Below are 144179 nucleotides of genomic sequence, written 5' to 3'. Positions count from 1 at the left end.
TCCAGTCCTCAGTATAGGATCCACAACTGCACCCGTCTGCTCTGTCCTCTTCGTTGAATCTTTAGCTATGCAGGTAGCAGGGCACAGTTTCTTTTGGATACTGTGGTTTTAGGTCTACAGCAGAACTAGACTGGTTAGTCAGATAACAGTCGCTGTAAGTTTTACTGTAATCTTCTAGCTGGGCCTCAGTCTCGTTGCTTGTGGTCGTTGACTCGCTGGCAGCTTGCTTCCTCGTCTTGGGTCCGTTTTCAGGCAGAGTCCCGTCTTGATTCTGTTTTTTAGGCAGAGTCCCGGAGATGCAGGTTTGCTTAGCAGAGTGACAGCACCTTGTTTAGCATTTGATGTGGAGCGCAAAATGTTCAATTTCGCTTAGATATTTATAGTCTTTCTCACTCTGCTGATTAGCTACTTTCATGAGGTCATTTGTGTATCTTGACTCTTTAAACTCCCAGTTCTTTGATGTTTTGATGTCCTTTTCCACTGGGACATCGCTAGATGTTTGTCTTCCTTGCGCCAAAACGATTGTTGTTGCATTAGTGAATTATCTGTACATATTCCAACTGTCCACTCAGCCTAATCCAGTTCAGGCACGGATCCTCTAATCAGTAAGTCACACAGTTCAGTACGTCTGCAAGCCAGAGGCCCCCTTCTCAAGACACAGCAGTTTGCCCTGTTTCTCAAGACACACAGTTTCATTAATGAATCCAGTTACATTTCTAATACACATTCATGTATTGTAAACTTGGTTGCTTTTCTGGAAGGAGAATCCGTCCATAACCAATACGTCATCAGCAAGTGCATAAAAGCTCTGTGTACTCGCTTTTTTTTTTTTGTTTCGGTTGCTCAGTCAAGCGCTGGGAGGCTGAAACGGGAGTTGACTGCTTAGAACCTGGAGGAAGGGCTGCCCTCAGCCATGGATTTCCTGAGGTTTCCCCCTAAAAAAATTAGAATAGTAGGGTTTTTTTCCTTACCTGAGTGCTGAGCAGTTCGTATTTAGTAGTTCTGCGGGGTGCGTGGTCGGGTTTAAGAGGCTGGGCTGTCTCCTTCAGTGCAGTCATGCTCTGGGGGATGGGCCGTGTCTCAGCTGCTGATTCATTAAATTCAATATTTGGGGATTAGGTGGCAGAGTGCAACTGTGGAGAGCGTTAAATATTGTTCATTATTTATTCATGGTTTGGCGGTCTCATCTTTTGGTGGGAGGTGGCTCATAGCCACGTCCTATCTGCGGCACTGGGATGCATGTTTCTGTTTGTGTATTTCCAGCCGTCGGGAACCCGTGGCCGAGACCTGCGGCCAAATTCATATTTCACTCGTGCCCTGAGCGCCCTTCACAGTCATAAATCATCTCCATTTGCAATCGCTATCATCATCATTCATTAACTGCCATTCAGTTAAGCAGATTGTCCGTGCTGAATTATCATATTTAGAGAATATGTCCTACACTTTATTACACTTTGCTGGGCTTTTACTATGGGGAGCTTTTATAAGACTACTTACAGGACATGCTGCTAACAGATGCTATCTCATAATCGTATAGTTTTTGCTACCCCTCCCATACCTGCTTGCAATCATTCAGAATGTCTCTATGTTGCTCTGTCTAGCTGGCTGCCATCCCAGTATATCTTTTGGTCTATTAGGTTAAATAAATCTATGCTTGCATTCCTTTTCATTCTACACAGGACACACGCACTGGATATTTAACAGGTCAGAAATGAAGCTTCGGGAATGTGTAGATGATATACACTAGAGCTGTCCAATCATCTTGACTGAACAAAAACAATTAAAAACAATTTTAGTTTCTAAAACTAAAAGCTGATTCAATTGTAGGAAAAACAAATATCAGACTATATTATGCTTTAAAATCAATAAAAGAATTTTTTTTAAAAATGACAAGGGCTCTACAAGCCCTTTACTTGAGGACCCTGGACACAAAGGGTTAAAGGTTGGCCTAATCATTTGAATAGAAAAACAAATAACAGGTTTGAATTCATCTGCTGTGAAGCGCCTTTTATTCAAATGTAATAATGCAAAATTGTCTGGAAATTTCACATGGGGAGAAAGCAATCTGTTTGCACATTTTTGCAAATCAAAACTGCTGTCTTGCCTTTCATCTGGCTCTGGTGTCTGTTTTCTTTGGGTATTTTTTGGGGGGGGGGTGGGGGGCTGGCAGTGCAGTGGGTTAGTGTTAGTGCATTAGAGTAGCCTTTCACATTTCTCTGAAGGCCAGGGTTCCAGTATAAGGGTTAGCTGGCGCTAGTGGGAGACTTGCCTTTCACTTTCATTAATTTTCTTCGTTATTGGTGATTTAAAAAAAATATATTTTAAATGATACTTACTGGGAACAGTTTTTAACAGGTTTTAAATCCTTTTGGATTCTGTACAATATAGCTAAGTAATTGGGCTAATATATTGGTAGCAGAATATACACACAATGAGTCATCAGAGAGTACAATGCACAGGCCATTGTGCTCCATGAGTCTGCGAGAGATAAAAAGAATGATCCAGGGTATCTGTGTCCTCTTCAGACAGGTGGGGCTTATTCCAGGTGTCACTGCTCCTGTGCACCTCTAGTGAAGAAAAATGAGGGATGTTATTATACCATTATTGAAATGGTCCTATTTAGTGAAGATAATCATTTGTTTAAACAAATCAAATAATTATTATTTATCATTTTTGTTTATGTATATAGATTTTAATAGATGTCTGTTATTATTATTATTATTATTATTAATAATAATAATAATAATAATAAATGTTATTTATAAAATGCCTTTCCAATCCCAAAGCGCTTATTATAGTTGATAGAAGACAAGATAACAAACAACACGGCAAAATAAGATACAATAATAAAAGCAATAAAAAACACATTCACCAAAGTAAGAGACACCTGGGGTGGCTATCTGAATAATGATTTTATTCCACGGTGAATTTCTATAAATAAAAATGTAACAATTAATATTGAATTAGTAAATTAAGATAATGGTCAACAATCAAATGATATTGGGAATGGGTTTCTTTGGAAGTTTGTAATAAAGGCTGTCTCAGTCTTTGCACAGTATTGATTTGCATGCTGGGTTGGGCGTGACAGTGCGATCTCATTAATGTTCAGGTTAACACAGCAGCACCTTCATATCAAGCTAGGAGGACACAGAGACAGACAGCAGCTACTCCACTCACTAGTAATCAGTAAGCACACATCTAAATGATTCTTCAAATGTTCTTTGCATTTAATTTGTTTTTATTTTATTATTCTCATGGTGTTAGATTGGAGGCCAGTCTCCGCAGAGCAGGGGTAAGAGGCAATGGAAGATTATGATTATTTATTAGTTAGTTTGTTTTGTTTAAGAATCAGCTGCTGTATCAGAAGGTATATTTTTATGGTTTAGCTCATCAGCGTGATCACTTTTATATTGTAATTGTATAGAATGTGATAAAGCTGGACTGTGTCGTTATTTTCTCATTCCCATGCCTGCTAAATCTATAAGACCCTTGAATACAGAATGAGAGAAGTGTCTGGTTTTGCCTGTATAGGCTACATGTTTGATAGTAAGATATAAATGAGTAAATTCATATTTAACAATCACATTCTATTGGGAATGAGTTAATAAAGCCTGTCTAAATGGTTTGCAAAGTATTGATTTTATGCAGGGTTGTTCATGAGAGTGTGGTCTTATTAATGTATATGGAAGTTCATTTTTTCTGATTTTATAAAAACTGATAAAGCTGGACCAAATTCTTATTTTTTGTTGCCCTGCAACACCTTGTTCCTTTCTCTGCAGGACTGGTTTCTTATCTGGTTGGCCAGGTGGCACAGTGTGTTAATGTTAATGCAGTAGACTTGCTTTTCACCTTTCTCTGATATTAGATATTTGATCAGGTTCTTTTTATTCCCATACAGAGTTTAAAATACAGGAAACAATGTCACCAAGAAACACTGCTGAGCCAAAACATATACCGTGCCTATAGAAAGTCTACACCTCCTTAAACTTTTTTCACATTTTGTTGTGTCACTGCCTCAGAGTTTCATGCATTTAAATGAGGATTTTTTCCACTTTTCTACATACCATACTCTACTCTGTTAAGGGGAAAAAAGTTTTTATTGAGAAAAAAATTATATGTTAAAAATACAAAACTGAAAGATCATAATTGGATAAGTCTCCACCAATACTTGGTGGAAGCACCTTTGGCAGCAATCACAGCTGTGAATCTGTTGGGATAGGTCTCTACCAACCTTGCACAGCTAGATTTGGCAATATTTGGCCATTCTTCTTTACAAAACTGTTCAAGATCTGTCAAGTTCCTTGGGGAGCGTTGATGGACAGCAATCTTCAAGTCATGCCACAAATTTTCGATTGGATTTAGGTCAGGGATCCGACTGGACCACTGAAGGACATTTACCTTGTTGTTCCTTAGCCACTCCAGTGTAGTTTTGGCCGTGTGCTTTGGGTTGTTGTCATGCTGAAAGGTGAACTTCCGTCCCAGTTTCACCTTTCTTGCAGAGGGCAACAGGTTTTCCTCAAGGACTTCTCTGTACTTTGCTCCATTCATTTTCCCTTCTGTCTTGACAAGTGCCCCAGTCCCTGCCGATGAGAAACATCCCCATAACATGATGCTGCCACCACCATGCTTCACAGTAGGGATGGTGTTCTTTGGGTGATGTGTTGTGGTGGGTTTGCACCAAATATAAATCTTTGCATTTAGGTAAAAAATTTCCATTTTAGTTTCATCAGATCACAAAACTTTTTGCCACATGGCTAAAGAAGTTTTTTTGCATACTTCAAACGGCATTTAAGGTGGGCTTTCTTGAATAATGGCTTCCTTCTTGCCACCCTACCATATGGGCCAGATTTGTGGAGTGTTTGGGATATTGTTATCACGTGCACACTTTGACCAGTCTTGGCCATAAACACCTATAGCTCTTGCAAAGTTGCCATTGGCCTCTTAGTAGCCTCTCTGATCAGTCTCCTTCTTGCTCGGTCATCCAGTTTGGAGGGATGGCCTGATTTAGGCAGGGTCTTGGTGGTGCCATACACCTTCCACTTCTTAATAATCGTCTTGACCGTGCTCCAAGGGATATTCAAGGCCTTTGATATTTTTTATACTCATCCCCTGATCTGTGCCTTTCAACAACTTTGTCCCAGAGTTCTTTTGAAAGCGCTTTGGTGCTCATTATTGAGTCTTTGCTTTGAAATGCACTACTCAGCAGAGGGAACCTATAGGAACTGCTGAGTTTTCCTGAAATCATGTGAATCACTACAATTTAACACAGGTGGAGGCCACTTAACTTGGTGTGTGATATTGAAGGTGATTGGTTACACCTGAGCTAATAGCTTCTCTTACAAGGGGGTTGGACACTTATCCAACCAAGCTATTTCAGTTTTTATTTTTAATTACTTTTCTACAAATCTCCAGAATGTTTTTTTCGCTTGGAAGTTGTGGCGTAGGATGTGTAGATAAATGAAAAAAAAAAAAAAAAGATTGTATTTTAATTCCAGACTATAAGGCAACAAAATATTTTGTTTGAAAGGGGGTGTAGACTTTTTATAAGCATTGTACACAAAAGCAATGATAATGTTTTTAATTGGACAGCACATTTGAAAGGAGCAACACAGAGTTAAAATATACAAGTGGTCAATTACAGACTTCCCGTCATAATTAAAATCTATCAAAACATTTTTAAAAGCCACACTGCAAACTGATGTACTGCACCTTTGGAAAAGTGCTTAGTGTGTAAATGAAAGGTAAGTTTTGTTAACCAGGCTTAAATTACAGAATAAAACAAACCATTATAAAACACAAACATTTGACACATTGTTTGTGCAGAGGAGGGAACATCAGAGAGAGGGAAAATATATCTTTACTTTCCATTCCATGGGCTCCAATCAGCTACCGACAAGCTAAAACTTGTAATCCACTCATGCTCATTGTACTGGCCATCCAGTTTGCAAGAGACACGTGGTATTTATATTGAGGTGTATAAAATAATCAATGTTTCAATTAGCCAATAGCCAATAAGGCATACAAGTGAAATGGATAGAAGCTACGAAAAAGTGATGAATCAATTTACAAGGTTGTGACAGGATGACACGTGTGATGATGTCAGACCAGGAAGACACCCACAGTACTGTGAGTAAACACAAGCGCAAGCCTCTCAGCACTGGGCTCTCCATGCCAAGCCCTTCAGTACCTCTGGTATTCAGTGCCTTTGTCACTGGAAATAAGTTAGCGTTAGCGTCCTGCGTCCTGCGTATGCATGAATTTTAGATCTCAAAGGCAAGGTTCTGTGGAGATTTACCCAAGATTTTACAGATGCCATATTTTTTTAAGAAATGAAAACAGGTACACACCATATTATTTTCATTGTAAAATGCTTGGTTATTATGTATTTTTTTTAAATAAATTTTATGGGGAAGTGGGTACAAACACTTTTACTGATACAGAGAATACTGGTTTTGACGTTTCAATCAACGTATACATGTGGGAATATCTAAACTTGTTTTAATATATACAGAAAACGTACACATTTGGGAAATGGACAAAACAAATGGCTTCCTAAATATACATTCTAAGGTGCAGTTTAATTATTTATATGAACATCTGTGGTAGTCCTAGTGAACATGATGGCTGTACTCACACTCCTGCAAATACTGTATTAATTCAGATAGCTCTTCAATTTAATGTACAATAAAAGTTCCCTAAAACGTCAAAATACAGGTTATGCTTTTTACTTCTAAATTTTTATGTAAAGCTGCATATGAGAAGTCGCTCTTAGTGTTTTCTGATTTGTTTTAATTGGTATGTTTTAGATAAGAGATCATGAATATTGCAACGTTTTCGAGTTCCGGCCTTATGGACTCAGAGGGAGCTAGTGATGCTAGTGAATGGGTGAGGAGGGAGCTAGTGATGCTAGTGAATGGGTGAGGAGGGAGCTAGTGATGCTAGTGAATGGGTGAGGTCAACCTGTATATATTTAGAATAAAGGATAGAGGGGTGAAAGAGCACAGGATAGGCAGAAGTATGGGGGGAGGGGTTGAACACACACACACACACATACACACACACTGCTCTCCTGATGCAGCTCCTCCGGCTCGTGACTCGGACTCTTCTCCGGCTTCCCCTCTCCTTCTCACAGTCGCTCCTATGGCTCGCCCTCTTCCTCCCTTCCACAAGGTCCCCAAGGGGGGTAATGGCACAGCAGTGGTCGGGGCCCATCTTTCGGCTGGCCGTTTTAATGGTGGATAGTGGTGGTTCTCTCTCTTCCTCTGTATTCTTACTCGTCCTTTCTCTTGTCATCTCCCTCATGTGATTCCCGATACTCTTATATGCTCAGTCATCAGTCATTAGCTTGTGTTTTTGATATCTCCACTTTACATGGCTAGGCACTTTTGATTTTTTTTCACATTTCCAATGTGTTTTTGTTTCAGATTGCATGAATACACAGCATATTGTATACATGTGTTTTGAGTAACTGGAGCCTTATATTAAGATGATTAATAGAAAGTCTTCTCTTTCTAACGCAGAGTCTGCTGTGATGGGGGAGAGGGGGTTGCTCATCCTTCTGCTTGCAGGTGGGTTTCCTTTATTCTGTTTTTATCACTATTTGCGTTGATATTTGACACATTTCCTCTCAGAAAGGTGTAGTGTGGTGCAGCACAGTATAGTACAGCAAAACCTATCTAATCTGGCATCGCTGAGGACTGGGAAACAGTGCCAGATTATGCAATGTGCTTGTTTACAGACACTGTAAAATCTAATAATGCAGCCAAAATATAATACAAATATAAATGACAAACTGTTTGAAAAGAGCTACAGTTGAAGTAATGTCAGTTATACCTGTAACTCTAGTATTATACATTTTCCATTATGTAAACATGGATTTTATGGTCCCATAACATATTGACATGTCTGTATTTACGCAACATGATGTTGAATTCTACAGAATGACAGAATTGTAGAGACTGGATTAGACTGCATGAGAGTAATCCACAATGCTGTGTGGGGATTAAAGAGCCCTAATTCTGGGCTGGTTGACCTAAAGTAACCCCCCCCCCCCCCCCCGCTGCTTATTCCCTCCAGCCCCGGTTGATTTAGTTTTAAACACACCTCTTCCTGAGCCCCTGTGTGAAATGAAGACAGGTCAGTTCTGAGAATGAGATGGTCTGGGAGGGTATTCACTAGCTAGCACCTTTCTTAATAATGTCTTTTTTTTTTTTTTTTAGGACTATGTGGGCCTGCTTCCAGTCAGATCAGAAAAAATGTGTTTGTGCCAATCACACTGAGTTGGTCTCTAGCACAGACCTACTGTAGAGCGCAACACACAGACCTGGTCACTGTGCGCAGCCAAGATGAAGCAAAACAACTCTTAACTCTTTCAGGATTATCTCCCAGTGATTTTGTCTGGATCGGGCTGTATCGTGATCAAACACAGAACTTGAAGTGGTCTAACAGTGATGCTGTCGTCTACACCAGCTGGAAAAGTGGGGAACCAAACAATGTGTTTGGTGTTGAGAACTGTGTGATTATAAGTGTAAGGGATGGTTTGATTTTTTCCAGAGGTGAATGGGCTGATGTGCCATGCGCCGGGACCCTCCCCTTCTTCTGCTATGACGGTAAGACTTCCTGTTGAGCTCAGTGTTTTTGCCTGTCTGTTAGCAGGGACTCAGAGGCTGGTCATTTGGTTCTACAGTAGCTGTCTGACCCCCAGAGCAGGGCAGGTTGTAGCCTAGAGATCTGATGAACCAGAAACCTCTGTGATTTTCAATTGTGTCCATTCTACTCCCAGAACTCGTGCTTGTTATACTAACAATGCATTACGATACTATACACCTTGAAAAATAAAGCCTGTACATTTAAATTGTTTAAACTTCCACAAGTTTGCAGATTTATTTTTCTAATTGTATAATTGGTAGTGCCATGACGCATATAATAAACAAGCGCTATATGCAGGTCTAAAAGCACATTACTTTTAAACAAAAGACTGTATTCGCCCAGTGAATGAAACCTTTCACAGAGATTTTACTGTACTGACTTATTCAATTCTAGATAGAGGTACCCCAGAAACCAAACATTTCGTGCCAGGCTTGTTTCACATTTATCCCACATGAATTATTAAATGTCTTCTCTCATTTAAAGTCTTTTTGTATTTTGGAATCTTCTGCCTCTGTCTCTCCCAGTGTTCTGTCACAAATACTTTTGGTTCTGCTGTCTGATTCACAACCACAACTTCCTGTTGCTGCTGTCTGTGCTTGCTTCAGCCGTCTCAGAGCCCCCTCTGGAGCAGGACACTTTTAGGACAGCTGGACCTGGCCGGCTGCGTTTACACTATAAAAAAAAAAGTCAGCTTAAAAGTGGCTCGTGTAAACGGGCTGTGAACAAGGAGCAGCTACCCCTTATTGTTACACACAGGAGAGAAAAGCGTTGAAAAATACATTCCTATTGTGTATTTATTTTAAAACATTGAACTATTTAGGATGACTGAGACAACATGTCATTGTGAGCACTGCCCTGGTCGAGACAGCAGCACAGACAGAGTTTCATTAAAATACATTTAAACAATACACTCGAAACAGGACATACAAAATCGTTGTTTGTGTTTTTATTACAGAATTGGCTGCAGAACCCACAAGCCCCACCTCTGCTCTAGTCACTCAAGGTAAGTGCAGTTTATAGAGTGTAGTTTGTATTTACTGTTTAACTTAGCAATGAATTTCTCATCAACACTGAAATGCCACGTCTCATTGTCAACATTGCCCTGATGGGGCAGCAGCATACAGGTTCATTGAATTTTATTTCAATTTTCTTATAGATCCCAAAGCTTAGATTCATAGCTTAAAAAATAGAGTGGGAGTTTAATTAGGGCTTTTGAGTGTGTGTTTAATTTTATATTAGCAACTACAATGAAACTACTGCCATTAAAATCAGGTGTATTGAGGGTGTGTATTTAGTTGTTTCAATTTTAGGAGTATTTTAATATATTTATATTGCAAAAAGCAAGGGAACGTGGCGTTAGGGTTTTTAACCCTAGCTCGCCATTCCCACCCCCACACAAGCAGCCCAAAGAACCAGATGACACAAGCAACCGCACACTGCCATCAGGTAAGTCATAGAACATGCAGGTCTTTGGATAGCCATGGATATACATGTACACTTCAACACATACACACCCACTACAGGCTGCAGAACCGGATCAACTTTACAAGAATAGAACTATATTTGCATGCCCTGTTGATATCTATGCAAGTATGAAAGTAATTGACATGTCTCAATGCACAATTACCGTTTTCTAGCATTTCAAAGCATTCAAATAACCATATTGGTTGGCTGGTCGGGAGCCTGCGATGGGGCTTTAGGCTCTTTCTACCAGATATACTGTTGTCTCAGTGGCTTCTTCCAGGGACATCCCTATCCACAAATCTGCAGGGCTGCTACCTGGAAGTCAGCACACACCTGTACCTCACTGTGATGAGTCAAAGGGGTTTCGGTCTGCAATTCAGCCTCCCAACAGTAGAAGGCATCAAACCAACTCGGGATTTCCCTTACCAAGGTCTTGTGACCATGACAAAAGTCATCTTTTTGAGGGGCGGCACCTTGGTGAGGGGCGGAAGTACGAGTATGTAAATTCCAGCCACTGGAGTCAAGTGAAATTAAGGATACCTGTCAGTTTGGGATTGGTGATCCACTGACTGCCGGGGCGGGGTTTGCATACTAAAGGGAACGTGCTACTGTGTTCGGGGTTGGTCCTAAGGAATAGAGGCGGGGAAAAAAGGCTGGAGTGAAGTACTTGGGAGTTTGGACTGTGTCATGAACGGAGGCCTTACTAACTTGGTTCTTTTCTGTTTTTATTCCTTTTTGTTTTATTTCTGGATTTAAGCAGAACGCGAAGAGGACTAAGAGGCTTCCGTTCCTTTATTTTTTATTACTCCCGCACTCCCTCCCTCACATCCTTCTTTATTATTTTTCTTTTTTTTCGTGTAATATTAAATAAAATTTTAATTGTTACACGTAAATCACTGTCTGGAAAATCCATTTGTACTCACACTCACATTACCATATCGATCTTGAGTTACGCTGGGGTGCTTTTCTTGCAGTCTTTCTGTCTCTTTTTCCTAAAAGGGGGGGGGGGGGGGGCCTTTACCCCTCCACACAGAAAACTGCTAAGAGTCTATCATAAGTGTGGATAGTGTACCTTATCCACGTCCCTAGAAATGAGGGTTACTCACATGTAACCATACTTCTAGGAGGGGTATATGATGCACATCAACCCACCGACCTCCCCACCCATATGCCACACGGATTTTTGCTTTCAGCATGTAAGATCTGACATCACAGGCATGTCAAGGAGGATACCACCCTTGTGGGCAGTAGGAGCAAGCTTATAGACATTCCTGCCAGAAGGGGAAAAGAATATTATCTGGATGTCGTTCACCATCCATTGTGGACCATGATGATGGATGTCTCTTGTGACACCTGGAAAGAGTTGCATGCTCTATGTGTTACTTGATGACAGCTCTGCGGTGGCTTGCGTTGTCTGGTTCCTTTGGGGGTGGGAATGGCGAGTTTGGGTTAAAAACCATAAGGCCACATTTCCTTGCTTTCGTGGTGATGAGTTAAACCCTAACTTGCATTAACAGGTGTGTTTTTGGGGGTTTTTTGCAATGAATTTCCTTGCTTTTTGAGGAAAGTGTTTTTATTTTCAGTATAAACTACACCACTTCTGTGGAGGTGTTGCATACATCATTTGTATCTACATTCAACAGAAATGAAAGCTTCACACAGATTGTTTCAAAATTGCTTTCAAATAACTCACAACTTGTTTATTAAATAACCAACCAACTTTAATCCACATGTCAGCGAAAAGCTTTTGCCTGTGTTCAAAAACTCTCTCTCTCTCTGAACTGAACCGGTACAACTGCTCCCCCCAGCGATGCATGGGTTAATTGTATACAAGTACTGTTTAGTGACACCACATTCGTCTCCCCCTTTTTTAAAGTCAATTCTAGATGTCCACGCAAAAGTCTTGGAATCATTAGGGGAGCTTTGCTTCTCTGTATGGTCTGCCCTCGTTTGGCTGGGGGTTCTGATTTTGCTCTGCATGATCCTGGAACTCCGACAGTCCCTGAAGAGCTCAAGCCATGGAGGTTCCCATGGCTGCCATTCTTGATCAGGTTCTCCACTGAAATTCTTGCACAGGTGTTGTGACCTTATTCTATTAATGAGCACGACAGTGACAGCGAGGCCCCTGGGTGTGGACAGTAACATGCCATCAATGATCCTAAGCTGCAGCCATAATTGGGCATATTGGCTCAAGAGAAACTGCTTACAATCTATAGGTTTCTTGCCATGTTTAACAGCTTGAGTGACCTTGTGGAGAACTGGGTCCTCCTTCTGGAGTGATTGCAACTGCTCACATGTAATTTCTGATTCCAACATGATCTCTGCAATACTGTCTTCTTGCAGACAGGTCTGGACAGTGTGTCAGCATTTATTTTTTATTTTTTTTAGTTTTCACACCCTTTTTTGTACTTGATGAAGTCAAACTCTTGAGTTGCCACAGACTACCGGCATAACATTCCTTCGTTTTGTGACTGTAGCTATTGCAAAGGCTGGTGGTTTGTAAATAAGGTAAAGTGTGGGCCAAGGAAATGGTTTTGAAACTCCTTCATGACATATACCAACGCCAAACATTCCTTTTGGATTGTGCCATAGTTTTGGTTAAGGTTCTGCTTTTGTATGCAATAACTTTGTTGCTTTGTTCCAGCATGGTCCCCAGGCCGGTGCCTCTGGCATCGATGAAAAGCTGAAGCTCCTTGTCTGGGTCTGGAAAAGCCTGGACTGCAGCACTAGTACTAATGTTTAAGTGCTTTAAATGACTGCTCATGGTGTGCATCCCACAAGAAGGTAGCTCGTTTTTCCAGCAACTGGTTTAGTGGTTTTGTCACCGTGCTGAATTCTGGCATATAGAGATGGTAGTAAGATGCAATATAGGAACTGTCGTATTTCTTTTCTTTTGAAAAGACTAAAACATCATCTTAGTAAGCCATCACACTGTCCTAGTCACCTACTATAGTGTTCATTAAGCGCTGGAACGATCCTGGTCCTCCAGTCACCCCGAAGGGCATTCTACAGAATTCATACAGTCCTAACCCAGGTCCAGGACAAAAAGAATTTGTACTTGTAATTACAGGTACAAATCAAAAATTTACAAGTGCAAATCAAAAATATTAAGTCAAGAAAAGCTACGGGTACAAATGACAAAGTTTATGACTACGACTCAAAAAGTTTCGAGTACAACTCAGAATATTACAAGTTGGATAGAGCGTGAAATCACTGTCACCGGACAGGCTGTCAATTGGGGGAACAATCGATGAGTATTAACAGTGCACGCGTCTAGCAGCTTGCATTGCTGATGGAAGGGAAGGAGTGGCTGCATGCTGGTGAAATGTGTAGGGGGAATTTTCAAAGCAGGAATATTGCACAAAGTCAAAGTCTCCCTTTTCTTCTGTCCCCACGTCACGGTGGTGACTTTTCTCCTATCTCTATAATGTAAAGTCTGCTTCATTTCCTGTTCAAAGCTTTCTCTTTTGAAAACGATGGCATTTTTTTTTTTAGCGAGAGTCACCTGGACTTGTTTAGAGACACCCCTCTTTAACACATACATGTTATTATTTCTATGCTCAATGTTTTCACTTGGCTTGACAAGGGCAAGTTTATAGAGTGCAGTTTGTTTTAACTGTTTAATTTAATGGTGAGTTTCTCATTCAGACTAAAATGTTGCATCATGTTGTCAGCAATGCCCTGGCGAGGCAGCAGCATACTCACAGTTCTGCTGAAACACATTTTTTTCTATCTTGTCCTTCAACACCAGTCGCTAGAGGTATGGAGTGGAATCAGTTCAGAGTGATTTATAACTAGGCTTGCTACTTTTCTGTATATTTCGAATTCCAAAAAAATATGAGTTTGACTGAAATAAATGTATATACAATAAATGTTGATAAAACCAATCACTATTTTTTTTCTTAAGAAACATAATCATTCAGAATTGCTCTCTAGTTTGTGTAGTTTTTATATTTGCTCTCTGTCCTGTCTTCGTTCTGCTCTGAATGGCTGGGTGTCGCTGGCAGTCATCTCAGTGGTCCGTCAGTATTGTAGCTTCACCCTGTCCTGACAGATCTCATTGACTGAAGCAGTGCTAGAATGCTCTCATTTCTTTAAATGACTGTCAATCATCAAGACCTGCACCTACTGTGCACTTTCATTTGCCAGCTACAGCGCCTGTCATTCAAAGCGCCTAGTTTGAAATTAGCGGGTTAAGGTGTAGGTAAGCTTTTGCTTTAGGTATACTGTGACAGTTACTCGTTTGATTTGAAAATGGGGTGCAAGAGAAAAGCACTTCATGAATATTGTGCGCAATACCCTGGCCAACGGCTGAAATATGCCTTGCCTTCCAGTGACTCTGAGTCCGGCTGTGCTGAAGCAGGCGAGGGAGAGCTCAGATTGTGAATAATAAGTGAAAGTTAGTTCTGTTCAACTATCTAATGTTTTGTTCTGTGCTTATTACATGTACTCGTAAATGTATGCTATTAAGAGTCTGTCCAATAAAAAAACCTGATAAATTCGTTCTAAAATAAGCGTGAGTATTAATCGTCGATTTGGTAAAAAAAAAACTAAAAAAAAAATTGAATAATGTGTCTGTTATAAAGCAATTATTTTATTTATTATTATTATATTTCTCTTGCAGATCCAAATCCTTCACACACACCTTCTGCACACTTTTTTTTTTTAAATTTATTTATTGATGTCATTATTTTGTTACTTTTTTATTCATTATTTTATTGATTTCATTACAGATGCAAACCCCTCTAACCTGCTTTCTACAGCAGCATCTAAAGGTACGGAATTGAATAAGTTCAGTGTGATTCATAACCGACAGCAGCAATGTGTCTTTGTTATAAAGTACTCAATTATTTTATTTATAATTATTTTATTTATCTTACAGAGCCGAACCCTTCACACACACCTTCCACACACTTTTTTAAAATGTATTTATTGATGGCATTATTTTATGTTACTTTTTTATTCATTATTTTATTGTATTGATTTCATTACAGATGCAAACCCCTCTGTCCTGCTTTTTTCACCAGCCTCTCGAGGTATGGAGTGGAATCAGTTAAGAGTCATTCGTGTGGCTGTTATAAAGTACTCTATTTTATTTCACTTATTTATCATTTTATTTTATTGATTTCATTACAGATCCAGCCTCCTCTGACTCGTCTTCTACAGCGGCATCTAAAGGTATGGAGTGGAATCAGTTTGAATAGCAACCCATTGCAGGAATATGGCTTTCCTAGGAATTACTCTTGAAGCCTTTCTTTACTTTGCGATCCTGAACACTTAGACCCCTCTTCCACTATGCTCTCTCATGGTACATGCAGTTTGTAGAGCTGTATGAGAGTCATGTGCAACTATTCAGCAACACTCAATAATCAGGGTTTATCTGTAGTTCACCAATAACCAAGCAAAATAGACATTTCTGATCACCATATAAAATGTGAAAGAAATGCTGATACATTGAAATTATTTATTTGGCTCCACATAGGCAACAGTAGCATGTGCTTATTATTGTATTACTCTTAATCGTACCACTATATTCCACAATGATACGGGATGAGAACAAGCACTGACAGAAGAGAGAACTGTCTGCATGTTTTAAGACTTGACTTAGACAAGGTCCTATTGTTTTATATTGTGTTTATATAATGTGTGTGTGTGAATTCTTCTGTTTATCTGCACAGATAAGATGACAATATAAAGGGTCAAACACAACTGTTTTTCCTCCAATCTGCGGTTGCCACATAGCTTCCCTTCCAGGTCGATGACTTGGTGTACTGTAGCTTCGCCCTCTTTCTGGATGGCCGACTTTCACCTAACCCTGGGAATGAATTGCCCAGGCCATCCAGTCCAGGGCATTCTGTTCCTGTTATTTAGCTCCCTCACAAGTCAGGCGGAAGATTTACCACCAAGAATAATTCTATATCCCACCGCTCGGAGTGGAGCCAAAGGAAATTTAAGGTTATGTTACATATATAACAAAGGTTATGGGAAATCTACCTTTCCCATAACCCCCCCTTCCCCAGAAAAATAATCTAAACCTTACTATTTATAGATAAGAACTTGATTATGAATATGCTGTTTATTATGTTTTAAGCAACATCCTATGATAATGTTCACTATGGTAATTGTTTGTTTATTATTTTTAAAACTTTTAGTAAAACGTGGCCTATTGTTTGACCTCGTTAGTACAACCGGCCCCCTTTGCTAATGACATCTTTAGTAAGGGTCGTAACCCAGTATAAATCTCCACATTTTTGTAAAATTACTTTACACTTCAAAAGATGCAACGTGTTTCAGTAAATTCAAGCGATAAAATTCAAATCCCGCGCAGAGGGAGAATGTAAAAAGGTCATTATGTGGGGTTGGCATTACAGAGGAGGTGAAGGGAGGCTTCAGTTCTGAGTAACTGTTTTCTAAGCATTATTTGTGCTTATTCACCACTGATACAGCCCGTTAGAAAATTGACTTTTGTGCATTTTTTTAATGACATAATCTGCACTAGTTCCTTGGTTATTGTAGCTGCACTGATGGAACTCAAGTCTGAATGTGAGAGTATATGTGTACATTTGTTTTAAGCACTCGCTCAGAGGACTACTGAGAAACAGACATCAACTAGTCCTCATCAGATTTAATTTGACTTGGGCGAGCAGGAGTTTCTAACCCTGAGTCAGTGTCTCTTTCGGGATCCCTATACAGGCTGTCCTGTGCCCATGGCAAGGTTTACCCTATATAATAATATCATATAATCACTATCATTGACTGAAGCACTGCTAGAATGCTCTCATTTCTTTAAATGACTGTCAATCATCAAGACCTGCACCAACTGTGCACTTTCATTTGCCAGCTACAGCGCCTGTCATTCAAAGCGCCTAGTTTGAAATTAGCGGGTTAAGGTGTAGGTAAGCTTTTGCTTTAGGTATACGGTGACAGTTACTCGTTTGATTTGAAAATGGTGTGCAAGAGAAAAACACTTCATGAATATTGTGCGCAATACCCTGGCCAAAGGCTGAAGTGTCCGCGGCAGGACGAAGCGAGCCCGTCTGCCTTGCCGTGTAGTGACTCTGAGTCCAGCTGTGCTGAAGCAGGCGAGGCAGAGCTCAGATTGTGAATAATAAGTGCAAGTTAGTTCTGTTCAACTATCTAATGTTTGGTTCTGTGCTTATTATTTTTATTCGTTAATTTATGATATAAAAGTCTGTGTAACACACTTTTTTATATTTTGCGTTTTGTACTGTTTATTTGAGACATTTTTTTTTAATTTGTGTAGGATCTTTATCTTTATTTCTCAGCTGTGACCAAATGTTATTTCAGTTAGAATGTTGGTAACCATGGTTTTGTTGCATGTTGAATACGATAAAGGGGAGTTGCTAAATGAGACGTATTTCAATGGCATAAGAAGCCTGTTTTTTAAAGCATAAAGGTCGATTTCACCCATTCTTTGTTTGAATTGAAAAATAAAAATCAAAAAGAAACAGTAAATTCTTTCTAAAGTAAGCGTCAATATTTGGCAAAAAAAATAAAAAATAAAAAAATCGAATAGTAGCAAGCCTACTCATAACCCACAGCAGCAATGTGTCTGTTATAAAGCAGTCAATTATTTTATATTTATTTTAAATTTCTCTTACAGATCCAAACCATTCACACCCACCTTTTTAACTTATTTATTGATGGCATTATTTTATGTTACTTTTTTATTCATTATTTTATTGTATTGATTTCATTACAGATGCAAACCCCTCTGTCCTGCTTTCTTCACCAGCCTCTCGAGGTATGGAGTGGAATCAGTTAAGAGTCATTCGTGTGGCTGTTATAAAGTACTCTATTTTATTTCACTTATTTATCATTTTATTTTATTGATTTCATTACAGATCCAGCCTCCTCTGACTCGTCTACTACAGCGGCCTCTAAAAGTATGGAGTGGCATCAGTTTGAATAACAACCCATTGCAGGAATATGGCTTTCCTAGGAATTACTCATGAAGCCTTTCTTTACTTTGTGATCCTGAACACTTAGACCCCTCTTCTGCTGCACTCTCTCATGGCATGTGCAGTTTGTAGAGCTGTTTTGAGAGTTGTGTGCAACTATTCAGCAACACTCGTCCCTCAGCAATGCAGCTATATTGACCCACAAAGTCTATCGAGAAAAAGACTGAGCAGAACTGGTGAAAGTAATCAGGGTTTATCTGTAGTTCACCGATAACAAAGCAAAACAAGCATTTCCTATCACCATATAAAACAAGCACTGACAGAAGAGAGAACTGTCTGCATGTTTTAAGACTTGACTTAGAAAAGGTCCTATTGTTTTATATTGTGTTTATATACTGTGTGTGTGTGAACTCTTCTATTTGTCTGCACAGATGGCATGGCAACTGGAAGGGTCAAATTTATTGCACCGAGAGGAATTAATCTTGAAGACCCCAAAGTGAGCGAAGCCATTTTAGAGCAGGTGGGTGACATTCCCTTTCAGAAATCCAAAGTGAGAATTCCCTGTGCACTGGACTTTGTGTCAGACTAATTAGCTGATCTCATTTTCATAAGACCGTTGAAGGCATGGCCCAAATCGTTTGACTCTGCTTTGGCTACAGTAGAGAGTGATAGATATATAGGTAGATATATTGATGTTGCATTCTTTCATGTGTTTCTTGTGGTTGCTGTTTCAGATTCGGGAGCACCTCTCCAAGAAGTTTCCGATGGACAGCGTTAACATGCACTGGAGAAGACAAGACGGAGAGATTTTCCACAAGGATGAGGAAGAGGAGTGCTCCGAGCCATGAGATACCATTGTCGGCATCGGTGTTCAGGGCATTTTACTATTGATCTCTATTATAAACACACCAAACTTCTTACATTTTGACTAAAAAAAGCGATTTGATTTCTTCTTAATATTTTATTTCCATTGGTGGATAGTATAAGGGAAAATAGATTCAGAGTAGGAATAAGGTTTAATTAGGGGTTTTGAGTGTGTTTAATTTTATATTAGCAACCATATTAAAATCAGGTTTATTTAGGTATTTCAATTTTCTGTGTATTTTCATAATGATATATATATAGTATATATATATATATATATATATATATATAGATATATATATTATATATATATAGTATAAAGATATTATATATGTTTACAATATAATTCACATTACAATTTGTATACTTCACCAAACAGTGGTTTACAAATTTAATAGTGTGTATTTTAGGTGTGTTTTAGTTTTATATTCATTTTATCCACAGGTGCAACATTTTTTATATTTAGATGATGGTGAGTGTGTTTTTATAATAATCCCAATGTATGTTATGTTAGTTAGTGGTGCAACGCGATGACTATTAAGAGTATGCTTTAATTTTATATTAAAGTGACTAGAACTGTTTATTTCAACCTTTAAAAAATATATACAGCGTGATCACAACCTACGCAGGACACTTTCCCCATTTCATAGAAGCAAATGTACTGATTAAGAATGGGCAACTTGCAGGTTACTATAGGGGCACCAGAAAACAATGCAATAATTTGTAAAAACAAGAAACAAGCTTGCTTATCAGACAAACAGGGATCAGACATACTGCAGATAGACATGATCATGATCCTAAATTGAAAGGAGTTTGACAGCTCTTGATCTGAGCCTCTGCAGATGTTAATAACAGGTGCTGTAACAGAGTCTGGATAAGGGAGGCTAGTTGTCCTCATGAAGGGGTCGGTAACATTGACCCTTCCAGTCCAGGTCTTTGTTCCAACCATGTCCTTAATCACTGCCTGGATGAGTGGCCCTCCAGTACTGGACTTGCCTATCACAATGGAAGCAGTCCTGCAGCATAGTTTAATAGTGGTGGCGCCCCCTGTGGTCTTTATAATCAGCCTGCATTTAAAAAGAAATACCAGCATGTAGAGTGAAAAGACAGCAGTGTTTAGATCCACAGCTGTGTATTAACCTGATGTTACATGATAGGAAACTGATCAAGAATGATCTATAAACTCAGCTAAATTAACTGAAGATCTTGTTTTATAACAATCATACCTGTTGAACAACACTTGAAATGATAATGTATTTAAAGAGTTATACAATATTGTGTTTATAATGAAAAACATTAAAAAAGCACAGTTCCTTCTAAACACTTGTTCTGGTTACTTTGTATGGATTAATAGATAATACCCTGGATAAAAAACTAGGCATTTCTCACTGTTCATAATGTGTATTTTTTATTCATTATTTCAATAAAGCTTTAGTCTCAATCTCTGATTTCTTTGATTTCTCTCTATCAATGGGTCACTTTCTACATACAGTTTATCATAAAAACAGTCACAAGACAAAATGGGCAAAATAAAGATTTGAGAAACAGGAGCATCTACCACTTTGGCAAAGAGAGTCAGACAGACGGAGACTGCAATGAATTACAGGAATACAACTTTGTGACATCATAACCCATAGGAGAGGGGTAGAGCTACTTGAGAAGAGCAGTGACTTGGTTACAGCTTCTTGTTTTAAGGCTGCAGTGTCCCCCAGTCATGTTCATTTTCAGTCTGTAGTGGGGCGGATTAAATGTATTTATATATAATGTATGTAACAAAAATTACATCATGAAGACGAAGGAACATTCAAAACAAATCCGGAATAAGGTTCTTCAAAAGCACCAATCAGGGGTAGGATATAAGAACATTTCCAAGGCATTGAATATCCCCCGGAGCACAGTAAAGTCCATTATTAAGAAATGGAGAGAATATGGCACAACTGTGAATCTGTCTAGAACAGGCCATCCTCAAAAACTGAGTATCCAGGCGAGAAGGGCACTAGTCAGGGAGGCCATCAAGAGGCCTATAGCAACTCTAAAGGAGTTACAGTCTTCCACGGCTGAGCTGGGAGACACTGTGCATATGGCAACAATAGCCCGGGTGCTTCACAAAACTGGCCTTTATGGGAGAGTGGCAAAAAGAAAGCCATTGTTGAAAAAATCTCGACTAGAGTTTGCCAGAAGGCATGTGGGAGACTCTGAGACCAAGTGGAAGAAGATTCTATGGTCTGATGAGACCAAAATAGAGCTCAAGCCTAACACCACACATCATCTGAGAACACCATCCCTACCGTAAAGTCCTGGAGTGGCCCAGTCAAAGCCCGGACCTCAATCCAATTGAGAATATGTGGAAAGAGTTGAAAATTGCTGTTCACCAAAGGTCCCCATCCAACTTGATGGAGCTTGAGCAAATTTGCAAAGAATGGGCGATAATTGCAGTGTCCAGATGTGCAAAGCTGGTAGAGACTTATCCAAATAGACTCATTGCTGTAATTGCTGCCAAAGATGCCTCTACCAAATTTTGACTCAAGGGGTTGAATACTTATGCAATCAATTATTTTCTATTTTGTATTTGTAATTAATTTAAAACATTTTGTTGTTTTTATTTTTCCCTTTGATATTATGGACTTTTCATTAATCACTGCATCACTCCTGCACCTGCACACAGCAAAACATATATTTATATATATATATATATATATATATATATATATATATATATATATATATATATATATATATATATATATATACACTGAACAAAAATATAAATGCAACATGCAACAATTTCAAAGATTTTACTGAGTTACAGTTCATATAAGGAAACCAGTCAATTGAAATAAATTCATTAGGCCCTAATCTATGGATTTCACATGACTGGGAATACAAATATGCATCTGTTGGTCACAGATACCTTAAAAAAAAAAAAGGTAGGGGCATGGATCAGAAAACCAGTCAGTATCTGGTGTGACCACCATTTGCCTCGTGCAGCGTGACACACCTCCTTCGCATAGAGTTGATCAGGCTGTTGATTGTGGCCTGTGGAATGTTGTCCCACTCCTCTTCAATGGCTGTGCGAAGTTGCTGGATATTGACGGGAACTGGAACACGCTGTCGTACACGTCGATCCAGAGCATCCCAAACATGCTCAATGGGTGACATGCCTGGTGAGTATACAGGCCATGGAAGAACTGGGACATTTTCAGCTTCCAGGAATTGTGTACAGATCCTTGCGACATGGGGCCGTGCATTATCATGCTGAAACATGAGGTGATGGTGGCGGATGAATGGCACGACAATGGGCCTCCGGATTTCAAACTCACACAGATGAGATGGTTTCTGACAGTTTGTGCAGAAATTCTTCGGTTGTGCAAACCCACAGTTTCATCAGCTGTCCCAGTGTCTGGTCTCAGACGATGCCGCAGGTGAAGAAGCCGGATGTGGAGGTCCGGGCTGGTGTGGTTACAAGTGGTCTACGGTTGTGAGGCCATTTGGACGTACTGCTAAATTCTCTAAACAACGTTGGAGGTTGCTTATGGTAGAGAAATGAACATGCAATTCTCTGGCAACAACTCTGGTGGACATTCCTGCAGTCAGCATGCCAATTGCACACTCCATCAAAACTTGAGACATCTGTGGCATTGTGTGTGGGACCCAAAACTGCACATTTTAGATTGGCCTTTTATTGTCCCCAGCACAAGGTGCACCTGTGTAATGATCATGCTGTTTAATAAGCTTCTTGATATGCCACACCTGTCAGGTGGATGGATTATCTTGGCAAAGGAGAAATGCTCACTAACAGGGATGTAAACAAATTTGTGCACAAAATTTGAGAGAAATAAGCTTTTTGTGCATATGGAAAATTTCTGGGATCTTTTATTTCAGCTCATGAAACATGGGACCGACACTTTACATGTTGCGTTTATATTTTTGTTCAGTGTGTATATATATAAATTATTATCATATGAAAATACACAGCAAATTGAAGTAACTAACACACTGTCAATAGAGCTGATTTTAATGACAGTCTCGTTGTAGTTACTTATATACCAGGTGTGGCCAAACTAGGTGTAAATCTAGGTAACATATTGTGGCTTGATAAAACTGGTGCAAAAGAAGAAAGAATAATAAACATGAGAAATAAAAAGGGAGTAAAATAAACACATTGTTTGCTTTCTTATGTCCATTCATGTTTACTGTTGTTACACTCAACGTCTGCGTATTGCGCTCACTTTCAGTTGAAGCTCTGGGATGTTTATCTTGGTTTTCAAGGCCAGGGTAAATTTTTCTTTTTATATTTACTGTTTCGTACAACGATAAGTGTGCCTTCTCTGCAACAAAACTCTTGCACACTTCAAGGGAAGCAACCTGAAACACCACTTTGAAAGTAATCACGATAGTTTTTCATCTGTATATCCTCCTGGATCCAAATTAAGGAAGAAAAAGGTAACCTCTTTAAAATCACATCTCAGCAGCCAGCAGATGCTGCTATTGGCATTTATTAAAAAAGCTGATGTAACAACTGAAGCGATGTTTGCTGTTGTGTGGAATATTGCTCGTGTCAATCATCCTTATTCTGAAGGAGAAATTATAAAAAAAGAACATTGCAGAAGTGGTGGCAATTTTGAATCCCGATAATAAAAAGCTTCAAAAGCCAGTAAGCCAAATTCCATCTTCACGTCACACAACAGAAAGGCACATCTCACTGATCACTGCTGAAGTTGCAACCATTATGAAAAATGACTTGTGCAATTCACAGGCATTCAGCTTAGTGCTTGACAAGTCCACAGACTTACAAGTCAAACTTCAGCTAGCAATATTTGTTCGCTATGTTTCATCTGATATGGACGTAAAAGAAGAAATGTTGGATTTGGTAGCTTTAAAAGAAACAACCCGCAGTCAAGGACGCTGGAACTAGGGGTGCTGGTGGTGCGGTAGCCCCCCCTTGGCTCTGCATGGCTTCCATCATATGCAGGGGTTATAGTTTTGTTCAATGGCTTTCAGCACCCCCACTTTAAAAATTGTTCCAGTACCACATTAATAATGCACTGGACAGCGCATCGGAAAATTCTGGTGTATCCCTTGACAAACTTGTCAGTGTTGCTAACGATGGTGTGCCTGCAATGGTAGGAAAACACATTAATCTCGTCTGACCCATGAAAAGTGATCCCAGGTTTCCTGACTTTCTGCTTGTTCATTGCATCAACATCTTGTGGGCAAATATTTCAAAGATGAAAATGTTATGAAGGCAGTCTTGAAAATTGTTAATTTCATCTGCACAAATTTGAAAACTCACAGACTGTTCAAAAATTTTATTGAAGAGCTTGATCTTGAAGATAAACCTGACAATCTTTCCAAATTGTGCGTGCTGAGGTGGATATCAGCAACATCTGGAACCAATCAAGGCATTCCTTGAAGAAAAAAGTCATATCCACAACTGAAGGACCCACAGTGGCTTGAAGACCTCACGTATCTCACCCATGTCATGCAGCACCTGCAATGTCTGAACTTGGCACTACAGGGGCAGAATAAGCTCATTCCTGACCTTACTCAGACTCTCTTTAGCTTCCAGAACAAGCTGAAGCTTCTTCAAAGGGATGTTAAATAGAGAGACTTTAACCACTTTCCTTGCCTTAAGAATATGGAAAGTTTCAACAAAATGAAAGTAGGAGAGCAGAGACACAAGGAATACAGCAGCAAATTGCAAGGACTTGTCATGGAAGTTTACACCTCAAACTCCTGTAAGACAGAGACTCAGTAGAACAAACAAGATTGAGTAAACAAGTTTAATAGTTTGCAAACTCAAGAGCACACTCAACACAAGCAGGTGTTTAGGAATACCAAGCTATGCTTTGACTTCGCAGAGTCAGTAAGCATAATATATACCTTGTAACCTGCAGTTATTGTGAACCAATCACAGAAGCTTAACTCAGTATTCGTGGATAGCAACAACTTGGAAGATTAAGATGAGACCAATCATAACCAACAATAACAACTTATTTAAATTGCAAGCACCCTAAAATTATACTTATTCTAAGTCGGTGTTTCTGTGAACTGTCACGGATGCAGCTTGCGGTTGCTAAATAAAGAGAACTTCCTCTTTCTAGCTAGTAGTCAGTATCTTTCCATCCCTTATATGGGCCACCTGCCCTGCAGCAAGAAAGAGGAAGTATGTACAATAACAACTACCAATAATAATACATTATTATTATATTACACCTAAATCTTATAACCCGTAATAGCATTTAAACCTGAGCATGGAAACCCTAAACAATCATAGCAGTAGCACCATTGTAATTTGCCCACCACAGACTGCTGGGAGATTTTTGTGGCAGATGTGAAGATTTGAAAAAGTTGAAACCATGCTTTGCTTTTCTTGTAAATCCCTTCATGGTTGATGTGGTAAATGATTGTAAGAGACACATCGGCTGTGGAAGTGGGACTACTGGAACACCAGGATGATGAAGGTCTAAAAAATGGTGCACAAATCAGAGCCTGTATTTAAGTTTTGGAAACAACTTCAAGGATCAAAGTATCCTCAACTCAAAAAAACTGCATGAGTCGCTCTTCTCAGTTATGAAGTTTGTTAAATCAAAACACAGTGCGGTCCTGACTGATCAACATCTAAAGTACAGTACAGCTCCTCTGTACTGCCGTGACAACATACCAACCTAGTTGGTAGGATGGAAACCCACTAGGTGTCCATCAAAATGGTATGATTAGTACAATATTGTTAAAAAAAAAACTAACAAAAAAAAAGTGGTTTATAGGCGCATGATAGAGAATGTGAATGTGCTCCTGCCAGTCTACAGTGAAAATTATGTTTTGAATGGTACTAATCACGTTTGAAATAAGCACAGTGCATTTGTCATAGCCCTCATCTCTGTTGGGTTTCTGTTTTTTGGTGTTTTCTGACGACTTTTATCCAGTCCTTTATCAGGCTTTAAATCGTTTGAATGCTACTGTTTCGCTCTGATTTCAAAGCAGAATGAAGAAAAGGACTGCAAAGAAAAGCGTAGCATTTTAACAACTGTCTTGAAAAGTCATCGGAAAACACCAACAACTAGAAGCCCTCTCTGTCAAGAAAGCGCTCATACGAATCAAACAGAGAAAAAAAAGAAAGGTGCCACTGCAGACTAGCTGTCATTAAAAAGCTGCTCACATAGTCATGGTTTTCATTGCTGTGCTGGGGTTGGTTATATTAACAATTGTGTGAGGAATAATCAGTTAATAAATCATTGTTTACATTTAGTTTTAGCTGATCTTGGTTTTATGCCTTCATAGAAAATCTTATAAATCTGTCAAAATGCTTTTTGGTCCAATGTTACTGTTTCGGCCATAATATGATTTTGGTTTGAGGCTTGGACACCCCTGTTATAAACGGTTAAACACACAAGCAAAAGCCACAATTAAACCTTATTCCCACCGTGAATCTGTTTTCCCACCAAAGGAAGTAAAATATTACGAAATGTAATCCTTTTTTTTAAAGAAAATGTCAGAAGTTTGGTGTGTTTATAATAGAGAACAATAGTAAAATGCCCTGAACACCGATGCCGACAATGGTATCTCATGGCTCGGAGCACTTCTCCTCCTCTTCCTCATCCTTGTGGAAAATCTCTCCATCTTGTCTTCTCCAGTGCATGTTAACGACTTCCGTCGGAAACTTCTTGGAGAGGTGCTCCCAAATCTGAAACAATAACCACAAGAAACACATGAAAGAATGCAACATCAATATATCTACCTATATATCTAACCCTAACCCTAACCCTAACCCTATATAGCTATCACTCTATCTACTATAGCCAAAGCAGAGTCAAACGATTTGGGCAATACCTTCAATGGTCTTATGAAAATGAGATCAGCTAATTAGTTTGACACAAAGTCCAGTGCACAGAGAATTCTCAGTTTGTATTTCTGAAAGGCAGCATCACCCACCTGTTCTAAAATGGCTTCGCTCACTTTGGGGTCTTCAAGATTCATTCCTCTTGGTGCAATAAATTTTACCCTTCCGATTGTCATCTTATCTGTGCAGACAAACAGAAGAGTTCACACACATTATATAAACACAATATAAAACAATAGGACCTTGTCTGAGTCAACAACAGGACCTTGTCTTCTGTCAGTGCTTGTTCTCATCCCGTATCATTGTGGAATATAGTGGTACGATTAAGAGTAATACAATAATAAGCACATGCTACTGTTGCCTATGTGGAGCCAAATAAATAATTTCAATGTATCAGCATTTCTTTAATGTTTTATATGGTGATCAGAAATGCTTGTTTTGCTTGGTTATCGGTGAACTACAGATAAACCCTGATTACTGTTAGCAGTTCTGCTCAGGACTTTTTGGGTCTACAGATGCATTGTTGAGGGACGAGTGTTGCTGAATAGTTGCACACAACACTCATACAGCTCTACAAACTGCACATGCCATGAGAGCGCAGTGGAAGAGGGGTCTAAGTGTTCAGGATCGCAAAGTAAAGAAAGGCTTCAAGAGTAATTCCTAGGAAAGCCATATTCCTGCAATGGGTTGTTATTCAAACTGATTCCACTCCATACCTTTAGATGCCGCTGTAGAAGACGAGTCAGAGGAGGCTGGATCTGTAATGAAATCAATAAAATAAAATAATGAATAAAAAAATAACATTAAATAATTAAATCAATAAATAAGTATAAAAAAAATGTACAGAAGGTTTGTGTGAAGGGTTTGGATCACCAGGGCAATGCAGCATTCAGTCTGAATGAGAAACTCACCCTTAAATGAAACAGTTAAAATAAACTGCACTCCACAAACTGCACTTACCTTGAGAGACCGGAGTGGAGGGGGGGCTTGAGGATTCTGCTTCTGTTAAAAGAAAAAGAGAAAAAAAGAAAGTTGAGATCAAGACATTAGGTAGGCTCAAAACAAACTTAAAGGGACATTATGTCATCAAAAATAAAAACCGAAAACGAAGAGCCATAACTATAAACAATCAAACCATAATAACCACTAACAACAGCGTGTAATGAAAGAAAGATAATGCAGAAAGGTGATTTTTTTTAAATCGTTTGTGCTATTATAAATTGAACAATAATGAAAATAGATACACAATATTTTTAAGGCTCGTGGCCTGAAAGCTGTTGTCTTTATGTGCAACCATTTTAACAAATGTATTGTTCCCATGTGCAAACCAATATCTCTGCATGTGTGCAAGCAAAATTGTATAATACATAGTTTTGATTAGAAAACTATATATATATATATATGATATATATATATAATCATATCTATGTATATAATATCATAGGGCTTAATACAGCAGTTTGATTGCATGGTGTGTGTGTGTGTGTGTGTGTGTGTGTGTGTGTGTGTGTGTGTGTGTGTGTGTGTGTGTGTATCAAAAGATGCAATCAAAATATTTATTATACACCACTAAATAACTACAATATTAGAATATAGTAAGAAATTATTAGTTTAACTTGTTATTTACAATAGTCTTATCTCACAATCAGAGAGCAAGTGAAACATAGCAATCGAAACAATTTAATAAAAACAAAAGCTGCCTTTTTTAATGAATATAAATAATTGTGATTGTGGCGTGGAAAATACAGCACTGCGAGCTAAAGAAATACCACATGGATAAATCGAATAAACGCTTTTCTAAAATTCCAACCCAAAACCACAGCGTCTTTCACACACCCTGCAGTGCAGTTCCTAACTGGAGCCCAGTGCTGTAACCATGCACAATACACAGAGACAATTGTCTTGCTAAGCTGGTTACAAAATGTTAAACTATATTTTTACAACGTTTAAAAAAAAAAACATGTTAAAATTCCTACTCCGTCCAAAAAAATATTTTATTTAAATTATGACAACACAAGTCCTTTTTCTTGACACAGTGAAACAAAATTAATCACAATTCCTCTTTACTTTTCCCTATACAACCCTCTTGAATCGAATGAACTGAAGCACTGACTCTGTACTCTTCTTCCCCACACTGACTGGCTGCCCACAGACCACAGGGGGAGGAGTGGTTGCAATGAGAGACCAATTCTCATTGATTTCAAACACTTTGTTTGCAATGAATACTGCCTAATATTTGTAAAAATGAAAGACACTATTCGGCCATTAATAATATTATAAAGAAGACCATTATTCATGCATATTCTAATACGAGTTTGGGAACACCCCTAATTATAGATATGAACTTATATTTAAAATAGTTATGAATTCCAGGCAATTGTGCCTACAATTGTTTATAATGTTTATAACAGAGATCAACAGTAAAATACCCTGAACCTGCAATGGGTTCTTATTCAAACTGAACTGATACCTTTAGAGGCCGGTGAAGAAAGCAGCTCAGAGGGGGTTGGATCTGTTAGAAAATAATTAAATCAATAAAATAATGAATCAATAAGAAGTGTAAAGAAAGACAGTGTGAAGGATTTGGATCTGTAAGAGAAATAAAATAAGTAATAATACAATTAAATAATTGATGAAATTTCAGTGTACCATTTGTAATTCAGTAACATGACAGAATTGGTCAGGGGTCTGAATACTTTTGCAAGGCACTGTGTGTGTGTGTGTGTGTGTGTGTGTGTGTGTGTGTGTGTGTGTGTGTGTGTATATATATATATATATATATATATATATATAATATACAATATATAAGTTTGGTGTGTTTAAATAAACAATAATTAAATAATAATAAAAAAATAATCAATAAGAAATAAAATATTTAAATCAATCAATAAATAAAATAATTGAGCACTTTATAACAAGGCCACACTGCTGCTGTGGTTATGAATCACACTGAACTGATTCCACTCCATACCTCTAGCGACTGGTGTTGAAGGAGGGCTTGAAGTTTTGAGATCTTCAAGAAAATTAAAAACAAAATGTGTTTCAATGATACTGTGAGCGTGCTGCTGGCAATGAGAGGCAACATTTCAGTCTTAATGAGAAACTCACCGTTAAATTAAACAGTTACTAAAAAAAACTGCACTCTACAAACTGCATTCCACAAACTGCACTCCACACACTGCACTCCACAAACTGCACTCCACACACTGCACTCCACACACTGCACTCCACACACTGCACTCCACACACTGCACTCCACAAACTGCACTAACTTGGGAGACCATAGTAGAGGGGGGGCTTGAGGATTCTGCTAGTGTAAAAAGAAAATGACAAAAAAGAAAGTTTCTAACAAAGCCAGATTCCTGCTGTGGGTTCTGAATCACACTGAATTATTACACTTCATACCTTGAGAGACCGGAGTGGAAGGAGCGCTTGAGGATTCTGCTTCTGTAAAAGGAAAATGAAAAAAGTTCAGATCAAAAGCTGTCAAACTCCTTTGACTTTAGGATCCTGTGCAAATAAGAATGTTCTCTATCTGCAGTATGTCTGCACCTGTCTGCCTGATATGCAAACCTGGTTTCTTGTTTATAAAGTTCTGCAGCATCAATACTTTACAAATCATTGCATTACTGCTTTCTGGCGCCATCTATAGGACTTCATAGTAACCTGCAAATTGGACTTCATAAAATCCTAATCAATACATTTGCTGCTATGAAAATGTGAAAAGTGCCCAACTTTGTTCGTGATCACGCTGTATATATTTTTGAAAAGTTGTAATAATCTGTTGTAGTCACTTTAATATAAAATTAAAACACACACTCCAAAACCCCAATTAAACCGTAATCCCACTCTCAATCTATTTTCCCTCATACCATCTACCAATGGAAATAAAATACTGAGAAATCAAATTGCTTTAATATATATATATATATATATATATATATATATATAATATATATCTATATATATGATATATATTGAAGGAGGGCTTGATAAATTATTAAATAAAATAATAAAAAATATATGAAAATATAATAATAAATCAATCAATAAATAAAAAATAATCAGTAAACTTTATAAGAATTTAAATAATTATTGAATGTGACGAGGAATCACCTGAACAATTACACTCCATGAACATGATAGCGCACTGGTGTCTACAGGAGGGCTGAACCCACAAGATCTTCAAGCAAGAACTTTCAAAACACACATGTGTTTCAATCCAATTTTTTCAAGAAAATTAAAAACAAAATGTGTTTCAATGATACTGTGAGCGTGCTGCTGGCAATGAGAGGCAACATTTCAGTCTTAATGAGAAACTCACCGTTAAATTAAACAGTTACTAAAAAAAACTGCACTCTACAAACTGCATTCCATAAACTGCACTCCACAAACTGCATTCCACAAACTGCACTCCACACACTGCACTCCACACACTGCACTCCACAAACTGCACTTGCACTTACCTTGGGAGACCATAGTAGAGGGGGGGCTTGAGGATTCTGCTTCTGTTAAAAGAAAATGACAAAAAAGAAAGTTTCTAACAAAGCCAGATTCCTGCTGTGGGTTTTGAATCACACTGAATTATTACACTTCATACCTTGAGAGACCGTAGTGGAAGGAGCGCTTGAGGATTCTGCTTCTGTAAAAGGAAAATGAAAAAAGTTCAGATCAAAAGCTGTCAAACTCCTTTGACTTTAGGATCCTGTGCAAATAAGAATGTTCTCTATCTGCAGTATGTCTGCACCTGTCTGCCTGATATGCAAACCTGGTTTCTTGTTTATAAAGTTCTGCAGCATCAATACTTTACAAATCATTGCATTACTGCTTTCTGGCGCCATCTATAGGACTTCATAGTAACCTGCAAATTGGACATTCATAAAATCCTAATCAATACATTTGCTGCTATGAAAATGGGAAAGTGGCCAACTTTGTTTGTGATCACGCTGTATATATTTTTGAAAAGTTGTAATAATCTGTTGTAGTCACTTTAATATAAAATTAAAACACACACTCCAAAACCCCAATTAAACCGTAATCCCACTCTCAATCTATTTTCCCTCATACCATCTACCAATGGAAATAAAATACTGAGAAATTGCAAATAATATTATATATATATATATATATATATATATATAAGTTTGGTGTGTTTATAAACAATAATTAAATAATAATAAAAAAATAATCAATAAGAAATAAAATATTTAAATCAATCAATAAATAAAATAATTGAGCACTTTATAACAAGGCCACACTGCTGCTGTGGTTATGAATCACACTGAACTGATTCCACTCCATTCCTCTAGCGACTGGTGTTGAAGGAGGGCTTGAAGTTTTGAGATCTTCAAGAAAATTAAAAACAAAATGTGTTTCAATGATACTGTGAGCGTGCTGCTGGCAATGAGAGGCAACATTTCAGTCTTAATGAGAAACTCACCGTTAAATTAAACAGTTACTAAAAAAAACTGCACTCTACAAACTGCATTCCATAAACTGCACTCCACAAACTGCACTCCACAAACTGCACTCCACAAACTGCACTCCACAAACTGCACTCCACACACTGCACTCCACAAACTGCACTCCACACACTGCACTCCACACACTGCACTCCACACACTGCACTTACCTTGGGAGACCATAGTAGAGAGGGGGCTTGAGGATTCTGCTTCTGTTAAAAGAAAATGACAAAAAAGAAAGTTTCTAACAAAGCCAGATTCCTGCTGTGGGTTTTGAATCACACTGAATTATTACACTTCATACCTTGAGAGACCGTAGTGGAAGGAGCGCTTGAGGATTCTGCTTCTGTAAAAGGAAAATGAAAAAAGTTCAGATCAAAAGCTGTCAAACTCCTTTGACTTTAGGATCCTGTGCAAATAAGAATGTTCTCTATCTGCAGTATGTCTGCACCTGTCTGCCTGATATGCAAACCTGGTTTCTTGTTTATAAAGTTCTGCAGCATCAATACTTTACAAATCATTGCATTATTGCTTTCTGGCGCCATCTATAGGACTTCATAGTAACCTGCAAATTGGACATTCATAAAATCCTAATCAATACATTTGCTGCTATGAAAATGGGAAAGTGGCCAACTTTGTTTGTGATCACGCTGTATATATTTTTGAAAAGTTGTAATAATCTGTTGTAGTCACTTTAATATAAAATTAAAACACACACTCCAAAACCCCAATTAAACCGTAATCCCACTCTCAATCTATTTTCCCTCATACCATCTACCAATGGAAATAAAATACTGAGAAATCAAATTGCTTTAATATATATATATATATATATATATATATATATATATATATATATATATATATATATATATATATATATATTTGGTGTGTTTATAAACAATAATTAAATAATAATAAAAAAATAATCAATAAGAAATAAAATATTTAAATCAATCAATAAATAAAATAATTGAGCACTTTATAACAAGGCCACACTGCTGCTGTGGTTATGAATCACACTAAACTGATTCCACTCCATACCTCTAGCGACTGGTGTTGAAGGAGGGCTTGAAGTTTTGAGATCTTCAAGAAAATTAAAAACAAAATGTGTTTCAATGATACTGTGAGCGTGCTGCTGGCAATGAGAGGCAACATTTCAGTCTTAATGAGAAACTCACCGTTAAATTAAACAGTTACTAAAAAAAACTGCACTCTACAAACTGCATTCCATAAACTGCACTCCACAAACTGCACTCCACAAACTGCACTCCACAAACTGCACTCCACACACTGCACTCCACACACTGCACTCCACAAACTGCACTTACCTTGGGAGACCATAGTAGAGGGGGGGCTTGAGGATTCTGCTTCTGTTAAAAGAAAATGACAAAAAAGAAAGTTTCTAACAAAGCCAGATTCCTGCTGTGGGTTCACACTGAATTATTACACTTCATACCTTGAGAGACCGGAGTGGAAGGAGCGCTTGAGGATTCTGCTTCTGTAAAAGGAAAATGAAAAAAGTTCAGATCAAAAGCTGTCAAACTCCTTTGACTTTAGGATCCTGTGCAAATAAGAATGTTCTCTATCTGCAGTATGTCTGCACCTGTCTGCCTGATATGCAAACCTGGTTTCTTGTTTATAAAGTTCTGCAGCATCAATACTTTACAAATCATTGCATTACTGCTTTCTGGCGCCATCTATAGGACTTCATAGTAACCTGCAAATTGGACTTCATAAAATCCTAATCAATACATTTGCTGCTATGAAAATGGGAAAGTGGCCAACTTTGTTCGTGATCACGCTGTATATATTTTTGAAAAGTTGTAATAATCTGTTGTAGTCACTTTAATATAAAATTAAAACGCACACACAAAAGCCTTAATATAAATTAATGATTTTTTTTAGAGTTGTATATACTTGAATTATTATCAAATGAAAATACACAGAAAATTGTAATAACTAAATACACACCATCAATACATCCAATTTTAATGACAGTAGTTTTGTTATTATTGCTAATATAAAATTAAACACACACTCCAAAACCCCAATTAAACCTTAATCCCACTCTCAATCTATTTTCCCTCATACCATCTACCAATGGAAATAAAATACTGAGAAATCAAATTGCTTTAATATATATATATATATATATATATATATATATATATATATATATATATATATATATATATATATATATATATATATATATATATATATATATTAAAGTTTTTAGGGGTTATAATATGCTATATATATATATATAATATATATATATTATACAATAATTAAATAATAATAAAAAAATAATCAATAAGAAATAAAATATTTAAATCAATCAATAAATAAAATAATTGAGCACTTTATAACAAGGCCACACTGCTGCTGTGGTTATGAATCACACTGAACTGATTCCACTCCATACCTCTAGCGACTGGTGTTGAAGGAGGGCTTGAAGTTTTGAGATCTTCAAGAAAATTGAAAACAAAATGTGTTTCAATGATACTGTGAGCGTGCTGCTAGCAATGAGAGGCAACATTTCAGTCTTAATGAGAAACTCACCGTTAAATTAAACATTTGAAACAAACTTCACTCCACAAACTGCACTCCACAAACTGCACTCCACAAACTGCACTTACCTTGAGAGACCGTAGTGGAGGGAGTGCTTGAGGATTCTGCTTCTGTTAAAAGAAAATGACAAAAAGAAAGTTTCTAACTAAGCCAGATTCCTGCTGTGGGTTTTGAATCACACTGAATTATTACACTTCATACCTTGAGAGACCAGAGTGATAGGGAGGCTTGTGGGTTCTGGATCTATAAAAAAAAAAAACACAGTTTTGGTATTTCCTGTTTCAAGTGTATTGTTCAAAGGAATTTTAACACTAGAATGACCAAGGCAGTTATTTTGATTTTGGAATTTCTATTTAAATTGTGGTGCGTGTGTTTGGAGTTGTGCTTTCCTGACTTTTCCTAAATATTTGTACTAATTACCCTGACAAAGAAAGAATCGTGTAGCTGCAAAAATTAGCAAGATAAAATAGTCATACCTATTCTGACCAGGAGCGCTCAAATTGACCACTACATATAAAACATATTATAACAATTAAATGTTGCAGTATTATTTGTGTTTATCAGTCAGGACTTGCAGCCATGTATTGAGAATATATTAGTCTTCATTCCTCAAGTGAGCGGTCTGTTGACATTGCTATTGTTTCAATGAGCCTCCTGACAGCCCATCAATCAGCCTTGACAGCTGACAGGCCAGGCTGTCTGTGGGATTGTTACTTGGCCAAAAACAACCAACAAATATCTTAACAGAACGCTGAGAGAGACAGAGGTAGATGGCTTCAAAATACAAATAGACTTTTATATTTGTGTGAAAAGACATACAATAATTCATGTGAGATAAATGTGAAAAGAATGTAGTTGGCACGAAACTGTCACAAATATTATTTTTTCACACATATCTACAAACGTTACCTGTGATCATATTTTGATACAGATCAATATGAGTAAGTGTTCCATTTTGTGGGTACCTCTATCTAGAATTAAACAAATCAATACAGTAAAGTCTCTGTGAAAATGGAAGGTTTCCTTCACAGGGCTAACACAGTCCTTTGTATAAAAGTATCATGCTTTTGACTTGCATATGGCGTTTGTTTATTATATGCATGTGTGACAGAGATCGAATGATTCTTGGTGTAAGATCTCCCTCCCGACCTGCGAGGGCGCTGTTTAAAGGGAACAGAGTACCCTGGACTAAATGGCACGACAGTTTATTCCCAGGGTTAGGTGGAAGTCGGCCATCTAGAAACTGGGCAGAGCTACAGTACACAAACTCATTGACCCGGATGGGAAACCGAGTGGCATCCACAGATTGGAGGAGCGGATGCTCTTGTTGACCAAGGGTTCATGGTTGATATTATAAAAAGAGGACATAGTAATGTGATCTTTGTGAATGGTAATATTAAATGACCAGAAGGAGAACCTGTGTTGTGAAACTGGAGTGTTTTGTTTGTCATTAATAACACTGTTTGTAATTATTTGGATGGCTAACACGATCCGAAGCTGTCGCCAAAGGCCAACACTAAACCCGGACCAACAACACTTTGTTTGCACTAAAGAACTGTATTCATCACGAGCACTTGAGCACACATTATAGACTGGTGCTTGTGTTATATGTGGGTGAATGAAAAATGGGACGTATTATTTCAGGGCAAACCCATGGATTGCAAATAAACAATACAGACCTCTTTGTTGCTTCATTACCATTGCTATTATTTACTGTTGTTTAGTCATTGGATTTAAAAATCATTGAACAACATTGCACCTGGATTATAATTGTCTGTTCATTGATCACTACTGCATTACCTTCACCTTCACATTGTTAACCACTTTTCCACAGCATCTCAGCACTAACGATTATACAGTTTGAAAAATAAAGCCGCAAGCTTGTGGAAATTTAAACAATTTAAACGAATGGCTTTATTTTTCAAAGTTTATCATCGTATGTGAATATATGAATATGCATTAGCTTCAGCTCCAAAAGCACTTTACTTTTAAACAATGGACTGTATTCACTCATAGATAAAAATCTTGTCTTTATGAATGGCTTTTTTTTTTTGACTGCATCATCAATAGTACCATGTTAGTATCTGGTGAATAAGCATGAGTTCTGGGGGTAGAACGTACACAACTGAAAGTCGCAGATGTTTATTTTAGCTGTTAAACAAATGAGCTTTACTTTTGATGAATAGCAAAAATAAGTATTTTTCATGGATAAGAAAATACAGTTTTGTTTACATTTACATCTAAGAAGAGTTGTCAGGCTGATATGTAAATGTTTTCAATAACACCTGTTTCTTTAAATGTCCACATACCCCTGAAGAAGAGACTTTGGAGGTGCATTTAAAAAACAGGTGTTAGTTAGCCTTCGATGCTTCACTCCATTTCTTACTTGGCACGGAATGACCACATTGAAGTAGAAACACACAGATGATTGTTTTCATGGATAGGATTTTACTCCATCCCTGCCACATACATAGGGGGTCAAAGCTGGCTTTGCGCAATTGTAAATGGGTGGCTCAAATAATAAGAATTTTTTAATCTGATGGACTCTAGGACAGCTCAGGACTAAGTTGCAAACACACCTATAATGACAGGGCTGGTTTCTGGTTCTTCAGATCTCTAGGCTACACCCTGCCCTGCTCTGGGGGGTCAGACAGCTACCGTAGGATCAGATCTAGTGGGGTAAAAAAAAACTGAGCTGAACAAGAACACAGACTGAACAGGGAGCCTTACCATCAAAGCAGAAGAAGGGGAGTCTCGATCTGCAATCCCTATCATTCCATTCACCTCTGGCTTGATACCAAACATCACTTACAATTATCTCCGCACACTTCTCTTTGCCGTCATAATTGTTTGGTTCCCCTGTGTTCCAGTTTTGAAATGTGTAGTTATCCCCCTGGTGTGACCACTTCCAGGGCTCATTGAACAGACCTATCCAGAAGGGCTTGCCCAGCGCTTTCTTCACTAGGTCTTCATTTTCACTGGCGCTCTTTATACTGACGAGGTCGGTGTGGTGTTCTCTACAGTACTGCTGAGCTTCAGTCCAGGTTTTCAGTTCTTCAATCAGGGTGTATCTCTCAGTGATGTCGCTGGTCTCTGTAAACAAAAACAAACAGCAGATCAATGAGATGTGAGTTGTTTAGCTGAGGTGCCTGTCAAGACAAAAGAAGCTGTGAGTCGAATTCAATCTTACATTTAACATAAATGTTTCTTGTCCACAATCAAGCACATTAAAAAGATCACATAATTCCATGAATAAAACAAAATCTCACTTGCATCTGTGGCAAGGATAGCTTGGTGGTGACGTCAAACCACAAAGAGACACACACAGTACTGTGAGTTAGGAAGTGCTGGCGCACATATTTGTTGAAAAAAATAAATAATTTAAATCAAAACAAAACACTTTGACCAAAACATATGGACAACAAACGAACACTTTGAACAAACAAGTATTGTGCTGGTCCAGCACGAGTAGAAATTGTTTATATTTCTTGTAAGTTTCTTAGATCTTTTTGATTACGTTCCTTTGAACAACCCAACCCTGATCACAAGCTTATATACACGTACACCTTACAACCCCCTTAAGCAATTTAACAGTCCCATTAAATGCACCTTGGTGTTTCCCATTCAGCCCTAAAGTCTTTTGGGATGGATCGTTTTTAGGCCTGAGGCCATGACACCGTGGACTACGAAATCCCAACACACACCCGTTTGTAAATAATCACAACCAATACATTTTCAAAAATAAAAAATACATTTAAATAATAATAATAGTTATCATCAGGGCTTTTGTGCCCTGTTACACATCTAACATGGACACATCTTTAAAAGGCACATGTGGGCAACTAATAAAACCACGTAATTATATGATAAAAAGCAGATTCGCTTTGCCCCATGTAGCAGGATGGTAAAAAAGCCCTTCACATATAAAAGGGGGCAGGGCAAAGGACAGGGTTTTATTTTAGGACGGGGTACTCCCCGCCCCTGCGCAGTTGTATTATTTTGTATTTGTTTATTATCATTGCTATGATTTAAATATGTATAAATATGACAGCGAAAAGCTGTTTGTTTTTGTTTTGTTTGACAGAAACTTGTGTAGAAGGTGGCCATCTCCTGATTTAATTAATTGGTTAATTTGTTGATAAGCGGGAGATGGTCACCAGTATAAAAACCCTGTAGCTTTCTGCGCTCTGGGTGGAGAGTAGTGGAGCGTTTTCATGCGAGAGGAGAGATCGACAACAAGAACGAGAGACTGGGAAATGAAACTAAACAAAAAAACCATAGGATCAGTGAAGGCGACTGCCCAGCCTGACCTGGGGTTGTTGTATTGTTTTACTGTTTGTAATTTTGTTTTGTTTAAAACTTTATTTTGCTCAGTGAGCAGTGTCTCTGTTTAAAACTTCTATTTTAGTTTTGTGTTCCAATAAACGGCGCCACAGCGCCTTTACACCTGCAGTGCTTTGTTTGTTTTTGTTCCTGCAATCTGGCCTGACGTCACCATCTCGGTCAACCCTGTCACACCCAACTTGGCAGCAAAGATCTTCTGTATAAATTATTATTATTGAAATTAAGTTTAGAATACAACAATGGGGACTCTCTGTATAGGATATTTGTGATCAAGAATCAAGGACTCCCTGTACATGTTGTCTGTGATCAGGACTGACTCTGTATATCTTATTTATTACCTACACTCTGTTGATCGCTCTTACTATCTTCAAATGTGTAAAAAAATGACACCCCAGTTTTATATATAATAAATATGAATGCAAGATTCTTAATTCATTGCAGTGATACGGCAGCTAGATCTTTACCACTGTAGCACATGAAAGCATTCATCTCATTGCAGACTCTGCCCTTCCACTCTCCCGTTGAACTGACTGAAGCACAGAAGAGGTCTGCCAACCAGTTGGAGTAGAAGATGACATCGTCGTGGTTAGACCACTGCCAGTTCTGTGTGTCATCACGATACAGCCCGATCCAAGCAGAAATGAAATAGTCTCCTGGAAGATTTAAGAGCTGCTCTGCTTCTTCCTGGCTGCGCACAGTGGCCAGGTCTATGTGCTTCTCTCTACAGTAGCTCTGAGCTCCAGACCAGGTCATCTCAGTTTCCACAAACACTTTTCTGATCTGGTTGGAAGCGGGCACACAAAGTCCTAAAAAAAACAATGACAAAAAGATATTAAGAAAAGTGCTAGCTATCCAGAGCGGATGATTCATAGAGTGACACAGAATACCCTCCCAGACCATTTCATTCTCAGAACTGTCTTGTCCTCATTTCACACAAGGGTCCAGGAAAAGGTGTGTTTAAAACTAAATCAGCTGGGGCTAGAGGGTATAGCCAACACAGGGAGTATTTTATTTAAACTTCTTTTCTAAGTTCAAGTATTTTGGGTAAATACACACATGTCCATGCGATATTGGACCGTAAAATCCATGTTTACATCATGGATAAAGGACCATACTAGAGTTACAGATATAACTGGACATTACTTCTATTCTAGTTTGTCATTTATACTCGTATAATATCTTGCGTGTGTGTGGCAGGATGGCCGAGTGGTGACATTCCCAGATCAGCAAGTTGATGGAGAAACAGACAGGTACTTGCAGGTTGAAAGCACTGGAGTGCGTTTTTATCCAAAGTAAAAAGGTTAAACAAAAACAACGCTCACAGAGTAAAAAATAAAAGTTCAAACCAAACAAAGACACAAACACATAAAATAAAACCATATGTAGGTCAGGCTAGGCAGTCGTCTTCACTGATCCTAGACACACTATCATGCGGGTCCTTCCAGCACAAGTAGCCTTTCTAGTTGTTTGCTTTTTTTACTTTCTGTTTGTCCTGTCTCTCTCATTCCTCCTTCCAAAATGCCCACCCTAATTAGCAAACGTTGCATGTTTTTATACATGCGACCATTTCCATAATCAGCTGGAGATGGTCACATTCTGAGTTCTATGAGTTTTTAATATCTGCGTGGTTGACAGCAGTTCTTAATGAATTCGCACGAGATGTCTGACAGAGATGAGCTGCTACCATCGCCTCTGCCAGACCACATCCAAACCAAACACTAATACAACAAACCACCACCTTCAAATCTCCCAATACATCTTTACAAACCATTCATTAAATACACCTGTTCTAAAACCAAAACATTATAGTATTTACAATACATTCACCCATGCTAAATAAACACAACACATTATTTACAAGCAGGGCTTTGCACTGCCTCCTAACTATGCGCAGGGCTCTGTTCTACCCGTCACAATGTGTAAGAGGGTGTTGTATTTACAAGTGGCCGCCTGTGGCAGAGCAAAGCTCTGCCGTTTAGAACTTGGCAGGGATGGGGTTCATTTCCCCTACCTGCCTGGGTTTATTATGTTCAGGTGGCTGGGGTGATTAGTTGATTAAATGATTAACTTAATTAATGATCAATCAGCACCCAGCCACCTGACATAAAAGGAGGCCTCTGATTCTCATTTGGGAGGAGGGAGCTGAGAAAGCAGGTTGGTAGTTTTTGGTTGTTTGTATTTTTTAAATTTTGAATGCAGTGAAGGTATTGCCCAGCCTGGAAACCTTATTTTTTTTGTAAGTTTTGCTTTTTGGTCTTACTTTATTTGTGTTTGAACCTTTTTGTTTTGCCCTTTTGCACTTTATTTTTGTGTTTATTTATAATGAAAGTATATATTTTTTGAACGGCAGTCTGTCTCTGGGCCTCTATCCACTTGCCAGCCTGCCACACCACCATTAGGGTACCATGGTAGTCCTAAAGCGGGAGGGCATACACAAACATACAAAACACTGTTCAAAACCAACCAACCAAAAAATCTAAGTTGACCAAACAGTGGCTGAGCTCTACTCCGCTAAAAAGGAGGTCCGGCTCCAGGAACAGTCTCCCTAACACTTCCTCTCTAGACATGGGTGGGATTAAAATATCTTCCCCTGTTTCTTTCATTACTAGCAATGCACATTGACCCTAGTTTCAACAATCTCAGTATACACATGGTCATCAAAATAACAAAACATTTTTCCTTTTGTGTTTTTCCACACCCTGGTTAACACACACAGACATGAGGATCCTACAGTCAAACTCCCCTCTCCAGCCAGTCTGTATCCCTGCTTATAGAACAATATCACCTGCCCAGTCAGTCTGTATCCCTGCTTATAGAACAAACTCCCCTGCCCAGCCAGTCTGTATCCCTGCTTATAGAACAAAGGGTTTTCCAGCTCCTTTTTAATAACATGTGGCCTGGGTTAATGGATTCATCAATTAACACATGGCCACATTCCACACCTGGATTTTAATTAGGCAGGGATTCTAACCTGCTGCCCTGCCATATCTAGCACAAACTTATTTTCTAAAAATGGTATTTACAATTATACAAAAACATACTACGGTATTTGCAGATGCAGGGTCACAGGCCTGCAACAGGGTGTAAACCGGTACACTGTATAATCTGTACTATTTTCCCAAGCTTAGAATATCAACGCAAAAAACAGAAATAAAGGAAACCCACCTGCAAGCAGAAGGATGAGCAACCCCCTCTCCCCCATCACAGCAGACTCTGCGTTAGAAAGAGAAGACTTTCTATTAATCATCTTAATATAAGGCTCAAGGTACTCAAAACTCTCTTATACAATAGACTGTGTATTTATGCAATAAGTTGTGTATTATAATAACTGTATTCCATAAACTGCTGTTTGATCAGCGATGAAACTGAGTTATTTGTAAAAAATGCAAATTTAATTTCAGGGGTTAAACCCTTGCCCTCAGAAAGACATTGTTTTCTTTACTTCCTTTCTTTATCTGTAATATATGCAAGGTCTCTTGTTAATTTCTGTATTTTTCTCAAATCGAGCACCTTAGATATTCTAAAACAAACTAGGAGCAGGAAAGTAATTATAAACTTGTAAAACCTTTCTCATTGTATCCTTTATATACGTTAATCATTCTCCTTTTTCTTTTTTTTATTAGAATTATTATCATCATCTCTCCCCGATTTCAAATTCTAAAGAAACATGCTTTGACTACATGGTGTCTCGGTGTGAGTGTGAATGCATGTTTAAACTATAAAAGAAAAAAAAACTGCAGTTACAACTTTGATCGTATTTTGTGTGTGTGTGTGTGTGTGTGTGTGTGTGTGTGTGTGTGTGTGTGTGTGTGTCCCCGCCTGTTTGAGTGTGTCCGTTTGTTTGAGTGTGTGTGAGTGAGAGAGAGAGTGAGTGAGTGAGTGAGGGCAGGTTTATAATGCTTGCTAGGTCAAAAAATTCTCCACATGGAAAGAAAGTCTGACAAAACCTACATTATGAGGACACATGCCAAGTCCTTGTAGTGTTTAAACAGATATTAAACAGTCTTTTTTTTTTTTTTAAAACAAACTTAAAGTGCCCAAATATGTTGTTTGTTGTTGTCTTTCACCCTGTGTGGAGTTTTGTTCGACTGGAGTTATGAATAGTAAATAAAAATATAGTGAGAGTCAATGGAAAGTCCTCATAAACGTTATAAACAAACGTGTGTGTGCGTGTGTTTGTGAGTGCTTTTTAAAATCTTAAAGGAAGAAGCTAAGTTAAGTTACAAGGAAAGGACAAAGCACTTATTTAAACTGCAGCGATAACTGGAGGACATACATTATATATAAAACATATATTTAATAATCCTGATGCTAAATGAAATGGCATTCTCTCTAGCCAGTGGGCACCAGTCTGTAGGCATATTGTAAGCTTATGGCAGCACCATTGCTATACTTTATAATGACGCCCCCATCATCTTTATTTAATCCTGGTCCAGGTTTCCATTGTGTATAAAAACAAAGTACCTTAATTACTCATATAAAACAACATTTCAACAGTAATGAAGGGAGTAAATAAAAACTTGATAAATAATCATTTACAAACGACTTGTTGAACCAACTAATTGACTGACTAAAAGCTTTTGAACAGTTTAGGTGACATTCCTAAGCAGTGATAAAGGGCTCTTGCACTAATTAAAGACATTTGTGTCCATTAGATGATATCAAGAAAGAAATGTTTAGAAAGCAAGTGTCAGGCAGGTCAATTCTAGCAATGGCCAAGAAACAGAGCATGTATTACTACATGTGTACTGAAGAGGTGAAACTAACCAACTACACCCCCTAGCCAACCAGATAGGAACCCAGTCCTGCAGAGAAAGGTGAAAGGCAAGTCTACTGCATTAACATTAACACACTGTGCCACCTAGCCAACCAGATAGGATCCCAGTCCTGCAGAGAAAGGTGAAAGGCAAGTCTACTGCATTAACATTAACACACTGTGCCACCTAGCCAACCAGATAGGATCCCAGTCCTGCAGAGAAAGGTGAAAGGCAAGTCTACTGCATTAACATTAACACACTGTGCCACCTAGCCAACCAGAACCCAGTCCTGCAGAGAAAGGTGAAAGGCAAGTCTACTGCATTAACATTAACACACTGTGCCACCTAGCCAACCAGAACCCAGTGTTGCAGAGAAAGGTGAAAGGCTGTCCTAAGACCATGTATTACATGTATGTAGCCGATACAAGCAAAAAGAGACACTTAATGTGTTAACAAAAACATGTAGGGACTTGTGGTCCAGTGGTTAAAGTCCAGGCCTTGTAACTAGAAGATCAGTGGTTTAAATCCCACCTCAGCCACTGACTCACTGTGTGACCCTGAGCAAGTCACTTAACCAACATGTGCTCCATCCTGTGGATGAGATGTTAAATCAATGTCCTATTGTAAGTGACTCTGCATATAATGCACAGTTCACAGCCTACCTCTGTAAAGTGCTTTGTGATGGTTGTCCACAATGAAAGGCACTACATAAAGATATTATTATTATCAGTATCACATGGTACTGTAATGGTCACCTGAACTAAGTAATCATTTGCTACTAGGCAGGAAACACCAATCAAGCAGATTTTTTTTCACTAGAGGTACACAGGAGCACAGACACCTGGAATAAGCCTCTGTAGTAATGGCTTTCTGCATAAAGTATTAATCATGGAACAGATTATTGATTCAGATGTTTTTCATTATGTTTTGATCCCGTTTCAATGTGCTTTTAGAGTTAACTTGCTTTAATTTGTTTAATAATTCAGTTGCATTAAATATGTTTAATATTAAGTTTCTATACAGTATTGTGCAAGTTTCGAGTTTTCTTGTTTCCCATTGGTAAAACCAGCTTTGTGCAGTGTTTCATAGCCTAACACAACTCAAAGTCATAGATGGGTGTTAAACGCCAAAAGGCAGGAGACTAGCAGAGATAGTGTGAGATGGGGAAGGGGAACTGAAAGACAAGTTTGTAGAGTTTTTTAGTGTTTTCATTCCTTTTGAACTGACTCCGCGGATATCTGTGTTTTCCGATACAAACATATGCACTGAGCTGTACTGAGGCATGGACTGAAGTCAGTTTCTAACTTGTGCTTATCTCACTGTATTGGAGGCATACCTTCTTTTATATAAAGTGTTGTTGAAGTCAAATGAGTTGTTGAAACAAAGAATTAATTTCATTAAATTCTTGAACAATTTCAACAAATTTAACGTTTGTTTGTTTTTTAATCCAACCTTCAAATATAGTTTTTGTTTTTCTAAATTTGATATTTGCACCTGCAGGTTCAATGTACATTCTAATTAAAACAAGAGCTGCTTTTAGATTTAGCAGGCATGGGAATGAGAAAATAACGACACAGTCCAGCTTTATCACATTCTATACAATTACAATATAAAAGTGATCACTCTGATGAGCTAAACCATAATCATAATCTCCCATTGCCTCTTACCCCTGCTTTGCGGAGACTGGCCTCCAATCTAACACCATGAGAATAATTAAATGCAAAGTATATTTAAAGAATCATTTAGATGTGTGCTTACTGATTACTAGTGAGTGGAGTAGCTGCTGTCTGTCTCTGTGTCCTTCTTGCTCGATATGAAGGTGCTGCTGTGTTAACCTGAACATTAATGAGATCGCACTGTCACGCCCAACCCAGCATGCAAATCAATACTGTGCAAAGATTGAGACAGCCTTTATTACAAACTTCCAAAGAAAACCCATTCTCAATATCCTTTGATTGTTGACCATGAACTTAATTTACTAATTCACTATTAACTATAAAAAATATACAGTGGCATAAAAACAATATTGAAACAGCCCCCCTCGCTTTCAATAGACATATATTAGAATTTATAGACATAAACAAAAGTAATAATTATTTACAAGTTATTTGTTGAAACAAATGGTTACCTCCACTAAATATGACTATTTATATGATTTTCCTAAATCTTTCGTGGATTTATACTATGTTGTGGTAAAGCCCAAGTGTTTCTCACACACACACATATACATATATATATATACATATATATATATATATATATATATTTTTTTTTTTCTGTAAGCATATTTTTCCTATGTCATTTTTTGATGGAATATATAAAGATATATGCATTAAAAAAACATACAGGGGAATTTATCAGTATCACATGGTACTATAATCATGCTAATTTTTCTTCACTAGAGGTGCACAGGAGCAGGGACACCTCGAATAAGCCCCGCCTGTCTGTAGAGGACACAGATACCCTGGATCATTCTTTTTATCTCTCGCAGAGTCGTGGGGCACAAACGGTCCATTCATTGTGCTCTTTGATGCCTCATTCTGTATTCTGCTATAACCAGTATCTTATGCTCACCAGTTAATATTATGTGCGGACCAGCTACTGGGCTATATTGTACAGAATCACCAATGTTTCAATTGTGGAAAAAAAACAAAAAACTGTTCCCAGTAAAGAGAAGTATCCCACTTTAATTTAAAAGAATCACCAATCATGAAGAAATTGAATAAAGGTGAAAGGCTAGTCTCTTCTAAGAACATTAAATCACTGCACCAAATAGCCCCTCAGATTAGAATCCAGGCCTCCAGAGAAAGGCGAAAGGCTAGTCTAGTGCAGTAACATCAACCCACTGCAATATAGATACCCTCCACCCCCCACCCCCCTCCTCCCTTCCAAGAAAAGAAACCCTGGCAACCACAGCCAGGTACCTGGTCCAGACAAGACAGGACACCAGGTCTGATTTGCAAACAGGTTGCTTTCCCCTTGTGATATTTCCAGACTGTTTTGCATTATCACATTTGAATCAAAGGCGCTCCACAGCAAACCAATCCGCGCTCGTTCATTTTTTTCTATTCATATTGATTAGCAGAACCCTTTGTGTTCTGGATCCTCAATTAAAGTGCTTGTAGACTGTTGATTTATTTGTAAGTCTTTCAGATTTATATCATCTACACATTCCTGAAAATTCATTTTTGACCTGTTAAATATCCAGTACATGTGTCCTGCGTGACTGACTTTAGTGTGGAATGGGAAGGAATGCAAGCACAGATTTATTTACCAAAAAATAGAGTATATTGAAAATACTTTTAAAATGAAATGCATGTTTGATTCGTGATCAGCTGAGCTGAAAAGTCGTAGTACCTTGTGATGTCTCAAAAAACCAAAGATGACATCATGATGTAACGACACAAGCCTGCAAGTGGGATGGCAGCCAGCTAGACAGAGCAACAGAGAAGTGAGACAATCTCAACAGAAGAGCAATAGTGCCCAGAAACATTTTAAATGATTGCAAACAGGTATGGGAGGGGTAACAAAACATATATGATTATGAAATAGCATATGTTAGCAGCATGTCCTATAAGTACTTTTATAAAAGTTCCCCATAGTAAAAGCCCAGCAAAGTGTTATAAAGCAAAGTAAAAAGCACACAAGCTTCCTCTCTCTTTGTGTCATTCTAATGTTCTCTAAACAGGCACACTCCTGCGACTCTACCTGCAGCAGCAGGGGGGTATGCATGTCCGCTCTGCTGTAGCTCAGGGAAGCAACACACAAGTGCAAACAAGGGAAACATTGTGTCTGTCATACTGCTGCTGATAATAATACACAGAACCCAACTACAGACACCAACAAACGAATTAAACAAGTAAAAGTTTTTAAATATGTAAATACTACTGCAGCAGGGCAGAGAAGAGGTCTCCACGTAATTAGTGGGACTGGGCAAAATCCTGCTTGTAAATACATGTATGGTGTTTGGTGATGTAAAACAGTGATGGTTTTTGTATTATTGTGGGATGTATTGTCTAGGGTTAAAAACAGTGGTGAATGTATTGTAAAATGCTGTATTATTGTTGGGTTTAAATGTGGTTTGACAGAGGCGGTGTTAGCAGCTCGTTATGATTATTTACAAATTAGCAGTCGACCATGTAAAGCTAAACTCTGGATTGATAAATTTATTGCTAATGTAAAGTGTATTTGTAGAACGGGGTTTCCCTGTCCGCCCCTGTGCAGTCTATTTTGTGTTGGTTTATTATGATTTGTTTATTGGATTGGATTTGTTTAAATGACGGCGAAAGCCATGGTTATTGTTTTTGTATGTATTTATGTATTTATGTATGACAGCGTAGCCGCATTGTTTTTGTTAGTGTATTTATGACGGCGAGAGCCGTGTGTTTGTTTTTAAAACCTCGTGGTAATGTGTGGCTGTCGGCTAGTGCGTTGTTAAACTAGCCGGCAGTCACACATAATTAATAAACTCGTGCAGATTGTGGCTGAGGGGTAATAGAATCATTAGTAGCTAGTTAAACCCCTCGGCAACAGTATATAAACCTGTGACACTCTTAGCTCTGGGTGGGGTGTTCAGAGGAGGGGAGCGGAACGTGTGTGTGTGTGTGTGTGTGTGTGTGTGTGTGTGTGTGTGTGTGTGTGTGTGTGTGTGTGTGTGTGTGTGTGTGTGTGTGTGTGTGTGTGTGTGTGTGTGTGTGTGTGTGTGTGTGTGTGTGTGTGTCTGTCTGTCTGTCTGTCTGTCACACACACGCACGCACGCACGCACGCACGCACACGCACGCACGCACGCACGCACACACAGGTCTTTTTCAACTACAGCAGTTGCCTGTGTCTGTTCTTCCTCATTCTGGCCTGACGTCACCTCTCAGCCGTTTCCTGCCACATGGTGACATGCATAAAAACCGGCAGCTTTTGCTGGTGGAGGAGGGTGTTTGAGAGGAGGAACGATAGTTAGAGAGAATGAGTTAAAAGAATAGTAAAGAAAATTAGATTATAGTCAGTGAAGGCAACTGCCAAGACTGATTTAGGTATTGTTTTGATATGTTCAAGATTTTGTTTTTTTTGTGTGTTTTTGTTTAATTATTTAAGTTCAATAAAAACTGGTGCCAGCGCTTCATATTACCTGAATATGTTAATAACTGAATGTGTATTGTAAATATAACTGGACTAATTAATGAAACTACTGTGTCTTGAAGAGAAGGGAATACTGAACAGAAGATGACCAGGGCTAGGGGGGTCATCTGGACTGGGTGAGGCTGAAAGCATAGTGAAAAGACTGTTAAGCTGCAAACACAAGCAGTTTGGTGCAAGGAAGACATAAAATATATATGTTCATAAGTTTCAACTGCAACAGCAAGCCGTTGGACAAAAGAAGGCAGATAAAAGACAACTCTTAAAAAGCTGTCGGTCAAAAAGACGAGGTACACAAGTGACTGTAGCGTTGTGGTCATAACAAAAGGCAGAGCAAGACAATGGTATCAAGCACATGTGTTCTTTATTTTACTTTTGTTATTCTTTGTTCAGGGAGCATGTGTATACAAACAGCATAACTTTAATTGCTATGATATGAACAATGGCAACCCATCACATCTCCCCTCTTAAATAAAATTCTTAACTGGCTAACTAAGGGCAATGGGTAGACTGCCATAAACCCTTTTGGGAAGGACAGGGATTATTCTGCCCACTAGATCCTTTCCCAATCTAGATATCTAAACGTTGGACTGGCTTAAAAATATGTCCAGGTCTGGTGGTTATGAATCCTTCTGGAATTGGTCTTTGTGGATCTACAGTGTCTTTTTGGCTGTTGCTTTCCTGTGCTGTTTCAGCTCTCGGTGGCGATTGGCTACTGTTATTTTGTATCTCTTCTAGTATTGCATGCTGTTCATCGATTGTTGGTGAATGTTTTCTCTCATTATTCAGTGTGGAATGGAAAGGAATGCGTCTCCTGTTCCTCCTCTGGGTGTCTCCCCGCTCTGTCTGGACAACGTATGAGCACGGTGTTGCACATCTGCCTTGAACAATTCCAGTTGTGTTCCATTCTTTTTCACCATTAGTCTTCACTCGAACTCTATCCCCGATACTCAGCTGTGGAAGTGGTCTTGTGGAATGCTTTCCATTGTATTTTTTGTAACTCTGCTTTGCTTTTGAGTCATTCTGTCTTACTACATTTTGATCAGGCCATTTTGGGGTTACATTTTGCTTCAGTGTTGGAACTGTAGTGCGAATTCTTCTTCCCATCATCAGTCTTGCTGGGCTTTCCTGCGCTGGCTCTGTGGGTGTTGAACGATAGCTCAGTAATGCAAGGGTCAGCTTGCTTCAGTATCTCTTTTGCGGTTTTGACTGCTCGTTCGGCCATCCCGTTGGATTGTGGAAAATATGGACTAGAAGTCACATGCTCAAAGTCATACTGCGTTGCATACCGCTTGAATTGCCAAGCTGTGAACTGCGGTCCATTATCAGTTACTAACTTCTCAGGTATTCCAAATCTTGCAAATACGCTCTTTAGCTTTGCGATCAATATTTCACTGTTAGTTTTCGGTAAGTGTAATATCTCTAACCATCGTGAAAAGTAGTCAGTAACAATAAGGACGTTTCTCCCTTTGTATTCACATAAGTCTGCAGCTAACTTCTGCCGTGGAAGCTCGGGCAGCTGGGTTGTGATGAGAGATTCTTTGCGCTAGCTAGGCTTGTGTTCTTTGCAGTATTTACATGACAGGGCATTTTCTTTTACATCATTTGCAATCCCTGGCCACCAAACAGACTTTGTATCGTTCTCCACATTTGGTTAAGCCTTGGTGACTTTGGTGTATCTTTTCTATCATGTCTGCTCTCATGCTGCAGGGAATAACAATTTGACTGCCTCGTTTTAGGAATCCATTCAGGTTACTCAGTTGTCCTCTTTCTGCAAAGTATGCTTTTGCTGGTTTGGCTACGTCTCTGAAGTACTCAGGCCATGCATTTAGCGTGTAGTTCAGCACACACTGTAACTTACTGTCACCCAGTGTTTCCCGTTGGATCTGTTCTTGTACAGATTTTCTCACTGTTCAATGTTCTTCGATGGCGTTGACATACGCTTGTATTTCTGCTTCTAGTTTCGGTTCTATGTTTTTCCTTGGGTGTCTTGATAGCGCATCTGCTATGAGCAAGTGCTTCCCTGGCACATATTCAGCAGCTGGATTGAACTTCATCATTCTGATCAGTAAGCGCTGACATTGGATTGGTGCTCTGTCCAGATCCTTGCTGTTTATTAGTGTCACCAATGGCTTGTGATCTGTTATAAGTCTATAGGTCTCCAGTCCACATAGATACTGGTAGAATTGTTCTGAAGCCCACACACTAGCCAGGCACTCCTTCTCTATTTCTGCGTACCGCTTCTCTACATCAGTAAGGGTACGGGAACATAAAGCTACTGGTTTCAGTTCCTTACCATGTTGCTGGAGAAGGATGCCGCCTTTGCCATAGCTACTGGCATCAGCACTTACTACTATTGGTTTGTTCGGATTAAAGAACTCCAGAACAGGTGCAGAAGATATCATGGTTTTAACTCTGTTGAAAGCTTTGTCTTGAGGTGGACCCCATAACCATGCAGTATCAGACCTGAGCAGCTCATTAAAAGGGTGCAAGATGTTGGAGAGGTTTGGTAAGTATCGGCCTATGTAGTTTATCATTCCCAGAAGTCTCCGTAGTTCTGTCACATTTCGTGGTGGCTCTAAACTTGTAATGGCTGCAACCCTCTCTGGTCTAGGTGTTATGCCTTCTTTGCTGATCAGTTGTCCCAGAAACTCTAGCTTAGGTTGGCGCAGTTTACACTTTTCTTTGTTAAGTTTCAGCCTTGAAGCTCGAATGGTCTCCATGGCTTTATGCAGTCTCATGTCATGCTCTTGTGCTGTGCTTCCAAACACAAGGATGTCATCCATGTAGAAGACTGTGCCTTCCTGGTCATGTAGCAGCTCAGACATTTTGCGTTGAAATATCTCAGGCGCTGAGGTGATGCCAAATGGTAGCCTTCTAAAGCAGTATCTGCCTAATGGTGTGATGAAAGTGGTTAGTTTTGCACTCTCTCCTTCCAGTGGAATTTTCCAAAATCCACTTGCTGCATCTAAACATGAAAATACAGTACTTCCTGCTAGCTTTGGCAATATATCATCCAGTGTTGGCAAAATGTATTTTTCTCTCTTAACATTTGCATTCAATTTTTTCAGGTCCACACAGATTCTTATCTTTCCATTTTTCTTTACTACAGGTACCACAGGCGCACACCATTCAGTTGGTTCAGTCACTTTTTCTATGATCCCCTTCAATTCCATTCTTCTCAGCTCTGCTTCAACCTTTGGCAGTAAGGGAATTGGGATCCTGCGAGGTGTAGTGACGCTGTAGCGTTATGCATTTTCTTTCAGCACAATTTTGACTAGTTCACCTTCTAGTGTTCCCATGTCACCATAAACATGAACTTCTTCAATGTGATGTATCAGCCCCAGTTTTACCCCAACAGCCCTGCTGAGTAGGTTATCTCTTTCAGATTTAACAACTATGAGTCTGAAAAAGTAATCTCGCCATTTGCTTTGACATTTTATCTTCGTTTTTGCAATAAACTGCCCTCTAGTGGTCACGGCTCCTCCTGGGCTATGCAAAGCATTCTTCACATTCTTTAACTGTGGCTTTTCAGCTAGCTTATTGTAAATGACTTCAGTTATGATTGCTGTATCTGTCCCTTAATCTATCTTGAAGATCACAGGTGTTCCAGTAGTGTTCAGAGTAGTGTGCCACGGAGGCTAATCGTCATTGATAACTGTGTCTACTTTCTGATTGTTGTCTGTAACTGAGCCCAGAAACAGTGAGTCTGCATCTTCTGTGTGCGTAATAACCTCACACACTAATTTAGTACGGCAGACTGTTACAAAGTGTCCATGTTTGTGACATTTATTGCATTTCTTGTCTTTCGCTGGGCAAACGTCTGTGCCTGCATGCTTGCGGCCACATCTCCCATACTTTTTACTTTCTCCCGTTGGTTTCGCACGGTGAGTATTGTACTGACGCATGTTTCTCGTCTTGTGCAATTTTTCTTTATGCATGAATGCCTTCAGATCTTCCACTCGCTCAATGTCCATTTCGGTATTCTGCTTTTTAACAAGCTCAGAATGTCTTTCCATTTCTGTTGCTACACGGAGGGTAAGGTCGCTTTTCATCTGTGACTTTTGTGACAGCTCCTTGTCTGTAATGCCAATCACTAGCCTGTCTCTTATTTGCTGCTGTTTCTGTGCTGCGAAGTCACAGTTTTCAGCGAGCTCGTTCAGCTGTCTAATAAAGGACTCTGGATTTCTAAAAACATACCCAAAACTGCCCCGTGCTACTTGGGTACCTAAAGATTCAGTGAGTGGACAGGCACTGTGGTGTTGATCTTACCGAGGATTGAAGACTTTGTTGCAGCTGTTAGTTGATTCCATCGAGGATTGAAAACTTTGTTGCCGAGTTTGATCCCGTTTGAGGGTTGAAGACTTCATTGTTGAAAGCCTTTTGTACTGGACACTTCAAAAAAAAAAAAGGTTTCCAACCTGCATTAAGGACCTGCATTATGTAGCACACACTTTTGTTGCTGGTTGCTTTTTCACACCAGTGGGGGTTTCTATACTCTTAGTTTTTCATGGTAATTGTTCAGTTTCCCCCATGCTTTCTCCACAGATATATTATACTTTATAGTTATATTTTTTAATATGCTTTATCATACCTATATGCTTTACCATGCAACTTGTGCTTTTCACTATGCTTTAACACTGCTGATTTTACTATGGGGAACTTTTATAAGAGTACTTATAGGACATGCTGCTAAAAGATGCTATTTCATATTTATATATGTTTTGCTACCCCACCCATACCTGTTTGCAATCATTCAGAATGTTTCTGGGCTCTATTGCTCTTCTGTTGAGTTTGTCTCACTTCTCTGTTGCTCTGTCTAGCTGGCTGCCATCCCACCTGCAGGCTTGTGTTGTTTTGTCATTAGGTCATCTTTGTTTTCGATTATTTGAGAAATTACGTGATGCTGTGACCTTTCAGCTCTGTTGCCTCCCAATCAAACATGCATTTCATTTAAAAAGTATTTTCATTATACTATATTTTTTGGTATATTAGATTAAATAAATCGCTAGGTTACATTTGTAACCCTGGTTCCCTGAAGAGAAGACGAACACCAACCAGTGCTTTTGGGATATGCCTGCCACAGGTCACTGAGCATTTTATGTCAGAGCTGCCGATAGGCCCTTCCATGGAGCTCACTTCCTCTTTTGCGTCGAACCCGCAGAAGTGACCGATTCGACCTTGCAAGGTTTGGTGTCGTCTTTTCTTTCCGTAACCTAAAGTTCCCTTTCAATTCCAAGACAACCACCAACCAATACTTTTTGTTGAGGTGTCTCAGGTCTAGGATGGGGCAGAAGTCGCTTTTCCTCTTGGGAGGCGGGTTCTACGAGGTGGATGGCTTGTTTGAGAAGTAATGGAGCTGCATCTTGTTTGAGGGTCGAGACCTGGAGATGGTTGCTCACAGATGTAATTATGATCCCTCGTAAGGGAAGAGGACCTGCACGGAACTGAAACGCTTAAGTGGTGTGTACAGTGGCAAGCACCCAGTTGTTTGAGGTGCAAGTGCACCAGTACTGAAGTTGGTGTTGAGAAGGATTGGGTCTGAGACCGCAAGCCTTCAGGGGCCCTGCCGGGGCTGTTGAGGCTGGGGCGAGGCCTGCTATGGGGGCTGTCTGAGGCTGGAACTGCCTCCGGGAGCACTGTTACGTTAGAATCCCGCACCCGGCCTCCTCCTGTTGTTGTGGGTGGGCCTGGCTATTGGACCAGAAGCCTGATGACGGTGCCTCTTGTAATCGCATGAAGCAGTGGGGATTGGCATCGTCTGAGTCACTGTGTGTGTCACGGGAGGGTACCACTGTCTCGCTCTATCCCAAACCGGGGTATGGGAAGGGAACATTGAGGCTATCTGCCAAAACACCCTCGTAATATCTCTTCTACAGCCAGCCCGAAGGTACGGCCAAGGGATATTGGCGCGTCAAGCAACACTAACTTCCTTGTCCAGGACCCTCACTTGGGACAGCCAAAGCTGCCTGCAAGCTACCACAAGGCTTGCCAGGCTCCAACTGAGGGCTTGCCTTGGAAGCCTAAGACCTGGTGCAGCGTGTTTGAGACTTGGCTCAACTCTGAGGTCACTGATTCAGAGTGGGGCGCCAGCTTTAGTATGCTGTCTAGATACACCGTCAAGAGGCCTGCCATGTTGGCCAGGTGCGTGACTTGCGCTTCCACCGCATATGCCTTTTTCAGGTGGGTCTCTGTTACCCTACATTGACTGTTAGGGCATGCAGGGTCTTTGGGTAAACCCCCTACTGGAGGGGCTCACACCAGGGCCATGAAGATAAAGTCCACTGGTGTAAATTCCTCCAAGCCCAGTGCCATCATGCCATAAGAAGCCAGCAGGGTTGCCCATTTTTGTACACTTGGTGCCAAGGCCGGGTGGCTCCAAGTGGACCATACTTCTTTTAGGAAGACTGGAAAGGACAGAGGGCAAGGAATAGGAGGCTGAATATTAAACTCTGATCGCGCTGTTCGGGTGGTGCCTTCTAAGGTACCTGCAGGAAATTGGAGGTCCACTTCATCAGCGCTGAGATCGAGTTTGAAATAGAGAAAAACCCAGCATCGGAGATTATTTCTGAGCTTGGGCGCATCTCAAAGGTCAGGTCCTGGACCTATCCTTCCTCCTCCTTCTGAAGGAAGGCGCTACCTTCCCAAGAGGCCGCGATCAAAATCGCATCTTGGTCCTTGTCAGCCAAGCTGACGTCCGGCTCTGGAACATCCGGGGTGACCACCGGTGAATGTGGGGTCAGCTTCGGGCCAGGTGTTATTGTTTTTTTTAGCTGCAATAGCAGTAGAAAAAACACACACAACAGCAGATGCTGCAGAGTCAGAAAAGCAGACTACAGTCGCAAAGCCATGCAGGCTGTTGAAAAGTGAGAGAAATATTTAACCAAGCGCCATTGCACAGTGTTTACAGCTCAGTTACAGATGCTGTTTCTGACTCCAGGGAAGTGGCAAGCTGACTTCCAGCAACACAACCATTGAGAAAAACTTGAATGAGAGCTCTTTCACACAGACTCAAACACAGCAACTGGAGAGGTTAGTATACCAACCTTACCCTATCAGTGAGAAGCAAAAGAGGAAGTGGTGTCTGTGGAGGCCACCTCCCCAGGGTCATAATGTGCAGTCGCCTAGTATAATAATATCTTCATTTTTATATAGCACCTTTTATAGTGGACCACCATCACAAAGTGCTGAGGTACAGAGGTAGACTGCGAAATGTTCATTATATGCAGAGACACTTACAATAGGACATTGATTTAACATCTCATCCACAGGATGGAGCACAAGGAGGTTAAGTGACTTGCTCAGGGTCACACAGTGAGTCAGTCAGTGTCAGAGGTGGGATTTGAACCAGCGATCTTCTACTTACAAGCCCTGGACTTTAACCACTGAACCACACTGCCTCCTCAAGTCTATTTTAAGAGTTTGTGTAGCAGCAATACGAAACATGTCCTGGCTGCAGGAACAAAAACACAAGCATTTAATATAATTTTATTTAATTTAGCTGACATCTTGCTTTCATAAACATAGCCATGTTTTATCTTTGTAAAATGTTGGCATTTAAGACATTGTAGAGATCCATTTTTACAAGTACTGTAATCTTGTGTTATTGAATTCCAAAATGTTTTGTGGTATTGCCATATTCGTGGCGTGTTATGTGGCATCATTTGTCTTACTTTTCTGTAAACTTCAGCTCACTTGATGATAAATCAGGGGTCTGCCTGCTGACTGCCTCCTCATTTGAGGACCTGGCATTTTAATATGTAAAGGATTTGCATTTTATTTTCAGATGCATTAAACACAGAAAGGGGTATGTTTGGAGACATTGTTTATATTATGCAACCAGATCAGAGAACAGCAACTTTCTGTTTACATTTGCAACGACTTTTATTATGCAGAAGTGGTTCATTTTTGGAAATGCAATGCCCCGTGAAGAGAATATAGTGGAGATGGTTGTACGTACACACGTCACCCTTCACATTTCCAATTATCCTAGATTTTGAGCTATTAATGTTTTTTTTTTTTTTTAAGTTTTTGTGTTAACTGCTTCTAATCAGATCAGAAAACATGTGTTTGTGGAAAATGAGATGACCTGGTCTGATGCGCAGAGCTACTGTAGAGAGAAGGACACAGACCTGGCCACTGTGCGCAGCCAGGAGGAAGCAAAGCAGCTCTTAAATATTGCAAAAGATTCTCCCAATGGTGCTGCCTGGATCAGGCTGTATCGTGATGACACACAGAACTGGCAGTGTTCTAACAGCGATGATGCCATCTACTTCAACTGGGCACACCAGGGGCATACTGACCCATTTCACAAGCAGGGCAATTGGCAGGATGAGTGTCTAGAAGGTGTTTTTATTGGCCTTCATCTGGCTTTAAAAAATACATGAATTAATAAACATCACCTATACAACATTTTAATAAACTGAATACTTCTGGGTATTGGAGTTTCCTATGTACTGGACCATACATGTTTGAGTCATAAAATCAGATTTTTTTTTTAAATAAATAATTTCTTTGACTCATGAGTTAAAGTTTTGTCAATAGGGCCCACGGTGTTCTGTAAACTTGTCTTTGTGACGGCTGGCTTAAAAAAATACAACAGCCTAATAGTGTAATGAATCACCTGCTAGCGTCCGATGAGTTAATAATACTAACATCAGCATAAGACCCTTACTGACCTCTCGAGTCTCGACTACAGAGCCTGCTGTTTAGTTGAATGGCGAGTCATTCATCTTTGAATTGCATAGAAACATATCCTTAATATCCTTTAAACTCCTAATTGTGGATACTATCTGATTGGCATAATTGGTGCAAACAGTCTCCATGCAGAATTCAGTGCCCTCTGCAAACATGGTAAATGTAAAATCAAGCACTTGACTTAACATTTTTTTAACAAAATGAATATTAATTCTATCATACAGTATTATATTCTAGAGGGTTAGGAAGCCTAAGAGTCTGTGTTATCAAAGTCTTGTTTTCCATCACAATGTACCCAGATAACAACCAACATTACATGCTTGTTTTTTTTTTTGGCTACTGGTTTCCTGTAAATCCCTTATTTGGGCAGGTGACTAACTAAGCCAAACAAAAAATACAAAATGCAAAGTATTTACTAAGAAAGAAAGTATTTACTGTATGGAATAAATTCTCATTTGCCTTTTACATTTCTTTGCTATATCTGTATACAAAGTGCATGGTGCATGCCCTCCACAGTCACGCTGCTGTCCCCGCACACACACAGCAACTGCGCAGAATAGATATTGCACTGGCATAAAGGTCTACAATCTTAAGAAAAGCAACAGTGAAGATCTAGCTGTTCCTCTATTATACAGAGGTGAAGATCTAGCTGCTCCTCTATTATACAGAGGTGAAGATCTAGCTGCTCCTCTATTATACAGAGGTGAAGATCTAGCTGCTCCTCTATTATACAGAGGTGAAGATCTAGCTGCTCCTCTATTATACAGTGGTGAAGATCTAGCTGCTCCTCTATTATACAGAGGTGAAGATCTAGCTGCTCCTATATTATACAGAGGTGAAGATCTAGCTGCTCCTATATTATAGAGGCGAAGATTTAGCTGTTCATATATTATACAGAGGTGAAGATCTAGCTGCTCCTCTATTATAGAGGCGAAGATCTAGCTGCTTCTATATTATACAGAGGTGAAGATCTAGCTGCTCCTATATTATAGAGGCTAAGATCTAGCTGCTCCTATATTATACAGAGGTGAAGATCTAGCTTCTCCTATATTATAGAGGTGAAGATCTAGCTGCTCCTATATTATAGAGGTGAAGATCTAGCTGCTCCTATATTATACAGAGGTGAAGATCTAGCTGCTCCTATATTATACAGAGGTGAAGATCTAGCTGCTCCTATATTATACATGTTCATTATTTTTATTATTTAGCATCGTCTTAAGGGCAGTTTGTATAAGTTTGCAAACCGCTCTTCCCATTGCCTGAAGCTATTGGCTTCCTAGTCAGTACACAGCTATATTCTGTGGTTCTCGAGATCAAGTTCGATTGTGGGTGTCGCATAAGAAAGATGAACCCTTTCATGCCAGTTTGGTTGCAAAGCCTCAGAGTCCATGTGAGGTATTGCAGTGACTGTCCCACAGTGTGAAAGCCTCGGAGCCCATGTGAGGTATTGCAGTGACTCTCCCAGTGTGAAAGCCCCGGAGCCCATGTGAGGTATTGCAGTGACTCTCCCACAGTGTGAAAGCCTCGGAGCCCATGTGAGGTATTGCAGTGACTCTCCCTCACTGTGAAAGCCTCTGAGCCTATGTGAGGTATAGTAGTGACATCACATGTTCAGGGTTATATTAACTCTTCATGCTATAGGTGTTGGCGATCATGGCATTGACCTTTGACCTAACATGGCTGCCATATTGCGGTCTTGTTACTTTAGAACATTTTGCATAGAGACAGCACACGTGACAGCTGTTGTCGTAATGTTTGGCACACAGCTATATTCTTTCTTTAATTCCCTTGCTTAAGTTGCCATTAAAAATGAATACCTATGCTGGTGCATTGTTTTACCCTCTGGCTATATCAAAAATGCAAAATACTAACCAAATGCTTTGACACAGGGTCTTATTAGTTGGTACACAGTTGTATTCTATGATTCTCCCAATAAAGTTTCATTACAGGTGGTGTCTTGTACAGACAGACCACTGGCCTTCAAGCAGTGTCTTTGCAATGTAATATTTTTCACATTTTCATATTACTTGTTCACAAAAAATATTAGCCTATTGTTAAGATTTTTTTTTAATTATTTTTCTTTTTCTTCCTAAAACTTTAAACTGCTGCTGCTTCAAAGCTGTGTGACTGATCAGGTTCTGATTTGGCAGGTAAAAAGGTGGATACATTGGCTGTCAGATGCTGAAAAAGTTTTGCTGCTGCGTCCTTGCAATTGGCGCCGTGACGCATTTTTTGATAAAACCTTTCGAAATCTTCTTCTTGGGAACCGGTGAAGTGATTGATCTGAAACTTGGCATAGATCATCAGCATCCAAACTTGCATCAAGTTTGCGAAGCAGAAGTTTTTGCGATAAATTTTAATATCAAAATGGCTGTCACAAATCTTATCGAAATGCGCCCTTAACAGCAAACTGCTGCTATTTGAACACCGTTTGACTAACAAACTCCAAACTTGGTAGTTATTGTCCCCGTCCCGGTAACAATGGAATACAAATATGTCAAAATGGTTATGTTTTATAAAACAAGATGGCCGCCAGGTGTACGTTTACGTCCGAAATTTAAAACTGCCTAGGTTGACAAACGATTTACTTGACTAACTCGAAACTTCACCACCATCATTCTTGATACTGTAGCAATACAACTGAAATGGCCGTGTGAGGCATTTCTTCTTGAAACCTCCCAAAATGTTTTTCTTTGGCACAGTTGAAGTGATTGATCTGACACTTGGTAGATATTATCACCATCCAAACCTGCTTGCAAAGCAGAAGTTGCTGTGATACAATTCAATAGTAAAATGGCTGCCGCAAATCTCACCGAAACGCGCCCTTAACAGCAGACTGCTTTTATTCGAAAACCGTCTGACCAACAGACTCCAAACTTGGTAGACATCATTCCGGTGACAGCGGAATACAAGCGTCAAAATGGTTATGTTTCATGAAACAATACGGCTGCCACTCCTATATATTTTTCTTATATTTAAAACTGCTTCAGTTTAAAAATGGTTCACTTGATTAACTCCAAACTTGAAAACCATCGTGCCTGTGTCGGTAAAACTTAAATTTTCAAAAATGGTATTTGTGCGTTAAACAAGATGGCTGCCTGATTCATTTTTGAAAAAACTAAAAATCTTTTTCTGTGGAACTGTTGAAGTTGCTGGTTTTAAACTTGGCATATTGAGAAGTAAACACTCTTAGACGGGTACTAATACTGGGGCTTGGGAGCCGTAAAACTGCCTGGCAGTTCTAGTTATTATTATTACTATTATTATTATTATTATTATTATTATTATTATTATTATTATTATTAGTTGTAGTAGTAGTAGTAATTCAACCTCTCTGGCTAAGAGACACACTGAGCTACACAAAGAATATATCACTAACAGCAACAGAGTTTAGTTTACTGAAAAAAAAACCTAGACTGAGACACTACTTCAGTAGGTTTCTGTTCAAGGCACTGCTCTCACAAATAGCAATCACTCCCTTATCCTGCCCACACAAGAGTCAACTCCCTATCATAGTCCCAAATTAAACCCACAAAAAACATCCATGGTACCCCTACTTGTTAATCAACACCTCCATAATGTGCTACAGGCAATTCCCAATGCAATTAGTGCCCCACACACACACACACATTGGGTGTGTCAATGTAGAACCACTACGGGAACCCTAATACTGTTCCCCTTTTACCCCAGTAGGGGTGTGTGACAGAGACAGAATGATTATTGGTGATAAATCTCACTAAATCATCGATCCGGAATGGAAATGATGTGGCAGCTGTGGATTGGAGGAGCAGTTGCACTATTTAATCAAGGGGTCATGATTGACAATACAAAAGGGGGGTGTAGAGAAGTGATCTGTTCCTTTGTATGGTTAGAGCTGAACCAGAAGGAGTTCTTTCTTGTCTAAGCAGTTACTGTTTGTTATTATTAGAAGGCTGAACACGATCTGAAACAGGGGGCTGAAACAGTAGCCTTGGGAGAAAGAGGAACAGTGACAGGCTCCTGAAAAAGACAGGCAGGTCAAGAGGGGGATCTTCCCTCTCAGACAGAAGCACCTGGGTCTCATTCTCTTCAGGCTCTCCAGGACAATAGGGTGCGAGCAAGTCCTGGTGAAGAATAATCATCCATTGTTTCCCTTTAAGCTGCACCCAATAGACAACGTCTGAGAGCCTTTCCAGGACCAAGCAGGGGCCCTCCCAGGTGCTGGTGAGCTTTGGGCTTCTGCCCCTGACCCTGCGCGGTGAGTAGACCCACACCTTGTCTCCTGGTTCAAAGTAGGTCTCTCGAGCATGAATGTCATACTGTTGCTTTTGCCGGTTAGACTCTCTTCTTACATGGCGGCAGGCAAACAGATGGATTTTATCCATGAGGTCCTGCAGTTGGTGTACGTATTCTGGTCCTGGTACATTGTCTTTTTCACCCCCAGGAGAGACAGGTGGGTATCTCAGTCATGCTGGTGCTGCTCCACAAACAAAGACAGATGAACTTCCAAGGTGCGGTTGTATCGCTCCACTATGCCATCACTCTGGGGATGCAGTGCCGTGACACACATCTTTTGTATCCGCAGAAGCTTGCAGACCTCCCGGAAGATCTTAGACTTAAAATTTCATCCTTGGTCTCTATGGAGTTCACTCGGGACCCCATATCGGGGGAACTGTCCCATGAGGACCTCCGCCACTGCTACAACAGGCTCTTGGCAGGGTAGGGTAGTAGGCTTCAGGCCACTTGGAGAAATAGTCCATGGCAATCAATAAATAGAGAGTCAACCTCCTATCATAACCCAAAATTAAACCTGCAAAAAACACCCATGGGGCACCCACTTGTCAATCAAGACCCCCATAACATGCTATAGGCAGTTCTTAACACAATTAGTACCCCAGATACACACACTTGTGTGGGTTAATGTAGAAACAACCTAGGAACATGCATGTCCCTAATCCTGTTCCCCAATGGGGTGAGATAGCATGTTACATGGCAATCGGAATGGTCAAATTTATCGCACCAAGAGGAATGAATCTTGAAGACCCCAAAGTGAGCGAAGCCATTTTAGAGCAGGTAGCTGACATTCCCTTTCAGAAATCCAAACTGAATTTCCTGTGCATTGGACTTTCTGCCAAACTAAGTAGCTGATCTCATTTTCATGACACCATTGAAGGCATTGCCCAAATAATTTGACTCAGCTTTGGCTATAGTAGATTGATAAATATATAAGCAGATACACTAATGTTGCATACTTTGATGTGTTTCTTGTGGTTGCTGTTTCAGATTCGGGAGCACTTCAAGTTTTCGATGGACGGTGTTAAGATGTAATGGAGAAAACCAGACAAATCTAGAAAACTATATTTTCCATAAGGATGAGGAAGAGGAAGGAGGAGGTACCGCGAAGATCTACGACACGATTCATCTGTTATTTTTTGAATTTCAAAACGAATGTCTCAAATTCTTCTAATTGGTGCTCTCTTCACTTCTTGCATTACATTTAATGATGTTTCTTTAAGTAAGTTATTTACATTATTTTTTTCTAAATTATTCCTCTTCATGTTTATAGTTAATTGTGTATTAAATCTGAGAGGGACAAACACAGGTGTGTCAGCGGGATCTCTCAGAGTCGCGCTGGCCGTGTCGAGGGCGTGTCAGCGGGATCTCTTAGTGTCGTGCTGGCCGTGTCGACAGTGTCAGCAGGATCTCTCAGAGTCGCGCTGGCCGTGGCAACAGTGTGTCAGCGGGACCTCCCAGAGCATCACTGGCCGTGTCATTCTGCAGTTTTGTTTTGCATTTTCTGTTCTGTATTGTTGTATGTACCCTCACTACCGCTGCTGGTAGCGTCAAGCGGTTTTCCCTATTTTATTTGAAAATAAATCCTGCATGCCCGTTTCTCCTCATCTGTTAGTGCTTAACCCACAGCCCCTGAATTCAATTCAGTTTAATTGTCTATTACAATCCCCAGGGGCAGATTTATGTACAGGAAAACAGTCTGTCATTCTAACATTGTACAGTGAATGTAACAAAACCTAAACCAGTAAGTGGTGTATAACTGAATTGGAGTGGCCACCACAAATAGGTCTGGAACAATAGCTAAACATGTGTGTGTAATAGTAAGGAAATAAAGTGGAATAAGGGGAATGGATGAGCAGCGAACAATGGATGCCTTGTGCTATGGCCTTGGTTATGACTTCACACTAGGGATGGGTCGGTATACCGTTTTTTTTCGGTTTGCTGCGGTTTAGGTACATTACGATATTAATATTGTTTCTAAACCGCAATTATCGTAATTTGGTTCTACACCAGTTAACGTATTTTTTCAACTGGAAACACGCGTCTTCTAAATCAAGAGACGGTACTTGCAGCCATAGCAAAGTATGAGGAAGATCTGTATTTTGATCACGGTTTTGAAGGAAACTGTCACCGACACAGAATACAGGTTTCATTGCTGCGTTCTGTTACCCGGAGCTTGCTGTGCCGGCTGTTTTATGTTTAAACTAGTTGTAACAGTATTCCAATTTTCTTAGGTAAGTGAAGAAATGTTTTAACAAACTACAGCACCACATCATTTTGAGCAAATAATAGATCTTAATACTGTTGTAGTATAACATTGAGAGTGTACAACTTCAGTTTTTTTTTTTATTCTGATTGTCTTTATAAAAAAAGAAACGTACCGAGTTATTTGCATAGTAAAATACTAAACACCAAATGTTTAAATCATTCCATGAAAGGAAGTGTGTTGCTTTGGTTTTATTTTTGTAAATTACAGTAATCTAAGTGATTTTCATTAGTCTTTCTTCTTTTGAGCCTTTATTTGATAACTTGCAGATGTTACCACTGTATTTCTTTAAAAAAAATTTAACGGTTATCATATGTGCAAATTTCATAACGAAGATAACGTAACATAACGGATAATGAAGGTGTTGCTTTTGTAATTGATTTACTGAAATGATTTGACGCTGAACACTTTTCTTGTTCTTGCCAAGCACTTTGCTTTTGGTTCCTCAAAATGCAACACGCCTGTTCTCTGGGTTGGTTAATAGGGTTAGCAGTTAATAGGAAGAGCCTCCTGTGTATATTGCGTATATTGGCCCACACGTGTCAGAGCTCTTCATGCGTGGGTCTACTTGCTCATTATCATTATCAGATTGGGGTTAATTAGATTTATTAAACATCACATGTATCAATTCAGCTTGTAGATTTTTGCTAATTAAAAAAAACAAACTTATCAAAGTTGTGTCTACAGAAAATAGATTTTTATTTACCAGAATTAGCCATAAGCATTTCATTTTATGCAACTATTTTTATTATACTGATCATATTAACCCTGTGCTCCTTAGTTAAAGTGATGACATACCAGTACCAGGATTACATTTCTACCATAACCAACCCACAATACCAAAAAAGCCATATATAAAAAAATTTAAAAGCTATATACTCATAAGTTGGAAAAAAACTCAAATTCAGTTTGAAGACAGGAATCTAGGGGTCAGAAATATCTCCCTACAGCCCACGGCACCTGACACAGCAGCTGGGTTATTTAAAATGCAGCCACACTAACTGCCTTCATTCCGGCTGTCGTATGTTTATGAATCTTCACTTCCAGCGACCTTGCCAGCAGCATTTAGAAGTTAATACAATATAATTTGCTAATTTGACAGTACCCGTCACCACTGCTGGTCTCGGCACAAGGAGTGCAGAGACCAGTTCAAGCCCGAATCGCTGGCAGTGAAAGGATTACTCTACATTCTCTGGATATAAAGGACACATATTGACCATGTTCCAGTGGGCTCTAGACTAATCAAATCCTCATGATGTCACTGCAGTTGTCAAAGTCTCTATACTGTTAATAACACATTATTAGTGAAGCTTAGCACGTTAATCACCACTAAACTATACAAATGAAGAAAATAAAAAACACAGTTAGCACTTTATTGTGGCAAGAACAAGCTCTTCAGTAGTTTGGATGGCAGTGAAGCGGTTCTTGGGCAAAGTCCACATGAGCATCATTGCCGAGGAGTTCAACCCCTATTCTCAGGGGGCTTTTCACTGGTCAAATCTGTGGTCACCATTTCTAAAGTCTTCACCAGGTGGCAGTATTGCACTGCCTTGCTGGATAATTGTTTCGGCACTGTTGTCTTGGACAGGGTTTCCTTTAAAATAATTGCACATATAAACAAATAAATAAACAAATAAAAATACACATTGGCATAGGAAATAGAATGTTGTATTTATATACTTAGACATGACATGTTTTTTATTAGATTATTTCACTGGCTGAGAGGAATTCTTTCATAGGAGGATAATGTGCACACAACACATACACAGAGCTTAGCTTAGTTTAAGAATTTGAAATTATTATATTAAGTTAAGAGATACATCCTCCTTTGTCTAAAGGGCTATAAATCACGGTCACACACCTTGCGCATCACAAACAAGCTGCAGTGTTTTTTGACTAAATCAAATCGGACCAGAGCTGCGCAAACCGATTCTTCAAATTGTCCAAGCGTCTTTACTGTTGATTGGGCTAATTTACTATTCCAAGGGAAACAAGTGAAGAAACAGTGCTGGGGTTTTATGGATTGCTGTTCTCCGCAGAGTAAGAAAGGCATCAATCGACACAAAACCAGGCAGCTATTTCTTCACATGAACTAGTAAATTAGCCTGATCAACACTAATGACGCTCACCGGATGTGTGGAAAACTCAATCTGAATACTCACCTCAGAGAGTCTGTTTCATCCCCGTTCTGAAATCATAGTGCTCGTTGACCTGCTGCTGCAGTTTGAACAGGAGCCCGTCTTTCTCCTCGGCGTCGGCCAAAACCTGCTGCTCCAGACAAAAAAAATAGGTTACAAAATTCAAACGTTATACTTTGGGAAGTTTTGAAGTTACTTTTTAAAATTGTAATTTCAATATTTGCCGCAGACAGAGCCCCACAATCCTGTTTAGTTTGGCACTATAATATACATTATTTTTTGATGTCTCTTTAGTTTACTATATTCTTCCACAGTTTAGTTTCATTAAAGATCCAGGCAGGCAGTGCCCCACAATGCTGTTCAATTTGACAGTGCAATAGAACTGTGGAAGGAGGAATTATATTGTCAAACTGATCAGGTGGGGCTCAAGTCTGTCTGATCACTGCACTTCTCATGAAACTAAGCTCTGTAACAATGTGGTGAACTAACACCAAGCAGGATGATACTGCACTCAAGAGGCTGGCGGGGGAACCTGTGGTTTTTTCACCTGTATGAGCCGGTCCCTCTGCTCCAGCATGCTCCTCAGCCCTCTCTCCTCCCTCTCTCTCTCCAGTGCGGCTCCACTTTCCTCCCTCGCTCTCTCCCTCTCCCTCTCTCTCAGCTCTCTCTGTGCCTCACACAGCTCCAGGGAGGATTGAGACAGAGCCTGGCTGTGCTGTGCAGACTGCTCCTGAAACCAAGCACACATACAATGAAAACCCTTAGTAAAAAACACTGCTACTCAAAGCACTGTGGGCAATTCATGCTTGCGAGACCAGAGAGCTGTTCCATATTACCTAGAACGCTGCAACAGGGATGGCATAAGACTTCTCTTGCATAGCAGCTTTGTCCATTCCAGGCTTTATTACAAGCTTGATTAACCACAGTGTATGTAGAAAGCTCGGGTGTGTAAAACATAGTAAAACCAGGAATGGATCAAACTGCTAAGCAGTGGGAGTCTTACTTCCATCCCTGCTGCAATACTGTATTGGAAGGGGTACAGAAACCATTACTATCCAATACTCTCAATTTGTATAAATGTTCTGCTTCACTTAGTTTCTTACAGTTTACCGTCTAACATTCAATTGCACTGAACTTAGAAAAACCTCACATAAACGCTTCAGTTAGAAAACACTGAAGGGGACGTCCAGTCGAAGTTTGTCGTTGAATTTAAGTCTTATAGTATTTCTAATTTCTTTATGTATTCAATTTAATGATCTGTCATTCTGTCAATTGGTTTGCAAGATCCATCTCAACAAAACAAGAGAAGAAACAGTTGTCAGCATCTATAAATGCATTAGCCAAAATGTTGGTCTACTTGAGGTTCCTACATAGCAATAAAAACACTTAATAGAATTAAATAAAAGAGACTTTGTAAAATAAGTTTATTAAATACAAGGAGGTGATTAACATTGAAGGCTTTAGAATTAACTTTTTTTTTTTTTCTTATTTTTATTATTTGTGTAATCTTTGTTAATGATGTTCATTTGTGTCTAGCACTCAAACTACCTAAATAAAATCAGACAGAGATGGAAATAAGACTCCTATTGCATAGCAGCTTCACCCATTCCAGGTTTTACTGCGAGCTTAATTAGCCCCAGTGAATAGGTATCAAGGTGTGTCTTATTAAATTCTTAGAGAAACGAGTAACGGATCAAACTGCTCTGTAATCAGAGCCTATATATGTTACGTTCTCCTACTTGTATAATGATCTCCCTGCTCTCCAGCGCAGTCAGGAGCTGTTTCACCTCCTGCCAGTGGGCATCGCTCTGCTCTCTCTGTTCTCTCAGGAGCTGACCCAGCATCGCATCCTTCTCTTGCAGCTGACTGGCTAGCTGGGCAGCTGCCCCAGCCCCCTCCACTCCCTGGCTTATCACAGACTCCGACAACGCCTGGGGGGGGTGGACACACACTCTACTGTTTATTGTATTCATAACAAATAACAGAAATAGGCACACATGTTGCAAAGGTGGAAGACAATGTTTATCAAAAACATGTACAAAATAGTACAGAACAAGACATGGAAAGAAAACAGCCTAATAACTGGATAAGTGCTATTTAAGATATAGATGTCATTATGTAAGCAAAGGACTTTTCATTCATGGTAAATATGGGGCGATCCAAAACTGAGGGGTACATGGAGGATGATGCACCTTTGGCCACTAGGGGTTATTCAATAATTTTTAATAAACATTTTTAAGTAGACTTTAAAACAACGCAAAATATTACGACTCACCCTGTATTTACACAGCTAACAGTTTTTAGTTAATCTTAGTGTTAGCTTTGTGTGTGTGCCTCCGTCTGTCTCCCTCTCCTGCAGTGCTTCCCTCCCTCAGCCACCCTGTCTGTGCAGAGTGTGTGTCTCCCTCTGTCTCACCTGCACGTCTCTCTGGCTGCTCTCCAGCGCCCCCTGCAGTGAGCTCAGCAGCGCTTCCCTCTCTGCCAGCAGCCCCGTCTGCAGTGTGTCTCTGTGTGTCCACGCCTCCCTCTCTCTCTCCAGCATGCTCTGCCTCTCCCGCAGTGCACCTTCCTTCTGAGACAGCTCCCAGCGTAGGGCCTGCAGAGAGAGCGAGAGAGACAAAGTCAAGATGTCCATGACAGCACTGCTTCTATTACAAACCACTAGCAACTGTATTCTAAAGCAAATCGCCAGCACACAGACGAGTATTTATGTCAAAACCCCTCAACCATTCAATACTTGTCACGGAAAAGCTCCTCCATTTACCCACCACATCCTGCTATCTCAATAATACAGATGAAGGCACTGGAGCCCAAATGTGTCTGCTTGACTCAGTTTCTTCTAGTGTCAGTAACACTGATGAAGGCACTAGCTGAAACACTTGTCTGCTTGACTCAGTTTCTTAACACCGATGGAAGCACTAGCTGCTGCTCTCTTCCCTAGTTTCCTCCAGTCAGTGCCTGTGTGTTTGCTGTGCTTACATGGATGGTGTCCTCGTTGCTCTGTAGCACGGTTGCCAAGCGCACCAGGTCTCTGTCCTTCTCTCTGGCTGTCTGTCTCAGACTCTGCACCTCTCTCTCTGTTGCCTTCAGCTCGGAAAACTTTGCCTCCACAGCACGCTGGAAACAAAATGAAAAGAACAAGAATGAGCTTCCAAACAGTTAAATGTTCATACTAAGTTCCAACACAATTTAATAAGTAGTTTTCCAGATGCATGCAAACATGTAAAGTGTGACCTACAGTATGCATGTGTACTGCACGACTGCCTCCACTATATTTCATACCCAGCAGGGGGACAGACATTAAGGGTGCAATGATATTTTCTTTACATTATACATTGTACTGTAATAGAGGTATATATATATTATATATCCTATATAGAATATATATTATATAGGACCCTAAAATAGCTATGGACTCTATAACATATATATATATACCTATATATATATTATATATATATATATAGCCTATGTACTGAAGCACAACGTGTTGTGTTTGAGTAGGGGAGGACGGGAAGACACTAGTGCAGCTCTTTGAGGTGGACGTGTTGTGGCGCCCAGCTCTCTCCGGCTCTGGATCGTGCAGCTATGTGACCTGCTGCAACCCCGAGACTAGCCTCCTGGATCACAGCGATGCACTCCTGCAACACAGCTCGGGTCAGAGAGGCCGAGAAAAAGGCAGGCGATACAGGACAGAGTGAAAGGTAGGGTCTTAATAGTATGTCCTTCCATCGCGTTAGCATACCAACTTTCTCTCATTCACACTCCCTGTGCAGTAGGTATTAGGACTCCACACTGTAGATTCACACTCCCTGTGCAGCAGGTACAGTCCTGACATCCCACACTGTAGAGTCACTCTCCTTGTTTAAGCTGTGCCATGCTGTACCTGTGCAATGTGCTCTGTGCTGTGCCGTCCGTCTACCAGCGAAGCTTCAGCCTGGGACTCATGCCATTCCTTCGATAGGAGGCTTGGGGGTGCTAGAGTCTACAAAACAAAAATCAAACACAGAAAATGTTACAATGCAACGAGGGCTGTTCCAGCATTGCAATCACCACATGATAGAACATACAGATAAACAGATTTTAAACCCATTTGACAATGAAATCAAAATAAATCAGAGGGTTGTGTAATAAGGGGCTGGCACTTTTCAAACTCTTTGTACTGTTTATGAGGCAGGTGTTAGTTTTACTGTAGGCTTTAACACTTAACAAGGATGGAAATAAGACTCCTATTGCATAGCAGTTTCACCCATTCCAGGTTTTAATACCCAAGCTTGATTAGCCACAGTATGTATGTAACACGCTCAGGTGTGTCTTATTAAACTCAGGAATGGATCAAACTGCTATAGTGCTGTGAAAAAGTATTTGCCCCCTGTCTGATTTTCTGCATCTTTGACACTGAATGTTATCAGATATTCAACCAAAATCTAGTATTACATAAAAGGGACCCCGAGTAAACAAATAACACAAAACTGGTTACACCACCTTTAACAGCAATAACTGCAACCAAATGCTTCCTGTAGTTACTGATCAGTCTCTCACAGCACCGTGGAGGAATTTTGGCCCACTCCTTCATGCAGAACTGCTTCAACTCAGTGACATGTGTGGGTTTGAACATAAACTGCTCGTTTCAGGTCCTGCCACAACATCTCAATGGGGTTTAGGTCTGAACTTTGATTAGACAATTCCAAAACTTCAAATTTCTTGTTCAACCATTCTGATGTAGACTTGCTTGTGTGTTCCGGATCATTGTCTTGCTGCATGACCCAGCTGCGCTTCAGCTTCAGCTCAAGGATGGATGGCCTGACATTCTCCTGCAGAATTCTCTACAGAGAAGAATTCATGGTTCCTTCAGTGATGGCTAGTCGTCCAGCAAAGCATCCCCAAATCATGACACTACCACCACCATGCTTGACTGTTGGTATGTTCTTACTGTGGAATGCAGTGCTTGGTTTTCACCAAACATAATGGGCCCATGTTGGCCAAAAAGTTCTACTTTTGACTCATCTGTCAATAGAACATTATTCCAGAACTCTTAAGGATCATCCAGGTGCTTTTTGGCAAACTTGAGACGAGAATTCATGTTTTTCTTAGTGAGCGGTGGTTTCCGCTTTGCTACTCTGCCATGAATCCCATTTTTGCCCAGTGTCTTTCTGATGGTGGAGTCATGAACACTGACCTTAGCCGAGGTGAGAGAGGCCTGCAGATCTCTGGATGTTGTTCTAGGGTTCTTTGTGACTTCCTGGACGATTTTACACCTTGTTCTTGGAGAGAGTTTGGAAGGACGGCCACTCCTGGGAAGATTCACTACTGTCCCAAACTTTTTCCATTAGGACAATAAGGCTTTGGCTGTGGTTTTGTGGACACCCAGAGCCTTAGAAATGGTTTTGTAACCCTTTCCAGACTGACAGGCATGAATAACTTTTTTCAGAGGTCTTCAGGAATTTCTTTTGATGGTGGCATGATGTGCCTCTAGAACAGGGCTTCTCAAACGGTCCTGGGGACCCTCTGTGGCTGCTGGTTTTCGTTCCAACTGAGCTCTCAGTTACTTAACTATACCCTTAACTGAACTGATAATTTGCTTAATTAGACCTTTTTACTTGTTTTCAGCTCTTGAACAGTTGCATATTTCACGTTAGCTGTAACATTTGATAAGTAACTTGAACTGCAACTGTTTAAGAGCTGAAAACAAGTAAAAAGCCACAGGAGGTCCCTAGGACCGAGTTTGAAAAGCCCTGCTCTAGAACCTGTGTGTTGACAACATCGCTCTGATGGTAAGGGTCAAAGGTAGTCAGATTTATATTGGGCAGGGCTGGCCCAAATCAGGCCTGATTGTAAACCAAAGTATTCAAACAGCTGACCTTAACTATCCCTTCAATTGGGTTTCATTAACCAGGGGGGGGGGCAATAACTTTTTCACACCTGAAGATTGCATGTTTGATTACCTTGCACACCAAACAAACGAAAGCAGCGCTAAACTTTGGTGTAATTTTTTCTCTCAGACTCCCTCTATATACAACTACAACCCACAAAAAGATCTGACCAAATTCAATGTGACAAATGCGCAAAAATGCAGAAAAATCAGACAGGGGGTAAATACTTTTTCACAGTACTGTATGCAATGGGAGTCTTATTGCCATCCCTGTAAACACTGAACTCCACCCCCTCCAGTTTTAAAGCAGCTCCACTATTAACGGGTTACTGCTCTGTACACATGCACACACCCTGTCTCCAAGGCAATGCTTAGGATCCTGCTGAACTACTGACTCATTCCAGCTGGGTTCAGCCCACACTGGGAAAATACACAGGCAGCTGAGCGCAGGCAGTGCTCTGTGCAAACAAGCCAGGGCAATCCCACCACAGCCAGCGCTACTTAATATCACTGCTGCTGAACCCAGCCAGCCACAGAAAGCTAACTGCTTAATATCAGTGCTGCTAAACCCAGCCACCTACAGCTAGCTGCTTAATATCACTGCTGCCTAACCCAGCCAGCCAATGGGAACGCTCCACATAATTTTAGAAATATATAATGAAATGGGAAACATTTCAAAACATCTCTCTCAGTGTCTTCAATGCTGGAATCAGAGGGGGCAGAACAGTTGCATACAATGCATGCCATTTACTGAAAGATTTTCTTCTCGCTGCAATTCTTTGAGCCGACAGGAACGTTCTTATATCAGCTTCAACATCAGCTGCTGCCTGAAACCCCCTCCTTAGCTGTTTTTTGCACAGCTAATCGAACCTGTTACCAGGCTCGAAAATAAATAAATATTAAGCCGAGCCTATAATTCATCTTTTGTTAATGTTAAAATGTAGAATTAGAGAGGTTTGGAATGTAGACGTTCTGGAATACTGTAGTAACTATACAGTGTCATGTTATTTCATATTCAGGATTTATTCATAGTCTGCTTCATAACACTTTAAAATGTATTAAATTGGACAGTCTACATCAGCCCCTTCTTTACACACCTTGGACACACCCACTGGGTGGGTAGCCCCTCCTTCCAGCTGCTCCTGCAGGGTCCTGATCCGAGCCTGGGCCTGCTCTAGCTGTCCTCTCAGCTGCCTGACTGCAGTCTGCAGCTTCTGTCTCTGCACCAGCTTCTACGAGACAAAGGAGCAGCATTAAAATTCACCAGTACTGTAGAAACGCAAGTCAGTCGAATAACCACAACTGGAAACACAGTTGCAACCCCCCGGTACTATCGAGAGATATGAAGTAAATCACCATGACCTGCAAACACATGATAAAAGAACGTCCTGTTCTAAGAATTTCCTTGGCAGGTTTTATCATAATTGGATAAGCAGTTCTGATATAATGTAAACACTGGTGCAAAAGAATGCCCTGACCAAGTTTCTTCAGAATTGGGAAAGCAGTTCTCTCAAGAGTGACAGACAGAACTTCTCCATTATACACCGAGATTCTCTCAGTAACTCCGATATGCACACTATTTTTTTTGTTAAATATATATAAACACTGTCCTTTTAATATTCTATTCTTTTTTTATGTCTGTCTTAAGGTGCTTCAACTGAAGCTGCTCTTCAGTTCTAGTTGCCTGCCATAGACATATATAAAAGTAGGCAACATCACTCAAGTGTCTGTTTGTAAGAGCCAGCATCATCATCTAATGCACAGCTATACATCAGGAACCCTGTATCCAAATTAGCTGTGTTCTTGAAGGTAAAAAAAAACAAAAACAAACAGTGAGCGATTAATTTAATATGCGCCCATGGCAGGGAAGTAGAACTGAAGTTCCTGAACACAAGGGAAAGCACCTTAAAACAATAACATACCCAATCAGAATTAAATTAATCATAAAAAAATGATCTAAACTTTCAACAGCTTCAATATCCTCTTTCACTCACCCCTCTGTTCAGTGGTAGATACTCATCTTGGAGTTCAGTCAAGACGTCGTCTTCGTTCTCTCCATCCAGTGACTCTCCGAAACTCAGCGCCCTCTGTAGACCTCCCCCTCCTCCCCTCTCCTGCCTGCCTGGAGTCCCTCCCTTCCCCTGACCAGCCCTGTCCCAGACAGGAATCTTGCTCCGAGGGGGGGACTGAACAGGCCTATATTCAATCTCACGGATCTTCCTCAAAACTTCCATTAAAACCGGCAACGTCACATCACTGTCACCAACCGGCCAATCAAAAGGGTCCGGGAAGCCCTCAGAGTCCAATGATAGGACGGAGTTGGACCTAGAGGTGGGACCCGGGGTGTCACAGTTAAGCGATTGGCTTGAGCCGACACTCAAGGTGCTGCCATATTGCAGAGAGTGTCCCCTTTTAGAACTGGAATACGAGCGATTCAGCCAATCGAGAGGCATGCTTCTGGATTTATCTCGGGATAAGGCGAATTGGGAGGAGGAGGAGTTCTGGCGATGGGTGCTGTTGGCTAGTCGTCTGGGTACGCCACACACCGACTCATAATCAGAATCAGAGACTCTCAGAGCATTGCATCCTTCACAATTCTTCCCTTTCTGGCAGCATTTCCCTGTCTTCCTGTAATAGGGACAAGAATCCCACTTCTCAGACCAACATTCGTATTCAGAAAGCGCCATGTTCTCTCTCAGCATGGCCTGGTAGCCATTGTTCGAGTCTACGTCACTCATTCTATCCACCACGCTGGTGTCAGACTTCCTGGAATTGAAGTGGCGCCGTGTGTAAATGCCAGACATCCAGCTGCACATTTTCTCCTTTTCGGAAGCCAGGCGCTGCAGTTTCTCCAGGGACAGGGTGCGCACCCTCGCGATGACCGTGTCGAACTTGAAGACACGCTCCAAAACAGACACGCACTTCCCACACAGAAACTCCCCCCGCCCGTCTTTCCTTGGTATCTCCCTGCCCAGCACATGAGTGAGGATGGCGTGCAGGTCCATTCTAGAAGTGGGGGAAGACGAGGAGGCCGTTGAAGGAGAGTTGAGGGAAGCGCTGCTGCCCCATTCCCGACCCCCCTTACCAGTGAGACTCAGGTTTCCAGGACTGGTCTTAGTCCCTGTGGACTGCTGCTTCCCAAATATCCAGCGCCGCTGGTTTCCTTTCAACGCTGAACCGCACACGCGGCAGAATTCATTCAGGCTCATGGTGGGCCTGTCAGGGTTCAGAGTGTTCTTGAAAGGAGAATAACAGAGACTAAATGTAAAAAAAGAGAAGAGAGACAAAATGTAATTCCATTTAACTTAGTGTACTGTATGATATTATTAGAGTAATTATCTGTAAATGTTCCTTAGCTAAACACCTGCTGCATATATCTGTACACCAAATACCACAGCACACAGCTTTAGTTAAAATGTGGAGGTTTCAAAAACGAGACTTTATTTGTTATAACGCCTTTGTTTCAGACTCAAATGGGCTGGTGAAGGAGAAGCACAAACAAGCACTACCATAAACAGTACCCATCGAAACAAACATCTGAAACATGGCAATAATCCCCTTATTACAGGGCACAAACAGGAAAGAATGACATTCTTAACCAACTTGCTTGCCCATGCAAATAGGTAAACTCTGAAACATTCTAATAAAACACACCTTAACTTTTGCAGTCCTGTTATGGGTTTTAAATGCCTACAAACACAAACAACATGTGTACTCTTACCAGCAGAATCAAACCGTTTCCATTTGTAGTTTCCAGTAACACTGAGTATATAAAGTCATTTAGTTTTTTTTTTTTTTTTTTTTTGCGCTCTAAAAATAACTAAGTTATAGTTTAACTTGTTTGGCAGCAGTATGTCTTAGAAAACGTTGGCGTGCACTGCGTATGCGTTCTCACAAAATATTTGTCATTACATAAAAATAACGCCAACGATATCGTCTTATTAAAAACTACAACGAATGACTTACAAGTATTATTACAAAAAAATAAATAAATAAAAAAAAAATAAACAAATGCGTACTGGTTACTGGTGCCTTACCGCATTAAACTAGCTCTGAATAATACTTACTTTAAAAAAAAAAATCGCAACACAGCTGGTTATAATCTGCACTGGTTTACAAGTTTAAATTACATTAACAAACTAAGAACACTTCGCGATTACTGCAATAATTTCTAAACGAGACTGTTGCTCTAATTCTTCTACCAGCGCCCTTTTCGACTTCTGAGCCGTCTAAATTTTTACACTCAAACCAGGAAGACCTGTTCACCTCGGTGACGTCACGTGTGTACCTGCATGCGTAGAACATTCTTTCCCTCGCCGCTTTGGAAGAGAGGCCATGTTAAGTTAAAGCTCCAGATGTTGTTGAAAAATATAATCAACTGGTGATGCAGATTGCAATTTAGTTTAGTTTCATTGAAGCCCCATTCTTCAGCTGTATGCTTATGATATTATCCCTGGACCACTGATAACTTACAATCATCCAGTTTAACTAAAGCTGGAGACAATGGCCAAGTAATTATAAAACGGTGGACCCTGCTCAGTAGAAACAGGCCTCGCTGGTCGTCCAGTTTGTTTGCATATTGTGACAGGTATGTGACAGTTCTGCAGTCTGAGAATAACTTTACATTTTCAGAGAAGCAAAAATAAAACTTAGGGCAGGGTGCATTAGATAAGCTAGTCAGGTGTGGAAACAAGTATGTTGGCAACCACTGCTCTGTACAGGACTAACCACATATTTCTATCCAATGTTAAAGCATGTGATCCTTCTAAACATTAACACCAGGGTAACTCGATTCTGCCTGACATGACACATATACAAGTTTACCACTGTACTTTTAGTTTTCCCATATAGTATGCATGTACTATGTATACTTTACCTATTTTATATATGCTTTCCATACCTCAGAGATTTAGTGCCAATGTGTTTTATTGCTGTTTTTACTGGTAAACTTTTATAAGGGAATGCCCAGTATATGCATGTTATTTTCATGCAAGCATTAAAGCAAACTAAGAATAATCAACTTCAGATTACATTTTCCAACTCGTGATGTTTGCAGTAATACTTAATGGCGCTTATTGCAATGGCTCAAATACTGTGTTTTAGTTTTTTAATTATTGGTAAGTCTTTGCTCTGGCTGTGAGTTCAGGAGCTGCTGTTCAGTTCTAGTTGCCTGCCAACATACATTAAATGCAAGTGTCTTTATATTAGTAAAAACAAATTCAAGTAATTCAAACAAGAACAATAGCAAACATCTTAAGACAGCAAAGGAGTGGTAAAAAATATTTAATTTTAACAGTACTGTTCCAAGCCCCTGTGCATATTATGTTGTGTTATTTTGTATTTGTTGTATTATTAATGTACTGTTTATGTATTTTAAAAAGTTTTATTGTTATTGTTTACAGCTTGGATGGGGTTAGAATGACCCACCCAGATAAAATCTTGAGAATGCGTGGTCAACAGTGAGTGATTATTGACAAACTGCCTGTTGACCACGCATGAGAAAACCCACGCTGAATGTGGTTGAGGGGTAAACTAGGTAATTGGTGGTCAGTTGACCCCTCGGCCACAACATAAAAGACCTGCAGCTTTAGCTGAACAGGGTGTGTTCAGAGACAGAACGAAGTGAGATGTAAGACAATGTCAAATAATAGAAAGCAGTTGCTATCCATGCAGGTTTACACCAGCACGATACTTGTTTTTGTTTCGTGCCTGAGCTGTCTGTTTGTTTTAGCCGTCGTGCCGTTTATTTTGAATAGGTGATCTGTTTTGTTTAAACTTTTTATTTATTAATAAAACGCGTCACAGTGCCTTCGTACCCTAGCGCTGTCTCTGTGTATGCTATTCTCTTCCTGGCCTGCCACAAACCCTTAGAAGTAGGGCAAAGTCTAATGAAAGTGAATGTAGTGAAAGCACGGGTAAACACTGTAATTGAAAGGTATGCTAAAGGATATATATATATATATATATATATATATATATATATATATTAAAAAAAGAACAACAATTGTACCATTTACGGTACACATGGGAACCCTGTGACGGTTTAATCACCTTTAGATGGTACCATTTGGTAAAATAGGTGATCCAATACACGATGGATGTGCTACCTATATATATATTCAGATATTATTTGACTATTTCATGTTTGAATAGCAGGCCTCTGACTTCCAGTACTGGCCTGGCTTAAAATAAATATTGCAAATATGCTGGTGTCACACACAACTACTCACTGTCACACACACTTGTTGAACTAGATTAACAAAGCCTTTTGTACCAATACAGCACATAACTAGAAATTGTACAGCTTTTTATTCTACTGTGTTTCACAAAATGGAAAACTTGGCACTGGAGCAAATCGCTTTATTCCAATTTACACACACACTAGGGATGCAAAGCAATTGTACCCATTCCAGATTTGAATACAAGCTTGATTAGCTAGTTCATAGGTAACAAGCTCAGGTGTGTCTTATTAAACATAGTAAAACCAGGATTGGATCAAACTGCTAGCAATGGGAGCCTTATTTCCATCTTTGCACACTCTAAAGAAGTGGTGCACAACTCAGGTCATAGAGGGCCGGTGCCCATCCTGGTTTTTGTTCTAACCATACCCTAAATTAGTTAATTAGACCAATTAAGCTTCTATTAAGGTCCAATAAAGTACATTTGGGTGCAGCTGGAATAAAAACCTGCAGGGACACCAGCCCTCCGGGACCGAGTTGTGCACCACTGCTCTAAAGGGTTTGACAGATTAACCAGGTTTATGGTGTGCGTTAGTGGTGTGTTGAGAAGTCAGAGTCACTCTCCCAGTTGCCTACATCTCTACAGATGTGTGTCACAGGCAGCCGCTACTTCAAAGCAGGTTGAACACATGTGTAACACACTGTATATAATATAAAAAAATATGCGATTTCCACTTTGCTCAGTAATTGTGCCTCAAATATAAAACATACCGATGTGACTTTTATTAAATATGCCAAATATCATTGAGTGTAGAAACAGTGAAACATTTTATTTGAAACACATCATAAAAAGATTAAAAAAAATAAATACTATGCAGATTCAGAGGGTATAAATGGGGTTTCTAGTTGTCGTTTAAACATATTGGTACAAACCAAATCAGAAGAGCCAACACAAGAATCCCTCCATCACTTTTTAAGAATTAATACAACAAAACAGCATTGAATTAAATATGGAAAAGACTGTCAAGAAATCTTGAATATGACATAATAAATTGGCCTACTCTGTAAACTACGCTTGTAAAAGTTAACGTTATTTTTGCTGTTTCCAAATGGTTATAGTATGCATGTACCATAGTCTACCATGGTTAGCCATGCGTACTAATATGATATTCCTATATACCTTACTATTCTTTGCAATGCTTACTTATTCTTTACCAGGTTTTTACTATGCCCTTTTGCACTCTGCTATGCTTTCCTTATGTAAACTTTTATAAGGGTAAGGCTAGCACCTTTAACTGGCCTGCCTATTGCTTGTTTTTCTGATATTTACTGAACGTTTAAAATTCTAAATATCTTGGCTGTTGTTTAATGTTCTGAACTGTTACTAGCCCTGTTTAAGGCAGTGAAGAGCGGCAGTTTGTATTGGGGGCTCAGCTGGACGGCTAGTTGCATATGCGGAAGCCTGTGTAGATGGTAGGACCCCTGAACTGAGCCTTGACTGCATGGACCTGCAAAGCGGAGACACAGGGGATCAGCAGCAGGATGAAAGCAGACCAAAACTGAACCCGCCAGGCATTGAGGGACTGCTCCTCATGATCCAGAACCATCCCGTAGCGCAAGACCCGCTGGTAATGCCCACAGCGCTGGAGACGCTCCCTCAGCAGGGCCAGTGAGTTCTGACAATGCAAAGAGAGAATGATAGAGAACAAGACACACACTGCAATGCACACGAGACACAAACTGAGACACACACTGCAATGCACACAAGACTCACACACTGTAACACACACGAGACACACACTGCAATGCACACGAGACTCACACACTGTAATACACATGTGACTCACATACTGAGACACACTATGCTGGTACAGACAGACAGAAACGTCCACTAGTTCTGCATCCCGTCCTGGGTTTCACTTCTCCCCTTTTTCAGGTATATTACTAAAATCAACAGGCCCCAGACATTATTCAGAGTTATAGCTATATAGCTATACGAGAAGGAACGATATGTTTAACAGGGGCTGCTCAAACTCCTGGCTACTGAATCATTGAAATAATATACTTAATTGATGGTAGTTCGGAAACCCAAGACTGGGTGTCCTTGTTTTTTTTTTTCACTCTGCACTGACATAAACACACACAAACACACACACTGAGATACACAGGGAGATGTAACACACAGAACCAAAAGACCTGTTCACACTTGCATTGGAACGATGCTGGTAAAATTAGTTTTGGTTCAGAATATAGCAATATGATACTACTTTCTGTCCTAACTCACTTTTCAACAGTATCCAAAGTCAGTATTCAAAATTGCAGAATACTGTGCTCGATAAGGCCCTAATGTCACAGTTCACTTGCAAATGAGAATGCACAAAAGTAGCAAAAGATTAATTACACAGATTAAAAAAACAAAATGCATCAGTTTCTAAAATTGCTTAAGATTACGTTTTTTACATTACTGTCGCTTATCTCGTTCACTTTGTTTTTGCTGCATTTTCGTCATGGCACAATAAAGACAGACTGATTTGGCATGCAATAAAAACTAAAATAAATTATTAAAAAACCTGGGCTGTGACAGATAAAGAAGTACATTGTAACACGAAGAGATGGGGCTTTGTATCAGAAAAATCGCGTGTGACGGGTAAGTGCATTAATTTGTTACACAAAGGGGATTGATTTTATTCTTAATACAAACAAGGGCGGTAAAACGCGCCTGACGTGTATCTGGGTAACGGATATATTAGATGTCAGTTTTTAGTTTTTAACCATTTATTCAAATTTCACTTCGATCATTTACTACTGTAACTTATCTGTAAATACAAAAAAACCTATAAATTAATTTAACAAGCATGACAGAAGTAAAGTCGGAGTTGAGAATCTTGGTCATTCCGTTGTCGTATCGATCCACCTGTCCATACTTGAACTGTTTGAGTCAGATTGCAACAGTACTGGTACGAAGCTCTAGTATGGGCTTTGTATCGATACAGCTTCTGTATCAAGAAGTGCAGTTAACATATTTATTAGCTGGTAAAATACAATTCAAAGTTGCTGCAGTATGTCCACTGTTTTGCATTTCATAAATCTGCACAAAACAAATATTAAGCTTTAAAGCTACAGTGCACAGTGCAAAATGCTAGAATAAAAGTTGCTACATTTAAAAAATATATAGTAATTTTCGATCCACTAAAATTTACATAATCTCTGCAAGTAAGAAATTGCATTGTCCAGTGTGAAAACACAACACAGCAGTGATAAGAACTCCAGTGTGAACAAGGCTAAACTGAGATACATACACACATATAGAAACAAACAAACACCCACCCACACACAATAAGATCCCCCTCCCACACACACACACATATTTAATAATATTCTTCTTAATATTATTACCAATATACTTTTTTATATATGTTTTTAAACTGTATCTATTCTACCATGCAGTCACCTCCATGGAAGTGAGGGACCGCCCTGCAGTTTTGTTGTCCGGCCTGTTGGCGGCGCTTTCCTGTATCCTGTAGCGCAGCAGCAGGTGAAAGCTGACCACTTTCTCCTCTGTGAAGCCGAAGAAATTATCAAAACACATCATGTGATCTCCAGCCTGCTCCATCTGGATTCTGAGAGAGGACAGTGAGAATGCCAATATCAGTCACACTGAAAAGTACAAGACCTGGGTGAAAGCTGACAGCACTGTTTAATATCAAAGTGACTTGTCCAAGCACATTCATGATATCTGAGAAGCAATAAAACACTAAAGATTTAATAACTATAACAAAATCAACCACACTCATTGTCACTTTACTATCTTATCTGCCTTAGCTTTGCATTTACTTTTTGCTATGTCTGTGTTAAGGTGCTTTGACTATGGGTTCAGGAGCTGCTCTTCAGTTCCAGTAGCTTGCCATACAAGATGCATAATGTATGCAAGATTAGCCAAAGTGTCTTTATATTTCACCAACTCTGTCTACTGCTGAGCTGTGCTAGAAAACATACAGGACACTTTATTTAAAAGATTACAAGACACCGGATTTTGCAGAGTCAATGCCCTGGTTCGAACGATCGCCTACAACCCCCAACCATTAGCTGAAAATAACATTTTCAACATTCATTTCCGGTTTTTAATAACCATGCACAAATAATACCTGAATAAAAAACTGCCTAGAGTAGTTGCTCTGTGCATAGATAGAGTCAGGGTTAGGGTTATCTTCGGTTCAGCTAACCAAAACGTGTAATTTGGCTCAGATCAGATGATACAGACTCCACAGTCTGATTGACTACGCTTTCCTGTTACGCTACAATCTATATATTTATTTTTTAGACACTGCAAGAAGCTTGTAACTCAGATGTCATTTTTTTAGTACTGAACATTTTAATACTATAGTCCCACTTTGGATGTTCATTTATTATTTTGTGTTGTGTTTTCACACTGGACAATGTAATTTCTTACATGCAGAGATTATGTAAAGTCCTTCATTTCAGTGGATCGAAAATTACTATATATTTTACTATATATTTTTTAAATGTAGCAACTTTTATTCTAGCATTTTGCACTGTGCACTGTAGCTTTAAAGCTTAATGTTTGTTTTGTGCACATTTTTGAAATGCAAAACAGTGGACATACTGCAGCAACTTTGAATTGTATTTCACCAGCTAATAAATATGTTAACTGCACTTCTTGATTCTTTATCGTGACTGTGTGCTGTGCTCTACCTTTGAAATATAAGCATGCCTAATTGTAAGCGTAATCTACCTATCTAATGTTAAATATACTCCCTCTGCAATAACGCCTGTGATCTCACCCCTGCCTGAGTCAAAAACCCCCATCCATAAACATAACTCAGTGACTCTGCATTTTGTATGTTACATGCAGGAATGATATAAACTGTTTAGAATATATGCTATTCAAATTGAACAAAACGGTCCCATGGGATAGCAGTAAAAGCCAATTCCTTCAGCGCTGGGCTGAAATCGAATCTAGGCTGCTGGTTGCCAGGCTGGTGGGCTGGCCAGCAGCAATGCAATTAGCCAGATTCCCAGTGGGAAGGGTTTAATTTTCTGGTAAGGAATCTCTCTGCTTGGCTCAGCTACCCCGTCTGCCAATTGCTGAATTGCTCTCTATGCGGACTGGCTGATAACAGCGGTGTTCAATACTCATTCTTGTATTATCTCCAGCTTCAAACATCAATTTATGGCTAAAGTCTTGTTTATGATCCTTGTGTTTTTTATCAAGATGCAAACAAATACAAAACAAATTTATTATGCTACGATATCTTGCTATTTGTGAATCTGACTTTAGAGTTTAAGCTTCTGTTAAAATTAATTTTAATGATCTTTTAATTGAAATGCAATTAGCACGGAGTTGTATCATTTACAAAAAATAAACTGCCTTGGGCTAGTAGCCACACAAGACAGTTCATCAATTTTTTTTTGAAGAAATAAAGTTATTTAGAAGTTAAACTGTGTTTTTCTGTGGCTAATAATTAGCTTTAAAATTAAAAATTACACAACCTCCTACACTTTAGCCTTGAATTAAGTCTAGTGGCCTTGGTGCCCTCTACAGATTTGCTAGTGTAAACACTGTAAACGTACACACACACACCCTCCCATACCCACACACCAACACAGTGGTGGTCCAGTACCTGTGTTTGCCACTGGCTTGCCTCTTGTCCAACACTAAGAAGTGATGATCTGGGTTGAGAATGTAGAAATCCACTCCACTCTTCACCCCCCGAATCACCTGCCAAATACAAAAACATGGTCACACACAGGCAGACAAGCACATTGCAGTACACTTCACACAGGGACATCAAGGCAGGAAGAGCCACCTGGTGAGCAAACACTGTCACTGCACCTTCACTATTTTACAAATTAATGTAGGCTGTCCTTTATTGCGTTAGAGGCAAGTTTTTTTTCATACATCTGGAGAAGCGCTTATTGAACTGATGGGCTGCACATGCTTCAGCATGAGTTATACAGTGTATGAGAATAAGGGGGGTACATGAAGGAATCTATCTGTTTAAACTGGAACATACTGGCAATGTTTGTCTCCAACCAGGAAAACCAACATAAGAAGGCGTCCATCACTTTTGATACATTCCTGCAGTAAGGCTGGGGTAATTCATTGATCCATCGTATCGTTTGACCACCATGGAGAGTCATCGTTTTTTGGGGTTTTTTTTGTTTTTTTTGTTACTTTTGATACCATGTCCTCTCCCTGCTTGAGTTATGACTATGTGCATTCACACCCGATTTAAAAAAAAAAAAAAAAAAAAGCAGGTAATTGTATTTGGGTTTATTTGATCTATTTTAAATCACTACACAGAAATGAATGGTACAAAAACATCAAAGATCTCTTTCCAAAAGTAGCCTGCTTGGCCAGCAACATCAGTGGCAAGAAAGCAAGTTTTAAGTAAGGCTTGTGAACAAGCTCTGTTCCTCTTTAAAAACAAGGAATGCGGATGCTACCTGGGTTCTTAACAGAAATCAAATATAAGAAACAATCTATGTTGTTGTTGCAGAAAATGAACTATCCGTTACTTGGATTTACTTGTTTAGTTATTCAATGGATTATTTGCGTGCTTTACATTTTTTAGTAGAGTTATGTATAATTGTTTAATTGATGTAATTAGTTTTCAATAATTTAGTAGCTATTCAGTACTGTATATTATCAGTAGCTTTAAATGTATTACTTGTTAGTCACCTGGTAGTAGAATATCCACTGGTCATCTGGCTGGACAGGGAAGTACACACAGCTGTCTTGTCCTGGCGGGATGAGGACCGTTAGCCCGGACAGTCCCGGGGTCCCGTATCTGCCTGGGGGGCCGACCCCCACCTCCGTACCCATGACCCCCCTAGGGAGCAAAACACCTCCCAATACCATCAGCAGCAGAGGCAACAAGAGCAGGCATGGATGCAGCATGACACTGTCTCCTAATCTGAACAACAACAAACCGAGAGGGTTAGCCTTACTGCATCTGTCTCTGGAGGTCACATCAGGGCAGCTAGGTGGTGCTAGTGGGTTAATGGTAAAGCATATCTTTTTCACATATTTTGGGCTTGTTTTTATTCCTGGTCGCTTATGTCAAAAGAAAACCATAAGAAACGTATGTGGTCCATTCATACATGGCCAGATTCAGCATAGTAGTTTACATAAAAGGCTCTAATTTGCTGTGTAGCAGGCTTATAATACGCATGGACATGATTGGTCATCATTCACGCTGTACCATTTTTAACCAAGAAATTGAATGACGGCTTAACAGCCAATGAGAGGGCTCTTCCAGCAGTCCTCTTTATAGCGTCATTCAACCAGAACAGTGAACAGAAGGCACCGGTCTCCGATACTTTATATAATGTTTAACTTGTATTTGTAACCCTATAAATTGCTTTCTAAGCAAAGTTAGAAGAGCCCATGATGCTGATGAAGTGCACATGGAAAAACACAAGAACTGCGCAGTTTTCTTCACGTAGACGAAAGTTTGCTTCTCTCTCTTTCAAATTGTAAAAGAGATTAGGTTATTAACCCACTACATCTAAAACTCTATATTATATTAACAGTTTGGAAATATAATGCAAGTGGAATAATATAATAAATCACAAACATAATTTAAAGCGCAAACTCATTTCTTTCAGTGTGACCGTAAATGAGGCGTGTGTAGAATTGGGCTTGTTTTGGACGTGTTTAAAATAACGGATTTTTTTTTTTCTTCTTTTCATAAATCTGGAGGCGTGGGTGGCACATTTGAAGCGGGAAAGTAACTTCGGTTGACGATTATTATTTTACCAGCCAGCAGCGCCACGTGACCTAACCGTTTACTTTAACGATCGGGTTTACGTTTTGGTTTCAGCTCATTTAATAATAATTGGCGTAGGTAAGGTATAACATTATATATAGTTCTTTGTTTTTTTTTTATTTTATTTTATTTATTCAAACTCACCTTTCTCTTTAGAACAACGCCTTTTCGCACTGGAAACGAGCGGCGGTAAGAGAGAAGATGCCAACCGCGACTGTTTCTGGGAAACAAATTGGAGGTTGTAGTTGTTGCTAGGTGATGATCGTCTGTGCGCACGACAGGGGTGCAAAGAATGGTGGGAATTGTAGTTTTAAAGGTAAGAACACCTGCAACGTGGAAATACATTGAATTACTGTATGTTAACCGTTGTCCAAATATATTTAAAGTACATAAAACAATGGACACAATTAAGCCGCACAAAAAACATTTAATAAAATTAAAATATACATTCTGTTGACAGATTTTTTTGTTTGTTTTTAATACATTTTATTTTAAAATGCACCTTAAGTTAAAATGTTCACGTGTACAAAATGTAATCCACATTATTGCCAGAATCTCACAAAGGTAAACAAAACGCATAATCATTGAAAGACAAGGTTTGGATGTATTACAAATCTTTGCACCCGTTACCCACATCCATTCCTGTGCTGCGTGACATTCTCCAGACATGCAACAGTAACATATTCATTGCACAACAAAATAAATAGAAATATATCCGATTCAACCGAGTGGTTTCTTCTCATCCAAGATAATTTGACAGCGTTCTTGCAATTACATTACGATGCAATTCAAATGTACATAATTAATGTTTGCATGTTTTCATTAGCGCCGGAAAGCCTCATAGACACCCAACATGTCCTTTAACACTAAAAACTACTATACAAGTTCCTTCTAAAAATGAACGTTACAATTCACTTACTGGTTCCGTTTAAAATAGTAAACAGAAAGCACACTTCTCCCCAACATGGGTCCAGCATTGTTTTTTTGTTTTTTTTTAATCGTTTCTATTTTGACATATACTTCTATCTGTCTCTCTGTAGCTATGGTGTCTTATATTTAGGGATAAACCAATAGTGCCTGTGGCGGTGGTGATGGAGTGTGTGTGTGTGGAGGGGGGGGTCATCCTCTATAATATAGAGTATGTACAGCTATCCCCTCAATAGAACCGTTTTAAAAAAATAAAAATAAATAGCACAAAATGTTTCAACTAGTGCCATTAAAAGCAACTTTCGTCCCCACTGGGATGAATGATTCTCCAGATATACAGAAAGATGTAAGTGACAAACCACCATACAGCCAATTTAAATTGTGACAGTCAGTAACCTGGGCTACAGAATGCCCAAATCAAGTTTCATCTAGATGTATATAAAAATATGTTAGCTAGCCAAACCCCTCTCCCCTCCCCCCTCCTCCAACAACACACATGCAGTTCTGACATTCTTTAGCACAATAACTTGGGTTAAAGAATGTCCTAACCAAGTTTCTTCACAAATTTGTTACACTCATGAAGGCACAAGGCCATGCTGACAGTACATGTGCTATACACCACTTCATTCACTAAACTCAGTATTTCCGTCACGTAGCGTTAACAACTAGAACTGCAGAATATCACACCTCTTTACAACACTGTCCCTTGGTTTAAAACCTGATGGTTAAAAACTGAACGCAGAAATATGACAGACGTCTAAAAATCTAAAAAAAATAAATAAATCCGCAAAAAAAAACAACTTATGATTCATGATTTCTTATTGTTTTGGCTCCTGTGGTATCAAAAACATTATTATTATTATTATTCTTATTATTATTATAAAATGCAAGTTCAAATTACACGTTTCCCTTTTGAAATTTCTGAACCGCTCCCTTTTCATTTTAGGATGTTTGCAATCTTTGGGTGCTTCTCATTGCAACAGTGCAGTTACTCAAAGACTTGATTTCTTTTTTTGGCAAGACTGTGTTAAGGTGCTTTAACCCGATCTCAGGAATTACTCTTCAATGCAAGCTGCCTGGCGTATATTTATGCAACACGGGCTAGATCAATAACAAACACTCTGACTAGAAGTCTTTTTTAGTACATTCTAAAACATAGCACTATTAAGTGTTAATAGTTTGGATATCCTGTTTTAATTTTGTCAATACACAGCCGTGCACTATGGTGCATACTCATATAAAAAGGACACTTTTGTGGATCTGGCTTACATTACAATAGCAGGCAACTGGAACTGAAGAGCAGCTCCTGAGCTCCAAGCCACCTTGACACACTTAATAAACTCAGTATTTGAGAAACTGCAACAGGAACCATTAAAAAGGGTTGCAAACGTGCAAAGGGGAGAATAAGGAAGCAGGAGGCGGTGTGATCTGCGGCTGGCTGCGGTTTATGTGAGCCACTTGGCGATGCACTCTGTGTAGACGGTCTGGTTCGAGTGCCACTTGATGTGCTGCACGCCGCTCATCTCATACACAACCAGGTCTCCTCTGGCATCCAGGGTCTTCAGACCAAACGTGTCCTTCAGGTAAACCTGGAGCAAGAGAAATGCATGGAAACCTCAAACACAGGGCAGGATTAATTTCAGCAGCGGCTAAAAGGGGTCAGTTTGATCAACCCATGTGTCCAGTCGCGATCATCTTATGTAAAGATTAACGGCAGTACATTACAACAGTAATGTACAAAACTGTGAAACAAACAGCTGAAGAGTGCTTAAGATATTTTCAGTCACATGACTTTGGATGTTTGATATTAATATTTTTTACGTTAACTATTTTATATATTTGCTATCACGGAGTGGCTCTAGGTTTTGCTGCTGCAATATTGAATCGTTATGCCCCCGCCCCTCCCTCCCCCCTTTTTTTCTTTGTCGATCTTCTTTTAAATCTGTAATCATGTGACCTGACCCAGGAATGGAAAGAGGAGTCCTATTGCAGTTTCACACATTCCACCTTTTACTACAAGCTTGATTAGTCCCAGTGTGTAGGTAACATGTGCAGCTGTCTTAGTATATGCACAGTAAAAGCTGGAATGGATCAAACTGCTATGCAATGGGAGTCTTTCCCACACTGTGACCTTTCAACTATGCCAGCCCCACCTACTCTGTCTATATACTCAATAAAAAAAAAAACACTACAGTCAAGCAATCGTAGCAAGCATCATACAAGTTGATCAAGACTGTAATTTAAAAGAATAAAATTAAAGTCTAGTAACATGCAAGGTTATTGTTGACCAGCTCTGACAGTCACAATGCTCTGCTCTAATTGTACTGTGAAACAAAAAAGCTATTTTAACATGCACTGCAAACATGTGACTGAAAGAGGAGACGGTGAATCAACTTAAAACATCAAAATAGAAAAGTTAAAACTTTACTCACCGTCTGTTCTCTCATCTCCAGAACAGTCTCGTTCTCATTGTAGAATGCAAAGTGGCTACGAGGGGAGAGAGAGGCATTTTAAATACAGTCATCTCCGCACATAGGAACACCTCCTAAGAGAACGCTTTGGCTTAGGGAACAACCTTGTGGTAAAACAACATTTTCCCCCATTGGCAGTGGTCTGCCTAAAAGAAAAAGGAACTTCCCTTAAAAGAAAACCTTTTTGACCCTGACAGCGATTAGTTGCTAACCGACACAAAACTGATACAGTGCTGTTTTGTAACCTGATAACTCAAACCCAAATGGTTTATTTAATCTTTTCAAAACTGACTTCGTCATCGTGAGAGTAATCTAGAGCTGCTGCTGAATTTATTGTGTGCAAGGCTGTGCTGTGTTAATAACCATTGTGTTAAAATTCATTCTCACATTCAGAATTACTATTAGAACCGATGCTGCATTTTTAACACATGTAGTGATGCTTTGTTAATTTAGCTGGTCAGTTAGTTTATTAACATACACTTCCCTGTTGTTTTTCTCTTACTTGTTCAGTTCATTTCATACGCTGATGCACATGCATCATGATATAAGTAATACATTTGTATTTATTGATTCATATCGTGATTGGCCTTGGCATTTTGTGCCAGGTGGTCACTTCGGCTAAGAGAACACTTCACTTGCTTCCCGAGGGGTGTCCTCTTAGCCAGAGACTACTTTATATCGATATTTCTCGAACTTTAAATATAAAATCAGACAGACAAGAGACAAGCAACCAGACTTATTTTGGCGAAGGAGCAAATGTTTCTGCCCAGTATGTTACAGCCTGTAAATTTGCTGCATTCAAATTTGTCACTTTCTATATGACTTGCCATGCCAAAGAACACTGGAATTTGAAACTGAATCAGGACAGCAAGTGATTGAGAAGACAGCAGAAAAGAAAGAAAGCAAGCAAGGACTTACCTGGACTGCCAAGGTGTGATGACACCATCGTCTGGCCCTCCAATTAAAACTAGCTTCTTGATTCGCAAGAAATTGTTCTTCCAGACTAAAACACAGAAAGAGTAGAGTCAGGACTTGAGCTGCAGTGAACTAACCGAACTGTATCACTTACAGACCTCTACTCACGGTGCTAGATTCACAAAGAAGAAACACAACCTACATCAGAAACCAGTGCCAGCACTAACCGAAAAACTGTTCAAGCTACAGTATAGCAAACTAATAACGTACTGAGGGTATTAGAGGATGAGAGCAGAGTCTAATAAAGGCGTAGTAGACAACTGAATTAAAGATGGAAATAAGCTCCTATTGCATAGCAGACTCACCCAATCCAGGTTATAATACAAGCTTGATTAGCTCAGACGAGTCTTATAAAAACGCACAGTAAAACAAGGAGTGGATCAAGCTGCGATGCAATGGGAGTGTTATTTCCATCCCTGTAAATGTTTAGCAATAGTAAATTAAACTGAATCCCGGATACTTTAAATGTACAGAGACGGGTATAGTTAACAGTACCTGTAGCATCGGGGTTCTCTCGTTCACTGTTTAAAATGGCCAGGAAATCGCTGCTATTGAAGTACATGTCCTGGTGGTGAGGATCTGTGGGGAACAAAACATTTTGAGAAAATGCACAGAGTCAGAACGACCAATCAGAGGAAAAGAGATACATAGTAAACCTTCCCAATACCCTCTATAAGATCTGGTAAGGAATGTCCACATCAAGTATCACCAGAACCAGATGAATGAATCCAAGAAGAGCAAGCTACTTCAAATTATATTTTCCTTTTTATTTCATTTTTTTTACATGTCTGTGATTTTAGCAATCGTTCAGTGTCATTCTTATTGTAATTATGGAGTTTTAGATGGTGCATTTCAGCTCTAGTTGCCTGCTATAGACCTAGGTTAGATCAGTCAAAGGGTCTTTATATTATTGAGCCATCTAGTGCACAACTAGTGTATTGCCAGCAAAACAAAAAGAAACAACCAGAAAAAGTGACAAATGGCGTTTGCTCTTACTTCCATATGGACGGCTGGCCAGCCCTACATACTATATCTATGGCAATCGACCAGAGCTGAAGAGCAGCTCCTGACACAGGTGAACCAAGCTTAACTCAAAAAGAAATTAAAACCCTGTAATGTGCTTCAAACAGAAATTGTTTTAAAGAAAACTGGAAATGCAGGAGTATTTGTAACTTTCATTGCCGTGCCTGGAGTTTAGAATAGGAAAGCACAACATAACTTCGTGAAGGTCACCAAATGGTTCTTCAATGAACAGGTGTGTTTTATAGTTGGTATGAATACACACTCTCCCTATTTCACTTGATTTAATTAACAAAATGGGACACCTTTAAAATGATCATTATTATGCATCACACATGTAGCCAATCTAGACCATCGCATGTATCGTGATACCTATCATATCGCAACAAACCTATCGCGATACATATCCTGACACTGCAGTATCGTTACATCCCTATTTTTAATATATATGGTGTGTGTGTCTGCAAAACTTAGAAAGGGAAGAAGCGATTTAAGCAATGAGAAAAGGAGAGATGGAAATAAGTCTCCCACTGCATAGCAGTTTGATTTATTTCTGGTTTCGCTAAGAGTTTAATAAGACACTCCTGAGCTTGTTACTGAAAAGCTAATCAAGCTCATAATAAAACCTGGAACAGGTGAAGCTGCTATGCAATAGGAGTCATTTCCATCCCTAAAAAAAGTGCATTTTAAAAAGTAAAAATATCAGGTACAGTTCAATAAAAGGAGAAACAGCAGACATTACATTAAAACATATAAATATTGGGAATTGCTAATGTATAAAAGTACATTTTAAGACATGATTTAAAAATAATAAATCAGAGTCCTTGACCCTCCCATGAAAGACCATTCCTCAATCTTGATGCATAACTGCAGAATGCCGGGTCACCCATTCAATGTAGCCTTGTTTTTGGAATAATTAAGAGTCCATTGATGGCAAATTCTGTGAAGGAATATAGTTGTGTACCAAATCTTTTGTTTTGCATGGAGCCTATCCGTTTAGGGCCTTATAGGTCATCAGCAGAATTTTTAAATCAATCCTAAACTTGACAGGCAGCCAATGCAAGGATGCCAAAACAGGAGTTCCATGTTCGCAGGATTTAGATTTTGTTAAAACCAGAGCAGCCGAATTCAGAACATACTGCAGCCTGTTGAGAACACTCTTAGAGACAAAGGCATGTGTTAACTTCAACATCAGACAGAACAGAATCAGGCAATATTACATAGATGGGAAAGTGACACCCAGGTGACGTTCCGCACATGGGACTCAAAGGCTAGACGAAGGTCAAAAACAATACCAAGATTTCTCATTTCAGAGCAAAACCCGATCTCAAGCCCATCAATAACCATGCTAAATTTGCAGAGTTTACACAATTGATCACTATTCAACTACACAAAAAGTTCTGTTGCATTCACAGTTTCATTTCTGTCAAGCAATTTGTAAGTACAGAGCCAGTGAAATCAGTGTCAGGTATAGTCTGCAGATAGATATTGGCATTGTGTTGCATCAGCAGTGAAGACTTTCAAAAAGCCTCCAGCTCACCGTTCCAGTAGTTGCAGATGGACAAGCCCTGCCCCACGCGAGTGTAACAGAAGCGAAACAGATTGGTCTTGACCAAGGTGGGGAACACCCACTTCAGATAATCAGTGTCTGTGAAGAGAGAAGTGAAACAATGCAGGTTGACATGTGGGATCATTCACTAGCCTCTTAAGCCTGCCTTTCCCCTTCCTCTGGAGGCCTGGGTTTCAACTGGGAGTGGGGGGTACCCAACCCAGAGGGTTCCATCCTGGGGGGGCTAGGTGGCACTAGTGGGTTAGCTGCTGCACTAGACTAGCCTATCACCTTCCTCTGGAGTCCTGAGAATTGGTGTGTTCCCACAGTCTATTTTTATTGCTGCTATTCATTCCATCAGCTATTTCATTTTAGTAAACTAAACTTACTTTACATTACTTATACATTAGTATCGATCTGCTATATACATAGATATACATTGATAAGGCTCCTTACCTCCATACTGACCAGCCTGCGGAGAGGACAGGGAGATGAAGGTGTCCACATTGTGATCGGGAAGAGTGGAGAGAATCCCGCGACACACCAGCCCACCTGAGACAGGGAACAGAGAGATCCAGTTAAAAAAAAAAAAAAACTTTGGTTTCTTTTTTTCCCGTTTCACAAGAATCACACAGATTAGCATGTCGTGGTTACATATGAACAACAAAGAATTAAGGTCACCCCAATTCATATTTCAGTTACTCAAATGCTTATATACTGTGTTTTGACCAGAGTTCTGAAGCTGCTCTTCAGTTCCAGCTGCCAGATTCTTTTTCACCAGGTCATATGTAACACATACTAGATCAAAGTGTTTGCATCAGTAGTTACACCATTAGAGGATTCATATTTGCATTTGATTGGCACTGGATCTAGTATACAGGTACTGATTACAAGCAATTCAAAATTGCTGCTCAAAAGATTAAAATAAAAACAATGAAGCAACTAGGCGTGTAATGATACATTAATGTCACGATATCATGCGTATCACGATATGGTAGTATCACAATACATGCAATGATCCTGATGGGCTACTTGTATGATGCACAATAAGATTAAATGGTAATTTAATGATGGTCCATTGTGTTAAAAGAAAAACAAAAATCAACGAGACAGGGAGAGTGTATTGATACCAAGTACAAAACACTCTGATTCTTCACTCAAGAATAGTTTGGTGAACTACAATGAGTAGAGTTGTTGTGCTCACGATACAATACATCATCTAGAGAAAGCATCACTGTTCAACAATACACAATGAATCCTTACACTCCTGGAAGATACTTTGCCTTTAAATCTGGTTTTTGCTCCAGAACCTTTTCATCATCGATTTATTAAACCCAAAGTTAGCACGCTTCACAAATTCAGACCTTTAGCAGGAAATGCATCTCTTTTGAGAAATGCAACAGATTAAAATGTTCAAAGCTGCCTTAGTTTTACCCTGTGAGTAGCAGCTGAGATGACCCTGTCAAATGCGTGTTACTTGATGGGATAGCTGCTATGGTTTTACCCTGTGAGTAGCAGATGAGATGCACCCCTTTAGCTGCGTTTTGCATGATGGGATAGATGGCATCCTTGAAGCCCTCCACCTGTTTCCACATAGGCTGCAGGCTCTCGCTGTGATCGAAGAGGTCGATGACCGTGACATTGGTGCCGGGGTGAGTCTGCAAAACAGAGCACCAGCTGGTCAGAGACATGCACCCACCACACCAGGGGACACAAAACCACAAGGGTGCTAGCCTCACTTAAGAACATTTCTCATAGTAAAAGCGTAACCATGTGTAACCTAGCATAGTGAAAGCGTGGTTAACTACAGGGAAGCACTGTAAAGAATATTAAAAAAAAAATAAAAAAAACATGGCCACCTATGTTAAATGCACAGTAACTATGGGAAAATAATTTTATATAACACAGCAGATCATCCCAAATGACTATGCAGACATGGAAATAAGACTCCTATTGCAGTGTATACTGTGTAAGTAACAAGCTATGGTGTATCTTTAAAACTCACAGTAAAACTAGAAATGGAACGCGAGTATTACTTCCATCCCTGCCATGCTCTTAAGTCTTTATATATCCAATCATTTATTTATTTATTTTTTGCCACAATGTGAAAATGCAGTTCACGCATTTTCAAATCTATCCGACAAGCCTTGCAGTCACAAGTTTTTACCGAAATATCCATCTAAGACACTAGGCTAGATTCTCAGAAGCTTTTACCCCCCCATATCATTAGCCCACAGTCTGCACGCTCAGGCTAATGACTAGCGCTATCAGCAATATGAAACAGTAGAGAAGCATGACCAACAGCTACTGCAAGAACAGACAGGCACCTTCATACTGCAAAATGAAGAGGATAGTGCAGTTGAATGTATTTTTAGCATCTGCGCTTTTACTTTATTCTTCCATAGTTTCAATTAAAGTTGGCAGGTTCCAAACTGAAACTGGAAGACTACAGACAAGAGACAAGCAGGAATCATACAGCAGTGCCAAGCTGCACATCATTATGGTGGGGCACTATCTGTCTAGAGTACTAATGGAAATAAAATGACATTTCTGTTGTGAACAGAGAGACAGCAAGGAGGAATTATATTGCAGTGTCAAACTGAACAGGATTAAAAATACACTGTCTGTTGTTTAATGAAACTGAACTATGAAAGAATGTAATAAAACAATGAAGCCACTACAGTCAATCTGTACAGGACTGCAGGGTATTTTCTGTTGCCTGAAACGCTGGAAGAATGGAGTAAACTAACAGATGCCAAAAAGGAGCTATAGTGCCAAACTGAAGAGCATTCTGAGACGCTTTAAAGAAACTGAACTCTGGAAGGATGTAAAACTGAAGAGGATGGTGGGATACGGTCTGTGGCTTTAACACACAGAGCATGTTCTGTTTAAAGGAGTCTTTCAGTCTGCAGTCAGTCACGTTGCAGAAACCACAAGTGAAAAAACGAAACCCCGATTGCATCTTGTGAAGGAAAACCCAGAGATGAGTTCTCGTGTATCAAAACAGCCTGCAGTTATTTAACTGAAACAGAAAACACTCCGAACAGCGTTCACTCTGATCTGTAGACCGCTTCAAGTTTCACTGTTATTTTAAACACTACTCTCATTGCAGACCATGCTTTCAGACAGAGCTGCAGTTGCTTGGTTACCTGTAGAGTGAATGACCAACAGCTTTCTTCCTGTAAATAACCTCCCAGTTGTTCCCCCCCAATTGACTGACAGGCTTTCAAATCAGTAAAATTACCCAGAAGACACTATGTGAAATGAGAGAGTTAATGAGAGTTACTGAGAACTTCCTTTAACCTAACTTAGTACCACATATCAAGTTTTAAAATCTGCCTGCTACACATGAAAACGTATTTAGCTAATTCAAGTGCCATTAAGATGTATAGAGTTATGTTCAATGCTATGATCACTTTAGGAAGTGTTCTTGAATGTCTTCTTGCATGACAGGTCATACACTTGACTGAAGTTTAAGCTGCACCATAGAAAAGGTTGGCATTTTTTATTTGCTAAAATAATTTTTGGTTTCTCGCCAAACCACAAGTCAATTGTTTTTTTACAACAAGCACTGAGACATCTAGCATACGTTGCAAAGCCGATGCAGAGCTTGATCTAAATAAAGTAGTTCTCTAAATGCATTTGTTTACTGCAGGTTTAAAACATACATGCTTCCATACATTGCACTTAACACTCAGAAACACTAATGAATCTTCCGAGTGCTGTTGCATTTATTCCACCCAGCAGGATAAACTGACCCTTTAGGGGCTTGTCCGAGTTATTCAGCCTCATCCTCATTCCTGGAATAATAACTACAACACATGGTCTAGGTGGTATTTTTTTTTTCACAATAAAATAAAAAAATTGAACGGTCTAAAAAGAGACATTTCACGATTGAACATAAGATTTACTGAAGCAGAAAACAAGAGCATTTTTCTCTACAGTTACTACACAGCAAATGTTGCAAAAATATTTATACCTAAACAATTGATAAACTACAGAACATGTATTTGTTTTTGTCCACCTTTTCAAAGACAATACATTTTCACCTTCAGTGAAATATCAAAAAATAATATAAATATAAATTCAAATACAGACACGTGACCGAGCGACCTTCAGCAGAAATGTTTCCGATCTTTCATGCGGCTGGTGTCTTTGCAGTCGTGCAGCTCTGTGCAGTGTGTGTTCAATCATTTACCGGAAGCAAACCAAACTGGCTGCCAGGTTCCTAAATGCAGGAAAGGCAAACACTGGCTGTGTATTTTTAAATTGAAGTTTCAGAAATTGGAACAACGTATTACACGACAATGGGTACATTTCCTGGTGCGAAAATGATGAAATCTGTGAAAAACACAGCCTTAACCCTTTGCAGTCAATTTATTCAGCGCTTTTCTGCCCGTCTTGTCCAATTTATTTTCAGAGTAAAACAGGTTTAAAGGCCCTGCATAGCAAAAGGACATCGGTACTGCATCTCCAGCCAAGCCCCACTCCTTGTTCACTGTATTTTTCACATACCTCCTTATAGACGTGCATACTGATAAATCCTCTCCTGATCACTCGTTTTATCACCAAACTCCTCAATAATGTGATCCAAGTCATTATTTTATTACTATAACATCTCAAAAAGCTCTGCCAGTGTCTGTGATATTCTTTGAGCGCTCTTTTTTCTGGCTTCATTTAGCTTCTATCCGTCTCACTCGGCCATTGAAAGGTTTTGTCTGCTTTTTCTGGAGAAAAAAACGATAGAGACCTGTGTTTTACGTCTTTTTGATGATGTCAGACAGGGTCCGACATCAGACTGGAAAGGGAAAACTGTAATGTCGGACCTGGTCCGACTTAGGATCGCAAAGGGTTAATCACAGTGCCTCCTCTACCTGTTCTTTCACATTGTATGTATTTACTAACTTGAAGAGGGGGCGATTATCCATTCATAGACAAGTTATAATGAACTAAGAGTCTGAGTGATAATAAAATAGACAACTGCCCTAAAGTCAACTAAGAATCCACTGCCCTTTAATGTTCCGTCCTTCTGAAGCGATATAAAGTACACAGTCTCACGCCTTTACCACAACCATGGCTTTAATTAGAAACCGTTTAAGAGGAATGCAAAACAGGAACCAAGAGACATTTAGGGATGTATACATTATTTTATTTTAGCCAAAACAATACACTGCGGGCAAAACCAGTTCCTCTTAAGAGGTTGTAGCAAACAAAATAATTTAACTTCCAATCAATATACAGGTCTCTAATGAGCAGGTCTGAAAGTAACACATGTGCATTTCACTTCATAATCTCTGGTACCAGCAGGTTTGCATGCTGGCTCATAGAGCTTCTCGGTTTTCGCTGCGGATTTTAAAAGGATCTGATACTCCCGTGGGTTAGGGAAGCAAAACCAGTAGGGACTGTTTCTCCTCATCGCGCTATAGAGGACCCTGCTGGCTAGGGTACCTGCAGGGTTATTCTTTGTCATCCAGAGGCCAGTAGCTGGCCCTTTCAAATTCAGGTTAGGAAGGGTTAACTAAATAGGATGAACTATAAAATACAAGCATTCTATTCAGTCACAAGGGCACTTAATAGTGGGGGATCACTGCAATTGAAGTCCTTCAGTTATCTATTGTCTAACAAACTCAGAGCTAAACAGCACAACGCTGAGATGAGAGCTTGTGGCTTCAAACCGAGATTACTTTACAGTGATCAGGGTTTAACCTGCCCTGTGTTTACAGAGTGTGAACAATGAAACCAAACTCTAGACATACATATACTGCAGTAGCGTTATCACCGAGTAAAATAAGATACACTTTCTTCTTTTCACGACCGGTTAACTTTAAATACTGAATTGGAACAGCAGCACTAAAGCTTAGTGGAGGGAGGGAATCATGACTCCCATCGCATTGCAGTTTAATCCATTCTGGCTTTACTGTGAGTTTCATTACTCGTCTGAGCTTGCTAACTGTACACAGTGGTGAGTCAAGCTTATATTAAAACCTGGAATGGGTGAAACTGCTATGCAACAGGAGTCTTATTTCCATGTCTGTAGTGATAATTCTGGAAATGTGTACATATGGCAAATTATAGAAAGAAAGAAAGAAAAAGAAAGAAAGAACGACAAAATGACTGGTCTTGAGTCTGAGTCCCACCTTTACCTGCCTAGATTGTGAACAAATGCAAAAGTTTCTGATGTTAAAAGATAAAAAAAAACAAAATGAAGGTATTGGTAAGGCATTTAATGTAGATGTTAAATTACTTGATCAAGTATTGTACTTGCAAATTATTTTTTTTGTATTATTACTTTTATTTACAGAGCGATTTGTTGATCATAATTTAGTAATTCCAACCTCTAGTACCTTTGTATGAGGTATTTGTTGGAATTCTGTCAGAAATTGGGATTAAACCCACAAGCCAGCTGATAACCACTGAACTGTGAAATGAATTCCTAGAGAACCACTAAAATCCAACTGAACTGATCAGCGAAACAAGAGAGCTCAAATAATAACAGCAGCACATTACAAAGAAAGTCGTAGTCAAATTACTGCTAAAAACTCAATTTCTAGGGGTGCAGGCGACAGACGCGGCAGTGTTATGGGAGCATAACATCCTAAACCCTCTTGCAAGGTCATGGTGTTAAGGAACACTTCTGGTAGCACGATTGTGTTTTTAGGGGAATGCACAGGCCAGTCCTGTTCAGCGCTGTCTGATAATCGCTGTAACTCCTGGGTTATAGAAATGGCTGTGGTTACTTTAATGAACTTGTTATCTCGTGAATAGTCTGCAGTGTTGATAATTACTCCCAGCTTACTTCCTTACAAAGAGCTACACATTCCCTCTTAATCCAATCAAGTTTGTTTGCAAAAGAAAAAAAAAAAAATTATTTGAACAAGTAACAAACATTGCTCAAGTCAAACATTACCCATGTGTCCAAAAACAAACAAACCAGGCCTTTAACTGCCTGAACTCTGAACTGGGCTGCGCAGGTAGTTCTGCTTGTAAAATGGTTCAAAGTACAGGGTCATGCAGTGGAACTGGGGCTACCAGACTGGAATGGAGTTCTAAACCACTGTACTCCAACCATCTGGCATTAGAATATCAACAGCCAATCAGGAGTTATTTTATAAGTCATATGCAATCACGTGACACGCTTCCTGACTATTCCAGCAAAACTGCTTCTGCAAATACTCCTCAACTCCTTTTCTGTTGGGAGACAGGGAAGCATTATGGAGATGCGCCCTGAAGCTCACAGGGATTGCCCTTTGTGCGCGGAGGCCTGTGCAACACCGATATGCAGCCCCACTTCTCCTTTCTGTATTATGCACTGGTTTGATTTGACTCAGTGTCTATTATGTTTTAGCTGCCGGACATGAGCCAAGTTATTAAAAGAAACTAGTTTGTTTCGCATATGAGGAGCCATTTAAGATAAAAGTGTGTTAATGCAGAGAGAGAGACCGAAGTCATTTATATATTGGAGACACTGGAAAAAATAATAAAATATATAGACAGACCGTACACCGTACAAAAGACTTGGTTTTACAGAGACGGCAATTAAATGAAATAATTTGATACACACGTTGATTTTTTTGCTATATAAAAATACAGCTTTTCTAGCAACCACAAAGCCGGCGCCTGTGTGAAATGTATATATGGGTACAGTCTTCCTATATATTTTATATTATTATTATTACTACATGTTACAGATGTAAATTGCTTGGCCTCTCTCGCTGTGCAGTTGTGCATACTTTGCCTCTCTCTCTCTGCCTTGACACACTTTTGTCTGAAACAGCGCCTCGTGGACAAAGACTTTGTGCTGCCATTCTAGCAACAGCAGGGGTCAAATAAACCAAAAAACAAACACAGCCAGTCTGATGCAGAAACAACCAATCGTGTTTATTATACACAGTGTGTATGTTACGTAAAAGTCTGAATATTGGCAAAACGTTAATTTACTGGTAAACGTCGACATTTACCAAGCAGAACGGTCTACATCCCAGATAAATATGATGGCACTTTATTGCGGACATTTACCGTTACATCTTAAGTAGCTTTGGCTAATGACCGAATCGCTTTCGAACTTAGACCCCATTGACGATTCGATACCTTTTAAACCTGTTTTACTCTGAAAAAAAAAAATTAAAACAGCACGTGTGAAAATAAATTGGACCTGATGCGCCTGACAAGCGCTGAATAAATGGACCGCTAAGGCTTCATTTCTGCATCGTCCCAGGTGCTACCTCTTAAAACCGGCATTGTTTGATCTACTACGCTCGACCTAGCAGGTGAGTGGTTTGAGCTACGTCACACATACTGGTTCACACATACAGATAGGCCGGCCTTGAGGCTGCACTGTCCAGGGCCACCATTTCATTTTTTGAGCGTTCACACATGAGATAAGGGCCGGCCTAAACCGCAAGTGTGAAAGGGGTCATTGTAAGACTTCAGGAGTCCTGTGCAACACAGAGTCTGTGATGCAGTAAGTAAATATTTAGTTCCTGCAATTTGTCGTGTTTTGTGTCATAACCAAAGTGTGATTTTCTGTTGAAAAAAGAAGGTCACAAGTGATTTAATTTGCATTTAACAGAACTTTATTGTTCATCAAACTACTATTACTACTAGTATTTTGAATACAATAACCTTCAACACCACTATGAACTGTTGTATATGCAAACTTACCACACTGTTCATTGTTCTACATAAGTGGATCACAATATTGTTCAGAACCATGTTGAATTGCTCAGTTGTGCATTAATGTAAGCTCATTGACTTATTTTGTTAATGGAAAATGTGCAGAAATAAATACATTCTTTGACAAAATGATTTGTTAATTGACAGTTTAAATGCAGGAATAAATACATTCTCTGATGACGATATGCCTTCATTTACCAATTATGCTTCAGTAAATCATAAGATTAACCTGTAAATGTCTGAAAAGCGATCATTTTCTTCCTAATTTGGACATTTACGACCTTATTTGTTGAAATGTTGACATTTACCGGTAAAAATTAAGATTTACCGAATTTGGACAGATACATTCCCTGTACCTAACAGCCGCCTGACAGCCAGGGTTGCGAGTTTTCTGACAGAAAAATAGCGAACTCATTCTTCAAAACAAGCATTCAACATTTAAACTCGTTTTGAAGTGAACTCGAAATTCCAATACCATAACACACACACACACACACACACACACATATGTGTGTGTGTGTTATGCAGTAGGTACTCTAAAACAAACACAGCTTCTCGTTGTAATAATAATAATAATAATAATAATAATAATAATAATAATAATAATAATAATAATAATTGTCAAAGCAAATTTACACCACTTACCTCGTTGATGTAGCCAAGCAGGGTTTTAAATTCGCTGGAACTGTCGAATAACCCGTGCACTATGATTATAGGTTTGTAACAATAGACAGCGTTCAGGACAATTAAAAACAGCAGATTGTAGACGCATGTAGCACAAGATCGCTTGTTGTTTACAGTGTGTTGTAACGGGCTCATGATACTTTGTGATATGAGCAGTTCTACCGGTATATAATACAGTTTAAAAAAAAATAACAAAAACACATGAATACAAATTATGAATTGCGAACATACAGAAGAATCGGTGCCTACTGAGGTCTCGGGTTTTTTTTTTTTTCAATTTTAAAATAAAATGCTGTGACACGACTTCTACTTGACAGCACAGCTATAGCCCGTCGTTCCTGCTTGCAATGTTTTATGTCCCTCCTTCATGCCCTCAGCGTGACGTCACGTCCGCCTTCCTCTAGCCCTAGCAGCCAAGGCACCAAACGCGTCCATAGCGACGCAGTGGTCCATGGCAGCAAAATATCTTCGAAAACGTTTTTCATTCCAGTGACGACTTCTTTACTTCGACATTTTAATAACCTTGTCCATTGAATAATTCCCCTTTAATGTAAAATGTCATACCTATACGTGTATCCTACTTTGTGATAAAATATTAATAACATATTCAAAAAGACTAACATAATGTATACATTTACATCTCTAATATGACACCCCTCTCTCTCTCTCTCTCTCTCTCTCTCTCTCTCTCTCTCTCTCTCTCTCTCTCTCCCCCCTCCCCTTTTTGCATTGCAAGTAAATGAAACAGAAACATATCATGTTAAAAATCTTGCACTGATTGATCTATCAGCAATTGTTTTATTGTACAGTATGTGTTCGCATATGTATCTTTTTAACATGTTTTGATTATATTACATTAGCTCCTGCAGTTACTACATATACAGGACGTCAATAATATATTGAATATATCTATATATATATATAATATCTATATAGATATTCTATGATATATATATATATATATATATATATATGATTTATATATATGTGTTGACTACTACAATAGTGTGTGAGCTTGACGCAATTGGATGAACACAAGTTAGTGTAGTGACACACTCAGAACTGCGTTAAAACGTGTACGGGTGAAGGACAGGGCGTTGACTCCCAATGTTTCAAACGTGATCCTTTCAACTAGAATTTTTCGTTTTATTTTATAGCACGCTATTCTGAAAAAGCTACGCCATCTTTAGTTAATCTATAGTTTAGGCTACATTATAAGATTTACAGTAGGTATCATTGCGTCATATTTCTCTTATTTAAATCAAGGAAATTAAAGTTATACTGTATATTATATATATATATATATATATATATATATATATATATATATATATATATATATATATATATATCACGATCTAGTAGCTAAGATTGAAGGCGTAGTCAAACGATTACATCTACATTATACGGTACCAAATGTGGTGTTGTTTTATTGCAATATCTATTGACATGGTCCAAACCGTAATCTCCACTTATGCACATTGGTGACGTAATCTCATGTGACTCCGATCATAATCTTAACAGTAAATCAGTTTTAAAAAATCAGGTTTTATTTAAGATGTCTATTCGTGTTTTTACTAAATCTGTATATTCTTCTCAAACACCCAAGTACAATTTAACCAATATTGTATTCATTTGCAGATTATTTCACTTTGCTTATTAAACATGGCAATAGGAATGTTCAATATATTAGCCATTTTCCATCATTTCATTTGTGTTGTACAAATCTGGAGGATTCGGTCCAAAACCAGAGTCCGCCCAAAATCTATGTTTTTTTTAAAAAAAATTTTAATGTAAGCCGAGTTGCTTGTTTTACGCTTAAATTGTGAAACAAACGATGCATTGCTGGAGTTTTTATTTATTTATTTATTTTTACATGATTAAGATGTTGGTGAATACGTAGGCTAACTCCATTCCCAATTCAACTAGACAGAAAACAATTGAGACTGAATGAAGCGAGCAAATAAAGCTGCGTCCGACGAACCCCCCTCCACACAAAACCCGCCAGGCTGTGGGTATTCAATTGCTAACACGTCTGTGCAGATTGTTTTCGGGTGGATAACAAGCATGTCGGGCTGCTATAAAAGCAATAACATCTATGGCCATTTTTTCCACCTGACTGAAGGACCCGTGCCCGCAGACCCACGTTCACATCACAAACCGCCCGACCACAAGAGGATGCGAAACCATAATGGTGAATAGAGGAACAATATTCACTTTCATAGCAACAGAGCATAAGACGTTTTATTTCAGTCGCCTGTAATTTACACCAATTATTATTATTATTATTATTATTATTATTATTATTATTATTATTATTATTATTATTGTAAAACTGGAACCATACAGATGATGAAGGTTTGGTCTATGTGTGTTGTAGGCTACGCGTGATGAAGTATATTAATTCCAGCAAATGTTCTAAGTAACAAATTAAATAAATCATTTTGGAATCCCAATTCACTCGAATTACGCAACACCGCCGCCTACTGGACGTTTCTTGTAAACTCCTATGCGAAGAACCCGTTCCCTTATTATTATAACCCGTATTTTTTATGTTTATTTTTTTTTAACCAGGAAACTTCTGTTGAGATTAAAATCTCCTTTTCAAGGGGGGCCTGCACGATAAGGTGACACTGAAAAAAACACGCAAATTCAAATGAGTACAACCATTCCGCGAAGATAAAGATGTCCGAGATGTGTTACTAATGAGGTTCATGCTAACGCCTTCCATAGTTACCTGGTGTATCCGTTCCAGAGCCCAACTCAGCTTGCTGCTCAGATCGTATTATCATTTAGTCGCACTTATTCACCTATCCGTATACAGAACTACAGCTCCCATCATCCCTCTCTGGTACTACTAGTGTAGAGACATGGTGGGAGCGGTAGTTTTATTTTGATTATTTGATTGGTTGTGCAATAATTGCCTCTTAAAACACCATCTGTCACTGTAAACCACCAGTAGAAAGAGAAAGGCACTGAGCAGACCACTGCATTAAAATGTGTACGGTCATTTTAAAAGGGTAATACAAAAATATGAAAATGTGATCAGAAATGCTGATGTTAAAATACATTTGTGTCTCTTAATAAGCACAACACTTTAAATGTTGTATTGTTTGTACTTAATCACTCATACATGTGTGTAACCTTCCACTGTGAGGAAAAAAAAAATAGTTCCACAGTAACTAAAAATGTTAGCTTCACAATAACACGTGTGATTTTAAACAGTTTTGTATAATACTTTCTTTTTTGGGGACTTTGGTAATAGTTTCTTGTTTAGGCTTTGTAGGTACTGAACTGGATGCTGCCAAGCTGTTCTTTTGACGTTTTGTTTTTAAATCAACTTTAATATTCTTTTCAGTTAGCCAGTCACGGATAGCTCTCTATCTATTGATGTTTTAAACAATGGCAGATATCACGACCAAGTTTGCTGAGCTGCACGAGTTTCTGCGCCGGCGAGAGGAGGAGGTGAAGCGAGATCTGATAGCAGCCGAGCGAAGGGCTCTGGAACCCATGGAGAGAAGCCTGCAGAGGATCCAGGGAGAGCTAGGAGATAGGACTGAGCAGGCCAGGAAACTGCAGGACTCGCAGAGCATCACACAGCCTGTCGCTTACCTCAAGGTGCAGCACTGCTAGCAAAATTGCTTTATTAATAATCTGTGCTCGATTTCGATTTTAAATTGGAACACCCCTACCTGAAATATAACTCTCTGAGTTAATATAACGGTTGAATTTATTTTTCCCTTTTGTTGAACAGGGTTGAATCCGATGAAAGCCCTGAGTGTGGTCCCTGACTCTCTGTGGCTTGGTCCCTATGAGACACACCTGCAGTTTTTCATTTGGAAGCAGATGTTTACAGTGATCAAAACAGGTCTGTACTATTTCTAATGGGCTAAGTTCCTCGATATACCAATCATGCAAAGAGTTCTACCATGAAAAGATCACAGCTTAAATGTGATTTTTGAGGCCCACTTTCTAATTTTAAACTGACATTAGCTGCTGTGTGCTGGACACAGCCTCTCTGTTATCTGGGAGAAGATAAAGGTTTTCAGTACTTCTCTCCTCAGCATTGCCCCTTTTTACAAAAGAGAACTTTAAAGACAAAACAATACTTTTAGAATTCACAAGCACTGTCCTGTAGCTCAAATGAACAAACCAACAGAAACAGAGTAGATAGAATCAGTAGGGTTAAATAAGCTTGAATGAGATCGATTAATTATCCAACTGCCTTCAACCAATATGGCATTGAAGCCACAATCCCTTCCTACAGTGCCCCCACTACTGTGGGCAAATGTGCTCGGTCAGGTTTCTCAGGGTCATAAAGCCCCACAGTTCTGGTTTGACCTGTACACTCCCATCACACAACCCAACATTTAGCACTTCTCTTGAACTACCTAATGTTACTACCTAAATAAATCCAAGATTAGTGTTAACCGTGGTCTGTAAAAGCAATCCTTTAAGTATTATGTTAATCAGGCTATTCCAATAGTATCCTCTACTTCTGCTGTAGGTCACTGGGTCTGATTGAGTTTGGACCATTGGAGTGAGCTGCAATTAAAACACATGAACCAATTAACTACCTGGAAGCAGCAGCAACTTTTCATTAATAATGTAACAGGAACGTGTGTGCAATCAGTAAAGAGAAATTCACATCAGGGAGACACTACTGGGAGGTGGAGGTGGGGGTTCAGGTGGAAAGAAATGCAGATCTATATAATATATATATATATATATATATATATATATATATATATATATATATATATATATATATATATATGTAATATACAAACAGGTATTCTGCATTTTAATGGCAAAACAAATTATATAATGGAAGCATCTTCAAATTGCACGATCTCAGTGCATTCCCACCCCAGTAAGACTGGGGTGTACCTGGATTATGAGAGGGGAGAGGTGGCGTTTTACAATGCTGATGACATGTCCCTCATCCACACAGTCACTGAGAAACTCACTGAACCCATTTCTGCTTGCTTGAACCCCAGGCCCTATTTGAAAGGTAAAAATACAGAGCCTTTAAAAATCTGCTATTACTGATTCCACAGGAGTCCACAGTGTAACTCACAACTACTTAATCGATTATACTGAGAAAATAAGACTAGGAATAGATTTCATATACATTAATAAACAGTTGTGTTGCATGAGTGACAGTAGCAATAGTAACCACAATGCTATCCCCAAGTCAGTATGTGTTCCTGTGTAATCAAAGCCAATCACTATTGTTTAGGGATGGATTATGTTTTTTTTTTTTTTATTCAGAACAATTTTTGATGCAGGATAGGACTATGTTATTGTAAAAGCTGATATTTATTTTAATATATTGCAATGTAATCTAAATATGTATTATTTAGAATTCTATTTACTTCTCTGCTCTGATCCCTCTACCTGTATGATGTTATATTTTCTAATCTTAAATCAGTAAGTTTTGTGTCTTGCTTAATTATTCTAGTGATTCCCTATAAATTGTTAAAACACAAGAAGCAAAAATGTACACTCTGTTTTCTGAACAAATGTTAAAAAAAAGACAATATTATCACATCTTTCCAGTTGATATCTTATCATACGCAATCTTCTCACCAATACAAGTTCATATGTGCAATTTCCCTGGCTCTGTCTCCAATGGTATAAAAAAGGACGTTGCTGTTAAAAAAATAAGACATTGCCAGTCACTGTGTATGACAAAATTATTTATTGAGCTGAATACAACATACAATCATGTTTAGTTGCTGTCAGGCTATTCAATAGCTTTTGAGCTAAATTTATTCTATATATTTAACTATCACTATAGCCTCAAATCACAGCATTTGAAACTTTCCAGAAGTACTGGTTTGTAGGCGCATATTTACATGCAAATACAGAATATTTACAAAGTGCTTTTGCATACAGTTTGCCCTTTTTCTCCAATGTGTACATTTTAAGAAGGAATATTGTATTAAAATATACTTTCTCTCCATTTTAATTTTGTTCTCATTGGTAGCTGTGGGTTATCCCAAAACCGACACACGTTACACACTGCACCTGAGCCATCTACAGACAGCAATTCCTACTTAAACTAGTCTCTTGCTCAGTTTCCTTATCCAAACTCAACATATAAAATGATTGCACGACTATTCATCTATATACATTCTGTATTGTATCTTCCAAACCAAGGGCAGTTTTTTGTTATCAATTTCAAACATCTAAAAATAGGCTTTGCGTTTGGATTTCCATTTAAATGTTCAGTTTGCGCACTGAAGTTATGGTGTTTAAATAAATATACAAAACTGTGACTGTTTTAAGAGATTTACTCAAATTAAGTTAACTGAAAATCAGGCCCCAAGTCCATAACTGTCGTACGAAAGGAATTTTGGATGCAGAAAGGTTTTTTTACCTGATCCACTGTACAGCAGCTATGTGTATTATATTCTATCCAATCTGATAACATTCCTTAATTTTGTGTGGTACCAGAAACCATGTTAGAAAAGGAAAATAGGTTTACTCCGAGACCTGTATAGTGAATGGAACGTCCCGAGGCACGGCAGGTTATTTATGTCATGATTTTGTTAGTTATGGACACTTATTATTCTTCATCATTCAATATTGTACCTTCAAAATGGTATAAAATGCGCAAGAATTTTGAAACCACTTGTTTTTCGATACAGTTAGATATGCAGACAGTAATTCCAGAGGAGTTATGCAATTATTTCATTGGCGAGGACTCCTTTAACACCACTAGTAACAAGTACTGGTAACCATGTAAACATTGCATAAACACTGCAGATCCATCCAAAATGTCCATGGTCATTTTTTCGGAAGTCCCGCTGGTCCCACTCTGTGAAGCCGAGTTTTGTTTGTTCACCCTTGGTCTCCGAGCCCCTCCCTGGCTCTCTCAGTCCTCTCTGGGCAGTACCAGCTCCTGCAGATCCCTCAAAGCCTGCACCAGAGTTCTTGCCAATTTCTCGGCATTGGTCTCGGCGCAGCAGTTGAAAGCCGACACCGAGAAGTTGATGTGCTCTGGGAGGGGGTTGTAGCACACCGCATACCCGTCCGGAACCATCGGCCCGAAACACATGACACAGTCCGTACGGGCCGACACCTGCAGAACAACGCAGAGCACAGGTGGCACAATCCAAGGGGAATGTCGTATAAGCCCTTAGAAAGCTTCTCAAGAGGATTAGAGGAAGGGAAGTGGAGCTCCATGATAAGAGGCACTGAGTTCATAGACTACACAAGAGGAGTCATTCTCAACATGATTAGAATAGGATTCCCATAGTAAAAAGCACAGCAAAGTGTAATAAAGTGAAAGCAGGGTAAAGCATAGATAAGCGTTATATAGAAAAGCGAGGTACTGTAAACTAGGATAAATGCATACTAGAGCCATGAGAAAAGCAAGGTAAAAGTGCAACAATACCTTGGTAAACTTTTATAAGGGAGACTGGTTTGTAAACAAAGTAAAATGAATATGTGAAAAACATAAGCCTCATTGACTGGAATTGGGTGAGTAACTCAGCAGTGAAATGGTTAATTTCTACTGGACACCACCTGTGATGTAGCTGTACTGAGAGAATCTTAAAATACAGCCGTGTACCTACTGTTAAGACACCTGTAAATGTCAAAGCATGTGGTCTGTTTTATTGATATGACCAGAGATTAAAAAACTGCAGCAGTGAAAGGGTTAAATTTGTACTGGTCAGAGCCGGTAATGGAACTTCAGGAAGACAAAGTGTTCTGCCTTTATACAGCAGAACTTCAAAAAAATCACATGGTTTCAGTATGGCATCCATAGTAGGTCAGACATCAATGTCATGGTCCGCAACACATTTACCATGCAGGGTTTATGTTAGGTCTTCATCAGCCTTATACCAATACATCACATGACCCCAACATGTTGACCATCTTAGTTCCAAAGTGTGTATGAGGCTCTGTCTCTCACCTGTCCTGTGTGCAGTTTATAGTGCGTTGCCACAGCGTACGACGTGTCCATGAAGATCTCGGGCACGCTCAGTCCCTCCTCGATGGCCTGCAGCTTCAGGCCCAGAAGGTGACGGTCGATGGCCTGCCCCTGGAGTGCCTGAACAAAAACACAACATCAATGATCAAATGAGGACCCGGGCTGCCCCAGGGGAGAAAAAAATAATAATAAAAAACACACACATACACACCAAAAATAATAATTCTGTTAAGTTTCATTCATAGCCCTATGCAAGCTGCAAAGTGACTTACAGACAGACAAACAGTCTCACTTCATTCTAGCAACATCGTTCAGACAGCATGAATCCAATTCTATTCTCTGCCTGACTCAGAAAACTGAAGATCACAGACAACAAGAGTATCCCCGTGGAATTATGAAGATTATATCCCCTTTGTCTCTTTCTTTTTTCAAAAGTTAGTGTTAGTAAAGTTAATAAAAATGTCCCAGCTTTTCCACCCACCCCCATCACTCACACCTCCACTCCTGATCACCCAGTATTAACAGACTAATCCCAATGGCAGGTGATGCTCACACAGAGGTCTCACAGGGAAGGGCTGTCACCTCTAACTGATATAAAATAGCAGCACATACAGTTCTTAATCAGTACATCAAAGACCCTTCTTACAGCTTTTTGAAATACTAAAAAAAACCTAAAATGTTCAAAGACAAATGGTTTGACGAGAAGTCTTTTTGAATCCCTACAGAAACGGAAATAACTCCTGTTGCATAGCAGTTTTACTCATTTTTTTAGCTTGATTAGCCCCAGTGTATAGATAACAAGCTCAGGAATGTCTGATTAAACTCATAGTGAAACCAGGAATGGATCAAACCGCTATGCAACATGAGTTCAATCCCTGTGTTTCTCACTGAACTTATTAGGTTATTTTTAATAGTTATAAATCGAGTGCTGTGTGTTTTAATGGTTTTGTATTCTTCTAGTTTGACGATGGACCCTTCCTTACCTGCTCTGTGTAGGTGCTGTGAGCCTCAATGGCTTCCTTCAGCAATGCCAGCTTCATCTCAGCCTGCAGATACAGTAAGATCAGGTCAGTCAGTCTCCCTCGCATCCCTGCCCGGGACACAAACACAGTCCGATTTCTCTCAGTGCACTGAGATGGGTCTTACCCCTGCCTGCGGGTCCTCCATCACCTCCACGAATCGCAGCGCCTCATTGGTCGCTGAGCGGATGGTGTCGGTCCGCCCTCCCCTGAACATTCTGAGGGAGGCACTTTCACACGTGGAGCACAGACACCCATACATCCTGAAAGAGAGAGGGGGGGGGGGGGGGGGGGATAATTTAGCACACAGTGCCACCCAGTGGACACCTGCATGTACTTCTGTTGGAATGAAGGTCAATGAATTCAATGACATAAGTTTCGACTAGAAGTCTTTTATAAGATACTGAAAAAGGCTTCTAATTGAAACATTTGTCAATAACACTTAAGATAAGAATTTCAGTCCAAATGGCTGTGGCTGAATTTATTAAGTTTTTTTTAGCATTTCTATATTAGCATGATCTGTAATTGTGCTTGATTCAACCCCCCATTATAAAGCCATACATTCAGAGAGAAAGAGAGAGAGAGAGAGAGAGAGAAACCCTAACGAAGTACAGACTCACTGACCACAGCGGGGCCATCGAAACAGGCCTCCATAAAAAGTCACTGTGAGCTGGGAGAAGTCAAAACAGAGGTGCACTTCCTGCTGTCCTGCTCCAAATGCTGACAAATAAGGGACACATACCTCCCTAAATTCTCGAGTCAGTTGACCCAGTTTCCACACTGGCCTGACCCTAAGAAACTGCTGGGACAGGAGGCTCTGACAGCAGAGCTAGCAGTCCAGTATGTGTGTGCTTTATTTCATGTAATATTTGTGTTGAAATGCTTTGGCAACAATGGATCACTCCTGTCATGCTAATAAAGCCAGTTTGAATTTGAGAGAGAGAGAGAGAGAGAGAGAGAGAGAGAGAGAGAGAGAGAGAGAGAGAGAGAGAGAGAGAGAGAGAGAGAGAGAGACAGAGAGAGAGAGAGAGAGAGAGAGAGACAGCTACCTGTAATAAGCCAACTGCAGCGCAACTTGGATGAAGGAATCCGGGCTGAGCTTGTACTTTTTTGGAAAACTCTTCCCAAATTCCCTGAATGTGAAACAACTGATATCCAGGTCATTTATTAGACTGCAAGAGATTGAAAAAATAAATAAATAAATAAAAATAAAAATAAAAATAAAAAGTCTCCTAGCAAACCATACTTCATTTAAATGAAACCCTCCCTCAGCTTGTAAAGGCTTAGTCTCTCCTGTAGGGGGCAGTGTAGAGCAGTTTAAACCCTGCCCTGGGTCTCTCAGCTACTGTCTAACTGAGCTCTATGTACACAACACCCTCGCCCTGCTTGTAAAGGCACAGTCTCTCCTGTAGGGGGCAGTTCCAACATTTCCCTGTGACATTGAAAAGTTCTTTATTTCTGAGATAAGAGTCCACAAGTCTCAAAATAGCATTCAAACAAAGCATGGTATTAAAAACAAGAACCAGGATGCTGATAAGATCTTAACTTTCAGTTCTGAAGGTCAATATGAGAAGTACAGGAGCTAGCAGCTGCCTAACCATGCTCTGTACAGAAGCTCAGTCACTCACATGTCCAGGTTCTGCTTGGCGTGCTCAATGTCTCTCTTGATTTCAGGAGTGATGTAAAAATAGAGTTTTTTTGGCAGAGGAAGAGGAACCATGGGAGATCGAATGGTCTCGGGATGTTGACTGCAAAACAGAAACACCAGTGTACAAAGACTGTAGTGTTTAATATTGCGCAGACAGACAGACAAAGAGCTAATTCACTAGCTTCTTATTCATGCCTTTCACCTTTGTCTGGAGGCCTGCGTTCTAATCTGTGGGGCTAGGTGGTGCTAGTGTGTTACTGTTAATGCACTAGACTTGAGTACTAGGGGAGTCTGTGCTGAGCTCCACGCTCTCAGTAACTCACCAGTAGTCCAGCACGTGGTCCACTATGGTTGCTATGGGAGGCCCCTCTGCAGTGGCTTGCTCATAGATCAACCCACAGGCGCCATCCTCTCCCACAATGAACTGCAGGGGGCAACAGAGAGCACATGTTTACACACTGAATCAGTGGGCTGCAGTGAATCACACATAGAACCAGACTTGAGAGTTTTCTATGAACAAAAACAAAGCAGCACGATGTCAAATCAGATCGAATGGTTTGTGAAGCGGACACAGTAAGTACAATGGATCTGTGTCCAGAGGTTGAAGCAATATTGCAGTGAAAGAGATTATTTCAGCAGGATTACACCAGCTGCAACAGAACTTTACTGACAGAATCATAGAATACAGCTGTACGCCAACTGTAAAGACACTGTCAGTGGCCTGTAATTAAAACAGTAAAATTCACATGACCCCAATATGGCAGCCATATTAAGTCATTTTAGGGCTTCTGTTTTTCAGATTTGAATTTTTTTTCAGGGTTTTTGCTTTTTACATACTGTATGAAATTATTGTTTTTCGGTTACTTTTCAAAATTCTTGGATGTTTTGTTCTGTCACAATATGTACAGTAACTCGACAATACTAGCAAGCTTTAATTGTACCTTCTTTCCTTTGCTGTCTTCCACAACGAAATCCTTCTGGTCACGTGCACATTCTTCAGGGGTTTCTGTGTGTTTAGGCCTTTTTTATATTTCGCCACACTTTGCAATTCTGTTTTAAATTCCACAAGCGTGTAAATACTTCTAATCCAACTGTAATGTAGCTTTAAATCTTTACTGGATATACACAGATTTCAATGTTCTTTGTATCAGGGGTGTTTTATTGGTTAAAACTGAAAATAAGAAGCCCTAGTTATATTGTTCGCCCCAGGTGCTCTGTGAAGCCTGGTCTGTCTCGCTCTCTCTCCTCACCTGCAGTGTCTTGTCAAACCAGCGGTTGCCGCTGTTGGAGTAGGTTCCTCCCCCGTGCAGCATCTGAGCAGCCATGCGGCTGGTGTAGCGCTCCTCGGACATGCGCATGACCGGGGCGTCCAGACACACCGTGAAGATCCCGCGCTCTATCGCACACACCGACTCCCGGTTAATCCTGTCTGAGAGACAGAGAGACTGGGTTTGAGCCTCCGAGTGTGCGCTGTCAGTGTGGGTCAGACAATATGCATGTATGTGTATGTATGTGTGTGTGTAATTACATATACACACACACACACACACACACAGTATATATAAAATTTGGGCTGCTCCGATAAACAGATTAATCTGACCGATTAATCAACTAAAGAGCTGATCGCAGATTAATTTTTTTTACAATTTAAATCGTGCAGAATTACATTTTTTTGTTTAAAATAAAATCAGCCAATAGAAGACCTACATTTTCTCCACGACAGTCCATTCTTAAGTGAGTGGAGGCGGGACATAAACAGTTGCCGGTCTTGAGTAGGTTTTAATCAATTGAAGAGTCAAAGATCTGCCACTTGTTAAGCAGGTGTCCAATCGTGAGTAAGCAAAGGCGGGACATATACCGTTGAAGGTATTCTCTGTTTCAGTTGAAGTTCTTGGGAGTTTAACCAATGGGAATGTCAAAGATCTGCCCTTGGTTTTGCAGCTGACCAATCATTTGTGAGCAACTTTATACACCGTACCTTTAGAAAGCACATGGCTGAAATACGCGTTTTAAGAGAACATCACTGAGACAGACGTCACGTTTCTGCTCATTACACACAATACAAGAATAAACCATTGTAAACAACCCTAATGTGTTTAAAAGGAAAGTACAGTAGGCTAATATCAGTATTAAGCTGCTGTACTCTGCAACAATGTACTGTACTACCAATGTCCTTAGAGAAAAGTAAACTGTTCATACTGTACTTACATTTAATAATCAAGCACAATTTTAGCTTTAATGTTGCCAGCTTTTTACCATTCTCCACCTCCAAATGTAAATCCCTTGCAATTTTGCGAGCAGCTTCATAGCGTTTTCAAAGCCACCATTCTGGTATAGCTCCTGGGTTCAAGCGGGGCAGAATCTGAACTTCATCAGTTATAGATAGGTCTACACGTTTGGAAGCCATTACACGTAAGACAATCAGCAGATATAAATGTACACTGTACCTGCAATGGTAATAATACAGACAGCACCTCTCAGTAGGGTGTTGGAAGCCTGTCCCCAGGCGTTTTGATGCTCACTGGTGTGTGTGTGTGTGTGTGTGTGTGTGTGTGTGTGTATAGACAGTGGTGTGTGAGTGTGCATATAGACAGTGGTGTGCGCGCGCGCGTGTGTGTGTGTGTGTGTGTGTGTACACAGACAGTGGTGTGTGAGTGTGTGTATAGATAGTGGTGTGTCAGTGTGTATACAGACAGTACCTCTCAGTAGGGTGTTGTAAGCCTGTCCCCAGGTGTTTCGGTGCTCACTGGTCAGTATCCCCATTGGCTCCTTGTCTGTCTTCCAGGACTGGCTTCTGATCCTCAGCAGCTGCGAGTGGATCTGATCCACCGTGAGGGGAGAGCCATCGCTGTTATACACCTCCAACTGGAAGAACTGGGAGAGAGGCAGGGAGGGAGGAGAGAGAGAGGCAGATAAAAACACTGCAAGAAATAACTCTCCTTTGTAAAGAAAAAAAAAACCCTAAAGCTACTTGTTCTTCAGCAAGTTATAGTAACACTTCCAATATGAAATGTTGATTGCCATGTTCTGTGTGGCTATGTTAGCATAATTAGTCTGTGCCTTGTAACCTTTTGTAGCTGTATATATTATTTGCAGGATATGTGTGTTGAGCATGGGCTGCAAGTGTAAAACGTAAACGTAATATTCACAGTAGCTTCACGTCTTCTCCAGGAGCTCTGTGTTTCAAGGTGTGTGCAGGGATGGAAATAAGTTGCATAGCAGTTTCACCCGTTCCAGCTTTTACTACAAGCTTGATTAGCCGCAGGGTATTGGTATCAAGCTAAGGTGTATGAAATGGATCGAACTGCTATGCAATGGGAGTCTTACTGCCATCCCTGACTTTGTAACATGACTTGAATCTCTTACTAGGTCCCTCTCTATCTCTCTGGTTAAGAAACACCGAGACTCTCTCCTTCTCTGTCTCTCTGGTTTGGCTGACATGTCTGTTTGTAAGTTTTGGGAATGCTGCAATTCCGTAGCAAGGCCCGGGGGTCCAATCCTACCTGGAAGTTCCGCACCACGGTGATGTGGGTGGGGGGCCGGCGCACCCCAGCGAAGTGCATCACGTGGTCATGCTTAGGGCCCGGAACACGACACGACGAAAAGATCTGCCTGTACTGATCCATGCAGAGAGGCCGACCGCGAAGATACTCCACTAAGAGAGTGTGACTGAGGAGAGAGGAGAGAGGGAGTGGAGGGGAAAAGGGAGGCAGAGAGGACAAGGAGAGAGATATTAAAAGAAGGGCTAACCCAGGGTTTACAATCCAGTTTCCATCCTCTTGTCAGTATAGGCAACACTGTCAGTGCTCTCCTTCAAGGGAGCGCTCACCAAAACTTATAGATTCCCATACCTCTCTTTTGTACTGGCAGCATTGTCACTAACCCCCTCCTCCTTTGTCATACCTCTTACCTCTATTAACATTATCACTCGCCCGCTTTAAAGGACCTAACTAATGTTACTGCCTCCCATTTGTAGGAGTGCAAGCCAGCGATTTAAATACTCCGCAGATGTGTGGACCCTCACGCTCTGCTCTACTCTCTACTGCTCAATACATACTTGTCAATCTTTGCTTTGAAATCCAGAACTCCTGCAATGAGTTTAGCTGCAAACCTACAAGAGACAGACAGACAGATTGTTGAAAGATTATCAGAGGCAAACTTATTTTCTTTCACCTTATAACGAGAGACTGGGGGTCAGACATAATTACAGTTACAGAAGAATGGTTTGTTTAAATTACAATTACAGAGCTGTTTTGTTCTATTAAAATGAGTTACAATTATGCTGCAGTCATTACAACCAAACTAAAAAGTAATATTAACAGCTACCCACTTTAACATTTTGATGCTATTTATTCTAAATAAGCAAGCAATAAATCACGGGTATAAAAACAGAAACGTACTACATAACCAGAGGTCAGCAGGTTGCCCGTACAGACATGCATGTCCGTAGCAATATCAGTGTCCATGGCAGTGAACACGCACACGCACACGCACACGCACACGCACACGCACACGCACGGAATTGTATAGACTTGTTTTTTTTTTAAATGCCCATCACCATTTGACATGGCGCCGGCCCCTGTGTATAACTTTTTTCAAACAAATAGGGCCTAAAAGTGGTTGAAAATACAAGAATAACGATCGTATGACAAAAGTGTAACTGAACTGTGACTGACGAATTAGAAAATATAATTACAATTATACAGGTGTGGCAAGGTTGAACTACAATTACACTGTAACTGCAATTAACTACGAATTACTCTCCTTTAGGACTGAAGCCACACACCTGTCTCTCCCTCAGGGCTCCTTCCTGGCTCCAGGCCAGGTTTCTCAACTCGCCTCTCTAAACTGCAAACAAACTGACCTGTCTTAAAGTGTGGCGCCAGGTGGCAACCTTAAAGGAACTGCTGATTCTGAGCCGGTGCTTGAACACTGCTGGGGTGGAGACACCACGCTTCTTGGTCTGTAGCAGCGGTTCTCAAACCCGGTCCTCGGGGACCCCTGTGTCTTTGGATTCCTTAACCAAAACCTTAACTGAACTTGTAATTTGCCCTTTTTTAAATTCTTCTCCACTCCAAAAAAGTTGCAGACTTCAGGTTACTTATACAATTTGACAGTTAACTTGAAATCTCCAGCTGTTTAAGAGCTGAAAACAATTCAAAAGGCCTGATTAAGTAAATTATTAGTTCAATTAAGGGTTCAGTGAAGTGACAGAGCTCGGAAGAAGCAGGAGTCCCTGAGGGCCAGGGTTGAGAACCACTGGTCTATTCCCAGCTCTCAAGCATTGCTGGACTGACGAACCAGTTGCAGGTAAAAACAGAAAAAGATGTCGCCCAGTCTTGTCTCGAATCGGTGATGAATCAATCTTAAAGTGTACCATGATTATGGAGCCAGGGGGGCAACCCTACTCTCCCTCAATAATTAATTTAGTCTTAACAACAAACAATAATCTCCACTTGATTTAGATTGAATTGCGATTCCTCCAGAGCAGCTTCAAAAACACACACTCCTCCTCCCCCTCTCTTACCCCAGCTGCCCCTTCCAGTTGCTGTAGTCCTGTTGGGGCAAAGCCATGGCCGGGTTCGAATGCACTGGCAGGGGCAAGCGGCTCTCCAGATAGGCAGTGTGCTGCCACCAGTCCGACACCTGTGAAACACAGTGCAGGGGCAGCATTTCAGCAGTGCAGAAACCGCCAGGGCAGCTAGAAGGCAGCAGTGCACTGCCGGGAAAATCAACAGATCGCTAGAGGGAGCTGTCTCTTACTTGCAGACACTGATCTAGCTAGCCCAGCCCAGCTTGTCTATGGCGGGTAACTAAAACTGAACAGAAACTTCAGGTGAAAGTCATTTTAACACGACAGCAGAGCATGCAAACTGAGAACTTTTACCTTTTAGTTTAGTACAAGATGTTTAAAAAATGAAATGACATGTTTGCTGTAACATGTGTTTCTTCTCAAACTGCACGATTGAGAACTGGATCATAATTGGAAGTTCACCAAAGGTAAGAGTTATGCATAATGAAGGCACTAACCAAAACTACCTGAAAGGTAAAGAGAGAGTCTCAGTGTTTCTTATCCAGAGAGACAGAGAGGGAGTGAGACTCAGGGGTAGATGTACTAAGATGGGACAGTCGCAGCGCAAACATACAGCAAATTTGCATTTCTGTTGAAACAATTTGCAAATATGTTAATGAAGAGAGCCGCAATCTACTAATTTAATATTTGTTTGTCATTTTAGCAAGAACAAATAACGAAAGGCAGTTTAATCCCATCAGATTCTATAGTGGGGCCCCCACCTTCACCCCCCAGATAAAAAAAGGGTTTCTATCAAAAAGCTTTTCGTAATCTTACAGTAGGATATGTTCGTCCGACATAAGGAGACGTCCAGTTTAAAAAAATACAATAAAATCGCACACACATACATTTATAGTGCTCAATGTATGAATCATTGCGCTGAAATAACATTAATGTGTTTTGGGAAGGCTACATGTTACATTATGAAAAATATATAAATCTGTACAGTACACCTATACAGTACAATACAGTAGTAAAATCAAATGAATACCCAGCGCACTTTCTTTTTACTTTAGTCTGTAGGCTACCGGTAACACAAAATAAATCATGCTGCTGCATTGTACACATTGGTGTACAATGCAAATAAAATATTATTTTAAATTGAAACTAAATGATTTTAACGCATTTTTTATTTTATGAAATTACATGAATCATGTGGATCTTAGTAACTGACAATTAAGACTAAAATTGTCTTAGATCAAGGACACCTGCACGTTCTAAGTCTAACTTCGACTTCCCTAATCGTCGATATTCACAATGAGCTGAAGGGATAACGAGGGAAGTGTAACCTATTTGGTCTTTACAGTGGGTTTAAAGAAAAGTTTCCGAAATTCGTGTAGGACGATGGAGGGGTTAGCGGCACATGTGCAGTCTATTGCTCCCGTTAACATGTTGGGGAAAAAGCACACTGGGAAATGCCAGCAACAATTGCGATGGTTTAAAACATGCTTTCAAAAGTTCTTAACAAATTGATGCAATTGTAAGTGTCGCAATTGCCTGATTGAATCAGTGTTTCATAACCAGTAGACAGGGAGAGAGAGAGAGAGAGAGGGAGGGAGCCTCACTGTTTCTTAACTAGAGAGGGAGACAGTGTTTCTTAACTAGAGAGACAGAGAGGGAGAGAGCCTCACTGTTTCTTAACTAGAGAGACAGATACAGAGAGAGACAGAGAAGAAGAGTATCAGTGCTTCTTACCCAGAGAGATGGAGACAGAGACGGAAAGCCTTAATGTTTCTTACCCAGTTGTGTGTGCGCTGAGCCCTCTTCTCCAGGCTCCCCTGCAGCCTCTCCCCCAGTCCCCCCCTCTTAGATAGCTCCTGCACCCCCTCTCTGCTCTCCTCCAGTTCAGGGGGGGTAACAAGGGGCTCCAGGGCACGCAGGTAGCGGGACATTGTCTGAGACAGAGGGGGGACAGGCTGGGGGGGCACCGAACTCATCCACCTCCCCCGTCTCCCAAACTGGAGAGACAGGAACACACACACACACACAAACAGACAGACAGAAACAACACGATTACAGGCTTGTACTGTACAGCACGTTGAAGCCAAGGCATGAAACTCAAGCGGCCTCGCTGTATATTACAGAAGTGGTCAGGAGCCACAGTTTAATATTAAACAACTCAGTGAATTCAGAGCAGATGTAGCAGGGGCCTTATTGTTCAAACGCCAGGTCATTTGAATAACATACAGTTGTAGTCAAAAATTTACATACTCCAATGGAAATACATAATTTCTAGAAATTTCTCGCAAACAAATAATTATAGGAAAAATCTTTTGTACTTTTGTAGCAAAAGTTTCGCTTTTGTGTGCCTTGGGTCGTTGTTGGGTTGGAACGTCCAGCTGTGCTTTAAACCAAGTTTTGTAGCAGAGGGTTTCAGGTATGCTATGGAATCCATTTTACCATGTACTGAAACTAAACGTCCTGTGCCGTTAGAGGAAAAACAGCCCCATAGAAGGATATAACCACCTCCATGCTTGACACTAGGTATGGTGTTATTTTCTTTGTACACCTCACCAGACTTTCTCCAAATGTCAGCGACTATCAGTGTGACCAAATAGCCTGATTCATCATGCCACAAAACCTTTGACCAGAACTCATACCCATCATTCAAATTCAGTTTTGCAAACTTTAAGTGATTGTCCTTGTGATGTTTTCCTAAGAGTGGCCTTTTCCTTGGCCTGCGACCCCTGAGACCTTCACTATGCAATACTCGACCTACGGTTGATATAGAAACCCCAGTCCGACTTGCAGCCAGTTCACTTTGAATATCTTTGGCAGTCAATCTCAGATCGTTATTAACCTTCCTCAGAATTCTTCTACTTGATCTTGGTGAAAGAACCGTCTTTCTTCATGAACAAGGGAGCGTTGTGACAGTACCATGAGTCTTGTACTTCTTTATAATAGAAACAATAGTTGAAATTGGGATACTCAAATGCTTGGAAATCATCTTGTATCTTTCTCCAGCTTTATGACAATCATTTTCTGCCTAAGTGCTTTACTTAAATGTGTGCCTTACTCCATACCACACCCAGAAGTGTCAATACAAGACCACTGTTTTCCCAAGAGGCTTATTTAAATTGGATGTACGCTGTAGGGTAATCTTTTCTAGATTACTTATTAAAACCGCAGAATCAACAAAATGTTGATTAAGCACAGCATGCAGTACTAGGTACACTACTGTGACATTCTATAAATATACTGTACATTACATAATATTATTTATTAAAGCGACTATTAAATTACACAGGTATGTATGCCTATCAGAAGACACCACAGTATCTTACACGAATACTACCTGTACTCAGGGTCTACCTATGGAGACCTGTTAGTCACGCATGCATGCTTCCTTAATTTCTACATTGGCTGTTGTGCTTCCCGCACTTGCCAGCGAACCCACTTTCCCCTTTTTCCAGATGTAAAATGGAAATAAGCAACACGATTTTATATATATATATATATATATATATATATATATATATATATATATATATATATATATATATATATATTTTAATAAATTGTGCACAACAAATTGTTCAGCATTACAAAAAAAAAAAAAAAAAAAACTTTTACTTTAAATAAGGTACAAAGACAGCAAATAAATAAGTGAAATGATGCATACTTACCAACTGCGCCTGTTTGTAGCATCCGAGTTTGGCTCGTAACATGTCGCCAGAAAAATGAATTAAAATATAAACAAACAGATAAGCCACCAGCAGTCCTGAGTCGCACACTGCTTACTGTTTTTTTAATTATTTTTTTTTTTTAGCTGCGTTTATTGGCACTTGGACTAAGATACACAAAAGGCAGGTTTTACTGTTGTATGGTTTAAAAAGAAAGTCATGCCACGCCGCCGTGTAATGCCTGTCACATAAGTAGGCTACAGCAGCGTTTGTTTACATGCTGTGTTTTTCTTTTTCTTTTTCTGAAGCTGCCGAGCACTTCCTTTTTCGGTGACGTTGTTTGACACGCAATATCATCACTGCACTACCCTCCGCGAATAATCTAACTGTTGCACAATTTATCCTGAATTAACTAGGTTTAAATGCAAGTGCATATGATTTGTACTTAGTCATATGAAACGTTTTATAACTACAATTGATACGCTTTCTAAAATAACATAAATTCTGCGAGAAAGCTAGTGAGGTTAGGATTGGGTGTAGATGTTGAGGTAATAAAATTACGTATTTTTTCTTACCATTTACATAGCAGCAGTGTAAATAGTGTTTACACACAGCCAGTGGCCACGTAGTAGATCCTTGTTGTTTATTATTATTATTATTATTATTATTATTATTATTATTATTATTATTATTTTGGCAGAATCCTTTATCTAAGGCGAATTACAGGTGTTACAGGGTGGTAGTGTTACAATGCACGATTAATATGTACAAAGTGTAGTTTACAGTAAAACCAAATTATACGACTAAAATACAATAATATAAACCAAACAATATTTTATTGGTCAAATGTTATTTGAATTACAAATTACGTGTTAATTGAAAACTTGAATAGAAACAAGAACATACATTACTGCAAGAGGGCGCTGTTTCATCAATGCAAACGGTTTTATATTAGTGAGAAAACAGCCGCATAGCATAAGAGGCAGGAAAAGGGGACCCACTGCACAGATCATACTGTATTGTACTGTAAGGTATAGGGACAACTCTCTATTTTTATTTGTAGGATTGAGAAGGCAGTCTCGCCCCCCAGATTGAAAACCTGGTCTTAAATGAAAGGATAAGGCTGGTCTAGTGCATTAACATTAACATCTAATGCTTACTAAATTCCAGCAAGTTGCTTCTTAAAAGAGTCCTCAAGGTGTTGGGGAAGTGAAGTGGGGAACCACATTAGCGCTGCACAGACTTCAGTGCACAGTGCTTGTCATTTAGCATCAGTGCACAGCACAACACTATTATGCTTCCCTATCTCGCATCCCATAATCAGTATTGACGAATCTTGATAGTTAGTAAGCATATCCAAAAAATTATCCAAGCAGAAACTATAACAGACAATCACACAGAACATTTAACAAGACAAAATCAAAGCTTTGTTTTTTTTCTTATTATTGAACAGAGATCACATTTTAAATGTTTCCCCAAATTACTAACACCGTAATTATCAAGGTGCATTAGTAAGTACAGTACGGTAATTCAAACAATTAAAATTTCACTGCAGTGTGACGCTTTTCCTTCAAGTTCTTTGGCAACACTAAAGATTGAATCAAGAGATATGCAGCTGTAATAAAAAGGTAATTATTATTATTATCATTATTGTTATTCCTATTATTATTACTCATAGTAGTAGTAATGATAATATTAATTATTGTTATTATTATTATGTTTGCTATTATTATTATTATCCTGCACAAGGCTGTTACCCTGCCTTGTGCAGGATTCCAGGAATATGAAAACTCTTTCATTTATTGGCTCTTAATCAAAGATCTTAAACAGCTTCTGAGCTGGAAGATTAGTCAAACCGATACACCACCTGCACACAGAGGATGCCGGCCAGTATGACTGCCAACCATATGAGTGTCATAAATAAATATTTCATTAATATGCAATTAACCTGTTGCTGAAGTTTAGTTCCATGTTAATAAACAGTCAACAGATATGCAATGCATGTGTGTATCTATCATTAGACTGCCACTTGAGCTCGTATTTCATATATATGTTGAGTATAGTTTTTGAGACGTAGTAATTTCATACTCTAGTAGTAGCTACTAATACCCTATTTACACAATCATTGCAATTTGAAAACATGATTTTGTACGGCAGCTTGAATGCACATTATTTAGGTAGTGTGGATAGCTTGTAGAATAATGTTAATAACACAACACACCAGTCTTTTTCTTTTTCATTTTATTTACTGCAGTAGGAAACTACCAAGTCTCAAAAAACATACTCAACGTACAAAGGAAATACTCCAGCAGGGAGTGGCAGTAATCACGGTGCTAGTGCTCATAAGAGATAAGAAAATTGATTTTATAGTTTTGAAAAGCACTCCCTTAAAAGGGAGGGTACCGATTATGTTGTTTGTGCTTTTAAAAGGCAAGAACGTTTATTATAAAGCACTGGTCAGCACTGCTTTGAGATCATGGAATCAGTAACAGCATACAGTCAAGGGCTCTGCATTTCTACCTGCTAGGTAGGGACCAGGGTTGAAATAGGCAGCGATACCTTTAGCAAAACACTCGTCGTGGGTGTAGATATGGGACATGTCATCAGCATTGTAGAAAGAGACCTGAGCCTTTTCACAATCTAGATACACTCCCACCTTCCTGGGCCTAGCCCCAGGCAAGATGGGAATATCTACTGAAAATGCGCTGATCCTGAAATTCTTATCGTCGCTGAAAACCAGCAGGAGGTAATTGTGCCTGCTCAGGAAATGCATGATCTTCTGGTACCACTTGGCCTCCCTTTCCTGAATTTTCTCCATCTTGATCCCCACTGCCCAGTCGCTCTTTCCCCCCACTTCCACCTCCCAGTAGTGGCTCCCAGAGGTGAATTTCTCCCTGCTCTGGGTGTGCAGCCCCTGATCGAAGTGTGCTTCTGTTTGGACCAAGACCGGGGGAGCCTTTCGGCGTTCGTGGGGTTGGACCAGATCCATGTCGATCTGCCTCGTGCTCAAACCGTCGCGGGACACTTTTAGAGACAGAGAGCAGTCTTCCATTGTCAAGCGCTGGGGGACTGTGGAAAATAATGAAGCCATCCATCACTTCAAAAATACAAAAATGACAAGGTAAAAGAAACTCAAGTAGACAAAACGGTCTGGCTATTCTTGTTCAGTGTGACAGATATTGCAAGCATCTTCTGTTTGTTAAGTGAATCGAGAAGAAGTAATGACGATATATAGTTTTAGGGATGTAACAATATACCAAATGTCATGATACGATAGTATCGCGATAGGCAGGTTGCGATACATGCGATTCTTGTATGATGCATAATAATATCAAACAATAACTTACAGATGGACTATTTTGTTAAAAAAAAAAATCAAATTAAATGATAGGAAGAGTATATATTCATAACAAATATAAAACACTTATTCTTCATTCAAGAACTATCCGTTGAACACAATAATCTGTGTTGTGAGTTTATTCTTGCATCATGCTACAAATGACACATATGTCTATTACAATATGCTATAACTTCCACCCAACTATAAACTCAGCAGAAACTTTGCTCTCTGAAGAGGCCCCTTCCCTACCCTGTGATGGTGAAGTGAAGAGAGAGAAAGTATTACAGCACACACACACCTCTATGGATTACTTTCAACATTTCTTTCCAAATGAAAAACTGCAAGTGTGTCTCATAGGGACCAAGTGACAAACAGCCAGGGACCACACTCAGGGTTTTCAGTTTGGATTCGTATCTGCAAAAAAGAATTAGAATACACAAATTAATAAACATGCAACCCCATCACATCTTTAAAAATCAAAAACGTTCTAACAATTTCAGAATATTCAAGTACATCTTATTTTGCCATACGAACCATCAAGTTTCACAGCACTCTTGCCCATCCAAAGTGCTCATGAGAAGACACCCATATGAGGCAAATGCACATATTACTTATAAACAAGGCAATGGATGGGCAGACAGACACATCCACAGTGCCCCAGAACAGACAATTGAACAGCCTATTCCCTCAATAAGCCACGGCTGGATCTTTGTAGTGCATTTCAGAGTCCCAGAGAAATCGATCGGAATTGCAGCACCCACTTAGTTTCACAGCTAACCCCCCCCGTTAACCCCGTACAGCTGGTTTAGTTCTACAGTTCAGGGGATCCTTCAGTGCTACGATAGTGATCATAGCAAGCCCTGAGCCCCTGGCTGGAGCTCACCCACTGACACCGACGATCTCCCATTCATCAGTAGCAGGACCACTGGGAGCTTTTTCTTTCAGCTCTTCCACGATGGGGGACCCTGTCTCGCTCCACCACTATGAAAACATAAAGCGCTGAATCAGTTTAGAGGTTCTAAAATCAACCTTTTTCTTATTTGGGAACCTTGATTTTTCACTCAGCTTTTCTTCTCAATTTGGATTGCCCAAACTGACTGTGCCACGTATGATCCAAGAGCAGAATACGGGCAAAATGATGTTAGAAAATTGTTAATTAGCTCTAGTAGCACTTATCTTAGATCTCAGACTGCTCTAACTCGCAGTTCCTAAAGTTTGTACGGAATTTGGAAAAAAAGGCCTTCCATTTTCTTGCTCCGTGGTTTTGGAACAAACTTCAGGAAGAACTGAAACTTACCGTCTTAACATCTAGGTAAGCGAGACATGTTTTCGTTTTGGCTATAGATCCTAAATTATCTCTTGTAATTTGATGACTTTATTTGTATTGGTTGTGCTTATTTTAATGTGTGTGTGGTTTTTTTTTTTTTTTTAATGACACCTTAACCAGAGGGAACTTTGTCTCAGAAATTAGAGATCTCTAAGGGACTAATTTTGATTAATTTTAAAAAAAATAAATATATATATATATATATATGGACTGTGTCTAAACTCAATCCAGTCTACAGTATCTAAACTCGGCCCTGTTCACTGTATCTAATATCAGTCCAGCTCCCTGTATTTCTGGGACCATAGTCCTCTGGTATTCCCCACAGTGCTGCACCTTGAGGTAAGCGACAGGCTGTGTGATGCTCTGCGAGTGCTGCAGTTTCTTGGCCTGCTCAGTCCTGTCTCCTAGCTCTCCCTGGATCCTCTGTAGGTTCCTCTCCATGGGTTCCAGAGCCCTTCGCTCGGCTGTTTTCAGATCTCGCTTCACCTCCTCCTCTCGCCGACGCAGAAACTCGTGCAGCTCAGCAAACTTGGCCGTGATATCTGCCAGCAGACAGCCAGACCTGTCCTGGAGGTGCAATGCAGAACCATTGTTTAAAAGGAATGCTGGTCTCTGCTCCACCAGCACAGAGCACATGGAGGCTGTTACTGCATGTGGATATTTAGCAAACTAGGCTGCAACATCTGACATCAGTACAAACGATACACTTTTCTGTCAACCCTAACCATAACGAACTTAAATTTAGGGAAAATAATTTGTTTTTCTACCACAGACTGTAGCTTTTGACTGACAATGTTAAATATAGTTAAAGATGATAATTGAGGCTAACCGTATAATAACAAGTTAAAAACTGTAAAGTTTGAATATCAATACACAGGTTTGGTGCTGTATCATGACACACATGTCTATTACAATACCATACATCATGCAAAGGAAGTGTCACAATTCATCCACACACAGCGACTGGTGTAACAGTGGGAGGCTGTTCAGCGAGTAGAAGGGCCTGCTCTCACCCCACAGAACAAACCTACTTGCCTGGATCCTCGAGAGTTCAATTTTCTGATCTTTTTCCACATTCTGCACTGCATGGTTATCGCTCAGAAGAAACTGCAAGGCTCGGTTTAACTCCTCCTGTGTACAATCATCATCATCATCATCATCATCATCATCATCATAATAATAATGTACAGCTTTTTGGTCCTTTATGAAAGAGCATTAACAGCTCGAATAAACATACATATGTATGTATATATATACACACACACACACACACACCAAACAGTAATGGCAAACTATTAAGTCTAATATATAAGTTTTACTAAATTAACAATACATTTAAATAAATAAAATGCTTGGTTTTAATAATATTATTAAGAAGAAGAAGAAGAAGAAGAAAAGCAAAAACACAATAATTGTTGAGAAGTTGTTTTTTGTAAATCGAGACTACGCCTTCAGACACCCGTGTAACCCGGAGTGCTGCACTACACCTGTTCTGCAGGTAAACTCACTCACCTTACAACTTTGTGCGGCTTCGTTTACTGGTTTGAAAGTGTGGTCTTTGTGCTGCCTCTCGTCTCGGCATATCAGGCACACCAGCTTTCTGTCAGTCTCACAAAAAAGCTTCAACTTTTCGCCGTGTTTGAGGCAACAAAGCCCTCCCGTTTCAAAGTTGGGGCTCTGGAATCCACATTCCTGCGGCGGTGCCGTAGGGCCTTGCAGATGACACGGCAGGTTATCGGTTAGTTTAAGCTCACGAGCCTTGTCTGCTAAATTTCTCAAAACCCGGTTCGGCTTCAGGCTGCCTGGACCCGAAACGACAGCCCTGCATTCAGGGCACAGAACCGAACCTTGGTTATTAAGGTAACCCAAAATACAGGCCCGACACATGTTATGACCGCAGTCCAGCATAACCGGGTCTTTAAAGAAATCCAAACAGACCGGGCACTCCAATTCTTCAGTTAGCGACGAGGTCGATTCATTCCACGCCATAATGTATCCGGCGGTATATTGGTCTACAGCCTACTTGATTGTATATTATATTATATTATTGTGGTTTGCTGCCTTCTGCGTTTTTGCAGAATAAGTAGGCAACCGCTGTTTAGTTTCAGTTTCGCTAAATCAAGTGACAGTTTTAACCAGCCAATAATATCGTAAAGTCCAGAGTGCACAGGCTGGACAAATAAATGGCAACACCTGCGACATCTAACACACATTATTGGCTTCAGACAGAAAGGTTGAATGATCTAGATTTTTTTGAATACCAATACATTTGTCTTTTCCTTATTTCTCATTTAAGTTTAGGCTGTAAAATAAATGTAATGCAACTGAAATCTCTCTCTCTCTCTCTCTCTCTCTCTCTCTCTCTCTATATATATATATATAATGTGTTGGTTATGTTTGCAATTGATACTTCCTGAAAAGTATTACTTGACCTCACTTTGCTCTTGTCCGCGGTCATAGTGATTATTTTGTTTTGCAAAAGCTGTAGTGTTCGTGCAACGCAGCGATCTGATTGGTTGTAAAGGTTACCTGGCGGATTTGGTGTAGAAGGGCCCTCCAGCGGGTCTACCGTAACCATTGCTTTATATCGCTGTTTAATATATGCAATGAAACGATACATAGAACATACGTCATTCGGGTTGCTGTGCCAAGTGCTTTCCACGAGAGTATGAGGAGTACCCGCAAGAGTCTTCCTGACCTGGGATAAGAGCACTTGGATTTATTTATTTATTTTAAATAAGAATAAATCAACTTCAAAGTTCATTACGTAATGTCAATATGATATAAACCATCTAATACAACGGGATTATATCACATCAATAACAGGGTTTGGTTACACTATGTGATATATTCTCTATTATATACGGTGCAATTGAATATTACATTTATTCGAAAAGCGGTCCCGTGTATACCAATTACATTTTTAAGTATGTATCTCTTTAAGACCTCTTTACAATGTAATGTATTCAGTCTGGCGTTTTCCTAAGCAAGAGAGAGGGTGAGGGAGTGGGAGAGAAAAAAAAGACACATTTTTTTTCTATTGCAGTGGAGGCTAACGAACGACCACTGCGATTTCTTTTTTTTTTAATTGGCTGAAAACGGGATTGAATTGAATTCGATCGGATTTGGGTTTGTGGATAGCCGACTAGGGCTAATTATCTGCGGTTTAATTACAGAATAAAAGGCTGGTTCAGACAATGTCCAGGGAAAAACATGGTAAGCGATACGCCTTTATATAGATGCATTTGTTTTTATTGTTTCCAACGTGTAGTATTAATTCAGCTACTGTCGCATAGAAATGGGCTTGCATTATTAATTAGCTTCAATCTGAGCAGTTGCCTGTAATTGTGTGTGTGTGTGTGTGTGTGTGTGTGTGTGTGTGTGTGTGTGTGTGTTTAGTAACTGGTATTGAGATGATTGTATTATAAGCGACATACGCCAGAGCTCAGTATACGGGTCTGTATAGTAACATGACAGGCTACGAGGTCTGTGTTTCACAGTTATGTAGCCGAGTAGATATTATTGGTTTCGTGGGCGGTCTGGCGTTTTCCATATACCAGTACACACAAGAGTGTTGTGTTAAATATTTAGAGTGTCAATGTTCTATCCGAAGCGACGTTTTGTTTGTTGTAAATAATTAAATGAAAAAAAGTGATAAATACTGTTTTTTTTTTTTTTTTTTTTACATGATCTGTTTATTTAAACGTTTAATTACCCTTGTAATTACAGTGTATTGTCTGTCATATTAATGCCTCGCGTATTTACAGTTATTATTTCAAAATACGCAATTCAGTGGGTTATAGCATGTCATATTTTATATCTGCTTGTTAATACCTTCCTTTCCCTCTCTGTCTTTCTCATTCCCTCCATCGTTATCACCACATCTTTCTATCTATCTAGGCTACTGTATATGCATAAGGGTAAATATTAATCATGCATCATATTATTTCATCCAAATATGCCGATTATGGTAATGTATCATAACACATTGCTGATGCTATCTTTTCATTCCTTTATTATATTTGAGTGGATTTATATCTGCTTATCCCTAGTAGATAATAATTGATAAACTGATAACTCACTGTTTTAATAATTAGCTACAATGTTGCTGCTTCCACCTTGAAAGACTTAGTTTTCTTCATTACTATTGTTGTCATTATTCGATTTTTAAAATGTTTTTGTTTCCAAGATACACAAGCTATCTATAATTGTGTATATATTTTTTAAACATCAATCTGCAACGTTTTAATTAAAATACCAGTGCAAATTATATCTAACATATCACTCTGTCAACTATGTATACTACTAGTACTACTAATAATAGAGCTGAGAACCATTCCCACAGGGTCAAGGGGCTTATGTATAATGCATTTATATCACTGTGTGCAGTATCCCCATTCCAGTTCTGTTATATAATAACTCTCAATGCTGCTCTAAAGCATACTGCAGCATCACTGTTGCCTTAAGCATAGGCATGCAGCTGGACTGACATATAGACAGACAGACAGACAGACAGATAGGCACATCTTTAAACAGAAAGACAGATACACACAAACAGATACAGCTGGTTAAATACACAGATAGGCAGACCAGCAGATTCGAATCCACCTTGAATTTTCTGAACCTGTAGAATCCCAGTTGCCTGCTTTCTTTTAAGAAATCACATGATCCAATGACCTTTTGACTGCTAGCACAAAATGACGCTTGGAAAGGTGTATCCTTATATAGAACTCATAATTAGGAGTTCAGATATATTTGAATTCCAGTGTAATTAATTTGGACCGCTGGTCTCTAATCAAGGTATAGCTTTGTTTTTTGTTAAAATGCAATTGGTTTTGATTTGATTTGGTTTTGATTTGAAACTGCTTCTAGTATCAAGCTAACAGTGTGACTGAATCCTGATACGCAGAAGATCACACATGTCTGTCAAATGATTATGTTCTGAACAATAAGTAGGATAAATACATGTAAAATTGACCTGTAACGGATCAATTATATTTGGTACAGTGTATAATTCCAATTACAGTTTAACAGGCACGCCAAGGTTCAACTGCAATACAATTACAATGAGATTGTAATTGCAATTAATTAAGAAATTGTAATTTGACCGCATGTCTGGTGATGAAGAACTAGAATGATTTTTTTTAAGCTCCTTCCCTTTGACGTGAAGGAGAGTGGTGAGTGTGAATCTGTCTTTCTCTTTGCTTTTGCTCCAGGTTTGGAAGAGGGGTATTGTCAAACGTCCCCTCCCCCCTACATGCCATGCCAGGACGTCACCTCCTCTAACGGGGTCCAGCTTCAGCCTCACTACCCTGCGCCAGAGGGCTATGCACAGGGGGACTTCCCCCCTCCCCAGAGCTCTCAGGGGTACACTGTGCAGACCCAGGGGGGGTCAGGGGTGGATGGGCCCCCAGCAGGCTACGTTCAGCCTGGGTACCCCTTGCAGCTTCAGCCCTGCACAGCCTACCTGCCTGTCTACCCCATTGGAGGAGCTGTAAGTACATACTAGCTGGACTGCATAGACTGCACCAAAAATACTGCATGAGTAAAAACCATTGGAGTCCATGGATCTGCAAGATAAACATGTGATCTCTACAAAAGTGGCCAATTGGGATGGGCAGATACTATGTTTATCGTACATTTAGCAACCTGACAAATCCTACCTTATGAGGACATAAAAGGCTATTTTCAAAATAAAACTTTCAATGCAGGAGTATTTACTTTAGCCCCTACTCTGCATTAATTGGAAATAAATACTCATAATTGCTATAAAATTGTGTGTGTGTGTGTTTATCTCTGTGTGTCTCTGTGTCGGTGTGTGTGCCTGTGTGAGGATCTTTGTGTGTCTGTGTCAGTATGTGTTTGTGTGTATCTTTGTGTGTCTAGGTGACAGTGTGTGTTTATGTGTGTGTGTGTGTCAGTGTGTGTTTGTAGGGCCTGTGTCTACATCTCCTCTGTCAGTGTGTCTGCCTCAATCTGTATTACCCTGAGCATGATCAACCCATTCTACTAATTGCTTTTCTGATGGATTGTTGTTCCTGTTTCTAAAGGAGCAGTCTTACCTCCCTGGCAGTGGCCCCCAGCCCCCTGGCATGGTGCAGGGGCAGGTGCCGATGCAGTTCCCCCCGGGGATTGCTCTGATGGAATCTCGGCGCCCACCTCACGATTACCTGCCCATCGCTGTGCTCACCACAGTCTGCTGCTTCTGGCCCACTGGTATCATCGCCATCATCAAAGCAGTACAGGTGAGCAGGACCACGGTTCGGAGGGGTGAATGCAATGATCCCACCAACTCCTGCCGTGACCTTTCCATTGCAGCGGGATTAGGAACCTTTTAAGTTTTCATGCTTTATTTTTTTGTAAGACGTCTGTTACTGTTTAACTTCTTAGGTCATTCACCTCAGGGATGCAGCTGGTTGACAGTTTCACTCTGCAGGTAACATGACCAAAGAAGGACAGGTTGATCAGAAAGGATGGTTTCTTTAACCTAGTCTAGCACCAAAATTAAATTATAATAAAAAAATGTAGTGCTAATAAGAGGTCTGATCATAGATTTTAAAATATTGTTTACCTCTTCTTGAAAGATGGGCAGTCATAATGTTGCTTATGATAATAAGAGACAAGAAATTGATTATACATTTTTGTTAGCACTCATTTAATTGGGGACATACGAGGTAACATAATGGATTTTTAAACCTTGGCGCTTGTTTAAAGGAGGATATATGATAATGTTACTAGCACTAATACAAGGTACATACATTGGCCACTGCTAGCTAAACATAAGAGGATTGTCCTTTAAAAGGGGACCCTGGATTGCCATTGCTAACAGAGCCTTGTCTGTATCTGTGTGTCTAACTGCAGGTGCGGTCCGCGGTTGCCCGTGGCGACATGGTCTCCGCGGAGATTGCTTCTCGGGAGGCGAGGAACTTCTCATTCATCAGCCTGGCGGTGGGCATCTCCTCCATGGTGCTGTGCACCATCCTCATCGTGGTGATCATTATAGCCTCCCGGCACGATGAGTGGGAGCCTTAGCTGCAGAGCGACCCCAGCCCCCTCTCCACCCCCCTCCCGCTGACTGCACCCCTGTCCCTGGCATCTCGGCTTACGCTTCTCCACAAGCTGGAACAGGATCCTGGCTCCGTGTCCTAACCTGGTTAGGCAGCTTCTTGCTCCATTGCTCCACAGGCTAGAATAGGATGTTGACAGTTGTTTGGAAGCCAGTTTCCTAATCTCCATGATGCCCCTGTCTAGTCTAGCCAGAGAACCACAGCAAGCCAACAGCAAGCCTACCCTCACTCTCCCTGCTGTTTCTGCTGCTCCCTCTTATCGTTAGGAAACTCCACTCTCTGTTGACCATCTTGGATCTTGTGTCTCCATAGGCTAGAACAGGAATCTGAGTCAACGATTTGAGCCATGATGGAGTCAGTTTCCTAGTCGCTATGAGAGAATCAGAAAATGTAACAAGCACACCTTCTTTTGTCTTGCCTACAACCTCACAGCTTCCTCCTTTTATTGTTGACTGGACTACAGTATCCAGAATCCTCCAGCTGATTCTTCTTTTGCTTGGTGTAATCCTGCATCACACAAGCAGTCTTGTCTTTCCTTCGTAGGGTTATTTCCCAAACATTCCGATCGTTCGGGTGCAGCATGAGCAGTGAAGAGTGCTGGTTAGAGAGTAAGGAATAAAGAGAGTGTGGTTCAGATGTAGGGTGTAGGGCAGGGGGTGTCAAACTCAGTTCCTGGAGGGCCGCAGTGTCTTGAGGCTTTCGTTCCACCCGAGCTCTCAATTACTTAATTGGTCAAATTATTGATTAATTGGACACATTGTCCAGTCCTCACAGTGTTTTATAGGTAGTGTACCTTGAATCAAAATGCATTTAAGTCATCAGCTGTAACAGACCTTGAAAAAATATCCAATTTAACAAGTAATTGATCGAATATGTTAATTGAGATCTAAGTTGGAATGAAAACAAGAAGTCTTGCAGTCCTTGTTCACTGGAATTTGCAGGGGTGAAGGATGAAGGGTGAAGATTAGGTGCAGGCTGTATGAGACCTTTTCTTAGTGCCTCACCTGTTTACACACAAATATATAAATATACACTGCCTGGCCACTTTACTAGGGTCTGTAACGAACAGTGGGTTCAAGGTGCTGGAAGGTGTTGTTTCATCAATACTTCAGACTTGACAAGCCTCTCTATCTTCCCTCACTCCATCACCAACTGTTTGCGATCACTCAGCCCTTGTTTCTTCCGTTGTTGATACACTCTGATAACCAGTGTCTTGGAGCAGCCGACCTACAAGCCTGTCCTGGTTACTGTGACACGTGCTTGAGGTTCACATGCTGTCATGCCTGTTTCCGATGCTGCTGGATCTTTCCATATTTCTGGTAGAATTTCTGCAGTTGGGCTGCTCCCACATCATAATATAGCATAATATATCATTAGCATTATATAGTGCTCACATCAAATGATCAACTTCATTTTCACCTCTAGTTCAGGGTGTTGCTGATTTCATTTGGGTAGGTTCTAATAAGGTGGCCAGCAGTATAATTACAGTATATATGCAAATGTGCAATAGTCTTAGACATGTTGCATTTTTGTAGACTGATGCATTATGAGCATCAACAATTTACTCAAAACCACCACTAGTGTTTTCTACTATTATAACAACCTTGACTTGCATACAGAAGAAAAAACATTGAGTGAAATAGTTTGCATCACTCGGTTTTCAAGGTGTGGTATCCAAAGCATAATCAACAACTACAGAGAAACATCATCTGCAGTTGACAAACACGGGACTGAAAAGACCCAAAAAGCTGTCTAACAAGGATGAGCAATACTTGAAGATAATATCCTTAAGGAACAGAAAGAAGACAAGCGTTGACTTGACAACAGAAGTGGCAGAAGGCACAGGTGTCATTGTCCATCAAATCAACAGTATGAAGGTCACTCTTGAAATCAGGACTTAAAGGATGTGTTGCAGTAAGAATACCTCTGTTAAGAAAGGGGAAGAAGACTAAAAGGCTAAAATATGCACAAGAACACAGGAATTGGACTATGGAACAATGGCCAGAGGTGCTTTGGACTGCTGATGGATGGACAACGACGTTCTGTTGTCAATTCAATGCTTGTCTTCTTTCTATTCCTCAAGAATGTTATCTTCCTGCATCAGAATGCATATCATAATGCATCAGTGTAGAAAAATGCAACATATCTCTGACTTTTGCACAGCAGTATATATATATATATATATATATATATATATATATATATATATATATATATATATATATATATATATATATATAATATGCTTGAATTGTATACATATTATTATTAGTAGTAGTAGTAGTATTGGTATCTCTTTAACCCCACTGACTTTTAAAAGGATACTTTATACGATCGTCATGCTCTTAATATTTGATTTTTAAATGTTTTCCATAGGAAAAGTTTAGAAAAGTGTAAAAAAGCATAGTAAATGCACGGTAAGTATATGTAAGCATTGTAAGCCCAGAAAAAGGTAAGATAAAGCCAATTAAAACAACGTGGCAATCCGGGGTAAACTATGATAAATGCAAAGTGTAATCATGGGAAAATTCACCTTCACTTTTCTAAAGGGTTATGATTTTCCCGTTTCATGATTCTCTGTCGTTTTTTTCTGCTTGGATCATTTTCTGATTTATTCCAGCAAAGTGACTGATTGTGGGGAAGTATATAAGCATTACACTGTGGCTTCCCTACCTCCCCTCAGTCAATGTTTTTTTTTTTCTGGAATAGTCAGTAAGCATGGCAGGTAATGATCTAAGCACAAACAGCAGTAGAAAATCATACAGAACCGATATAATAGGATCTTAAACAGGGAAGAAATTAAATATCAAGAACATATGACATGCCTTTAAGGTTTAATTCTACAGTATTTTGATTATTTATTTATTTATTTATTTATTTATTTTATTAGCAAAAAACCCGTCAATCAGAGACTTCAAAAATTATTCTTAGTTTCATGAAAGCTTTGCAAAATTTTATTTATATATATATGTACTGGTGCACAAAAGAAACGCAACACTAATGGATTTAATCAAATATTTTAAACATGGATATCAAACAAAACCACAGAAAATGTGAACAAAAATACAGATCAAAGAATCATGATAAATTTTCAGTATGAAACATGTCACGCTGTCAAAATGAAAACATTAGAAAGTTAGTCTCGGGTATGACCTCCCTGAGCATTAACACAATCGTGGCAGCGTTGACGCATAGACCTGATCAGCCTCTGGATGGAATTGTTCTATTGGTGTCAGGTCAGAAGAAAAAGCTGGCCACAGCAAGACCTTGACATTGTTTTCTTGAAGTTGTGCAATTGAAATCCTAGCACTATGTGGTCTTGCTTTGTCCTGCTGCAAAATTGGCACTTTCAGATTGACTTGCAGGAATGAAAAAACTGTTGCCTCAAGGACTTCTTCAATGTATCTCTGAGCAGTAAGGTTGCCCTCAATCTGCACCAAAGTGCTTCTTGCAAAAAAAAAAAAAAAAAAAAAAAAAAAAAAAACAAAACAAAAAAAAAAAAAAAAAAAAAAAAAAAAAAAAAAAAAAAAAAAAAAAAAAAAAAAAAAACAAAAAAAAAAAAAAAAAAAAAAAAAAAAAAAAAAAAAAAACAAAAAAAAAAAAAAAAAAAAAAAAAACAACAAAAAAAAAAAAAAAAAAAAAAAAAAAAAAAAAAAAAAAAAAAAAACACAAAAAAAAAAAAAAAAAAAAAACAAAAAAAAAAAAACAAAAAAAATTAAAGGAGATTCCTTCCCACATCATCGCATTTTCACTGTCTGTGTAACTTCTCTCACAGACAGGCCGCCTTTAATCATGCCGATAGCAACCAGGTGCTCTTCATTACTCAAGCAGGGCATGGTAGTGTCATTCGCTGTTCTTGCGTTAATTAAAATCATGTATTTTCGAATGGCTGTTTATACAAATTCTTAATCAACTCATTTTGAGAATTTTAACTCAACTTAAATACCAAACACTGAGCACCTGGTGTCTTTATGAAATCACATGACTTGAGCTCAGTATTTTCTTATCCCAAGGTACAATACTACTCAAACAATCAACACACCTATCTGCTCACTATTTAAAATGTAAATAACATTATGTATGTGACTGTGACAAAGTAGCTGCTGATTGTGAACTGGTGCAGAGGTGATGCAGTGCAGGAATAATCACAGACAGACCATTGTAATCCGGTTTGGAAAAAGAACGTTTTATTTGTAAATCCCAGTCTGACAACCAAACAATAGACTCCGACCGTACACACCAATCTGTAAAGCACGGAGAACAAAACACAGGGGTTGCAGCCCAAATAATAAACACACCTGTCACGCATGACCCCTTGGTAAACGAATGCAGCTGCCTTTACAATCTGCGGCAACTACACTGTTTCCCTTCCAGGTCGATACGTTCTTGCAACGGAGTCTTGCCTTTTTCCAGACTGACCGACTTCCCGACCCAGGGAAAGAACTGTCAAGTCAACCCATCCAAAGAACTCTGCCCTTGCTTAGTGCAACTAAGATTCATTTTATTTGTGTCATAGTGCCCAATGAGCTGTTGATATAAAACTTAGACTGTTGCGTTTTAATTGTGCATCAGTATATATATATATATATATATATATATATATATATATATATATATATATATATATATATATATATATAAAATGTATGTATGTATGTATGTAGAGTAGGTGGGGCTGACAGAGTTGAAAGGTTGCATTGCCACATGATTTGAAAGGAAGGAGGAAGAGGAATGGGGAAGTTCAGTCCCAGCACTTAGAATTCTTCAGACAAGCTCAGAGGCAGCTTTTCTGAAGTGATCCTCAAACTGAAGTGCCAAATAAGAAGCTATGTTTACCATTCTATTACTGTATTAGGTGCCAGCAGAAAATGAACAAAAACAATGGTGTCTTCCACTTTCATGTGCTAGTGGGGACCTTGTTTAATTACTGCTGCAGTGGCCCCATATTCAAAACAGGATTCACAATTCTATTCTATTCTGTTCTATTGTATTCTAATCTGTTGGACAGAGAGACTTGCTTGTAGTAACCAGCTTGTGTCAGGGTGGGCTTGTGTAAACTAAGGAAATATCAAGTGATCAAACACCAAGAAGGAATTATACTGTAGTGTAAAATATAAAATGGCTGGGGGGCAGCTATAGAGCTACTTAGAACTTTCATAACAGGTGCCAGATCTGCATTGCCCTCATGTTGTAGGTCTCTATTTTCATAAAGGAAGCCGGCACTATATTAAAGGTGTATTTGATTTTTTAGTGGTGTTTCGTGTAGAAAATCGATAGTTTTTTCCTATATTTCGGTCCTACATTTCCAGTTTACGGCATTCAGCTTTAATTAGTCACATCAAGGAACACAGTCAACATTTCATGTCACACATAGGAAAAGCAGGTATTAGGAATTGGGAAAACGAGCAAAAGGCTGAAGCTGCTGGGAGTTTGAGTTCATTAAAGGTAAGAATGGCAGAACTGTTGAATGTTTCAAGATTTCTTATGATAAATATATATATATCTATATATATATATATATATATATATATATATATATATATATACACACACACACACACACACACACACACACCTCATAAGAGTAAAAACATTCTGAATATTTTATTTCTTTTCTGAAAACTCCCAGAAGCAACACATACCTGCTGTGTAACCAATCACTGCCTTCTCTTTCAGTCATGTGACTACGTCCCTCTAAAATGTGGACAAAAGCATTTTTTTGTACACTACAAATATTGCTATTTGCAATCGCTGTGAAAAACTTCCCAATAACAAACCAACTTCAGGCTTATCATAATGACCGCATCTGCAGTGTAAGATCTTCCAAACGATGGGGATGTGCATATGGTAACGTTGGCTGCCAGTTTGCTGATTGACAAGGGCAGGGGAGGGGAGGAGGATGCCACCTTCAGTTTTTTCACTTAACATTTTACATCACGTTACTTTAGAAGCATGTTTAAGAAAAACTGAAATATTACAGATTTCCTTTATATTGTCTAATATTATTTACATGTTGTAACTGCTGTTTGTTTTATATTGTTTATCAAACAGTGCCACCCGTACACATGGCCAAATGCTGTAATTGCAGCTTCTGTTTATATTAGTTCTGTAGTCACCCCATGAGATTTGCATGGACCAACGCATTAAAAAAATGCACAGTTCTGAATTTAGGGTTAAAATGATTTAAACACCTGAAAATGAACCAGGGAAGAAGTGACCACAAAATACAGCAAACTCCACCAAGAACCAGGGGGTGGGGTTTTTTATCAGTTAAAAACTACAATCAGAAGCCCTATTTACATTACATATTAGATTGATGTCCCTGGAATCATTACAGACTCCAGTTGCACAGCAGTTTGATCTGTTCCAGGTGTACAAATGTGCCAGGTGGATTTTGTCAAGCACAGTATACAATCTGCAATGGCTCAAGCAATGGCTCAAACCATATACAACAATACATGTTAAATGATTGTTAGGACACCAAACAATGCAGAATAGATACTGTGTATAGGGGAAGTACACATTAGATGCAGTACTGTATGTTATAACTAATTACTGCCATTTAAGATGACTGGACTATACTGGTGTTACATTGTAACTGCAGTTTACTGTCACTAGACTAGAATTACATTGTAACTGCAGTTTAGTCCCTAGACTAGAATTACATTGTATCTGCAGTTTACTGTCCCTAGACTAGAATTACACTGTAATTGATGTTTAATATATACTTTACTAGAATGACATTGTTTATTGTGTTTTAAGGTATCATTTACTAGAATAACATTGTTATTGCAATCTAACATCACTATATTGTACAGGAATTACGTTGAACCTGCAGTTTAGGGTCTGATGCTATAATGTATTATGCAGATTAGTTCTGCAATTTTGCCAACATTGGAGCAATGAATTAAAAACATGTAGAATTTCCTGTTATTATTATTATTATTATTATTATTATTATTATTATTATTATTATTATTATGGAGGTGATTTGGGTTACAAAGAATGTTTCAAACACAAACCCAGTGGGGCTCTGTCTCTCTCTCTCTCTCTCTCTCTCTCTCTCTCTCTCTCTCTCTCTCTCTCTCTCTCTCTCTCGTATGAAACTATCTGTCCATCTGTTTTGTTGTTTTAGTAAATAAAAATGCATTAATTAAGCTATTTTGTTTGATATGTGAATCTTCAATTCCTTCAACAAACTGACCTCTAGCAACTGTTCAGTACAAGGCACAGCTCTGATTCTTTCTTTCTTTCTTTCTTTCTTTCTTTCTTTCTTTCTCATAGTCAATTGTAATCGGAACAGGCTTTCTTTAGCACAAATCCATGAGAGTATCGAATCTGGGGCTAATTCTCGATCTGTCTGTCTCTATGTCACATTATATTGAGATCCGCTTATCTCATTGAGATGAAACTTGGTCAGGACGTTCTTTAGCACTGGTGATAATGTGTATGATAGGGTCTGTCTGTCTGTCATGCTTGATTTTTCTTTTCTTTTTTACATTAATCTAGAAATTAACCTAATATTTATAACACCACTAATATGATAATTACATTTCCTAAATTATTGAGAGCACATTACCTGTGGGACATGGGCTTTTTTAAGCAACATACTTGATTATAAACTTGGAAACGAAAGATCACATGACTTGGTACCAGATTTCCATTAATTTCAGACAGACAAGACTTACAAATCATGCCTGATAAACAAGTTACGGATTGTAGAGGGAATCACAGTATTCATTTCAGTAGGGATTTTTGTCAGGATCCATAAATGATGCTGAATTATGCAGAAGGGCTGAATTAGACAGGGTTTCCAGTATTGGAGGCTCCCCATCTGTCTGCATCTCACACTGTCGATGTAGGTTATGCTGTTCCACTTTCTTTTTCTCCCTTGGGTAGTGCCGGTAGCTCTCCTCTGCAGTTTGAGATTTTCTTTCTCATTCCTTCTCTCTACAGTGTAGGCAAACTGGCTGTGCTGCCTTGTCTTGCTATTTATATCTGGCCCTATTCTTTCACATGATATGCTGGTGTCATGGGGTTTGGGTGGGTAAGTACAGTCTGTATCATAACATACAACAACTGCAGCTGAGCACTGAACAAAAATCCACACAGCATCCTTTAGTGTAATGCTTGTAATTGTTATCGAAGGTGTTTTATGCAATCGACCACAGATCCTAAGAAAGTGGCCAGGCAGTGCACGTAACGCTCAGTTTAGTTATTTGCAATGAATTTTGTTCGGGGGGCAGATCTGCCCCACAGGCAGAATAACACATCTCCAATCTGATTGGTTTACTATGGAAAGAAGGCAGGGTTTTGTTTCAATGACTTTTCTCCAATTAATTGGTTTAGGCAGGGTTATTTTAGACTTTTGACTGTTGAAAGAAGCCATAGAGTTGTTCATTTATATTATATTAACTTATAAACTTTTCGATTTAGAAAGCTTTGTAAGAGGTGTTACTTAAAAAAAAAAAAAAAATGACACGTTTACATCAGACACTTTGGGGTATTCTGTGCTCATTTGCTTAAGCTTGCAAAGTTTTACTTGCTATTTTCACAAAAGGTGCATGCGCACTTTTACAGTTAAATGAAGTAATCTCATTTGTAAGCTTTATTTTCTAACATCTCCGATTTCAGAGCTTTTCCTTTATTTAATAAAGCATGCATTTAAGCTTCCCTCACATTAAGTCCCAATTGTATTAACAAGGAAGGTATTGTTTTAATGTTTGAATAACATTTCAAATTACTCTACCTCTGAACTTCTTGTGAACACACTTATAAGTGAAACAAAATGCACAAATACTTAACAATATCTCCCAATAGTAAAACATAATAAATAGAAAATGTATTTCTTCCCCTAAGGCAGATTCTCACACTAACAATGAAGCATCTTCCCTCAAAGCAGAGGACAACCATTACAATAACAAATCTGTAAACATACATATTAACATTAACATGACATTGTGAAAATGTAGTATTACATTTTGAAACATAACTCTCTAAATAATACTCAAAATAAGAATATTCTGTAGAAAAAAACCAACACACTATTAATAGCCTAAATTAAATAAAGCATTAACAATACCTTCCTTATTAATACATTTGGACTGCATGTTGGAAAATGTGGATTAATTAACATGAGGGAAGCTTTATTAAAGACAAGAAATGCTCTGAAAACAGATGTTAAAAATAAAGCTTACAAATAACATTATTTTATTAATACTGTAAAAGTTTGCATGCACTTTTGGTTAGAATGGCAGGTATAACTGCAGGTTTAAGAATACCCCTCATTTTCTCTTGAGTGTTTGTTTTAAAATTTTATTTGAATTTATATCTGTCGATCTCCTTTCTTTATTTGTAAAATATAAAAACAATGAAAAATAAATGTTCACAAAAAAATTTAATTAATCTACCACCCCAACTGAGTGACATGCTTTCATCCATTAACATGAGCTGAAAGACACTGTTGAGCTGAAATTATGTGCAAGTACAAGACAGTTAAAAAGGAGGGCTTCCAGTCTTCTTAACCCAGTGTACGACCAGATGTAGCTAAAATAGTTCCATAAATCTTAGCTGTTTTGCACTTATATAAGCTACAGATGTCTCAAATGAGCAGTTTTAAATAAACACATGTTACAGCACACATGCGTTTTATTCTGGTATTACTTTAGGACTATTACTTTACAGGAAGTTCTCAGTTTTGAAGACTGTATTCCTGGGTCATTTCACCTCAGGAGTGTCTTCTGGGTCAATGCATGTCACTCAACAGGGGAAAGCAGCTGATTGGTTATTGACAGGAAAGAAGCCAGTAAACGGGGTGGGGTCAATTTCCCTTTCCAGGTGAAATGACCCAGGTACAAGACAGTCAAAAAGCATGGCTTCCTGTGTCAGGGCAGGAGCTCTGCACATCAAGAGCGGTGTGTGAGTGTCAGCAAGCATCAAATATGCACCACATGGCAGACGGCTACCCTGTTACACTAACAGTTTTCTTCAACCTAGCTTGCACATGGGAGACCTATACAATGAATAGAAATGCCATGGTATTATTGCGTGAGCTACAATCACTTGAGATAAGCGGCAGTGTTGTTTGGCTGGCCTCTCTCTAGCTTTGTGTTG

General features: G+C 39.5%; 7 protein-coding genes and 2 long non-coding RNA genes across 9 annotated transcripts; 2 read left to right on the top strand and 7 right to left on the bottom strand.

Annotated features, from left to right (window-relative positions):
* The first annotated feature begins 7486 nt into the window (after window positions 1-7486).
* LOC121298612 (putative C-type lectin domain family 20 member A) lies at window positions 7487-18883 on the top strand. Its single transcript, XM_041225737.1, has 10 exons — window positions 7487-7568; window positions 8220-8609; window positions 9605-9652; window positions 14847-14888; window positions 15108-15149; window positions 15250-15291; window positions 17837-17878; window positions 17979-18020; window positions 18467-18585; window positions 18770-18883. Exons 1-10 carry the CDS (start codon window positions 7487-7489, stop codon window positions 18881-18883), a joined length of 963 nt encoding a protein of 320 aa, XP_041081671.1.
* Window positions 18884-27699: 8816 nt separating this feature from the next.
* On the bottom strand, window positions 27700-29755 carry LOC121298763. Its single transcript, XR_005947321.1, has 3 exons — window positions 29711-29755; window positions 29210-29251; window positions 27700-27741 (listed from the first exon to the last, which is right to left on the bottom strand). It is a non-coding gene; the product is annotated as an uncharacterized LOC121298763 (long non-coding RNA).
* A 2287-nt stretch (window positions 29756-32042) lies between these two features.
* LOC121298757 lies at window positions 32043-34677 on the bottom strand. Its single transcript, XR_005947315.1, has 7 exons — window positions 34633-34677; window positions 33661-33702; window positions 33533-33574; window positions 33246-33287; window positions 32506-32547; window positions 32372-32413; window positions 32043-32084 (listed from the first exon to the last, which is right to left on the bottom strand). It is a non-coding gene; the product is annotated as an uncharacterized LOC121298757 (long non-coding RNA).
* Window positions 34678-64909: 30232 nt separating this feature from the next.
* si:ch73-95l15.5 lies at window positions 64910-76264 on the bottom strand. The gene is made up of 11 exons (XM_041225736.1): window positions 75976-76264; window positions 74249-75490; window positions 73352-73486; window positions 70269-70367; window positions 69988-70023; window positions 69362-69499; window positions 68799-68978; window positions 68122-68313; window positions 66930-67112; window positions 66407-66512; window positions 64910-65838 (listed from the first exon to the last, which is right to left on the bottom strand). Exons 2-10 carry the CDS (start codon window positions 75461-75463, stop codon window positions 66408-66410), a joined length of 2283 nt encoding a protein of 760 aa, XP_041081670.1. The 5' UTR covers window positions 75464-75490; window positions 75976-76264; the 3' UTR covers window positions 64910-65838; window position 66407.
* Window positions 76265-79875: 3611 nt separating this feature from the next.
* On the bottom strand, window positions 79876-85280 carry LOC121298610 (transmembrane emp24 domain-containing protein 5-like). Its single transcript, XM_041225735.1, has 4 exons — window positions 85137-85280; window positions 84076-84173; window positions 81885-82053; window positions 79876-80109 (listed from the first exon to the last, which is right to left on the bottom strand). Exons 1-4 carry the CDS (start codon window positions 85278-85280, stop codon window positions 79876-79878), a joined length of 645 nt encoding a protein of 214 aa, XP_041081669.1.
* Window positions 85202-103021, bottom strand: LOC121298708 (lysosomal thioesterase PPT2-A-like). Its single transcript, XM_041225906.1, has 9 exons — window positions 102487-103021; window positions 94673-94826; window positions 93625-93720; window positions 93160-93267; window positions 91095-91178; window positions 90543-90627; window positions 89586-89640; window positions 86371-88742; window positions 85202-85371 (listed from the first exon to the last, which is right to left on the bottom strand). The coding sequence occupies exons 1-8, from the start codon at window positions 102658-102660 to the stop codon at window positions 88599-88601; spliced, it is 900 nt and encodes a 299-aa protein (XP_041081840.1). The 5' UTR covers window positions 102661-103021; the 3' UTR covers window positions 85202-85371; window positions 86371-88598.
* A 5190-nt stretch (window positions 103022-108211) lies between these two features.
* LOC121298658 (carnitine O-acetyltransferase-like) lies at window positions 108212-124619 on the bottom strand. Its single transcript, XM_041225820.1, has 14 exons — window positions 122336-124619; window positions 120449-120667; window positions 118665-118783; window positions 117195-117248; window positions 116641-116806; window positions 115837-116011; window positions 114388-114566; window positions 113461-113561; window positions 113118-113237; window positions 112539-112661; window positions 111617-111752; window positions 111454-111516; window positions 110453-110590; window positions 108212-109615 (listed from the first exon to the last, which is right to left on the bottom strand). Exons 1-14 carry the CDS (start codon window positions 122375-122377, stop codon window positions 109409-109411), a joined length of 1842 nt encoding a protein of 613 aa, XP_041081754.1. The 5' UTR covers window positions 122378-124619; the 3' UTR covers window positions 108212-109408.
* LOC121298663 (nuclear factor 7, brain-like) lies at window positions 124559-129133 on the bottom strand. The gene is made up of 6 exons (XM_041225831.1): window positions 128512-129133; window positions 128035-128130; window positions 127333-127566; window positions 126556-126653; window positions 125971-126086; window positions 124559-125401 (listed from the first exon to the last, which is right to left on the bottom strand). The coding sequence occupies exons 1-6, from the start codon at window positions 128986-128988 to the stop codon at window positions 124815-124817; spliced, it is 1608 nt and encodes a 535-aa protein (XP_041081765.1). The 5' UTR covers window positions 128989-129133; the 3' UTR covers window positions 124559-124814.
* An 831-nt stretch (window positions 129134-129964) lies between these two features.
* LOC121298727 (proline-rich transmembrane protein 1-like) lies at window positions 129965-135615 on the top strand. Its single transcript, XM_041225935.1, has 4 exons — window positions 129965-130215; window positions 132216-132493; window positions 133050-133244; window positions 133861-135615. Exons 1-4 carry the CDS (start codon window positions 130197-130199, stop codon window positions 134029-134031), a joined length of 663 nt encoding a protein of 220 aa, XP_041081869.1. The 5' UTR covers window positions 129965-130196; the 3' UTR covers window positions 134032-135615.
* The last annotated feature ends 8564 nt before the right edge of the window (window positions 135616-144179 follow it).

Source organism: Polyodon spathula, chromosome 24, assembly GCF_017654505.1.
Source record: "Polyodon spathula isolate WHYD16114869_AA chromosome 24, ASM1765450v1, whole genome shotgun sequence".
Classification (NCBI taxonomy): domain Eukaryota; kingdom Metazoa; phylum Chordata; class Actinopteri; order Acipenseriformes; family Polyodontidae; genus Polyodon; species Polyodon spathula.
Note: the sequence above shows the minus strand (reverse complement) of the source record. Positions and strands in the feature narration are given on the sequence as shown.

Coding starts and splice junctions, on each gene's coding strand:
- LOC121298612 (XM_041225737.1), top strand. CDS start 7,487: ATGATTAATAGAAAGTCTTCTCTTTCTAACGCAGAGTCTGCTGTGATG. Junction 14,889..15,107: donor TTCTACAGCAGCATCTAAAG/GTACGGAATTGA, acceptor ATTTCATTACAG/ATGCAAACCCCTCTGTCCTG. Junction 15,292..17,836: donor TTCTACAGCGGCATCTAAAG/GTATGGAGTGGA, acceptor ATTTCATTACAG/ATGCAAACCCCTCTGTCCTG.
- si:ch73-95l15.5 (XM_041225736.1), bottom strand. CDS start 75,463: ATGAGCCTGAATGAATTCTGCCGCGTGTGCGGTTCAGCGTTGAAAGGA. Junction 73,487..74,248: donor ATCTACCACTGAACAGAGGG/GTGAGTGAAAGA, acceptor TTTGTCTCGTAG/AAGCTGGTGCAGAGACAGAA. Junction 68,979..69,361: donor GCAACGAGGACACCATCCAT/GTAAGCACAGCA, acceptor CTCTCTCTGCAG/GCCCTACGCTGGGAGCTGTC.
- LOC121298610 (XM_041225735.1), bottom strand. CDS start 85,280: ATGGGTACGGAGGTGGGGGTCGGCCCCCCAGGCAGATACGGGACCCCG. Junction 82,054..84,075: donor CAAGCCAGTGGCAAACACAG/GTACTGGACCAC, acceptor GTCCTCTCTCAG/AATCCAGATGGAGCAGGCTG. Junction 80,110..81,884: donor GGTCCCTCACTTCCATGGAG/GTGACTGCATGG, acceptor TTGCATTGTCAG/AACTCACTGGCCCTGCTGAG.
- LOC121298708 (XM_041225906.1), bottom strand. CDS start 102,660: ATGAGCCCGTTACAACACACTGTAAACAACAAGCGATCTTGTGCTACA. Junction 94,827..102,486: donor TGCTTGGCTACATCAACGAG/GTAAGTGGTGTA, acceptor TCTGTTTTGCAG/ACTCACCCCGGCACCAATGT. Junction 91,179..93,159: donor CATCTGCAACTACTGGAACG/GTGAGCTGGAGG, acceptor TGTTCCCCACAG/ATCCTCACCACCAGGACATG.
- LOC121298658 (XM_041225820.1), bottom strand. CDS start 122,377: ATGTTACGAGCCAAACTCGGATGCTACAAACAGGCGCAGTTG. Junction 110,591..111,453: donor ACAGCACCTACACAGAGCAG/GTAAGGAAGGGT, acceptor GTTTTTGTTCAG/GCACTCCAGGGGCAGGCCAT. Junction 109,616..110,452: donor ATAAACTGCACACAGGACAG/GTGAGAGACAGA, acceptor GTTGTTCTGCAG/GTGTCGGCCCGTACGGACTG.
- LOC121298663 (XM_041225831.1), bottom strand. CDS start 128,988: ATGGCGTGGAATGAATCGACCTCGTCGCTAACTGAAGAATTGGAGTGC. Junction 128,131..128,511: donor AAGCCGCACAAAGTTGTAAG/GTGAGTGAGTTT, acceptor GATTGTACACAG/GAGGAGTTAAACCGAGCCTT. Junction 127,567..128,034: donor TTGAACTCTCGAGGATCCAG/GCAAGTAGGTTT, acceptor TTGCACCTCCAG/GACAGGTCTGGCTGTCTGCT.
- LOC121298727 (XM_041225935.1), top strand. Junction 132,494..133,049: donor TCTACCCCATTGGAGGAGCT/GTAAGTACATAC, acceptor CTGTTTCTAAAG/GAGCAGTCTTACCTCCCTGG. Junction 133,245..133,860: donor CCATCATCAAAGCAGTACAG/GTGAGCAGGACC, acceptor GTCTAACTGCAG/GTGCGGTCCGCGGTTGCCCG.